We start from the raw sequence: 144,179 nt of genomic DNA on the forward strand, positions 1-144,179 counted from the left end.
AGTGCTGGTTCTGCAAGGTTCGCAGGAGAGCTTCTGTTAAGTTTGGAAGGTAGGAGATGAGGTACTGGCAGAAGTAAAGGTGTGAGGACGGGGCGTGAATAGTGCTTGGGTAGCTCAGTTGGTAGAGCACTTTCCCGCGAAAGGCAAAGATCCCGAGTTTGAGTCTCGGTCCGGCACACAGTTTTAATGTGCCAGGAAGTTTTAGAATTGCTATAATATGTTACACTTAGTTAATTTTTTGCCTTGCTGATGTTTAAGGAGAATCTTACATAGACGTAACAGTGCCATGTGACAGGAAAAGTGTACAGATTACTTCTACGTACAAAGAGAGTAAAGGATTGGATGCACTGAATTATACAGCAATATTGCTAACATCCATTTGTTGAAGGATCCAAGACCATATTCAAAGCTCACAAGAAGACCATATGGTTGCTCTGCTAGCTTTAGTTTTCTTCATTGGTATAGCCCTTCAACCTTAGTGCTTACACATCAGTTTCCTATTTGCAAATCATTAACATAGTTGTTAGTAGCTGAGTGTGTAGTTTAAATAATTATTAATTGTATAATCAAACTCAAATTCAAACTGAAACTCTGTCGGAACAGGCCTTGGAAAACCCAACTGTACCAATGAACCATGATACCACCCTCAACGGTAGAGTCACTGGATGAAGATATGGGGGGGGGGGGGGGGGCATGCAGTCATCACAGCGTTCTCCCAGCCATTGGCAACTTAAATGACTAGAGCTGCTGATACTCAGTCAACTAGCTCCTCAGCTGGCCTCCCAAGGACTGAGTGAAGCCTGTTTGCAACAATACTTGGCAGATGTGGATGGTCACACACCCAAGTGCTAACTTAGCCCGATGGTACTTAACTTTGGTGGTCTGATGGGAACTGATGTTTCCACAGTGGCAAAGCCATTGGCAATTGTCCACTGAAGTGCCAAAGAAACTGGTATAGACATGTGTATTCAAATACACAGATATGTGAACAGGCAGAATATGGAACTGCAGTGGGCAATGGCAATTTAAGACAAGTGTCTGGCACAGTTGTTAGATTGCTTACTGCTGCTACAATGACAGATTATCAAGATTTAAGTGAGTTTGAACATGGTGGTATAGTTGGCGCATGAGCGATGGGACACAGCGTCTGTGAGGTAATGAAGAAGTGGAGATTTTCCCATACGACCATATCACAAGTGTACTGTGAATTTCAAGAAGCCAGTAAAACATCAAATCTCTAACATCACTGCAGTAGGAAAGAGATCCTGCATGAACAGGACAACAATGACTGACGAGAATCATTCAATGTGACAAAATTGGAACCCTTCCACATATTGCAGCAGCTTTCAATGCTGAGCTTTCAGCAAGTGTCACTGTGGGAACCATTCAATGAAACATCATCCATATAGGTTTTTGGAGGCAAATGCCCACTCATGTACCCTTGATGACTACATGACACAAAGCTTTACATTTCATCTGGGCCCATCAGTACCAACAATGGACCGTTGATGATTGGAAACATGTTGCCTCGTCGGACGAGCCTCATTTCAAATTGTACAGAGCAGATGGACATGTACAGCTATGGAAACAACCTCATGAATCCAGGGATCCTGCAAGTTGGCAGGAGACTTTTTAAGCTGGTGGCAGCTCTGTAGTAGTAGTAGTGCAATTGGAGTGATAGGGGACCACTGATACTTTTAGATATGAGTCTGTCAGGTCACATGTACATAAGCATCCTGTCCGATCACCTGCATCCATTCATGTTCATTGTGCATTCCGACAGACTAGGGCAGTACCAGCAGGACAATGCAGCACCCCACACATCTTGAATTGCTACAGAGTGGCTCCTGGAACACTCTCCTGAGTTTAAGCACTTCCGCTGGACACCAAATTCCCCAGAATGAACGTTATAGCATATTTGGTGCACTTTTTAATATGCTACTCAGCAGAGATCACCACCCCTTCATACTACTACAGATTTATAAACATCCCTGCAGCACTATTACAGACATTAGTTGAGTCCATGCCACATTGTGCTGTGGCACTTCTGCATGCTCGTGGGGGTCCTACACAATATTAGGCAGATGGGCCAGTTTCTTTGGCTCTTCAGTGTATAATCATGGGTTTTAATTTCGCAAGTTACAAAAAATATTTTATCAATTTTATTCAAATTCTATATTCAGTAAAAAGTGGAAATGTAAACTAAGAAATATTGAATGAGAAAAGTTAAGAACAATAACATGCTCTTATTTTCAATTATTGTGCATATGAAAATACATTAAAATTCAATAAAGATATCCAGAATTCTGTATTGTCAAAAAAAAAAAAAAAAAATGCATCAGTAATATCTACAGAAAGAGAAATGAAGTTCACAAATACAGCACTTGCAACAAAGACAGTATCGACATGCCAAGGTGTTGATTAGCAAAGACACAAAACAGCTTCCCAGTGGTGGCCCTAAGATTTGTTTAATGCTCTACCAGATGAAATTCAGCCTTTACCATGGGAGCAGTTTAAAACTACTATTTTGCGTAAGCTAAATGAGCAACCCTTCTACAATATTGAAGAATTCTTCTCTAGTAATTACATAGTGTTTACTTAAGCTGCAGCTCAGTTCCATGATTCCAACAGCAACTGTTATATTTAATTTAACTATATACCTGTATCTATTTTATTGTTGTGATATTACTGTAATCTAAGTTATAACTTAAATATGTCTTGCGGTATTAAATTACTATCACAGTAGAGTTGAATTCATGTATTTTGATAATGTTGTATCTTGATGCTGTCTGTCCAGCTGTGGCTGGTGACATAGAATACTGTTATATCTTGAGAAATGAAAAAGTATTTTATTTTGTATTTGAAATTTTATATTTTTTCACCAAATTCTAATTTAATGTGAATATTTTCATGCAAGCAGTTAAAAAGAAGTAAGAAGATTATGGTTTGAAGCCATGCCACCACTGAGGTTATTAGAGACTGGAACACAAGCGTGAATTGTTTCACAATTTATGGAAATCGTGGAAAAAACTAAATTTGGATGAACAGATGCAGATATGAAGCATAGTCCCCACAAACGCAGGTTCAGTGTGTTAACCACAGTGCTACCTCACACAGTAGTTGATCAGTATTAGAAATAAATTGATGTTATTTCTGCATAAAAGTAGTGATTCAGTATTTGTACAATGATTTCACTGGCTTGCTTCATAGAGTCAGAAATATCCTACAACTTCTGTTTGTTTAGTTTAGGTGATTTTCCATTTGATCCACCAACTGACACTGACCCTGTCTCTCAAAATTTCTCAGTAAGTTAATGAACTGCAGTATGATGAGCTACTGCTGTTTCCAGTAAATTTTCAGCAAATGCCTTATGCACTAAACGTGTCTCTTTTTTGCCTTGTCAAACAAATTTCAATTTGTAAAATACATTTCTCAGCAGTAAACACTATAATTTAAAAACAATTGAACCTCTAAACACTAAGTGTCACATTTAACAACTTTAATCAACTGAATGAAAGAGTTAAATGTTATGCAACAATAAAATGAATTAAAAATAATTGCACAGTACTAGAAGTGGCTGAAGAATGTCTTGGAACAGTAGTGTGTAAAAGTAGGAAGAAGCAAACAGCTTGGTGGAATGACACAGGCAAGGCAGCCTGTAAAAGGAAAAAGAAGGCGTATCAAAAATGGCTACATACTAGAACTCAGGTAGACAGAGAAAGTTATGTTGAAGAAAGAAACAAAGCCAAACAGATAATTGCAGCATCCAAGAAGAAATCTTGGGAAGACTTTGGAAACATGTTGGAGACTATGGGACAAGCTGCTGGAAAACCATTCTGGAGTGTAATTAGCAGTCTTCGAAAGGGAGGTAAAAAGGAAATGACAAGTATTTTGGACAGGTCAGGAAAACTGCTGGTGAATCCTGTGGATGCCTTGGGCAGATGGAGTGAATATTTTGAAGAGTTGCTCAATGTAGGTGAAAATGCAATCAGTAATATTTCAGATTTCGAGGTAGAATGGGATAGGAATGATGATGGAAATAGGATCACATTTGAGGAAGTGGAGAAAATGGTCAATAGATTGCAGTGCAATAAAGCAGCTGGGGTGGATGAAATTAAGTCAGAAATCATCAAATACAGTGGAATGTCAGGTCTTAAATGGCTACGCAGGATAATTGAAATGGCCTGGGAGTCGGGACAGGTTCCATCAGACTGGACGAAAGCAGTAATCACACCAATCTTTAAACATGGAAACAGAAAAGATTGTAACAACTACAGAGGTATCTCTTTAATCAGCGTTGTGGGTAAAATCTTCTCAGGTATTGTTAAAAGGAAAGTGCAAGTTTTAGTTGAGGACCAATTGGATGAAAATCAGTGTGAGTTTAGGCCTCTTAGAGGTTGTCAGGACCAGATCTTTAGCTTACGGCAAATAATGGAGAAGTGTTATGAGTGGAACAGGGAATTGTATCTATGCTTTAAAGATCTAGAAAAGGCATATGACCGGGTTCCTAGGAGGAAGTTATTGTCTATTCTACGAGATTATGGAATAGGAGGCAAACTTTTGCAAGCAATTAAATGTCTTTACATGGATAGTCAGGCAGCAGTTAGAGTTGATGGTAAATTGAGTTCATGGTTCAGAGTAGTTTCAGGGGTATGACAAGGCTACAACCTGTCTCCACTGTTGTTCATATTATTTATGGATCATATGTTGAAAACAATAGACTGGCTGGGTGATATTAAGATATGTGAACACAAAATAAGCAGTCTTGCATATGCGGATGACTTAGTTGTGATGGCAGATTCGATTGAAAGTTTGCAAAGTAATATTTCAGAGATAAATCAGAAATGTAAGGACTATGGTATGAAGATTAGCATCTCCAAAACGAAAGTAATGTCAGTGGGGAAGAGATATAAACGGATTGAGTGCCAAATAGGAGGAACAAAGAACAGGTGGATGGTTTCAAGTACTTAGGATGCATATTCTCACAGGATGGCAACATAGTGAAAGAACTGGAAGCGAGGTGTAGCAAAGCTAATGCAGTGATTGCTCAGCTACGATCTAGTCTCTTCTGCAAGATGGAAATCAGTACCAAGACTAAGTTATCTGTGCACCGTTCAATCTTTCGTCCAACTTTGTTGTATGGGAGCGAAAGCTGGGTGGATTCAGGTTACCTTATCAACAAGGTTGAGGTTATGGATATGAAAGTAGCTAGGATGATTGCAGGTACTAGTAGATGGGAACAATGGCAGGAGGGTGTCCACAATGAGGAAATCAAAGAAAAACTGGGAATGAACTCTATAGATGTAGCAGTCAGGGTGAACAGGCTTAGATGGTGGGGTCATGTTGCACGCATGAGAGAAGCAAGGCTACCCAAGAGACTCATGGGTTCAGCGGTAGAGGGTAGGAGGAGTCGGGGCAGACCAAGGAGAAGGTACCTGGATTCGGTTAAGAATGATTTTGAAGTAATAGGTTTAACATCAGAAGAGGCACCAATGTTAGCACTGAATAGGGCCATGGAGGAATTTTATAAGGGGGGCTATGCTCCAGACTGAACGCTGAAAGGCATAATCAGTCTTAAATGATGATGATGATGAAAAATAATTGCTTACCTACGGAAAAACAATTCTGCCAGTGTTTATTCTACCATCTTTGTTTCAAACCTCCAACATAATCCATTTGTTGTCCATAACCCAGTGCACAGTGACTTCATGAATGCACAATATATAATAGCACTTGGAAGTATTTTGATATTCAAAGTAGATTTTTTCAGGATTTTTCTGACATTTGCATCATACTGCTTTAGGAAACTGATTTCAGGGAACTGAGCCACAAATCCTATATGTATGAATAAGCAGTATGGAAAGATAGGTAATATACAATATGTTGAAGAACAAAGAGGAGATGAGAATGAGATGAGAGGACAAGAACAAAGTGCTCACATAAGAAAGGGTCTAAAACAGGGCTGTAGTCTTTTGCCCCTACTACTCAGTCTATACATTCAAGAAGCAATGACAGAAACAAGAGAAGGGTTCAGGAGTGGGATTAAAATTTAAGCTGAAAACGTAGCAATGATAAGATTCACTGAAGATATTGATATTCTCAGTGAAAGCAAAGAAGCATTATAGGATCTATTGAATGGAATGAACAGTGTAATACATACACAATATAGATCAAGAATATACTGAAGAACAAAGAAAGCAATGAGGAGTAGCAGAAATAAGAACAGCGAGAAATTATATGAAGTAAAAATATTCTGCTACCTAGGGAACAAAATAACCCTTGATAGATGGAGCAAGGAGGACATCAAAAGTGGACTAGCACTGGCAAAAAGAGTATTCCTGGCTGAGAGAAGTCTTACTAGTATCAAACATAGGCCTTAATTTGATGAAGAAATTTTTGACAAGGCACATTTGGAGGACGGAATTGAGTGTAGTGAAACACAGAAAACCAGAGCAGAAGAGAATCAAAATGTAAGAGACACAGTGCTGCAGAAGAATGTCGAGAATTAGGTGGACTGATAAGGAATGAGAAGGTTCTCCCCAGAATTGGTGAGGAAAAGAATATATGGAAAATACTGAAAAGAAGAAGGGCAGGATGATAGAGCATGTGTTAAGACATCAAGGAATAACTTCCACGGCACTAGAGGGGGCTGTAGAGGGTAAATACGGTAGAGGAAGACAGAGATTGGAATACATCCAATAAATAATTGAGGACATAGGTTGCAAATGCTACTCTGAGATGAAAAGGTTGTCACAGGAGAAGAATTCATGATGGACCATGCCTAAACCAAAAAACCAGTCAGAAGACTCATAAAAAAATAGAAGATTTCAGAACAGTCAATGAGATCCACTTGTCAGTCTTTATGATGTTCCTAGAGGAAAAAAACCTTCTGTCAAAGCATCAACACAGATTCAGTAAAAACCACTTTTGTGAAACACAATTTGGTCTGCCTGTACACAGTACCTTGCAGTAAATAGTATAGATTCTTGAACCAGGAACTTGCAGCCTTCTTATATATCAGAAAGGCATTTATAACCATACCACATCAATAACAGAGAAAAAAGATATAATCATACAGAATATCTTCACAGGTACATGATTGGCTTCAATATTCTTTTATGTACTAGAAATCCAGTTTGTTATATGGCATGGTCAATGTTCAAAAGGAATAAAAGTAATTAGGTTGGTGCACAACTTCATAGCATTTTTGTTTTGCATGTTGGTACTGCTACATACTTATTTACTGACTGTCATTTTTTATTTGTAGTTCACTGTTGCTATTTGAGTTTAAATTTTGTAATTTGCAGATGAGCTGTGGATGCTAGAGAATTGAGTGTCAAGTGGAGAAATTGGAATATTTTGAGATATTCATCTCTTTGAGTTCAATAAATGGGCAACAGGAGTGAAGGCAGCCTTTTATACCATGTATGAGGTTGATGACATTGGACAGAGGATAGCAAGAAAATGGTTTCGGGATTTAAGGAGGATTGTTTCGACATTAATGCTTCTCTATGTTCAGGAAGACCTTTGATGAAGATCATTTAAATGCCTTAATCCACAATGATCCACATCACTGAACTTGAGAACTGGCAAATATGATGAACTGTTATCATTCCACTATCATGTGACATTTGAATGCAATGAGAAGGTTTAAAAACTGGATGTATGGGTGTTGCATGCTCCAAGCCAAACTCACAAAAATCAGGAGGTGGCCATACATGCTCCTCTGCTAGCTCGTCATCAATTGGCTTATGAATGACACTGAAATTCATATCCTGTATCATCCCTGGTGATGAGAAATGTAAGGAAAAGAAAGGAATGGTTGAGCCAAAACAAAGCAACAACTCCCCCATAGTAAGACCTGCACACATCCACAAAGATAATGTTATGTATCTTGTGGAACAGCGTCAGTGTGGTGTATTACAAATTGCTTCCCCAGGGTGTAACTATCACTGCTGACATTTATTATCACCAACTGAGACATGTTGCAGACACAGTCCAAGAACAATGACCGGGAAGACTGTGTGAAGTGATACTACTCCATAGTAACACAGGCCTGCATTCTGTCTGCCACACTGTTTAAACTTTAACTTGAGGGATACATTTACCAGAAATAAATAAATGAATTAATTAATTCACACAGTGTTCAGTCAACTATTATATTATATTACAATAGAGTTCTCAATAATTTCTAGCAGAAGACACTGACACTCACTTGTGCCATGGGAAAATCTTATTAATAATAAGATTTCAATAACCTGTTCTCTATGACAAGCTGAAGAACATACTACTGGTCCTCCTTATAAAGGTGTAGCCATAAAACTTGCAATACATTAGAGTATATAATAAGATAAGAGATACATTTTTTTAAAAGTTCTATCCAACTCATACCACTGTATTGAATGCATCTGTGACTGATTTTTTTATTATCATCTGTTTAAAACTAAGTAAGGATTATAGGCTGCTTCTTGCCAGTCTCTTGTCTCATGACTAGCAGAATGTAAGCACACCATTTTCTTCATTTCTGTAATTTTGTCTGAGCACTTCATTCCTGCTCTTCCAGTCCTATTGTTTCCTCTTGGTTCTTGAGCATATTGTATCTTACCCATCTTCTCCTATAGCTTCCCCATATTTTTCTTAGAATTTTGAACAACTTGCACCATTTTACATTGTTGAACACTTCTCCTAGATCAACAAGGTGTATGAACATGTCTTGATTTTTCTTCTGTCTTGCTTCCTTTATCAACTGCAACATCGAAATGTTATCTATCCCCACTGCCTTATTTGATCTTAAGTCTTCCAAAGGTCTTGTAAATTCTGATTCTAAGACTGGATCCCTTATATCGACTCCAGTTTCTTCTTCTATCATGTCATCACGTAAGTCCTCCCACTGATGTAGGTCTTCAATGTCTTCTTTCCATCTACCCAATTGCTCCTTTGCATTTAAAAGTGGAATTCCTACTGCATTCTTAATGTTACCACTCCTGCTTTTAATTGCACTGAAGGTTGTTTTGACTTTTCTATATGCAGAGTGAGTCCTTCTGACAATAATTTATTTTTCGATTTTGCTTTAGCTTCATTGCACTTCCTATTTACTTTCTTCATAACTGACTTGTATTTCTCTATTCCTCAGTTTCCCTGAAGATTTTTGAAGTTCCACCTTTTGTCAATCAACTGAATTATTTCTTCTGTTATCCATGGTATTTTTTAAAGTTGCCTCCCTTGTACTCACAGTTTTCCCCCCAACTTCTGTGATTGCCTTACTGAGCTATTCATTATCACAATATCTATAGCTTCAGAGAACTTCAAGTGGATCTGTTCATTCCTGAGCACTTGTGTATCCCACCTGTTTGAGGATTGATTCTTCCTGACTAGTCTCTTAAATTTCAACCTAATCTTCATTATTACTAAATTGTGGTTCAAATGGCTCTGAGCACTATGCGACTTAACATCTATGGTCATCAGTCCCCTAGAACTTAGAACTACTTAAACCTATCTAACCTAAGGACATCACACAACACCCACTCATCACGAGGCAGGGAAAATCCCTGACCCCACTGGGAATCGAACCCGGGAACCCCGGCGTGGGAAGCGAGAACACTACCGCACGACCACGAGCTGCGGACCTACTAAATTGTGATCTGAGTCCATGTTTCCTCTTGGGTACGCCTTACAATCAAATATCTCGTTTCAAAATCTCTGTCTGACCATGATGTAATGTACTTCCTTATTTCCTGAACTTTTCCAAGTATACCTCCTCCCCCTGTGGTACTTGAACAGAGTACTCACTGTTACGAGGGTGGTTTGAAAAGTTCTCGGAACTGAATAGAAAAAAGTACTTACACCACTGAAAATTTTTTTATTGTTCAATGTAGTCTCCTTATAGATTCATGCACTTGGTCCAAAGATGTTCCAGTGCCTTGATCCATTCATTCACTTTTAATATGTGAAAATGTGAATAAAAAGTTGTGTTACGATCTAAAAATTGAAGCGAACAGGTCATACATTAGAAATTAATACGTACTTTTACGGAGATATGTTCAAAATTAAAATTAAATTGTCGTTTTATGATCTACACTACTGGCCATTAAAATTGCTACACCAGGAAGAAATACAGATGATAAACGGGTATTCATTGCACAGATATATTATACTTGAACTGACATGTGATTACATTTTCACGCAATTTGGGTGCACAGATCCTGAGAAATCAGTAGCCAGAACAACCACCTCTAGCCGTAATAACGGCCTTGATACGCCTGGGCATTGAGTCAAAGAGAGCTTGTATGGCGTGTACAGGTACAGCTGCCCATGCAGCTTCAACACGATACCACAGTTCATTAAGAGTAGTGACAGGCGTATTGTGACGAGCCAGTTGCTCGGCCACCATTGACCAGACGTTTTCAGTTGGTGAGAGATCTGGAGAATGTGCTGGCCAGGGCAGCAGTCGAACATTTTCTGTATCCAGAAACTCACGTACAGGACCTGCAACATGCGGTCGTGCATTATCCTGCTGAAATGAAAGGTTTCACAGGGATCGAATGAAGGGTAGAGCCACAGGTCGTAACACATCTGAAATGTAACGTCCACTGTTCAAAGTGCCGTCAATGCTAACAAGAGGTGACCGAGACGTGTAACCAATGGCACCCCATACCATCACGCCAAGTGATACGCCAGTATGGCGATGACGAATACACACTTCCAATGTGCGTTCACCGCGATGTCACCAAACACGGATGTGACCATCATGATGCTGTAAACAGAAGATGGAGGCCGTTGGGATCCAGCACGGCGTTCCGTATTACTCTCCTGAACCCACCGATTCCATATTCTTCTAACAGTCACTGGATCTCGACCAACGCGAGCAGCAATGTCGCGATACGACAAACCGCAATCGCGATAGGTTACAATCCGACCTTTATGAAAGTTGGACACGTGATGGTACGCATTTCTCCTCCTTACATGAAGCATCACAACAACGTTTCACCAGGCAACGCCGGTCAACTGCTGTTTGTGTATGAGAAATCGGTTGGAAACTTTCCTCATGTCAGCACGTTGTAGGTGTCGCCAGCGGCGCCAACCTTGTGCGAATGCTCTGAAAAGCTAATCATTTGCGTATCACAGCATCTTCTTCCTGCCGGTTAAATTACGCGTCTGTAGCACGTCATCTTCGTGGTGTAGCAATTTTAATGGCCAGTAGTGTAATAACTTGAATGTGTAGCAGATAAAAAAAACACGTTCAGTATTAGTACGTGAACCTATAGGAAAGTGTAAGAAATGAAAATGAAATAGATATTTCAGTGCACGAAGTAATAACTAAACACAGACTAATAAACACAGAACTGGATTTACTATTACATAATTTTACAGGCTAGTGTGGAAAAATCAAGCTTGTTTTAATATCTAATACTTAAGGTGTAAAGCATTAGGGTAGCTAAATGCTGCATAATAAGTGTACAAAATACCTTTAATCCATGTAAGGGCTGAACATTTTTGTACTGTAGCTGTTGCTCTCACCATAGCTCTTTCTAAGCAAAGCTTTTGCATATTTATCGACAGAACTGAGCTACGTTATTTATTAACACTTTTTCATCTGAGCGTACCCTCCGGTAACGTATATTTCCGCAGTAATTGCACATTTCAGCAGACGCCAAGGATACGCATCAATTGTAATATTACAGTATCAGTATGACTTGACTGTACAGCGCTGAGCGGCGTGGGTCCTTCGGCTATTGTTTAGTATTGTCGGGCGCATTCGGTAACGTTGCATGTAAACGAGGTTTAGTTCCGCGTTTTGCCATCAGCTAATTGTAAAATAAACAGGTAATACGTAGTTTGCATATCCAATGAATGTGCTCTAAATTAAAATAAAGATCACATTATAATATTAAATTTTTAAAACTGATATGAACGTCAGCAAAGTTTGTGTCTGGTTTTGACGGCAGAAAACTCGTTGACCGTATCTTCATAGTTCAGACGGTTATCAGCTAGGAGGTCAGCTTAGATGTGAAGAATGAACAAGGCGTTCAGTCTCTCCTCAGACAACGTAGAACGTAGGTATGATTTCAGTCTTTTAAGAGACGAAAACGAGCATTCTGCTCAACAGTTTGTAAGAGCCACACATAGAAATATTCTAAGAGCAATGTCAACATTCGGAAACACGAACTGTAACCTTTCTTTCCGTAAAAATTTACTCATTTCGACTGGTATATCACTAATCTCAGAAGATTTTAAAAGTTCCGCAAAATGTACACATTCGCTAGGGAAGGAGGGTTCTAAGTATGTGTCATACGACGCTTTGAGTTTTGCTGCACGTTCAGCACTATCGTCAGGTGAACTTACTGTTCTTAAGGTTACTGAAAACTGTGAAGGCGTCCAACAGTGTTCTATAGCTTTCGTTCCTTCTCACTAATTCGGCGTACAAGCTGTCAAGTACTGGGAGAAATGTTTCAACTCTAAATTTTTCCCTTCAAGTCAGAGTCCGCTTCTTCGCCACCATAAAGTTTGCGTTTTCGTGAACTTTTGTAGGTAAATTCATAGTCTATGTCAGTCACAATCTCCATGGATTTATTTTCAAAATAGTCGAACATGCCACGAATACATGCAGAAAATCCTACAAATGATTCAAATAATTCATGCACTATTTTAGTATCAATACTTACACTTTGAAATTTCAGATTTACACTATTAAATCTCTGGAGTATGTCCTTCCAAACTGTCATCATGAATACTGTTTCTTGTCTGATCAGTTGATACAACAAAGCTGAAGCCTCATTTCGCACAACCGGTTTTTCAAACATATTATTGGTAATATGTGTGAGGTCATTGATAACGGCCTTCGAGTTTTCATATAGACTTACATACGCTTCTTCTCTTGCTGACCAATATGTTTTCATAAACTTTTTGTTGTGGCGTAACAAGACAGCTACGCCACACGGAAGTAGCCGAAAGGCACGCGTTACTGACGCAGGCTAGAGATAGGTCTGAAACAGGATACGTAATGAATGCTATAAAGAAAAGTACGTAGCTCCTGGAATACTTAACTTTTAATCCATCCTTGTTGTATACATCGTTCTTGATGAGACAAGTGAGACTCTTTAGATACAAGCTATGTAAGGCTAATGGCGCCTTGCTAGGTCGTAGTCATGGACTTAGCTGAAGGCTATTCTAACTATCTGCTCGGCAAAGGAGCGCGGCTTCGTCAGTGTAGTCGCTAGCAAAGTCGTCCGTACAACTGGGGCGAGTGCTAGTCAGTCTCTCGAGACCTGCCGTGTGGTGGCGCTCGGTCTGCGATCCTGACAGTGGCGACACGCGGGTCCGACATGTACTAATGGACCGCGGCCGATTTAAGCTACCACCTAGCAAGTGTGGTGTCTGGCGGTGACACCACACTTTTTACCGTTTTGCTTCCTGGTTTCATGAAAGAAAGAAGTTTATCCCAGCGTTGTGTAGAAGCAGAGAAAAAATTATAAAGGTTTTGCATTACACTGAAAAATGAACATGCTTCCCGAGAACAGCTTGCAGCACTAAAAATTAATAGTCTCAGTTCGCTCTGATGAGGCATGAAACCATTACAAGTTAATGAAACATATTCAAAGAATGGCACCACGAAAGGTTCTTGCTTGACTAACGAGAGAGAAATGCTGAAAAACCTGAATTGGTCGACGCTTTAAAACAGACGAACATCATCCGACAAAAGCCTACTTACAAAGTTTCGAGGACCGGTATAGAGAGAATACAAAATTATTCTTCGATCTCCTACTTACATGTAGCTCCGATATGGACTAATTACTGCACACAGAGAGACATTTTAGTAATGGTTCCACCCGTGCTATTACGCGGTTGGAACGGGTGCAAAGCATAATGCGTAGCACAATTCTAAATACCCTCCGCTTTGCACTTCACAGTAGTTTGCAGAATATGTATGGTGACACAGACATGTGTTGTCAGTTTAGTGACTGCGCTATCAGCAGTTGTAAGAAGATAATGAGGAGCACCTTTTCAAAACGCATTATGTCCACTGGTCGACAAAATTGAATTTGATATGGAATCCGGTATTTTATTACCCGCTCTACACACTCCTGCAATCAGATTGTGTCCAAACGCATTTTAACACCTTCAAAAAGAGCACCTGAAAGAAGCAGCATTTTGTCTTCTAGTATGATTGAGTCAAACTACATTAATTCCAACAGTTGCCACTATTTTATTTCATTAAGCTATGTTGGCTCCAATGTAAGGCTGGCGGGCTAAAGCGAAAGGCTTTAACTGGCCAACAATGAACAGTTAATATTCGTTTTCAGTATTACAGCATTGTTGTATATAAACGTTTATCATTCTGTCTGTAGACTTACAGAAGTCAGAGGTAAAAACGTTGTTGTGCTGAGAAGGAGAGTATTATAGCGAGTGTATGTGTGACTGTTTAAGAGGAAATGAATCGTGGAACGAGAAAGCGAATGAAGAGCAAATCAAAAACGGAATTAGAGTATGAAAACAGGCAAGAATAAAGAGTAATAAAATTATTTTTATTTCAAAGCTATACAAATTAATCTATTTGTACTTACCTGCATGATTATTTCTCTTGTAACCTTTCCTCTTAGATATTAGGATAAGGATCCTCATCTCATGAGCTTCGAATCTCCTTGCCAGAATAAAGTAGGACGCTTTTGCTGTTAGCCGGCCGGTGTGGCCGTGCGGTTAAAGGCGCTTCAGTCTGGAACCGCGTGACCGCTACGGTCGCAGGTTCGAATCCTGCCTCGGGCATGGATGTGTGTGATGTCCTTAGGTTAGTTAGGTTTAATTAGTTCTAGGTTCTAGGCGACTGATGACCTCAGAAGTTAAGTCGCATAGTGCTCAGAGCCATTTGAACTTTTGCTGTTATTCGATTCTGGTTAACAGTCTACACAAAACTGAAAGGGTAGAGTTTGCTAAACCAGTCAAAAAGGAACAAGTAAGCGCAGGAGAGTACGGAATGATCCGAAAAATAAACCAACTGCTCTAATAGTGCAGTATCATGTAAGTAAAAAATCGTCAAATTTATGATTTATTTACTCTGATAAAATGTGTTACAGGGATAATATTGTAATTGCTACCTTTTATTCTTTTCAGGTTTATTCAAAAGGTGGTAGGCTTCCTGTATGTGCTGCTTTCTTCAGGAAGCTTTTCGGCATTGGTCAAAGAAGAGTGCATACCATCGCTAATGGCCTTAAAACAAGTGAAGGAGTGCTTGACATGAGAGGAGGAGACCATAAAGCAGGAAAGTATAGTGCAAAAAGGAAAAAGGTAACTGAATTTATTTCATATCTACAAGCAAGGGAGAGTCACTACTCCAGAAACAAGAGCCAGCACCTTTACCTGCCATATGACCTGAGTATAAACAAACTTTTCCTCATGTATAACAATTCAGTCATATCTGATCTGAAAGTGAAGAAAACATTTTATACGAAAATATTTGATATAAAATTAAATCTAGGTTTTGGAACTCCAGAAAGTGATACCTGTATCTTCTGCCATAGAATGTATCACCAAATGAAAACTGCTACAGACATCAACACAAACAATAAGCTAATGATTGAACTTGAGTCATATAAATTAAGAGCTAGAGCTTTTCATAAATTAATGAAGCAAACGTGTGACTGTAGCTTGACATTTGCCTTTGATTTACAACAGGTACAACCTCTCCCAAAATTATCTCTTGGCGAGACATACTATTCAAGACATCTCTGTACTTCTTTTGTGTAACAAATGTGGCAGATACAGAAACTACATTTACGTTTGGAATGAAACGCAGGCAGGTAGAGGGCCACAAGAAAATTCCTCAGCCATCACCGATTTCTTAAAGAAATTTACCATTGACACATCTGTCACATTTCTCAACTGTTCGCGGATGGATGCGCTGGCCAAAACAAAAATCAACACGTTATACATGCAGTTGCTTTCGGGTTATTCAAAGAATCCCCAATGCATGTGACTGATGTACTTCTCTGCTTTCCAGTTCGAGGACATTACGTTTTAACTCTTGACAGAGTATTTGGACGAGTAGAAAACAAACTGCGTAAAATTTCAGAAATATTGAATCCAAACACGTCCGAGAATGTTCACGCAGAAGTGGGCGAAACAAGGATTTTAGGGAAAGACTGGGAAGTATTTGATTTCAAGGAACTGATTTTTAGGCTTGTAGATGGCATCAGTGATCCATTTGAAGAAATATATGATAGGTGAAAGGGTGACTGATGTGAAAATCAAATCACACATTACCTACTATTCTTATGATCCTTCAAAGGTCCGCAGCTCGTGGTCGTGCGGTAGCATTCTCGCTTCCCGCGCCCGGGTTCCCGAATTCGATTGCCGGCGGGATTTTCTCTGCCTCGTGATGACTGGGTGTTGTGTGATGTTCTTAGGTTAGTTAGGTTTAAGTAGTTCTAAGTTTTAGGGGACTGATGACCATAGATGTTAAGTCCCATAGTGCTCAGAGCCATTTGAACCTTCAAAGCGCTTTTTGCCATTAGGTAAACGTGGATACAGCTTGGTCAAAGTATCAAATATCTCCAAAGTGGATGGCTGTTAATCTGGGTGAAAAATTTAAGTATTTCATTTTCTCTCCAGTTGTCTCCATATCTAAGGCTTAGTAGTTTTTCCACACCGCCTTTCCTTTTTTGTTTCAATCTCATCAGTGATGATTGATGATGTGGAAAAACTACTAAGCCTTAGGTATGGAAACAACTGGAGAGAAAATGAAATACTTGAATTTTTCAATGAGTTATCAGCCGTCCATGTAACGAACTTATTGCCCAAGATACTATTTGTTATTGATTAGAAGAGGAGCCTGTTTTGGGAAAAACATTCTGAAATTTGTTATTGTAAATGAAGCACATTTTCGTTTTTGTTCCTACTTCTGGTGTTAAAATGTTTTACTGAATGCCAAAAAAATGTATTTTCAAACAATAAAAAGTATTTTTACCAATTCTGTGTCACTGAAAACTAATCAAAACGCATTATGTCCAAAATAGCTTACATCAAAAGTCAGATTGTCCAACAGAACCCAACAAAACGCATTCTGTCCGTCACTAAAGTGCTCATAGCTTGAAAGTATAAAAAGCAATTTCCTTGTATTAAACACATTTTGATCAACAGACCTACCTGAGTAGGTGGTGTAAAATTCGTGAAAATTAATCGAACATTTTTTTCGGTATACTTTTTTCGCTTCTCTTGAAAAATTTACTTTTTGGGACACAATGCGTTTTGAAAAGTAGCTCCTCATATGCTGTAACGATGTAGACGTAGAAAAAACAAGCAAGAAAGTGTCGTAATGGTGCAGTCTCCTCGATTTTATGTCTGGCGTTACGCTGGACATGAAAAAGAGAGCGCGTGGTTGGAGAGAATCGATGCCGCAGGAGCGCAGAGACGCTAGAGCCATCTAGTAGCCGACGTTAATAGCAAAGTCGACAACAGCGCGACTTGTGGACCTGGATGAAACTACTGCCACTTACGATTTGCTCGACCGCTTGGCATTAAGAAAAGAACATCTGCCAAAAACCGTCACAGAAAAACGATTAAATGAATTCTGGCAGACGGAGCGGTTTGTGATTTTGGTTCTAGTATTGCTATAAAATTTAATGAATAAGTAGACGATGCATTTACACGATCGCTCTAGACTGTATTGGCGCGGGCAGAACGAATCTATTGTGCGACCCTACAACTACAGCGAACAGTTTTCAGCAGTAAGTGCAGCGCAAAAGGTGTTCGAATGAGTCCCTTATTTTCAAGCAACCTGGTCAGAAGCAGCCAGTCAGCATGCAGTGCCACTGCCGAGTCTGTCCGGGAATCACCTAGCTGCCTCTCGGCCGCTCGGACGCACGCGGCGCTATGTGGCGCAGAACCGACCGGGGAATCCCCGTTGCTGCCCCTAGAACCTTCTGCACTCTCCCAGCTGCAGAGGGAGTCCCTGCTCTCTGTAGTAAAGCCTGCAAGGTCTTATAACGGGCTGCAGGGACAAATCTGGCACACTTTGAGTCGATCAGTTGGATGCTGCACATCGGTGGAGGTAACTACTACTTTTCTCTTGCAGATAGCACACTGTGTTCTGTCCTCACTGTATATACGGTGAGTAAATCGTCCTTGGTCTTAAATGTCACATCCTTTAGAATTAATTTCGCTGGCGATCCGAAAACGCTTCGCTTCTTTGCCTCTTGAGGTGGAACTTTCGTTGCATGGTTACCATTTGATTCACAGTGTGTTTTCTAAATTCAGATTTCGTCTTCGCTATCTATTTTCCAGCAGCATTTGTTATCCGTTTTACACCTGTTGAACATATTTAGATATTGTCTTATCGTATAAATTTTGCAGATACATATTCTCTGTACCGTTTCTATCATTTCTGTAGTGACTTTTCTTTTCTTTCTTTTTTTGCTTTTCTTGAATTATCTCTAATCTGTAATACTGTGTTATGCACAAAGTAACCAAACGTGTAAATTTTCACCTAACTGGCTTTTACATTTTTAATGTTAGTTTTTTGTTTCAGTTGTTTAAGGACTATGTACCATTTATAATATTTTTCATTTTTTTTCCTTTCAAATTCTATTGACATTTAACTGTGTCATTTTCTTCTTCTCTCTCCATACAGTTCGTTACTGCCCTCTTACAGCTTTTGTCCAAAAACGCTTCAGTTCTCAACGCATTGCCATTTAGAAAGTTCTTTCTGTTTTCTCTTTTTTATTCTTACACATGTAGAAGCGTTTATTTTCCATTTCTTTGATACAGTTTGTTGGTTGTTCCTTTTTCCAGAGATACTTAAATATGTAGTTTACTAGCCTATCGTCATCTACACTGTTTATTCGATAAGCAATGTGCACTTTATTTGTTCTTCTAACACTTTTAGTATTCCGGAATGTTTCACATTTGTTTTGAAATTCACGTACATGCTTTCGTATTTATTATTGGACTCAAAGCTTTCCTTTTATGTTATTGATAGATATATGGATAGTTCTCAAGATTTTGTTTTCTTTTTCTTTTTCTTTTTTTTTTTTTTTTTTTTGTAGCATGACTTCCTTGTTTCTTTTGAATGTGAATAATTAAGGAGTTTTGCTAATTAGAACTGATGTGCTAGCTATAACTGGTTTCTTTCTGTAGACATTTTGTAAGCAGATTTCTCATATATTGATCTTCCTGCAGCTTTTACTATTCCTAAGGAAACTTTCACTTCTCTACACCTTAAATTTCTTTGTACTTCTTATTAGGTGTGACTTTCAGAGTATAATTTTAACTATCAGTGTTTTTTATTCATCTCTTAAAGTATAGCACTATACAAGTTCTTCATTATTTGGTATCTTTATTTTGTAATTGGTTTCATTTGAAACTTGGCATATTTATTTTATTTAATTTTTTTTTCTTGTGGAAGAATGTGTTATGAAAAAAGATGTTCTTCTCGTTGCATTATATTAATTTGTGAACTCTGTGGTTAGTTAGAACCGAACGTTTCACACCAGAGGACTATCCCCCAGTGTTGACCTACTTTTTCAATTAAATGCCCCTTTATTATCTGTGAATCGTATTGTCTATTATCTAACAATATTCGCGGGTCTTTGTCTTCTGCCAAGTAATGGGAACAACCGAATGAAAGCGGTCGATTGAGTCTGTTAATGGGTAACGAACGACTCTTTCGTTCTTTTAGTTTTTCGTAGCAGTTGTAGTAGTCATTTATTTTTTTCCGTCGGTTGTAATTTTACGTATATGTTGGATTATTTTCTTGCATTCACTCACTTTTTCGAGTGCAACCATTCTGCGGCAGTGACCGAATGAAAATAGTTATGACATTCTGTTGTAGTTTTGCATACTAAGTGAGTTATTCACTCTGTCTTTTCAAGTGAAACCAGTGTGTAGTTTTGTTCTGTCTGTTGAACGATGTATTCATTCTTTCTTTGAACTGTAACCATTTCTTAGTGGAGGTTGATTCTTTCAAAGAAAAAGACAGCAACCAGAGCGCCATAACCGGTTTCGAACCCACAAGTTCATCTTTAAACGGCTGTTCACAAGGTGCACATCTGTGTGAAGCTTACATAACTTTTTGCTCTTTATAACCCCTTGTAGTGAACGATTCTTGGGTTGGTTGTGCCCTACAGTATAAAATCGATGTTAGAAAAGACCTATTTAAACTTAATTATCCTTCATAATGATCGAACACAATGCAAACAAATATTTTAGGCTGAGTAGTATTAGTATTTACGTTGACAATCCCCCATAATTTTGTTGGAATCTTGCAGGTTTGCGCGGAATTTTAGAGGATAGTACCAGTACTCCTCAACTGGAGGACAGGAGAAGTGCCGTAACCCAATTACCCTGAAAGGAAGAGGAGTTAAAATAAGCGAGCACGTGTCTCGGTTTATCTGAAGATACTCGACCGTTTCTTAGAAAACGACGTGGAAAGTTTCCACGTAGTTTAGGTTTCTCCGCAGAGTCTCTGAGGGGAAATGGTGTCGCGGTCTGTCAATTTTGCGCCTCGTTTCGAACCCCGAATATTGTTTTTATTTACTTTATCTTATTTTTTCATTTATCTTGCCATATCCATGGAAGGTTACTATGTGATTGTTCCTTATCAAGTTAGGGGCACAAGGGAATTATATTATTAGTAAAATTACAACTGGGTTTCACAATAGGTATCGTAGCTTTATTATGTAAGATATGAGTGTAAGGTATTTTCGGGGTTACAGTGTTTTTAAATTCTTATTATTTCATTCTTATAGCGATTATTATACGCTAAAGCACCAAAGAACTGGTATAGGCATGCGTATTGAAATACAGAAGTATGTGAACAGACAGAATAAGGCGCTACTGTCGGCAACGCCCATATGAGTCAAAAGGTGTGTACCGCAGTTGTTAGGTCGGTTACTGCCTTCAACCATAAATATAATAGACTGGCCCTGACGTCATTTTCGTGGCTCCAACATCTCTGGGCTAAAGTCACGTGAATGTTGGCAAAACATGGCTGTTTCGTGTTGCGCTTATGGCTGTACTCAGCGTTTTGTCGGGGGAAATGGCATTACAGTTCACGTGTGTTTCTATGATAGTGCAGATGCGTTAATTGAAATCTGCTGAAGTGACTTTTATATGTTTTTTACACTTGAAATAGAGTATCGCGTAAATTAAAGTGTTGAAAGCGATGCCTGTAAAGTCAGACTCATATTACATTTTGGAACGTATCTGTGATAATTCGGTTACAGAAGTAAGTATAACTGTTTCTCGTTCCTACTCATAGGTTCCCTAAGGATGAAAACCGAAGGCAGCTTTGGATACAGGCTCCGAAACGGAAAAACTTTAAGCCATCTGCACATACGCGCCTTTTTGTATATACAAGTGAGATTATAATAAGGTAAGAGCACCTATAGTCGACACACGAAGAGAATTTTTTTCTGCCTTCTAATACTATTAAATAAATGTAGGCTCCAAAATGATTTTCTGAAACTTGAAAGTCTCACCTTTCATCTAAAATATCATTTTTTTAAAAACTGATAGTTTAAACTTTTGTAAAAATAGTAGGAACTGAACCTTTGAAGTCCACCTAAAATTGATACTCTAAAATGGACCTATAGTTGACATAATTCCCATATCCCATTTTCTTTTATAAGTGACTAGAGCTCAAAACGCGGCGAATCCAATATTTAAAGTTGTGACACGAGCCCACTCTTACTGTTTAAAAGAATTTTAACGACATTTTACTTTAATTGATAGTTTATAGTAATTTCGTCCCGCTGCCCACCAGAGGGGCGTTCGATGTATTTGCTAGATTTTATAAATGGTACTGTGAACAAATCCAGGTCAAATGTAGTTCTGACATAATTTTTCGCAAATAAAAATGCAATTTTTGTTGGAAGCGTTTAGCAGTCAATTGAGAAATGTGGGGAAAATACGATACAAACTTAGGATGGCAGACCGCTGATTTGAAATCCCGCCACGTTTTGCCAACAGTCACGTGGTTTATGCTGGAGCCACACCAGCCCTATAGCTTCTGCACAGCAAGGCCAGTCTACTAGTACCTATGGTCGAAGGTTACTGGTGCTACAATGGCAGATTATCAAGATTTATGTAAGTTTGAACGTGGTGTTACAGTCGGCGCACGAGTGATGGGACCCAGCATCTCCGAGGTAGCGATAAAGAGGGAACTTTAACGTACGACCTTTTCATGTTTGTACCGTGAATACCAGGAATCCAGTAAAACATCAAATCGCTGCGGCCGGAAAAAGATCCTTCAGGAACGGCACCAACGTGCAGAGAATCGTTCAACGTGATAAAAGTGAAACTCTTCCATAAATTGCTGCAGATTTCAGTGCTGGGCCATTAACAAGTTTCAGTGTGCTAACCGTTCAACGAAACATCATCGATATAGGCTTTCGGAGCCGAAGGCCCACAGATGTACCCTTGATGACTGCACGACATAACGCTTTACGCCTCGCCTGGGACCGTCAATATCGACATTGGACTGGAAACATGTCGGATGAGTCTCGTTTCAAATTGTATCGAGTGGGTGTATGTGTTCGGGTATGGAGACAACTTCATGAATCCGCGGACCCTACATGTCAGCTGGGGACTGTTAAAAGTTGATGGTCTAAGGCGTCTTGTCACGGTTCGCGCGGCTCCCCCATCGGAGGTTCGAGTCCTCCCTCAGACATGGGTGTTTGTGTTGACCTTAGCGTAAGTTAGTTCAAGTTAGATTCAGTCGGGTGTAAGTTTAGGGACCGATGACCTCAGCAGTTTGGTCCCATAAGATCTTACCACAAATTTCAAACTGGTGGAGGCTATGTAATGGTACAGTTGGAGTCAAATGGGACTCTAATAGGTGACACTTATGTAAGCATCCTGTCTAATCATCTATATCCATTAATGCCCATTGTGCATTCCGGCGGACTTGGGTAATTCCAGCAGGACAATGCGACAACCCACACGTCCATAATTGCTACAGAGTGGCTCCAGGAACACTCTCCTGAGTTTGCTGTCCACCAAACTCCCCAGACATGAACATTGTTGCGCATATCGGGGATGCCTTGCAACGTGCTGTTCAGAAGAGATCTTCACTCTCTCGTACTCGTATTCACAGTGTCAGTTCTCTCCAGCACTACTTCAGACATTAGTCGAGCTCATGCAGGCACTCCTGCGTGCTTGCGGGGGTCCTACACGATTTTAGGTAGGTGTACTAGTTTCTTTGGCTCTTCAGTCTATTAATTCTTACTTTTGATTCTTACATTTATTCTACAGGAAAATTTGTGGCATTCCCTTCGATGATACCGATCATAGAAACATTCGAAATTTAGAAAGTCCGAACACTACGAGAAGACAGGTTTCCCACAGTGACATTTCTTCGTGTGACTATCATTCGGGAAAGAAACGTCGCGAACACTGCAGAAGATTTCACGCTTTGGCTTTTATTTCGCGCCAAACCACTTGTAGCGGTGTGGAAATAAGCATTTGCGTATTTATTCATTCACGTACTGAATAGATTAATTCTTATTTTCACCGTCTAAATCTGACTATTCCATTGCCGTGAATTAAGTTGTTCTAGGTGCAGCTAACATGTAAGTAATTAAGATGATGTATCGTTAAGGATACAAAATTGAGCATGCAAGTTGCCCTTCCTTAGAGATACAAGTATTACATTATTAGACCTCAGTAAGGCTTTCGACACTATTTCCCATGAGGTCTTATTTTCTAAGTTAAAACTATACGGAATAAAGGGTTCACAGTTATCGCTAATAGAATCGTAGCTTGATAACAGACAACAAATGGTCATAATTGAGAACCAACTATCAGACATACTCAAAATTGAAACCGGAATTGTTCAAGGATTAGTAATTGGCCCGTTTCTCTTTCTAGTGTATATCAATGACCTCCCACATAACTTGCCAGACAAATCAATTCTATATGCTGACGACATCACCTTAATATCATACGGAAATCTGGAAACTTTACAGGACAAAAATACAGACATGGTAGAAAACTCCACCACATGGTTGCAAAGCAATAAATTGGTCTTAAAGGGCAATAAAACACAGACAATATATTTTCATTTGAGTAAGTTGAAACCAGAAGGGACGGTAAACACATCTGTCAAACTGCTAGGAATTTATTTAGACCCGAATTTGAACTGGGGCGAACATACGCAACAACTATGCAAGTAATTTTTTTTTATTGCGCAAACTTAGGACTTGTGTCAGTAAGAGACAAATGCTAGAGGTATACTATACCTTTTTCCACTCGCACCCGGTCTATGGCATAATAATTTGGGGGAACTCTTCAGGGGCTCAGGAAGTTTTTAAGTGGCAGAAGAGGGCAGTTAGAGGTATAAAGGGCTTACCCGACAATGAATCGTGTATACCAGTATTCAGGGAGCTGAAAATAATGACTCTCTCTGCAATATTCATACACCACTGTCTGATAGACATCAAAGAAAACCAGAGCAACTTCAAAGAAAGGGGGGAGGTACATTCACACAACACAAGAAATAAACATTACATTGACATGCCCCAGGTAAGGATAAAGAAAACCCAAAACTGCCGTACTACATGGGGATTAAGCTATTCAACAAACTGCCTACAACACTGAGGGAAATGCCAGTACAGCAACGAGGGAAGAAACTAAAAAAAATGGCTGATTATTAATACAACCTACAACATTCCGGAATTCGAAGAAAACTTGAGACGCCTCCAGAATGAATGATGATTATAGCATGTAGTGAAAATATAGGCGGTATCATATTCTGTTACAAATTTGATCCAGGGAGATGTATAACTGTAAATACTTTTCTGTATATTTTTTAAAAACTAATTGGTAGCTCCAAAAAAAAAAACTATGTATGTATTGTATTGTGTTTTGGTACCTTTCCTTGTGTTTTTTGACGCTGTCTATTACCACACTAAGTTGTTTAACGACAATAAAATTTTATTTGAAAAAAAAAAAAAAAAAGACTGGCTGGCGTCTTGTGCATGCGTGCGTGCTGCGCGCTCCACGCGATTCTCCTGCTGCGGCCAGGAAAACAGCTGTAGCGAGGAGGTGGCGTGCATGCAGCGTGTTACTGCAGTCGTGGGCACCAAAGTTACGCCAGCGGTGGGGTTACCTCCTCGCGACGACTGCATTCCTGGCGGCAACAGGGCGCTGACTGCAGTGGCGCCAACTCCGGCACGGAAAAAGGCTGGGTAGTGACCGTGAAAACAAAAAAACATTCGCATAACTGATGTAACCGTAGAAGACTGACTAGGAGAGATTCACAGCGGTGAGATCGACTTTTTGAAATCATCCAAATTATACGGTGCTGTAGGTTTAACGTCTCAGGTTTCAAACTTTCATTTGTAATTGAAGAAAAAATTAGCGTACTATGCGATTGCAGTCTTTCTCGGCGTATGCCACTGATGAATTCTTCTCGGGTTATCAGCCGAGTGATGGCGTCGTCTTTGCCAGAAGATGATGGGTACGAAACTCATTGAAACGTTGCGACAAGACGACGCCACCACTCGGAAGATAACCCGAGAAGCACTCATCAATTAGCGTAATGCTCTTAAGTTTTAGAAAAGGGATATTAACACAGATTGTTTAAAGTACAGGCTTGACATGCAAAAAGGTGTTTTCAAATCTATCATTTTTAAATTTTTTGGAAATGACTGTGATCATTATTTTTATTCGATTAAACGGGTTTATGTAAGTTTTTTATTTCTAATGCTGTGTCACATCTTTTTATCACCGTATTAATTTTTACAATTGCTCTCATTTGTCTTCCTAGACTACTTCTTCCACTTGGGATTTCTGTACATGTCAGTTTAATTACTTTTTTATTTATCTGTCATAATACTTAAACATTTTCAACTGTCGATATATCTCTTTAAAAAAAAGACTATTAAAGTATTTATATTAACCGTGCATTTGTATCAAAAATGAATTTTTCGTTGCAACGTTCTTTTTTTGGGATGGTTAATGTCAAAAAAAATATTAAAAACATTACTTCTAATTCCGCTATGCACTAAGTAACACAGATGATGATTGAAACGAAAGAAAGAAGTATAAATAAAACGAAATTCAAGGAACACGAGGAACAGAGATACTGAATGGAATAACATGGGCAAAAATATAAGATGATAAAACGGAAGAAATTAAATCGAAGTTAATACAAAAAATAATTAAAATCATATGCACACGTATTCCAAGTAGAAAGAGAATGTCAGGAGGAAAAAATGAGAGCAATTTAAAAAGGTTAATTAAAATGACGTGACAAAGCATCACAAATTTTAAAAAAATATATTTAATCGAATAAAAATAATGATCAGTCATTTCGATGAAGATTTAAAAATAAAAATTCTCAGAACACCAGAGAAGAAGACTTGAAGCCACTCTTGAACGTGAGACCTGTACCTTAAATGTTACCGCTGTACAAATAGCCTCTGCAAGAGCCCGTTTTTAAAGCTGAAGAGGATGAAAATTCAGAACTACTTTTTTTTTTTTTTTTCTTCAAATGAGGGCTGATGTGGGTGAATGGCCGCAGTGTGTGAAACTTGGGACCTTAACCTACATCACGGTATAGATGATTTCAAGAAGTCGATTGTACCACTGAGGACCTCTCTTTGTGAGTGAGAAAAACATTCACATAACTGACGTAACTGTAAGAGACTTGTCTCGGCTGACTGTCTCACATTAAGTGAAAGCACTCAAACCGGAAGATCGAGTGACACACGGACATGGCCAGAGTGATAGTTTCGATTGGCGGATAAGTTGGCATAAAAAAATCTTTTAGAGACATTATTACATTCAAAACTGCCTTTTTATTGATCGGTTTCGACAGGTAAGGCTGTCATCTTCAGATCTTCCAAATTTTTTCTCCATTGTGCACTCATTATTCATGCCATGCTAACATTGTAGTAGAGAGTACATTTCATATACCACAGATTTCTCAAAAATGTGCAATATAATCTCCATTAAAATGTTGACAAGGCATGAGCAATGGCTCTGAGCACTATGGGACTCAACTGCTGAGGTCATTAGTCCCCTAGAACTTAGAACTAGTTAAACCTAACTAACCTAAGGACATCACAAACATCCATGCCCGAGGCAGGATTCGAACCTGCGACCGTAGCGGTCTTGCGGTTCCAGACTGCAGCGCCTTTAACTGCACGGCCACTTCGGCCGGCTCATGAGCAATGAATGCACTATAGAGCATGATGTACAATCAAAAATGTTTCTGAAGATCTGAAGATAACTGTCGTACCTGTCGAAACCGGTCAATAAAATGAAACCGATCTGGCTATAAAAGATTTCTTTGAAGTACATACAGATTACTCCTTCTCATGATGAGAAACTTTAAATTGGATGTCGTAACTGGGGCCCAGATTTTAATGATATGGTACTGGGAAGAGTTTACTGTGCGTATAAAGTCATACCTGTATTTATACCTTTTTTAGTAGTAGGACTAGTGGTGTAAAATTCCTGGGCAACTACCCAAAATTCATGAACACCTGGGCATTTATGCATTTTAAAGATTAATTGATAGGCGGCACTTATAAAACAATTTTTAGGGGATATTTTGTATTTGGAAGGATGTTTTACAACACTTCTTCTGTAATGGTTGGGTAACCAAGCTGAGAAAACTGCTTGAGAGTTAAGGGGTGTGATATATATAACCTATTAATGCGTGTGTTGTTGAATGCAATGCGAATGTGGGGTTTTACTTTATTTAATTTTGGTTTCACTGCAAGGACATGCGAAGGCACAGATGTTTATTAGATTTTACTGACACAAAAATGTAGCGTAGGATCCTGTTGAAGTTACTTAGACGAATCCGTGCTCAAAAACAGTTCATCATTATAGGTTATACAAACACACAAAAAAGTATTTCACCATTTTCAGTACGTAGGACCTACGTGTGATTTAATTTCGTCTGAGTGCAGGACAAATCTGTGTCCTATTGCACGTAACATAAATCTTCTGAATAAATCGTTTGGCACTTTGAAAATAACAGTTTCCTATAGATCATAAATGAAAGAAAATGTTGCCGATCTCCAGCGTCGCCTGTGGAAAGACCGGGATTATAATTACGATAATTTGAAATTGCCCCTTAAATGCGGCCAGTTGTCGCCGTCCAGCGATATTCGGCTTGTTGCCGGCGCGGCGTCTGAAATTCTTTTAAAAACTATGCGACAAGCAAACAGGGTATGTGGTGCAGGTTACAGTTAAAATGAACAACGGGAATACTTTAGATATATATTGGGGCTCACTGTTCAAATAATAAAACTTGTACACACCTTATTATGTAGAGTGCGCACAATGGCGTTCTATCAGAACAAGGCAGAGCCTCCGGCGCTTTTTTGTTTCACGCCGTTACCAAACAGAACAAAGATAATAATAATAGTTACGTTACAGATAATAGTTTTTTTTTTATAATCGCATTATTCCTTGACTTTCAATAGAGTTTCTTTTACATATGACAAATACAATTGCTTAATATCGTGGCAAAATGTTTAAATTTATAGTTCTCATAATCTGGGCCATGGGACGTCATAAGGCCCCCTGGAATGCCAAGTTCACATGTTCTAATGTCCGGGCATGGCATTCTACAGTACGTCACATGAAGCACTTTCACTTAAGTTTTCACTTCGCATCACAATATTTAACATAATTTGTCATAGATTTCTCTGATTGTCTGATACTTCGAGTTCACATCAATACACTTAACACCATTGAACAAGGTTACAAAATTTCAGCATTATTGGTACATATATTTTTGAACAATATATTTTATTTTGGCAATGATAGTCTGTTATGAACTGAAGTTGCGCATATTTCCTTTTAGTCGCTCTCCATTCGGACGAGAGCCCCAAGGGAAACCGCAGAAAACCTAGGCGGAGCAAAACAGACTATCCTTTATCATCTATCTGTTAGTAGCGTTTCGAATAGTATAAGGTGTACATTCTTGATTTGCAAAGTTTGCATTTTTATCGATTAGATACATAATTTTACAGTTGTATGACGATGCCATTGGTCGATGGTTCGCCAGTTGGAAGGCGTGGTCGTCGGCCGTCGAATGTTCGTGGGACGTTGCAGGCTCGGCGTCGTGTAGTCGATGCTGCGTCATCATGGATACGCACGGCGGGAACGTGCGTAGGTTCGGCTTGGATGCAGGCACCGCCCCCCCTCCCCCCCCACCCCCCCCACCCCCCACCCCCCGGCGTTGACGTTTAACCGCGATACCGTCCGCCAAGGCTGCATCGGCGTAGCCTCCTGCATTGTCGTCTCCCAGAACGGCTCGTAACACGAAGAGTGACCACGAAACAAATTCCATTACGCGGTATTATTTGTATAACACACAGATGGGAATTCGCTATGGGCAAAACATGCACGTATTATTAGTCACTGCTATTGGTTAGTTTATTGCACCCCAAGTGCGTAATTCCAGTAATCACATATCTACATTTACATACATACTCCGCAATCCACCATACGGTACGTGGCGGAGGGTACCCCGTACCACAACTAGCATCTTCTCTCTCTACTCCACTCCCAAACAGAACGAGGGAAAAATGAGTGCCTCTATGCCTCTGTACGAGCCCTAATCTCTCTTATCTTTGTGGTCTTTCCGCGAGATGTAAGTTGGCGGCAGTAAAATTGTACTGCAGTCAGCCTCAAATGCTGGTTCTCTAAATTTCCTCAGTAGCGATTCACGAAAAGAACGCCTCCTTTCCTCTAGAGACTCCCACCCGAGTTCCTGAAGCATTTCCGTAACACTCGCGTGATGATCAAACCTGCCAGTAACAAATCTAGCAGCCCGCCTCTGAATTGCCTCTATGTCCTCCCTCAATCCGACCTGATAGGGATCCCAAACGCTCGGGCAGTACTCAAGAATAGGTCGTATTAGTGTTTTATAAGCGGCCTCCTTTACAGATGAACCACATCTTCCCAAAATTCTACCAATGAACCGAAGACGACTATCCACCTTCCCCACAACTGCCATTACATGCTTGTCCCACTTCATATCGCTCTGCAATGTTACGCCAAAATATTTAATCGACGTGACTGTGTCAAGCGCTACACTACTAATGGAGTATTCATACATTACGGGACTCTTTTTCCTGTTCATCTGCATTAATGTACATATATCTATATTTAGAGTTAGCTGCGATTCTTTACACCAATCACAAATCCTGTCCAAGTCGTCTTGTATCTTCCTACAGTCGCTCAACGACGACACCTTCCCGTACAGCACAGCATCATCAGCAAACAGCCGCACATTGCTATCCACCCTATCCAAAAGATTTATGTAGATAGAAAACAACAGCGGACCTACCACACTTCCCTGGGGCACTCCAGATGATACCCTCACCTCCGATGAACACTCACCATCGAGGACAACGTACTGGCTTCTTTTCCTTACATAGTCCTGCGAACATGGTTGCTTTTTTCACTTTTTATGATATTCTTAATGTTTCGCGCTATATAAGAGTCCTAAAGTCGTCATACGCTCTACACTTCACCGTATCTTAGATCCATGACTATTCACTGTTTATAACATGTTCTAAAAACAACACTCCGAGCGCGGCACGTCACTCGCTGACCAAGTGTCAGCTTCCCACGCCCGGGTTCCCGGGTTCGATTCCCGGCGGGGTCAGGGATTTTCTCTGCCTCGTGATGGCTGGGTGTTGTGTGCTGTCCTTAGGTTAGTTAGGTTTAAGTAGTTCTAAGTTCTAGGGGACTTATGACCACAGCAGTTGAGTCCCATAGTGCTCAGAGCCATTTGAACCATTTTTTGAACCAAGTGTCAGCTTCGCGTTGGAATGTTGATTGTTGTCGTGCGTGAAACGCTGTCTATTCCAAATACATCGTTCGCACAGTTTACAGGAGATGAAATATACAGTTTTTCCATACTCGCACTGTGTGCACGTAACATCTGTTCATTAAGGACGTCCGCTCAAAATGGTTCAAATGGCTCTAAGCACTACGTGACTTAACATCTGAGGTCATCAGTCCCGTAGACTTAGAACTACTTAAACCTAACTAACCTAAGGGCATCACACACATCCATGCCCGAGGCAGGATTCGAACCTGCGACCATAGCAGCAGCACGGTTCTGGACTGAAGCGCCTAGAAAAGCTCGGTCACAGCGGCCGGCCAAGGACGTCCGCCTTTAAGTCTGTACAAAGTACGGCGATCGCCCACTTAACAAAAATGGTTCAAATGGCTCTGAGCACTATGGGACTCAACTGCTGTGGTCATAAGTCCCCTAGAACTTAGAACTACTTAAAACTAACTAACCTAAGGACAGCACACAACACCCAGCCATCACGAGGCAGAGAAAATCCCTGACCCCGCCGGGAATCGAACCCGGGAACCCGGGCGTGGGAAGCGAGAACGCTACCGCACGACCACGAGATGCGGGCCCCACTTAACACTTTCTCATACTACAGATTGCGAATTACAGACTTCCATATAGTTCAAGTCACGATTTTTATTGTCTCTGTGACTACAGATATTTTCTCCACAGAGCAAGTTAATCACAGATTCTGTCACATTATCTGTCATTTCTTTTAGAGGCAAGTGTTACAATTTGTGAATTACACAGTTCATTGCTTACGTTCCTGCGTACCATGCCACGTTTGCCTGACCAATAGATCATCAGGACCTGTACTCAGACTCTGGGCTGCCTTTACGCCGGCCTCTGTGGCCGAGCGGTTCTAGGTGCTACAGTCTGGAACCGTGCGACCGCTACGTCGCAGGTTCGAATCCTGCCTCGGGCATGGATGTGTGCGCTGTCCTTAGGTTAGTTAGGTTTACGTAGTTCTAAGTTCTAGGGGACTGATGATCTCAGCAGTTAAGTCCCATAGTGCTCAGAGCAATTTGAATTTTTGAAGCTGCCTTTAACAATAATAATGGCTTTACCAGATCATACTCAACAAATTGCCTATATTTTTGTATTTTCTCAGGACTGATGTGTTACACGGTGTCTAATACGCGTTTCTCAAGCCGCATCTAAGTTTAGCCATGGATCCAAAAGTCATGTAGTAAAATGGGATGACATATCCTTGCTCGATTGATTCTAAAATTGTTTTATCGAAATCTGCTTTGCTGATGACCCATTGTGTTCCCCTTTAACATGGGTTTTATTCATGGTCATCTTTCTTTTTACTCTAGTAGTTGAAATATTACCAAATTAATGAGTATTATATATTTAATAAAATTAAATTTACATCTCTACTAAATCTTTCACAAGCTGAACCTTCCAATGAGATAATAGTCCTAACTTAGCATTACAGTATGGAATTAAATAATATGTTCGCATTAAAAACAGATATCAATATTCACTATTCTACTTCAATTTCACGAACTTGTGTTCCTTCATTACACTGTTCAGTAACCAATGTCTTTCCTATGCATTTTTGAAAAGTAAGTAATATTATTCTTTTGTCAAGTACACTCACATGGATGACACTTTCCGTGTCCTAAATACAGAAAAATATACCATGGAAAACACTTATATACTATTATGTACATGAAAAATAAATCAAAAACTGAAAGAAAATCTAATATCTACATTGTCATTATGAATCATTTTATATACAGTTTGTCTTTATAAGCTGGCCGGAGTGGCCGTGAGGTTCTAGGCGCTACAGTCTGGAACCGAGCGACCGGAACGGTCGCAGGTTCGAATCCTGCCTCGGGCATGGATGTCTGTGCTGTCCTTAGGTTAGTTAGTTAGGTTTAATTAGTTCTAAGTTCTAGGCGACTGATGACCTCAGAAGTTAAGTCGCGTAGTGCTCAGAGCCATTTGAACCATTTTGTCTTTATAAGGGTATAATCCTATCTTGTCTCCGTCTATGTTAGACAAGAGAAAGCTACAATTATGAGGTATGTCAATGATCTTGTATGGCCCAATGTATAACATCTGGCATCTCTTGTTGGTCTTTTTCAATAGTGATGACTTAGGGCGATTTTTCACTGAAACCACGTCTCCAATTTTATATTGCGCTATCTTTTCTATGTTTTGGTCATCTTTTTTCTTTCTTCCTTCTGCACATTTTTTTAAGGTTGTTTGCCACCTCGGCAATTATTACCTCCCGAGGCTCGGATGCCCTTTGCAACCTGGGTAAAGGATTTATCGAGTCATTCTTTTCTATTTTATCAAACATTATTTCATTTGGTGTACAACCAGTAGCCAGGTTATTATGAATATTTTTCTTCCTTGGAGCACGGTACAGAATATTTGGCGTGACAGAAGGTTCCAGGGGCAACACCTCTATGTTGTACTCGTAACCCTTTATTACTCGCGGTTTCTCCGACAAAACATTTAAATGATTTGATATCAAACGGGTAAGCTCAAATTGCTGGCTCCTGTTCAGATTATCCGCCGGCCGCTGTGGCCGAGCGGTTCTAGGCGCCGCAGTCCGGAACCGCGCGGCTGGTACGGTTGCAGGTTCGAATCCTGCCACGGGCATGGATGTGTGTGATGTCCTTAGGTTAAATTAGGTTTAAGTAGTTCTAAGTCTAGGGGACTGATGATCTCAGATGTTAAGTTCCATAGCGCTTAGAGACATTTGAACCATCAGATAATCCGATTCCGTAACCTTGTTGTTAACCATTTTCTGTATTTACGTAGTGTTCTCTATTCCCTTTTCAGGATAACAGTATTCCCTCCCTTTCATCTACATCTACATACATACTCCGCAATCCACCATACGGTGCGTGGCGGAGGGTACCTCGTACCACAACTAGCATCTTCTCTCCCTGTTCCACTCCCAAACAGAACGAGGAAAAAATGAATGCCTATATGCCTCTGTACGAGCCCTAATCTCTCTTATCTTTGTGGTCTTACCGCGAAATGTAAGTTGGCGGCAGTAAAATTGTGCTGCAGTCAGCCTCAAGTGCTGGTTCTCTACATTTCCTCAGAAGCGATTCACGAAAAGAAAGCCTTCTTTCCTCTAGAGACTCCCACCTGAGTTCCTGAAGCATTTCCGTAACACTCGCGTGATGATCAAACCAACCAGTAACAAATCTACCAGCCCGCCTCTGAATTGCTTCTATGTCTTCCCTCAATCCGACCTGATAGGGATCCCAAACGCTCGAACAGTACTCAAGAATAGGTCGTATTAGTGTTTTATAAGCGGTCTCCGTTACAGATGAACCACATCTTCCCAAAATTCTACCAATGAACCGAAGACGACTATCCGCCTTCCCCACAACTGCCATTACGTGCTTGTCCCACTTCATATCGCTCTGCAATGTTACGCCCCAATATTTAATCGACGTGACTGTGTCAAGCACTACACTACTAATGGAGTATTCAAACATACAGGATTCTTTTTCCTATTCATCTGCATTAATTTACATTTATCTATATTTATAGTTAGCTGCCATTCTCTACACCAAACACAAATCCTGTCCAAGTCATCTTGTATCCTCCTACAGTCACTCAACGACGCCACCTTCCCGTACACCACAGCATCATCAGCAAACAGCCGCACATTGCTATCCACCCTATCCAAAAGATCATTTATGTAGACAGGAAACAACAGCGGACCTACCACACTTCCCTGGGGCACTCCAGATGATACCCTCACCTCCGATGAACACTCACCATCGAGGACAACGTACTGGGTTCTATTACTTAAGAAGTCTCCGAGTCACTCACATACTTGGGAACCAGTCCCATATGCTCGTACCTTAGTTAGGAGTCTGCAGTGGGGCACCGAGTCAAACGCTTTCCGGAAGTCAAGGAATATGGCATCTGTCTGATACCCTTCATCCACGGTTCACAAGATCTTATGTGAAAAAAGGGCGAGTTGCGTTGCGCAGGAGAGATGCTTACTAAAGCCGTGCTGATGCATGGACAGCAACTTCTCTGTCTCAAGGAAATTCATTATATTCGAACTGAGAATATGTTCGAGAATCCTGCAACAAACCGATGTTAAGGATATTGGTCTGTAATTTTGAGGATCCGTCCTTCTACCCTTCTTATATACAGGCGTCACCTGGGCATTTTTCCAGTCGCTCGGGACTTTACGTTGGGTGACAGATTCGCGATAAATGCAAGCTAAGTAAGGAGCCAGTGCAGTGGAGTACTCTCTGAAAAACCGAATTGGCATCCCATCAGGACCTGGCGATTTATTTATTTTCAACCCACTCAGGTGCTTCACAACCCCAGGGACTAGTTAACTTGTAAAATCTTTAATCCGCGGCATTTGTTTTGAATACTCTGGCAATATTTGCCATGTACGTCTTGCGTTCTGACCGTATCCAGTACAATTCCCCTTCCACCTTACATTAAACTATTTTCCCCAGTGGAAAGGTCAATATTCGCCTTCTTGCAGCTTAGGAAATCACAACCCAGGATACAAGCTACTGATAAATCTTTTACTACTAGGAAAGTGCAGTTGATCGCACCGCCCCTAAACTTCAGGTCAACCTGTACCTGGAATTTAACTGTTTATGCCTGTGCCCCAATAGCTCCAGATATCAGACAGTTCTGTACTGGATAAGTCGGTATTTTATTTGTCATACATAATGCCTCATACAGTTCCAAACTCAGAACACTACTAGTCGCCCCAGTATCAATGCACGCGTCGACTGTAATATCTTCTATCAGCGTTTTCATCACAGCCTGCACTTGTTCTAGATTTCTGCTTTTGCACTTACTAGGTTCGTTTAATAATTCATCCTGCATTGCGATATCATCTTTATACCGCAGCAGGTCGACGGTTTCTCGAGTCTGCTTTGGTGTGCCCCCACTTCGCCGCCGATCAACAATTGGGAGCTTATTGCGGTCGGAACTAGTTTGTTGTCTGGGAGGGACCTGGACGTTTGTCGTCTGACACCTCCACTAAGCTAACACTGGATTGCTGTGCTGGCCGATGTTGCTGATTTACGTTTCTTCCGCGATTTTCATTTCTTCGTTCACTGTTCGGTCCCGGTGGTGGACCTGTGTTTTGATTCCACTTGTAATGGTACTTGAATTATGTAACCATTACGGCACCTTACCTCAACCTCTCGATACCAGCAATATTCTACTGTGTTTCTGTAAAGTAGTTAACATATTTCTGGGACAACATTCAGATTTGATTTCATTAATGTAGAGGTACTTTGATACATCGATATGTTTATATTGCAATGATATTATTCTTATGTGAATTCTTTCTTTTGTCACTATGATCTTTGACGTACTTGTAACTCTGAATTTTGGGCGCGTAGGCGGTTATTAGAGTCAAGTCTTGGTCGTCATGTTGAAAAGACGCAAATTGTAGTCAGTTCATAAAATGTGAACTTCAGCAGCGAGGAAGATATTTTCAAGTATGTTTTATATTTTGAAGTAATGTTTTGTGAGTTACGTGATATTGCAACAAAAGTTATAAAAAAGAAGTGTAACTTAAATGCGGAGTGCTGATTACTATTTTACATCACCATTGTCCTAACTTGCAAACGTTTAATCTTCCAGAATGGTTTGTGAAACGCATCTATAAAACTTTTGAATATCGCAGAATAACACCTAGGCCTCTTTGCATCCAAGCTTGGAATCACCACCACGTAGATTTTCGACGATTGAGCCATGAGTTCACAACGAGACCAGTATGGGAAACACGAAAAGATGAGTGCCTAGTTTATGCATTATTTCATGAAATGACTTTATTAACTGTGCTCTAATGACACCTGCCACATAATATAACGTTGTTGTTGCCCGAAAATGCAATATTTAGCAGCGTGAGTAACACTACAATCTGATTAATTTTTGACCTTTGTTGTGGTAGGGTTGTTAGACACTGTGGCGAGAAATTACTCTGCCATTGGTTTCGGTGGTTGCTGTTGCTTTGGTATCTGGTGTTGGGTCTGTCATGCCACTTTTTTCTATTCGGTTGCAGATAACCATCGCCTTTCGCTTGCCTCCCATTACTGACTGGTTGACCACAACTTTTACTATTGTTATTATTGTGGCCTTGTTTGTTATTTCTATTGCCATTTTTCTGAGGAGAAGACGTATGATTTGTATCACTTTTTTCTGCCTTCGTCTATTCTAATACCAAATCAATCTTGTCAAATACTGATCGGTATTTGTGCAAATCCTCCTCGTCAACATTAATTAACTTATCTTTGATATGTCAGCGCAGCTGCATCTTTAGCAGCCGGATCACATCTTTACTAGGCATTGACTCATCCCAGTACCTGGTCTTACTAATGTATTTCTCAAAATATTTCCGTAGACTACTGTGTCTGCGATTATGTATTTCTAAACAATAGACTTCATTTCTTAATCTCTCCTGAATACTCGTTGACCAATACTAGCCTAAGAAAGCCTTTTCAGATTGCTCAGTATTATGATACCTATCCATTGCCTCATTTGCCCTAAGTCCAGCATCTCCCTGTGTATGAGATATAATAAACTGAACTGTTTGCTTTCCTGTCCACATACTGGGCAAGATATTCCTAAAACATTTAATGAGAATGACTGGGTGAACCGATTTCGTTATTAAAAATTCGGAATTGCCCATGTTTAAGTAGGCTTTCCTCTGTGTTGTGTACATAGTTCCGCGTAGTCAGCGCATACAGAAATTTCCCACTAGAGCCCGCCCCGCTAAGCACAACAGCGCAGGCACAGCGCTCATCCGTCTCTGCACTACGAGATGGCGCTACCTTAGAGACAGACCAATTTCTGCTTCCGCCGATCCGCGTATTAATATGTAACGCAGCCAATGAGATTGCTGCTAACGTAGAACCTTTTCTCCTCGCGGATCACACTCGCGCAGTGATACCTGAACACACGAGGTATTATAACAAGTGTACAGACCTCCGATTAGTCAGTCTGCATTAGTCTGTAGTCAAGTTTCAGTCTGCGCCTAATAAGATTACCATATTCCTGTACATAGCCATGAAGAGAAATGTATAGACACTTTGTCAAGTATCAGAGACATGTGAGAATAAGATTAATGTACCAATACCAAAGGAACTTCAGATTGTCAATTGTAAATAGCATCCAGAACTAAGTTAAGTAATGTTTATGCTGGTTATTATTTTAATAAATGTGTGTGAAAATTAATCAAGTTGGTCACCGTCTATCTGCTACTCTAAGCGTGCAAGTGGCATTTCTATCGTCTGACCTAACGGCAGAAGATAAACACGCCACGATAAGACCACGAGACATATTGCTGACACTCGCCTACTTCGTGAGAGCGCCGAGTCAAATAATCTGATGGTGTGTGTACCGAAGGTCTTACAGTACACACACCACACTGCTATGAGATTCGGTGCCTGTACCGCCACCCCCGGAATGCTAGGTAGCATTGTGGGTACACAATTAGGACTGTGGCTGTTCCGGCCACTATCATGTGATTGACAATAATTAGTAACCATACTCGCTGCGTTACGATACACTTTACGAGTAGGCGTGATACTTTCTCTAATGTTTTGACAGACGAGCGCCTCGCGCTGTAAGTTGGCAATACGCTCTGTCACTTCGCGCTGTCAGTGTGGCACCTCTGCGCGTAACTTATTGCCCAGCTGTGCGACTTTGTTTTCAGCTTTCCGTTACTCGATTGTTAGCAAGGTCAACGCCCCCAGCCACAAGCTGTATCGTATTGTTTACTTTTTCGTCTACCTGTTGTAAAAATAAGGAGGATAATAGCAACACGCTCCCTTCCTTGGTTGGTGTACTTGCGGGAGGGGGGGTGGGGGCTAGTAAAAAAAGCATGCTTCTCTAAACCTTTCGTTCTTAGTAATAAAGGCAATGAATATAGGTTGGTTTAAGTGGAAACATTGGTTAAAACAAAAGTGTACGACTGTGGTATCACGTGAAAAACAGAGGAGCTGCCAGCACCGGCCATGGGAGGCCCTAAAAATCTGAGAACGGCTTTAATACAGAGTAGGTATAACACCAGAGTAGGTATAACACCAGACCGCTGCGTTCCAGCGGACAAAGTTGCCTAAATTTATGATTAAGTGTGAACATTTACTAACTTTTAACATTGGGAGTATTGTCCCGTCCCTTATTTTAACTGGTAAATTATAGATTTTTAGGAGTAAAAATTTGAAAAACTACATCTTTATAAATTGATACATTTTGGGCATTTAAAACTGCTTTGGAGAAAGTCCCAGGCAAATGCCGATTTATAAATGTCCGGGGAATTTACCCAGCCACGTCAGTAAATAGGACACATTTCGGCCAACTTTTGAAATGACAGCCGGCCGGAGTGGCCGTGCGGTTCTAGGCGCTACAGTCTGGAACCGCGAGACCGCTACGGTCGCAGGTTCGAATCCTGCCTCGGGCATGGATGTGTGTGATGTCCTTAGGTTAGTTAGGTTTCAGTAGTTCTAAGTTCTAGGGGACTGATGACCTCAGAAGTTGAGTCCCATAGTGCTGAGACCCATCTGAACCATTTGAAATGACAGGTCATAATTCAGCCAACTTTTGCCAGACGTACTGACGGCAAAAAAAAGTTACACCAAGAAGGAAGTTTACGACGCAAACGAAAGTTGGTAAGAGTGTTTCTACATCTGAGAGATAAAATAAATGTTGTGTGACTAGGCCCTCCCGTCTGGTAGACCGTTCGCCGGGTGCAAGTCTTTCGATTTGACGCCACTTCGGCGACTTGTGCGTCGATGGGGATGACATGATGATGATGATTATGAGAACACAACACCCAGTCCATGAGTGGAAAAAGATCTCCGACCAAGCCGGGAATCGAACCCGGGCCCTTAGGATTGACATTCCGTAGCGGTGACCACTTTTCTTTTTTTTTAATCTCATTTTGTTCGCTTTTGTTCGTGGCATCTGCTCGGGACGGACGTCGTAAGACATTCGTTTAAGTTCGTTATTGATCGATTAGCTCAGTTTTTTTTATTACAGAGGTCTGCAAACCCTCTGACCGAACACGCTGAGCAACCGTGCCGGCGTCCACTTAGCTAGGGGGCCGGACCATCTGAAAGATGATATCTCTTCAAATTCCTCGCCAGTCGTATAAGAATGGAGCTAGTAGCGTGACTGTGAGGAGGCAAATCAGGTTTGCTTGAAATACGCGCTGTAACGGTCGTGAGCCGTAGTTACTTTTGAGACTGGACGTGATAAGGATTGGAAAAGGGCACAGGTCATCCCCGTTTTCAAGAAGGGACGTCGAACAGATGTGCAGAGCTATAGACCTATATCTCTAACGTCGATCAGTTGTAGAATTTTGGAACACATATTATGTTCGAGTATAATGACTTTTCTGGAGACTATAAATCTACTCTGCAGGAATCAGCATGGGTTTCGAAAAAGACGATCGTATGAAACCCAGATCGCGCTATTCGTCCACAAGACTCAGAGGGCCATATACACGGGTTCCCAGGTAGATGCCGTGTTTCTTGACTTCCGCAAGGCGTTCGATACAGTTCCCCACAGTCGTTTAATGAACAAAGTAAGAGCATATAGACTATCAGACCAATTGTGTGATTGGATTGAAGAGTTTCTAGATAACAGAGCGCAGCATGTCATTCTCAATGGAGAGAAGTCTTCCGAAGTAAGAGTGATTTCAGGTGTGCCGCAGGGGAGTGTCGTAGGATCGTTGCTATTCACAGTATACATAAATGACCTTGTGGATGACATCGGAAGTTCACTGAGGCTTTTTGCGGATGATGCTGTGGTATATCGAGAGGTTGTAACAATGGAAAATTGTATTGAAATGCAGGAGGATCTGCAGCGAATTGACGCATCGTGGAGGGAATGACAATTGAATGTCAATTTAGACAAGTGTAATGTGCTGCAAATATACAGAAAGAAATTCATTTATCATTTAGCTACAATATAGCAGGTCAGCAATTGGAAGCAGTTATTTCCATAAATTATCTGGGAGTATGCATTAGGAGTGATTTAAAATGGAATCATCATATAAAGTTGATCGTCGGTAAAGCAGATTCCAGACTCAGATTCACTGGAAGAATCCTAAGGAAATGCAATACGAAAACAAAGGAAGTAGGTTACAGTACGCTTGTTCGCTCACTGCTTGAATACTGCTCAGCAGTGTGGGATCCGTACCAGATAGGGTTGATAGAAGAGAGAGAGAAGATCCAACGGAGAGCAGCGCGCTCAGGTACAGGATCATTTAGTAATCGCAGAAGTGTTAAGGAGATGATAGATAAACTCTAGTGGAAGACTCTGCAGAAGAGTCGCTCAGTAGCTCGGTACGGGCTTTTGTTGAAGTTTCGAGAACATACTTTCACCGAGGAGGCAAGCAGTATATTGCTCCCTCCTACGTATATCTCGCGAAGAGGCCATGAGGATAAAATCAGAGAGATTAGAGCCCACACAGAGGCATACCGACACTTCTTCTTTCCACGAATAGAAGGGAGAACCGATAGAGGTACACAAGGTACCCTCCGCCACACACCGTGAGGTGGCTTGCGGAGTATGGATGTAGATGTAGATGAGTTGATGTTAGTCAGTACGGTATGCCTTTAAGCGACAATGACGCCCTTATCAACACCTCACTGAATTTAAACGAAGCCGGCCGCGGTGGTCTAGCGGTTCTGGCGCTGCAGTCCGGAACCGCGGGACTGCTACGGTCGCAGGTTCGAATCCTGCCTCGGGCATGGGTGTGTGTGATGTCCTTAGGTTAGTTAGGTTTAAGTAGTTCTAAGTTCTAGGGGACTTATGACCTAAGATGTTGAGTCCCATAGTGCTCAGAGCCATTTGAACCAATTTAAACGAAATCTCTAATAGGGCTACGAGAAGCCGGGTGTGCCCTCTGTGATACTGCAGAAAGATTTAGCAGTAAAGCTGTACAGAACTGCTGGCAGCGGTGGTTAAGAGAATGTACGGTCGCAAGAAGACCGGACTACGGACGGCCACGTGGCACTACTGACACGAAAGCATATTCAGCATGTGGCTCTGGCTTCTGCAGCAGCAATCTGAGCAGCAGGTGGCTCCGCAGTGACACAACGAACTGTTACAAATCTATTGCTTCAAAGACAGCAGCGAGCCAGACGCAATGTAATGTGCATTCCACTGACCCCAAAGCACCACCATTTGCGACTTCAGTTATGTCAAGCTAAAGCTCATTGGAGAGCCGGGGGGAGTTCTGTTGTGTTTTCTGATGACAACTGGTTATGCCTCAGTCCCAGTGACGCCCGTATTTTGGTTAGAAGGAGGGCTGTTCAAAATGATTCAAATGGCTCTAAGCACTATGCGACTTAACGTCTGAGGTCATCAGTCCCTTAGAACTACTTAAACCTAACTAACCTAAGAACATCACATACATCTATGCCCGAGCCAGGATTCGAACCTGCGACCGTAGCAGCAGCGCGGTTCGGGACTGAAGCGCCTAGAACCGCTCGGCCACAATGGCCGGCGGAGGGCTGTTGAGGACATGCAACCAACCTACACTACTGGCTATTAAAATTGCTACACCAAGAAGAAATGCAGATGATAAACGGGGATTCATTGAACAAAAATATTATACTAGTACTGACGTGTGATTACATTTTAACACAATTTGGGTGCATAGATCCTGAGAAATCAGTACCCAGAACAACCACCTCTGGCTGTAATAACGGCCTTGTTACGCCTGAGCATTGAGCGAAAGAGAGCTTGGATGGCGTGTACAGGTACAGTTGCCCACGCATCTTCAACATGACACCACAGTTCATCAAGAGTAGTGAGTGGTGTATTGTGACGAGCCAGTTGCTCGGCCAACATTGACCAGACGTTTTCAATTGGTGAGAGATCTGGAGAATGTGCTGGCCAGGGCAGTAGTCGAACATTTTCCGTATCCAGAAAGGCCCGTATAGGACCTACAACATGCGGTCGTGCATTATCCTGCTGAAATGTAGGGCTTTTCAGGGATCGAATGAAGGGTAGAGCCACGGATCGTAACACACCTGAAATGTCCAGTGTTCGAAGTGCCGTCAATGCGAACAAGATGTGACCGAGACGTGTAACCAATGGCACCCCATACCATCACGCCGGATGATACGTCAGTATGGCGATGACTAATACACGCTTCCAATGTACGTTCATCGCGATGTCGCCAAACACGGATGCGACCATCATGATGCTGTAAACAGAACCGGGATTCATCCGAAAAAATGACGTTTTGCTATTCGTGCATCCAGGTTCGTCGTTGAGTACACCATCGCAGGCGCTCCTGTCTGTGATGCAGCGTCAACGGTAACCGCAGCCATGGTCTCCGAGCTGATAGTCCATGCTGCTGCTAACGTCGTCGAACTGTTCGTGCAGATGGTGGTTGTCTTGCAAACGTCCCCATCTGTTGACTCAGGGATCGAGACGTGGCTGCACGATCCGTTACAGCCATGAGGATAAGATGCCTGTCATCTCGACTGCTAGTTATTCGAGGCCGCTGGGATCCGGCACGGCGTTCCGTATTACCCTCCTGAACCCACCGATTCCATATTATGCTAACAGTCATTGGATCTCGACCATCGCAAGAGCAATGTCGCGATACGATAAATCGCAATCGCGATAGGCTACAATCCGACCTTTATCAAAGTTCGGAAACGTGATGGTACGCATTTCTCCTCTTTACACGATGCATCGCAACAACGTTTCACCAGACAACGCCGGTCAACTTCTGTTTGTGTATGAAAATCGGTTGGAAACTTTCCTCATGTCAGCACGTTGTAAGTGCCCCCACCGGCGCCAACCTTGTGTGAATGCTCTGAAAAGCTAATCATTTGCATGTCACAGGATCTTCTTCCCGTCGGCTAAATTTCGCGTCTGTAGCACGTCATCTTCGTGGTGTATCAATTTTAATGACATGCTTGACCTCCACCTGGAGCCATCGTCTGGGGAGCAATTTCGTAGGACAGCGACGTGAGCACGTATACCTGTACTATGGTTGTCGGTGTTGCTTTGCTGTCGATTCTGATAAGACCAACCCTGTCACTGAACTGTTCACAGTAACACAGTCTCTGCCCTATGTTCCTATTCATAATGAATCCTACTCCCGTTATACTATTTTCTGCTGCTGTTGATACTACCCTATGCTCATCTTACCAGAAATCCTAGGCTTTTGTCCATTTCACTTCGCTGACCTCTACTATACCTAGACAGAGCCTTTGCTGGATGTAGTTCAATCTCTGTCTTCCTCTACAGTTTTCACCCTCTGCATCTCCCTCTAGTACCACGGAAGTTATTTCTTGCTGTCGTGTCCTGTCCCTTATTCTTGTCAGTGTCTTCAATACATTCCTCTACTCACCGATCCTGCGGAGAACCTCCTCATTCCTTACTTTTATCACTCCACGTAATTTTCAACATTCTTCTGTAAAATGACATCTCCAACTCTTCGATTCCCCTCTGTTCCAGTTTCCCCACAGTCCATATTTCACTACCATACAATGTTGTGCTCCAAACGTACATTCTCGGTAATTTCTTCCAGAAATTAAGGCCTATATTTGATTCTAGTAGACTTCTCTTGCCCAGGAATGCCCTCTTTTCCAGTGCTAGTCTGCTTTTAATGCCATCCTTGCTCCATCCATTGTGGCCTATTTTGCTTCTCAGATGGCAGAATTCCTTGCCTCCACCTACTTTGTGATCCCCAGTTCTGACGTCAAGTTTCTCACTGTTCTCATCATTTCTGCTGCTTGTTATTACTTCTGTCTTTCTTCGATTTACTCTTAATTAATGTTCTGTACTCATGCATTCCATTTAAGAGACCCTGTAACTTTTCTTCACTTTCACTGAGGATAGCAATGTCATCAGTGAATGTTATCATTGATATGCTTTCACCTTGAATTTTAATCCCACTCTGGAACCTTCCTTTTATTTCTGCCATTGCTTCTTCGATGTATATATATTGAAAAGTACACCTTTTTCAATCTGAGCACTTTGTTCTTGGTCCCCCATTCTTATTGTTCCCACTTGCTTCTTGTACATATTACATATAACCCATCGTTTCCTATAGCTTTCCCCTATTTTCTCAGAATGTGTAACATTTTGCACCATTTTATATTGTCGATTACTTATTCCAGGTCGGCAAATCCTATGAGCGTGTCTTTATTTTTCTTCAGTCTTGATTCGATTATCAAGCCCAAAGTAGGAATTGCCTCTCTGGTGCCTTTACCTATCCTAAAGCCGATCTGATCGTCATCTAACTGCTCCTCAGTTTTGTTTTCCATTCTTCTGTATGTTATTCTTATCTGCAACTTTGATACATGCCGGCCGCTGTGGCCGAGCGGCTCTGGGCGCCTTAGTCCAGAACCGCGCTGCTGCTACAGTCGCAGGTTCGAATCCTGCTTCGGGCATGGATGTGTATGATGCCCTTAGGTTAGGCCGGTATTACACTATCAAATTTCTTTGTCAAAGATTTGATCAAATATGTGATCAAATATTCCGTCAAATATATTTGACAAAGATCTTTGACGTAGTGCTGGAAGGGGTATTACACTGTCATCATATTTTTTGTCAAAGTTCAAGATGGCTGACAACAACAACTTGTTATTAACCGCAGCAGTTGCATGTACCACAGCTGCACTGTGTGCTCATGCAGAAGAGAAGCGGGGGGAAAAAAGGAAACACACCTGGGTGAAGCCGTGGGTTTTACGACGAAACGATAAAATCATTCAACAAAACTTGTTACGTGAGCTTATAGTGGAGGACGTCAAGTCGTACATCAATTACTTAAGAATGGATGAGCATACATTTCTGTATGTGCTCAATGAAGTGTATCCTCATATCTCAAAGCACAATATTCACTTAAGAACTGCTACATCTGCAGAAGACAGGCTCACTGTAACACTCTGATTCCTTGCTACAGGAAAGGGTTAGGTTAGGTTAGGTCTCCAATCTTCGTAATCTATTTTTGTATTCAGCGTGCCTCACGTTGTAAAGCGCCTCATCAGCTTCATACATCTCTATTAATTTTGTAGTTGTCGGCACACACCAATTGTATTTACGGGCAATGTTTATAAAAACACTACAGACGACAGACTGCAGCGATGCTAGCTCTCCATGTGGTAACATGTCACATTGCAGTGAACAGAAGCGACTTCTTCAATCTAATCTACAGCGAGGCCCTAGATTTGATCAAATATTGGACGACATTTGACAAAGTTCCCTATTACATCATCAAATATCTTTGACAAAGATATTGGACAAAGATATTTGACAAAGAAATTTGATAGTGTAATACCGGCCTTGGTTTAAGTAGTTCTAAGTCTAGGGGACTGATGACCTCCGATGTTAAGTCCCATAGTGCTTAGAGCCATTTGAACCATTTGCTACATGAGCTATTAAGCTGATTGTGCATTAATCCGGGCACTTGTCCGCTCTTGAAATCTAATTGATGTAGCCATCACTGCCAAATGTAGATGTTGGCTTGTGGTGGAGGAATGTTGGACGTGGATGGAAATCGTCAGGATGCGCCTTATTAAAACTCGACCATGATCTTCAAGTATTATATTAATCCCAGCTAAAGTGCCACATTCCCCTCCTGTCTGCGTCACTGGTCCCACGATGCCGAGGACGCCACTTCACTGTCTGCAAAACAGCTTGGCGCGGAAGGGCAACATTCTGCGGTGTGCTGGACGTGTATAGCCGCAGTGTTTCGACAACGTCAGGATGTGCCGGCAGCTGACTCAGCGGCCTTAGCCCCAGGATGCCTCCGGCATGTGTTGGGAGCCAACCAGACTGCCCGTGGTAGCAAGCCATTGAGTGGCCTGCCGCTGGCTGGCTAATGACCCAGCATTGGCCTCTCAGAGGGTCGAACCAGTGACCTGCTGTAGACTGCAACGCTGGTACCCCATCTGCTACTGCATGTAGCCAGTGGTGTAACATGCCCCACCGTCCAGGAGAGCTGCCACACTTGAATCCCCGCATTGGAAAACCGGCATCTATTTATACGCGGCTGTGTACCTCTGTTTTGCTAATGTACTGCTCCGAGTCACGTACTCATAACCTCTAGGTTACACCAGTGGTCCCCTTCTGCCTAATTCGCGCCGTGCAAACCACTGCGTTTACTCTTTTCAGCGCTTTGATGGCCCTGTGGCCTGCATTCTACTTCGCAACCTCTGGTCAACGTGACTTACTGTCAACGGGCCCACGCCTGTCTGTAACTTGTGCACTCAGAAATATTGCACCGAATCTAACTTTCCTATCTTAAACGGTGGTGCCACTACATTATTCCCCCCTTAAAACCAGGTCCCCGGGTCGACCCCTAGTTACTCTTAAATTTGTTTGGGTCGGTATGTACTTATGACATATTTACTATTACTATTAGAAATCTTAGATGTGATCTTGTCCTCTTAAAACCCATGATATGAGATAAAATTTAAAAATTCCACTTTATACTCGATCAACCCCTTACCTACCTGTCTTATGCCCTCGGTATTCAATCAACTGGGATTTCGACTACCATCGGTTCCCTCTTGGAATTGGCTCTGCGCCTGATCAGAATGAAAACAAAACACAACAAAGTTAAGGCTGTGATGGCTCTTGACACAGAGGTGCTCAAATCAATCTTTACTTGTTGCCTTTCTGTGGTGTGCATACTGTAAGACCTTCGGTACACACACCATCAGATTATTTGACTGGTCGCTCTAACGAAGTAGGCGAGTGTCAGCAATATGTCTCGTGGTCTTATCGTGGCGTGTTTATCTTCTGCTGTTAGGTCAGACGATAGAAATGCCACTTGCACGCTTAGAGTAGCAGATTGACGGTGACCAACTTTAAACAGAACTTGATTAATTTTCACACACATTTATTAAAATAATAAATAACACGGACATTACATAACTTGATTCTGGATGCTGTTTGCAACTGGCAATCTGAAGTTCCTTTGGTATTGGTACGTTAATCTTATTCTCACATATCTCTGGTACTTGACAAAGTGTCTATACTTTTATCTTCATGGCTATGTGCAGGAATATGGTGATCTTATTAGGCGCAGACTGAAACTTGACTACTGACTAATGCAGACTGACTAATCGGAGGTCTGTAAACTCGTTATAATATCTAGAGGGTTCAGTTATCACTGCAGGAGCGTGATCCGCGAGGAGAAAAGGTTCTGCGTTAGCAGCAATCTCATTGGCTGCGTGACATATTAATACACAGATCGGCGGAAGCAGAATTTGGTCCGTCTCTTAGGCAGTGCCATCTCGTAGTGCGGAGACAGAAGAGCGCCGCGCCTGCGCTGTTGTGCTTAGCGGGGCGCGCTGTAGTGGGAAAGTTGTGTACACGCTAACTACACGGAACTATGTACACAACACTTTCCCTATATTGAACGACATGCTGCACAAGTTGCTCAGCTGATATGCACGCTCTTGCTCTGAAATGAACTGGTTTTACGGATCTCAACAGTCCTTATTAAATGAAAGGTCAGTTTCTGCCTTGGCAAAAACTCTAATGTTGCTTCTGGCCAGTACAGCTGTGGCTGTGTAACATTCAAGTGCGTGACCCCTTAAATTGATGCTAGCAGATGGAAGGTTGGTCCTATTATGTTACATGCAGTTCCAGTGGTTAAAATTCCGCTTCCCTCGAGCTCTGTACATTTCTCTTCTGCAAATACTCCCTGTTCAAAACAACTTGCTACTGCTATCAAGTTTTCGTAGGTGGAGAAGATGCAATCCATCCCGACCCATTGCAAGCTCAATTTTGGCTCCACGATGTCCCTTGGACAGCCCATTTATTTCCTCCTCACTGACAGTAACTGCACCGTGCATGTGACGGGATTGGTGCTTATCACCCCGGCTGGACATACCGTTACCTACCCTCTATGACAGATCCGTAATTCCTCCCTTGACATCTCGGTGTACCAGCTGTTAACTGCCGAGATCAGCAATACTTCCTCAAGTTTTTACTTCTACCAACTTGCTCAACGCTCCCCTTTTCAGCGACCTGAGGACAGTGATCACCATAACCCTTCCTCCCTGTTCAAAACGACTGCTGTCCCAGCAGCCTCACAATACTCGAAAACACATACAACATATGAAAATACAATGGCTAATTAATCTACGCAAACCCAGTGATACATAACAAGAAAACAAAAGCTACAAATACTCTACTACTTTCTGGATCGCAAAGCATACGGTGCATCATGCTGTACCTATGTTTCTGGTTTTCCCTGTGATTCACACCTCTCTCCACTCTCTTTTTTCATGTTCCCTTCCTGTGACATGCCCAGAATCACATCTGGACAACCCTTAAATGGCCGCAACTGCCCAATGTGTACTATCGTTGTTCTAGTTGGAAGCTGAAGCTAAACATTAACGGGGAATGTTGTTTGAACTACTTGGTATGGTCCTTGATACCTCGTGACGAACTTCTTCATTTTCCCTTTTGGCATATGGGGCTGGATAGCATTACCAATTGCCCTACTGTGTACTGCGGTAAACTTCCATGCCGCTTCATTGCGTCTTCCTGCCTTTCCAAAGCCTTCACATTCGTCTTTTGTACCCGTTTTCAAACATCCCGAATTGTTCTTGCAAACTGACGTACAGATTCAGCGGTCCTTCCTTTCTGGAGCTTCAATAAATCAAACGGTGACGCCATTTTTCGCGTGTACACTACTTCAACGGAGACAAACCGGTATTGGTACGGATGTTTGCGTTGTATGCACATACAATATGCTTCAAATACTCGTCCCAATGACAGTGAGCAGAATCCACAAAAAAACTCGGCATCTTCCCGATTGTTCTGTGTACCCGTTCTGTCCTTCCATTCGCCTGTGGATGCCACACACTCATCCTCAATTTCTTTACAATCAACAATTTACGCAGTTCCTTCATTAAACCCGACATGAAGTTGGTCCCTTGGTCAGTAATTATTGTTTCTGGTAAACCAAACTTCAAAATCCAGTTGTTCATTAACTCTTGTGTGACCATTGTTGCCTGTTGATTTGGCATAGCCACCATCTCCACATACCTCGAAAAATGGTCTATTATTGTCAGAACGAATCTGTTCCCCGATGATGTTCAACTGAAAGGTCCTAAGACATCAATTCCCAACAGAGAAAATGGACAAATCGCTTCCGGCAATCGTTTCAGCTGTATCCGTTTCTGACTCAAATCTACTCTCTGCACACATGGTATACAATTCTTGACATACTGATCCACATCTACTTTCCTGCCCCGCTACCAATACCTCTCCGCCACTCTCCTATTCGTCGCTCTACTGCCACCATGACCAGATAACACGTGACCATGTGCTTCTTTTAAAACCTCATCTCTCAGCTTCGCTGGCACTACTACCCTTGGCGCTAACTTCTTTTCCCTGGACAGATGACCTATGTACGTATTAAATTGCGTCTGTGTCCGATACAGTTTATAATCGTGGTCCAAGTCCTGTAATTCTTGCCATACTGCTAGGTCGTAACCTATGACTTCTACTTTTTCCACCTTTCTACTCAGTGCATCCACATTACCGTGCTTCTTCACAGGCTTGTGCACCACCTCATAGTCGAATTTAGTAGTACTCACAGCCCAGCTAGCGAGTCTAGTGGACGGATCCTTCAACCCCAACAACCACTTCAACGCAGCATGATCCGTCACTACCAGAAATCTTCTCCCATATAAATAACATTTAAAATATTTTATTCCATAGATTATGCTAAGCAGCTCCCTCTCTGTTGTTGAGTAATTCCTCTTTGCTGCATTCAACTGCCTAGACGCATAGGCTACAGGATGTTCTTTCCCATCAATTTCCTAAGAACACACCCTAATGCTTGATTCGATACATCGCATGCTAGAATAAATTCCTTTTCAGAATCTGGAAACACTTCTTTCAGTTTTTCAAACGCTTTCTGACACTCTTCTGTCCACTCAGATTTCACACCCTTCCTTAACAATCGCATCAATGCCCTTGCTAAATCTGCAAAATCCTTCACAAACTTTCTAAAGAAATTGCAAATTCTGAGGAATGATTGCACTTCCTTAACTATTTTCGGCTCCCGACAATTCCTTACAGCCTGTACCAACCTCGGATCTGTTCACAACTCCGTCTTTACTGATGATATCACTTCTTTCAATGCAAAATGACACTTCTCCGGGCCCAACGTCAAACGAGCTCCTCTTAATCTCATAAAGACTTCCCTTAACCGCTGTCTGTGCTGCTCCATACTACTTGAAAAGACTATAATGTCATCCAAATAGACAACACACTGTCTAGCAACCTCTGAAATGTTGTTGGAGCGTTTTTCAAACTTAATGGCATTCTGATGTACTGGTAATCGCCTCCAGGAGTAGAGAAAGCAGTTTTTGGACGATCCTCTTTAACCACCTCTAACTGAAGATAATTTTTTTGAAATCCATCATAGAAAAATACTGGCACTGTCCTAAGTGATTCAAAGTCTCCGATATGTTTGGAATGGGGTATGCGTCCATTACTGTCTTATTATTGAGGTATCGGTAGTCACAACAGAACCTGTATTTCTTAGTTCCATCCATAGATTTTTTAGGCACAACAACAATGCCCGCTCCCCAGCAACTATTACTATGCTCTATAATACAGTCCACAAGCTGCTGATTAATGAAATCCTCCACAAACAGCTGCAATTACCACGGTATTCTGTATGGTTTACAGTAAACAGGTGCTTAGTTCCCTGTTGGTATCCTATGTTGAACTGAAGGAGTTGCTGGTAAGGGCCTCGCGGAAAAAACAAATCCTCAAATTCCCACAACAATTCTTCCATATGCTCTTTTTCTCCTCCTTTCAAATGCTTAACTTTGTTATGCAATGAAGTTCTATCGGCAGTTAGTGGTTGATCGCTATGCCTACCTCTCGGACACCAGTCTTCGTTATCTGGTACATCCAAATTCACAACTGAAACTCCTTTTCCCAAACTCGCGTCTACAGCGCTAAATTATCCACATTCACCGGGACTACTCGCCCATCGCTTCCCTCTTGTACTCGTACAATACTACGTTTCACAAAACAACCTAATGGATCCAAAACTTCATTATCCTCCAATGGTTCAATAACACATATCATATCCACAGGTAGACTTGACTCTACACTTACCCAAAGCGACTTCCCGGTGTCACCAGACATTAAGCCTTAATGCTAATGTATGCAGCTCATTTGGTTTGTTCATTACGTTGAACGCCCCTCGCAACAGCTCTGCATCGACATCCCCTAGATGAAATAACATTCCACCAAGTTCCACAGTTCGTTGTCCAAGGTCAATTTTGGCATGATGTTGATACAAGAAATCTACTCCTAGGATCATGTCGTAGCCCTCGCTTACCAATGGTACTACCTCCATGCATACATCAAATCGGACTTTCCGCATGCGAAAGTCAACCGGCACTGGCCCCAAAGGTGTGACCTCCTTATCCTCCACTCCACGCAACCTATAATGTGGTGGGTCTAACTTCCTTTGTCCTATTACACTCTACACTCTTTGTAGCCACTGACACTTGCGCCCCTGTGTCCAACAAAATCTTAAACTTTTAAGTTGCTATGGATCCTCTGAATACGTATTTGTAGCATTGAAATCAAATGGGACCTCCCTTAGGTGGGTCTTCGGCCCCCTCTGCCATTTAACGATTGTCCACCGCTACTAACTCCACTTCTCCATCCTCTACGCCGTTGATTTCTACCCCTTCTTCCATTCCTCGGTGGCTGGGTACATTGCCTCTGCACATGTCCTATACGACCACACTCATAACATTTTATACCCACTGCAAACACTGTTTGTCTATCACGTACCCCCATTGCCATGTCTATTTCCTCACATTGGATTGGCTACTGAATGGCCGAATAAAAATCGTTCGGAGTCCCTTCAAGCACTTTCCTCGGTATATGCGCTGGTAACCCCCTCAAAAATACATCAAGTGCACTTTGCTCGGCCTCCTGCAACAGAACACCATTTGCTTCATCACTCTGACCCGCCTCGTAAGTATACTCGTTAATTTCTCTTATTCTCTCCGCAAATTTCTGTACCATCTCTCCCTGTCTCTTCGTCATTGTACTCAACATCTCCCTAAAGTACCGAGCGCTATTCTGTCTCTTGCACCTCTGTAAAAGCCCCTCCTCCAAAAAATGGTTCAAATGGCTCTGAGCACTATGGGACTTAACTGCTGAGGTCATCACTCCCCTAGAACTTAGAACTACTTAAACCTAACTAACTTAAGGACTTCACACACATCCATACCCGAGGCAGGATTCGAACCTGCGACCGTAGCGGTCGCGCGGTTCCAGACTGTAGTGCCTAGAACCGCTCGGCCACTCCGGCCGGCGCCCCTCCTTCAATTGCTTAAACTGTCCTGCCTTTGTTCAGGCCTGAGAACACCTTACATATGTCTTCGCTTCATTCGTTAATCTAATCTTGGCTACATGTAACAGCTGTTCATCAGACCAACCATTCATTACAGCTGAAGTTTCAAAGTCCTCCACAAACGAACACGCATCCTCAGATGCCTTGCCAGAAAATGGAATAATCAAACTCGTGGCAGCTGGATCAATCTCCTGCTGCAGCACCCTAGGCAACAAGGACTGATCTGATGCAGTTTCCCTCTCACTCCTAGATGTTAATTCACTTCTGAACTGTGTATTGTCCGCTGTTAATTGTGCTGCCTTTTCCAACAAAACCCGTACCGCTTCTGGCTCCGACACACCTTGCGTCCTTGACTCTGCCATTGTGTTGCTTTCATTCCCAGTTAGTCCCATTTCAGCCTACAAAATCCCACAGAAACAAAACATTTAACTACAAAAATAAACCGACTTCCTGTAGGTCAGTATCTCATCTTACATTTTAGGAAGAGATAAATAAAACATCAAACTCAACCCAATGCAAAAGTAATTAAATGCCACGAAAGAAAAATCTTACTGCCCCAAACACACTAACACTTACTCTGACAATGCAAAGAAAGAAAACGTCCAACACTCAAAAAGAAAAATTGGTCAGCACCCACCACATTTTGTAATGCAGGCGGTGGAACAGACGACACCAACTATTCGGACACCAAATGTAGCCATCACTGCCAAATATAGATGTTGGCGTTCGGTGGAGGAGTGTTTGTCATGGATGTAAACTGTCAGGATGCGCTGTTAAAACTTGGCTGTGATCTTCAGGTATTTTATTATTCCCAGTGCAGCGTTCTCACCAATCAGCTTCAAAAGGGTCCCGCGATGCTGAGGACGCCACTTTGCTGTCTGCAAAACAGCTTGGTGCGGAAGGGCTACCTCAGTGACCGGTGCAACATTCTGCAGTGTGCCGGCCGTGTACAGCAGCAGTGTTTTGGCCTTTGCCTCATGATGCCTCTGGCATGTGTTGGGAGCCAACCAGATTGCCCGCAGTAGCGAGCCGTTGAGTGGCCTGCCACTGGCTGATACAGACCCTGGGTTGGTCTCAGAGGGTCGAACCAGTGACCTGATGTAGACTGCAACGCTGGCGCCCCATCCCCCATCTGCTGCTATGTGTAACCAGTGGTGTAACATGACCCACCATCCAAGAGAGCTGCCACACACTTGAATCCCCTCGTTAGAAAACCAGCATCTATTTATATGTGGTTGTGTGCCTCTGTTTTGCTAATGTGCTGCTCCAAGTCACTGTACTCATAATACCTAGGTTGCATCAGTGGGCCCCTTCTGCCTGTAACTCGCGCCATGCAAACCGCTGTGTTTACTCTTCTCAGCAGTTTGATGGCCGTGTGGCCTCCATTCTACTTCGCAACCGCTGGTCAGCGTAACTTACTGTCAACAGGGCCGCACCTGGCTGTAACTTGTGCTCTCAGAAATATTGCACCGAATCTAACTTTCCTATCTCAAATGGTGGTGCCGCCACATTCATAATCAAAGTGCAATCTACTCGCCTATTTGATAAGAACTACAGACACTGCAACAACACCGTATAAATAGTCACACTAAATGGGTAGATTCTTCATTCCATGTGACAGGTCATGCGGTTCTTCCTCACTTTGACTCTGAACAGCGATTATATCCTAGAATCTTATCACTGATATCCTTTCACCCTGAAAATCAATGTCAATATTTTAAAGCTTTTTTTCACTCAACTTTATTTCATTCTCTGTTGATCCATTGTGGACATGGGACAGCGGCTGTTCAAGTATTTAACAATGAAATTCGCCAACAGCTGTGCAGTTGAGGTGTTATTTTATTTTATTTTTACTGCCAGTTTCGGCATTCTATTATGCGATCTTCAGGCATGTGCATAATAATACACTTATTGTGTATCTCAAGGAGTACTACAGAGTAAGCTTTACAGAAAGTGACTCATAATAATAAAAGCACTTAAAACTACAAAATGAAACTAGCAGCGTTAAGACAAATTTCTGTGTACACCCAGCACAACAGAATCAAATATTTGTTTATAGATTTTTTAGCTCGTACACTGAAATTATACTTAGGATGGTGAAGTTTTTATTGGTTCCTTATAGTGTGATTTAGCATTATCTACTCGTCAGCATATCATTTTTTAGCCGGTTACATTTTTAGGCCCAAACTTAAACAGGCCCCTGCTCGCTTCTTAATGGCATTTTGTGAGTGGGATTTGGCAGCGTTCTCCTTTACTTCTCCATACAGCTTACAGGGAATACTACGATGTTCTTACCAGATATGCGTGTTTGGTGTTTATGGAGTTCTGACTGATATCGGCCTGACATTAATTATAAGTTTTCAGTTTATGGGCTACTAATGTAGGAGATAAGCGGATGAGACTCTAGGCGTGTTTAAACTTGTACCAACATATTCTTTCATCATCTTGGGCTTCTCCATTTAAACTTGTACCAACACATTCTTTCATCATCTTGGGCTTCTCTGTTAATTGCTAGGTTTTGAATAGTGCTGTTCATTCCATGATTATAATTCCAGTTAATAAATTATTTTTCGTGCATAATCATTGCCCCCCCCCATTTGGTATGCAGTATGTTACTTAATTAGTGGGCTTAATCATAAGTGTTTTGCTCGTAATTCAGATTGTAATGGTGTGGGGCATGTGCAGTTGAAGTGATATGGGACCCATGATGCGCCTAGATACGACTCTGACAGGTGACATGTATGTAAGCATCCTGTCTGATGACCTGCTGCATTCCGGCAGACTTGGCCAATTCCAGTAGGACAACACGACACCCTATGCATCCAGAAATCTACATAGGGGACACCTTTTTGACCGTTTCCCTTCAAATTTTTGTACAATAATAAACTTTTCGATATATATGTGTATAGTGGTACGTTGTTAATATACAGGAACGTTGTATTTATGGCTTATCGGCTTATAATAGGAATACCACTACAGGACCTGAACTTACAGAAAAAAATAAACAGTCAGAAAGGGGGAAGAGGAAACAGACATATAAGTGGGACCAAGCGGACGTAGACAGCCGAAAGGAGGATATGGACACAAAGTGGAGGAGGCAGAAAGCGCAAGAAGAGATGAAGAGAGAGGACAGGAGAAGATGGTCAGAGACAGGGGGAGGGGGTGATGGACAGGCGGAGGAGAGGGAGGATGGACAGAGAGAGGGGAAGAAGAGATGGGCAGAGACAGGGGGAGGGGAATGAGTTTAGGATGTATAACCAATTGCTATAAATGATAGTAACATGTGCATTTTCTTTTCTTTCATATCCAGTTAACCAGACTGAGTCACAGTAATGCATGACCGGGAACAGCTACTTTTATGTGAAAAAAATCGTGCCAAAAAGGACATGATTTTGATGGATGTTTGATATTCCTTGAAAGAGGGCATTTTCGTGGCACGTGAGTTCTAACTCTTTTTCTCGTTTCCAGAGGGACTTGGTCTGGCCCGGGTTGCGCCTGTAAGCTAAACAGCCGATCGTAAAAGGGTGTCTTCTGTCAGTTGGCGTCTGTTCTGACTGAGGGAGTTCGCTCTCAGCTCTACGCACTGCGGCAGTAACCAGCCCAGGGTCAGACCTTCTCTGAAGAGAAGCACCCTTCAACTGGCTGGCAGTGACAACCACCGAACAGTGCCAACAAGGAACCACGCACAGGCAGCGCCGGAACATCTGCAAGGTGAGTGTGAGCGAAGGGTTACACTGGCTAGATGTTCTCTCTGTCAGTCCCGTTAGATCCATGGTAAACTTACGAAAGAAGATCAGTCACCCCCTTAAGACAGCACAATGGTCGCCGTGGAGCACTGCAGTGGTGCTGAACTGAACCAGATGGTCACGTGACTGTCCAGTGCTGATGTAAGTCGTAGCACAAAAATGGTATGTAAGTGGCAGTCAGATTTATGGAATCCATGCAGGAAGACGGGACGACGTGGAAGTAACAGAAAACCAGAGACGATCTCTTGTATTTGGGCATGCTCATGATCATACCACGTGGTGTATCAGTGCGGCCTGTCCAACATGTCTGCATGGAATGGTTCCACTAGGAGCTATGTAACACTGTGTGATAACAGTCGCCGTAAAAACATCCTAAATGACAGAGCCCAAAGTTAAGTACCACACCTTGTCAGTGTCAGTCGGTTTTAAGCACACTGGACAAATTCACTGACAGAGGAAAAATCGCAGCACTACGAAGGAGTTGGGCGATATAAACCGAATGTTTTAGATGTGTTTCTACATCTGAAAAATGACGTCTGTTCAAATTTCGCGCCAGTCACATGAGAGTGGCTCTACTAGCGCTGCTACGAGGATGAAAGTCAAGTATACTTTAAATGCGTGTTATAACGGTCTTGACCGTCCAAGACCCAGGCTGTCATCGTAGGCAAAACCACCCCTTCCTTCCGTCTCTTCGACTTCTATATCACCATTTATGGCCGTCCTATCACCCTCACTCCCACCCTCAAGTATTTTGGCGTCACCCTTGACCGTCGCTTCTCCTGGAACCCCCATCTCCAGACTATCCAAGCCAAGGCACGCTAGCGACTCTGTCTCCTCCTTTCTGGCCGCACATGGGGTCTGTACCCCTCCACCATCCTCCACACCAATAAATCCCTTATTCGCCCTATCCTCTGCTACGCTCATCCCACCTGGATCTCTGCCCCTCCTATCTTTTACAAATCCCTTCTAATCCTAGAATGCCATGCACTCCGCCTCACCTATCGCATCCGCCTCCCATCCCCCAGGCGGATCCTATATGACCTCATCCCGTTCCCGCACCTCCTCCTTTTCCTAGAACGGATACGGATCCTCTACACCTCTCGCAAACTTGATCCCCCCACACCTGCTTGTCTCTCCCATCCTCTCCCATCCCCGTCCGCTGCTGCGCCTGCATTCCCGCATCCCACCTGCTCTCCATCTCTCCACTCCCCATACCCTCGCCCAAGGTGGCTTCCACCAACTCCCCCTCCCTGATGATGCCCTCATCACCTCCATCTACCCCCCTACTAACTTTGACCCTCCTCTACCGCACCCTGTGTTTTTTCCCAAGGGCACCCTCTCTCCCTTCTCTCCCTCCTCCCTCTCTCCTCCTTCCGAGCTTCCCTTACCCCCCCTACCTTCTTTCCTCCGCCTCCCATCTCCTCTACCACTGGCATCTAAACCCTCCCCTCTCCCTCCTCCCTTTTCCCCTTTTGGCAGGTCCCCAGACTCGTACACGTCAAGTGAACATTCGCGCGCCAGAGATCGTCTCCAGTGTTTGTGTGTGCCATCGTTTTACTGATTCAGTGTTTAGTCATTTTTGCTCCTTTGTTCACGTGTGCCGTTTCTGTCGTCTCTGTTAGTTCCCGAGAGCTAAACGTTTTTCTTTAGACGCTGCACTTACGAACGACTTCATGTAATTTTAAATTTGTGTGTCTACTGTTGTCTATCCACCGTGTTGTTTCGTTTTTCGATGTCTCCACTTGTAATAAATGTATTATCTGTGGCCGAAGAGCGGCGTAGTATTGCCGTGGCCGGCCTACCTTTGTGTAAGGTGTCAAAATAACAATAAAGGGAAAAAAGGTCTTCACCGTTAGTCACCTTGGAGACTGGACTTGGTGAATTGATGTTAGGAACGCCTTTAAGGCAACAAAGACACCATTGTTAACACCACTGGGAGTGAACGAGATCGTGTTATGGGCTACAGGAAGTTGTATGATCCTTTTTCTATCCCGCAGAAAGACTTGGCAGGAATGTAGCCAATGTGCATCATTACCAGAATCGGTGCTCACGAGAATGTACATGCAGAAGAACACTGGGCCGTCGACGGCCACATGGCACTACCAAGAGGGTTGACCATCGTGTTCGGCATATGGTTCTGGCGCATCGTACTGCATGTGCAGCGATTCGAGCAGCAGTCGAAACCGCAGTGACACAAAGGACTCTTATAAATCGGTTCCTTCAAGGACAACGTGCAGTCCATTGACCCCAAACCCAATCATTTTATAACCGCTCTTTCAATTAAGCACAATATTATCAGGTTTATTCTCATATAAGAGAGAGATGATCTATAATATCAGAAATAATTAATAGGACTGAAAAAGTTTTAATTAACATTATCGATGTATAATTTCTCATCAGAATAACGCCCGCAGGAAAGTAGCGCTTCAGGGAAATCAAGGAGGGTTTAACGCAACAAATTTTTTTGGTTTATTAAGTTTTCAAATTTATACTGACTTTTTGATCATCCAGTATATTATGACTTTTGAACACTATTAAGGTAAATACATTGTTTGTTCTCTATCAAAATCTTTCATTTGCTAACTATGCCTATCAGTAGTTATAATCTTTTATTTAGCTGGCATTATTGGCGCTCGCTGTATTGCAGTAGTTGGAGTGACGAAGATTTTTGTGAGGTAAGTGATTCATGAAAAGTATAGGTTATTGTTAGTCATCGCCATTCTTTTGTTGAGATTATTGAAAGTCAGATTGCGTTGCACTAAAAATATTGTGTGTCAGTTCAGTGATGATCAGAACAAGTAACGAGGGAAATCTCTGAGTACGTTCAGTTTTGCTCAGCTGTTTGAAAATCAAAAAATTGTAAGAGGTTTCCAGCACTGTCATTTTTAATTTTTCTAAGGGGACGTTTCAATGGGACATCATCGGACAACAACCGCACAACCGCAGCTTCGTCCACAAACACCATCAAGTACCTCTGTGTTGACTGACCAACTGCAACAGTCATGGAACTCCACCCCAAAATCTGACATCCGGCACCTCTAGAACACAATGCGTGCCCTTTTGCATTCAACATTCTGACAGTTACATCAGATATTAATGTATCAGCATTTCACATTTGCAATGATTTATCTCCCACTCACATTAGACTGTGACCTTGCAGTGTTACCTAGACATATACAGGCTGTTACAAAAAGGTACGGCCAAACTTTCAGGCAACATTCCTCACACACAAAGAAAGAAAAGATGTTATGTGGACATGTGTCCGGAAACGCTTAATTTCCATGTTAGAGCTCATTTTAGTTTCGTCAGTATGTACTGTACTTCTTCGATTCACCGCCAGTTGGCCCAATTGAAGGAAGATAATGTTGACTTCGGTGCTTGTGTTGACATGCGACTCATTGCTCTCCAGTACTAGCATCAAGCACATCAGTACGTAGCATCAACAGGTTAGTGTTCATCACGAACGTGGTTTTGCAGTCAGTGCAATGTTTACAAATGCTGAGCTGGCAGATACCCATTTGATTTATGGATTAGCACGGGGAAATAACCGTGGCGCGGTACGTTTGTATCGAGACAGATTTCCAGAACGAAGGTGTCCCGACAGGAAGACGTTCGAAGCAATTGATCGACGTCTTAAGGAGCACGGAACATTCCAGCCTTTGACTCGCGGCTGGGGAAGACCTAGAACGACGAGGACACCTGCAATGGACGAGGCAATTCTTCGTGCAGTTGACGATAACCCTAATGTCAGCGTCAGAGAAGTTGCTGCTGTACAAGGTAACGTTGACCACGTTACTGTATGGAGAGTGCTACGGGAGAACCAGTTGTTTCCGTACCGTGTACAGCGTGTGAAGGCACTATCAGCAGCTGATTGGCCTCCACGGGTACACTTCTGCGAATGGTTCATCCAACAATGTGTCAATCCTCATTTCAGTGCAAATGTTCTCTTTACGGATGAGGCTTCATTCCAACCTGATCAAATTCTAAATTTTCACAATCAACATGTGTGGGCTGACGAGAATCCGCACGCAATTGTGCAATTACGTCATCAACACAGATTTTCTGTGAACGTTTGGGCAGGCATTGTTGGTGATGTCTTGATTGGGCCCCATGTTCTTCCACCTACGCTCAGTGGAGCACGTTATCATGATTTCATAGGGGATACTCTACCTGTGCTGCTAGAACATGTGCCTTTACAAGTACGACACAACATGTGGTTCATGCACGATGGTGCTCCTGCACATTTCAGTCGAAGTTTTCGTACACTTCTCAACAACAGATTCGGTGACCGATGGATTGGTAGAGGCGGACCAATTCCATGGCCTCCACGCTCTCTTGACCTCAACCCTCTTGACTTTCATTTATGGGGGCATTTGAAAGCTCTTGTCTACGCAACCCCGGTGCCAAATGTAGAGACTCTTCGTGCTCGTATTGTGGACAGCTGTGATACAATACGCCATTCTCCAGGGCTGCATCAGCGCATCAGGGATTCCATGCGACGGAGGGTGGACGCATGTATCCTCGCTAACGGAGGACATTTTGAACATTTCCTGTAACAAAGTGTTTGAAGTCACGGTGGTGCGTTCTGTTGCTGTGTGTTTCCATTGCATGATTAATGTGATTTGAAGAGAAGTAATAAAATGAGCTCTAACATGGAAAGTAAGCGTTTCTGGACACATGTCCACCTAACATATATTCTTTCTTTGTGTGTGAGGAATGTTTCCTTCAAGTTTGGCCGTACCTTTCTGCAACACCCTGTACATTCCTGAAATTTCATTTGTATTAATTATATTTTAGTGTTGTATGTTTTTCTTTCAGTATAATTAGTCACAACCAGGAGACATTACCCTAAAACCCTCTTAAGCATGATAAATGACACAGTTTAGCGTGGAAGAGAGTCCACTAATGAACAGGCCTGGTATAACTATGAAACTGCACGGATGTTGACAGTTACAGTTCATCTAGTGACCGAACAGTCCCAGACATTTGTAAAGGTTACCATCAGGTGTTTTTGTCTGCTAGTCCAGTTTCGATGAGGTGCCTCAGTGTTCGTCAGACCAGAAATGTATGTGCGTACCCAGTGAATACGGGTACTGTCGTTGTAGAAGGCAGTAGTTCAAATGGTTCAAATGGCTCTGAGCACTATGGGACTTAACTTCTGAGGTCATCAGTCCCCTAGAACTTAGAACTACTTAAACCTAACTAACCTAAGGACATCACAAACATCCATGCCCGAGGCAGGATTCGAACCTGCGACCGTAGCGGTCACGCGGTTCCGGACTGTAGCGCCTAGAACCGCTCGGCCACCCCGGCCGCCTGAAGGCAGTAGTGTGAACAGCAAACACATCATGTAGATGTAAAAGAAAATCTTGAAAGAAAAAAAACCTCTGGCCATGGTAACCTGAATGAGTGGACCTAACTTATATAGTACCAAAAAAGTCTCCAAAGCTTCACAGAACCACCTTGCATATACTGAGTGTTAAATTCATTGAGCCTTCAGTGCACTTGGCACCTTGTACCGTTCCCAGAGACGTAAAATTATCACTCTCCTTCTTTCTGCGAGTTTTCTACATCATACGGCATCTTTCGGATCCAAGTTTCCGTCTCCTTCTATCATAGTGTACCTTCCATCTATCCAGACTTAGCAGCTGTACGTTTATACTACTACTGTCGTTAATTCTTAGTTGCTTAATGACCTTCCATGCTTCTTTGGACTTAGAACTCCTATGCAGTCATTAATTTCTTCATATTATAGTTCCACGTAGCAGTTTTTGCTCTATTTACTGCTCCCCTCAGTCTCAAATAACTACTTCTATCATCGGTCTCATTGCTCATAAGCCATTTGCTACAGGCCTCCTTTTGCTCCCGCACCTTTGCGGCAATGTTGCGGCAATGTACGAATGACAGTGGGGGAGAGTGTTACACCCTGGAACACTTATCAGACTTTCACCTCTACCCAACTGTGGAATATAATTTTAATATATTTTGTTCTTCCATTTTTAAATGATGGGCATCACTTTTAATGTACTGTAGTCATGTTCTGCAATTATGATAACTGCTCTAGAAAAATAACTATTTTCCAAACGCCACAGTTACATGCCTAGGAACGAATAAAAACTCTGTCCGAAATAGACCTTAAAGAGCCAACAGTACCGACCCACCGCCGTGCCATCCGTAGCGCATAGGTTTCTCTGGATGCAGATATGGAAGGACATAAGGTCAGCTTTCCACTACCGGAACCATTACCTCTCAGTCAAATAGCTCCTCAATTTGCCTCATAGACTCTGAGTGCACCCACTTGCCAACAGCCCTCGGCAGACCCGGATGGTCATCTGAGCCAGCCAAACACGACAGCAGTTAATTTCAGTGATCAAATGGGAGCCAGTGTTACGTCTGCAGCAAGGCTGTTGAATTCTAGCACCAAATACTCTATTGAAATTTAAAAGTGTCGCAATCAAGAAAGTTTCGTCGATGCTGTATTTAATATACTCTCTGTTATATTATTTTCTACTTCACCCCAGTAACCAGTAAGCGACATTGGGTTAAGTGGGAGTATTACCAAAAATCAGTTACAAGTTGAATGCATTTTAAAATAGAGTATATTCAAAACTAACACAGATTTCTGTTTTCACGGCAAGTAAAATTGTTAACACAGTAACGAAACCCAGTTCTCTTGGAGGTAGAAGAGCTTGTTCCATTTCAAGGTACGAGAAGCTGCAGAGCTGAAGAAGTATGGCTTGGCTGCCCACACGCTATGTAACTAGTTTTAAAAATGTATGGATAATTTTACTCACCATGAAATCCTGCAACTGAAAAATTAACAGTGTCTTCAAAATAATCTAAATAAATTACGTATGCAGAACTTGAAGGTGTGGAACTAAAAATATTTAGAAATTATTCACAAAACACAATTCTCATTCTCACAACAGAAAAGAAAATTCTGGGAACAGCTTATGGCTGTCTGTAATAGGCAATCCCTGATGTGATTCTAAAATCGGTCACTAGATTAAAACGTGGACCAGGAAACATAATATGTTGCTAGGTACACTAGATACAACATTCTCCCCTACAGACTAGAAGGGAACACCATTTTTTTTTCAAATCAGGCATTACAGAGGAATTTTGAAGATTAGAGGGGTAGAATGAAGGGATAGTGAATGAAATCGATTAGAAAAGAGCTTCTTGACAATAACAGAAGCACTTAGTTGGTAGGTTACATCTTGAGACATCAAACAATAGCTAATTTAATAAAGGAGGGGAGTGTGGTGGTGAAAACTATAGAGGCATACAAAGGATTGACTAAAGTAAGTAGATTCAGAGTTGCATTGAAGTGGTCTTTGGACTGAGGAATATAACAAGACAGCAGGTGATACAAACATGGATACACAGTTACGCAATGAACACACATCTGTATCTGTGTATCCATGTCTGTCTCTCTCCAGGTTTTGCTCTCTTCTTTCACACGCACGCACACACACACACACACACACACACACACACACACAACTGTAAAAACAAGACAGTAATTTGTGGACAGTCACATACATACCAGATTACCACTAACTGCAACGCATTGATGTAACTGCACACAAGATAACCAGGCAGAGTCAACAGAGGAGAGGCAATGTGTAGCGAAACATTTACGGGCAACGTTCTTGTCCCCTGAGGTGGAATTTCTGTTCATTCTTCCTGATGAGCGGAAATGGTAGTTGTACGCTTTCTACACGTTAATTTGATGACAACCTTCACTCAGAGGGGGTGTACATTACAGAATGCGCATGCCCAGTCACACTCGCTCAGACAGGCAAAATGAATAAACTATATACTGGCTAGCATGCCAAAGAAGAATGCATCATAAACCTACATACAAGTATGGTTTGGTAAGTCTGCTAAAAAAGCGAGAAAAAATTGTTTCGTAAACTCATCTTACTTCTTCGAGGGATATACATTTCGTCCAGCGATCCTCCAGCTTTTTCATACTCGTTGACTGTAATTACAACTCCCACGTTTGATGAAAATTTCTTACCTGCAAGCCAACACGTCAAGTTATGCAACAGGAAGAGGTCACTTGGGGCTAAGTTTGGAGAATAGGCTGAATGACGAACCACTGCAAAGCCCAGTCATTTACTTTCTCCATTGTTATCACTGTTGTGTGGAATGATGCATTATCCTGGCGACAGAGCACTTTTTTCTTGCCAACCTTGGTCTTTCTTCAGCCAACGCAAGTTGCGAACGATGCATCGCTGAAGCATAATAGGTTCAGTTATGGTTCTGCCTTTTTCCAAGTAATCTGAGAGGATTATTTCTTTGGAATACCGAAAACAGTGCTCATCACCTTACCAGCTGACAAAATAGTCTTTGCCTGTGCCCATTGTTTTGACTTCCGTTTTGACTCTGCCGTGTAATGATGGATCCAGATTTCATCAACAGTCACAAAACGGCGCAAAAACTCTTGCGGATTGCGATAAAACGTCACCAGACATTGAACTGAAATATTGTGCCGGATACGCTTTTGGTCGATTCTGAACAATCGTGGCACCCACCTCGCACACTGCTTCGCAGCTATTTCTGTGTGCAGAATATTATGCAATCGCTTAGTTGAGATGTCTACAGTCTCAATAATTTCTATTCGATGGACCATATCATGGATTTTGTCGGTGGTTTCCTTTGTGGAGACCTCAACTGAATGGCCAGAGCGCGCTTCATCTTTGGTGCTTGTCCGACCACATTTAAACTTATTAATCGAAAAGTAAATGGTCTTTAATGATGGTGCAGAGTCCGCGGGAACTTTATCCAGTTCCGATTTGATCTGTGTGACAGTGTAACCCTTCAAATTAAAATGTTTAATAACAGTACGAAACTCACTGATCTTAATTTTCAATCGCAGTTGACATACTGACCAATTCAAGTGGCTGTCCTCTCCTGTGTTGGAGATGTGTAGCTTTATGTATACAATGGCCTTTAGCGATGTCACTGTCAAACAGTTTTCTGCTATATCTGCAGTCTCATGCGTCTTCGCTTCATGCTAACCATTGCTTCCTTCTTAATGCTGGTTGGTGTATGATGTGTAATCAAAAAGTAACGGGAAATTATGCTTTTCTTTATTATCAACTTTTTACTCTTCAAAGTTGTTGTTCTCGTCTTCAGTCCTGAGACTGGTTTGATGCAGCTCTCCATGCTACTCTATCCTGTGCAAGCTTCTTTATCTCCCAGTACCTACTGCAGCCTACATCATTCTGAATCTACTTAGTCTATTCATCTCTTGGTCTCCCTCTACGATTTTTAGCCTCCACGCTGCCCTCCAATACTAAATTGCTGATCCCTTGACGTCTCAGAACATGTCCTACCAACCGATCCCTTCTTCTAGTCAAGTTGTGCAACAAGCTCCTCTTCTCCCCAGTTCTGTTCAATCCCTCCTCATTAGTTACGTGATCTACCCATCTAATCTTCAGCATTCTTCTGTAGCACCACGTTTAGAAAGCTTCTGTTCTCTTATTGTCTAAACTACTTATCGTCCACGTTTCACTTCCATACATGGCTACACTCCATACAAATACTTTCAGAAACGACTTCCTGACATTTAAATCTATACTCGATGTTAACAAATTTTTCTTCTTCAGAAACGCTTTCCTTGCCATTGCCAGTCTACATTTTATATCCTCTCTACTTCGACCATCATCAGTTATTTTGCTCCCCAAATAGCAAAACTCCTTTACTACTTTAAGCGTCTCATTTCCTAATCTAATTCCCTCGGCATCACCCGACTTAATTCGACTACATTCCATTATCCTCGCTTTGATTCATCTTATACCATCCTTTCAAGACACTGTCCATTCCGTTCACCTGCTCTTCCAAGTCCTTTGCTGTGTCTGACAGAATTACAATGTCATCGGCGAACCTCAAAGTTTTTTATTTCTTCTCCATGGATTTTAGTACCTACTCCGAACTTTTCTTTTGTTTCCTTTACTGCTTGCTCAATATACAGACTGAATAACATCGGGGATAGGATACAACCCTGTCTCACTCCCTTCCCAACCGCTGCTTCCCTTTCATGTCCCTCGACTCTTATAACTGCCATCTGCTTTCTGTACAAATTGTAAATAGCGTTTCGCTCCCTGTATTTTACCCCTGCCACCTTCAAAATTTGAAAGAGAGTATTCCAATCAACATTGTCAAAAGCTTTCTCTAATTCTACAAATGCTAGAAACGTAGGTTTGCCTTTCCTTAATCTTTCTTCTAAGATAAGTCGTAGGGTCAGTATTGCCTCACGTGTTCCATTATTTCTACGGAATCCAAACTGATCTTCCCTGAGGTCGGCTTCTATCAGTTTTTCCATTCGTCTGTAAAGAATTGGGGTTAGTATTTTGCAGCTGTGACTTATTAAACTGATAGTTCGGTAATTTTCCCATCTCTCAACACCCGCTTTCTTTGGGATTGGAATTATTAAATTCTTCTTGAAGTCTGAGGGTATTTCGCCTGTCTCATACATCTTGCTCACCAGATGGTAGAGTTTTGTCAGGACTGGCTCTCCCAAGGCTGTCAGTAGTTCTAATGGAATGTTGTTTGCTCCAGGGGCCTTGTTACGACTCAGGTCTTTCAGTGCTTTGTCAGACTCCTCATGCAGTATCATATCTCCCATTTCATCTTCATCAACATCCTCTTCCATTTACATAATATTATCCTCAAGAACATCGCCCCCGTATAGACCCTCTATATACTCCTTCCACCTTTCTGCTTTTCCTTCTTTGATTAGAGCTGGGATTGCATCTGAGCTCTTGATATTCATGCAAGTGGGTCCCCTTTCTCCAAAGGTCTCTTTAATTTTCCTGTAGGCAGTATCTAACTTACCCCTAGTGAGATAAGCCTCTACATCCTTACATTTGTCCTCTATCCATCCCTGCTTAGCCATTTTGCGCTTCCTGTCGATATCATTTTTGAGACGTTTGTATTCCTTTTTGCCTGCTTCATTTACTGCATTTTTATCTTTTCTCCTTTCATCAATTAAATTCAATATTTCTTCTGTTACCCAAGGGTTCCTACTAGCCCTCATCTTTTTACCTACTTGATCCTCTGCTGCCTTCACTATTTCATCCCTCAAAGCTACCCATTCTTATTCTACTGTTTTCCCCCATTCCTGTCGATTGTTCCCTTATGCTCTCCCTGAAACTCTGTACAACCTCTGGTTCTTTCAGTTTATCCAGGTCCCATCTCCTTAAATTCCCACCGTTTTGCAGTTTCTTCAGTTTTAATCTACAGTTCATAACCAATAGATTGTGGTCAGAGTCCACATCTGCCCCTGGAAATGTCTTACAATTTAAAACCTGGTTCCTAAATCTCTGTCTTACCATTAAATAATCTGATACCTTTTAGTATCTCCAGGGTTCTTCCAAGTATACAACCTTCTTTCATGATTATTGAACCAAGTGTTAGCTATGATTAAGTTATGCTCTGCGCAAGGTTCTACCAGGCGGCTTCCTCTTTTATTTCTTAGCCCCAATCCATATTCACCTACTATGTTACCTTCTCTCCCTTTTCCTACTCTCGAATTCCAGTCACCCATGACTATTAAATTTTTGTCTTCCTTCACTATCTGAATAATTTCTTTTATTTCCTCATACATTTCTTCAATTTCTTCGTCATCTGCAGAGCTAGTTGGCATATAAACTTGTACTACTGTAGTAGGCGTGTGCTTCGTGTCTATCTTGCCCACAATAATGCGTTCACTATGCTGTTTGTAGTAGCTTACCCGCACTACTATTTTTTATTCATTATTAAACCTGCTCCTGCATTACCCCTATTTGATTTTGTATTTATAACCCTGTATTCACCTGACCAAAAATCTTGTACCTCCTGGCTCCGAACTTCATAAATTCCCACTATATCTAACTTTAACCTATCCATTTCCCTTTTTAAATTTTCTAACCTACCTGCCCGATTTAGGGATCTGACATTCCACGCTCCAATCCGTAGAACGCCAGTATTCTTTCTCCTGATAACGACGTCCTCTTGAGTAGTCCCTGCCCGGATATCCGAATTGGGGACTATTTTACCTCCGGAATATTTTACCCAAGAGGACGCTATCAGCATTTAGTCATGCCCTCGGGAAAAATTACGGATGTAGTTTCCACTTGCTTTCAGCTGTTCGCAGTACCAAAACAGCAAGGCCGTTTTGGTTAGTGTTACAAGGCCAGATCAGTCAATCATCCAGACTGTTGCCCCTGCAACTGCTGAAAAGGCTGCTGCCCCTCATCAGGAACCACACGTTTGTCTGGCCTCTCAACAGATACCCCTCCGTTGTGGTTGCACCTATGGTACGGCTATCTGTATCGTTGAGGCACGCAAGCCTCCCCACCAACGGCAAGGTCCATGGTTCAAGGGGGGCTCTTCAAAGTAATCCCCATGAAATACACTAATGAACCTAAACATTACGACCACCGCCCACCAACGAGGTTCAATGCTTCCTGGTGATGTTACGGGCATGTGACGCAATAAGGAAAGAAGGCAATCAGAAGAGAAACGAGTGGACGAGTGGGCAGTCATAACAGCGAAGAGCAAAGATACGGGCCGCGAGTGAGGAAATCTACTGGTATAAGTGGTTTTGACAAACAGCTCATTGTTATGGCGTTGCGGCTGGAAACGAAAAACTGGCGGTCGCCTGTTGGCGTACTGCTGTCGTGAGTGGTTGAAGGATGTTGAAGTAAGGAGGAGGTCGTATGGTATTGGACGATCACGTCTCATCACAAAACGTGGATGTTAGAGGATCACTCACTGTGCAATCCAAGATAGGCAGCGATCTGTGGCAGGTCTGACGACAGCGTACAATGCTGGTGCAGGCAGCAGTGTTTCAGAGCAGACTGTTGAGAGGTCATTGTTGAACATGGAGCTCCTCATCACACAACCCTTGCGTGTTCCTGTTCTGACTCAACGACATCGTCAATTATGATTGCAGTGGACACAACATCATTGAGCTTCCTCGAAGGATCAATAGCAACACGTCGCCTGTCGAATGAATCGCATTCTTTTTACACAAGGTCGATGTTGGTTGCTTCCTCCAGCGGAACGGCTGCACGAAACATGTACTACTCCGCAAATGCAGGCCAGTAAAGGCACAGTTATGCTATGGGACACATTGAGTTGGGTTCCATCGGCTCTGTGGTGGTAATCGAAGGCATCGTGGCTGCAGTGAACTACATAAACATTTTTGCAGACCAGGTGCATCGCTACATCCATGGAGTCTCTAGGATAACTACCCCTATTGAAAGGTCAGAATTGCGCTACCGTGATTTGAGGGTCATTACAGTGAATGGCATTGTGATGTGCGTACTGTAAGACCTTCGGTACACACACCATCAGATTATTTGACTTGTCGCTCTAACGAAGTGGGCGAGTGTCAGCAATATGTCTCGTGGTCTTATCATGGCGTGTTTATCTTCTGCCGTTAGGTCAGATGATCGAAATGCCACTTGCACGCTTAGAGTAGCAGATTGACGGTGACCAACTTTAAACAGAACTTGATTAATTTTCACACACATTTATTAAAATAATAAAAAGCATAAAAATAACTTGGTTCTGGATGCTATTTACAATTGACAATCTGAAATTCCTTTGGTCTTAGTATGTTAATCTTATTCTCACATATCTCTGATACGTAACAAAATGTCTATACATTTCTCTTCATGGCTATGTACAAGAATATGGTAATCTTATTAGGCGCAGACTAATGCAGACTGACTAATCGAAGGTCTGTACACGTTATAATACCTCGAGCATTCAGGTACTACTGCGCGAGTGTGATCCGCGAGGAGAAAAGGTTCTACATTAGCAGCAATCTCATTGGCTGCATTACATATTAATACGCGGATCGGCGGAAGCAGAATTTTGTCCATCTCTAAGGCAGCGCCATCTCGTAGTGCGGAGATCGACGAGCGCTGTGCCTGCGCTGTTGTGCTTAGCGGGGCGCGCTCTAGTGGGAAAGTTGTGTACGCGCTGACTACACGGAACTATGTACACAACAGGCATCGATGTCTTGGCCATCAGATGTGTCTGATCTGTACCTGATGGAACACATTTTGGGCACCAACTGTGTGCCTTTAAACCACCATCCGGTGCATAGACATCTGATACACTTCTGGAATACTGTCAAGGCCTTGTAGAACCCATGTCAAGCCCCATTCTCTACTACAGTGCGTTTTAAAAGTGGAAGAACACGCTATTAAATGGATGGTCGTAATGTTTTGGCTCATCGGTGTGTAATCCTGATGTGTCGGCAGCTGGGCCAACACCTTGTAGATCGAAGTGGCTGAAAGTGCACGCTAAACTAACGCAGACGGGCGTGAAGTCTGAAACAGGATACTGGATGAAAACTATAAAGAAAAGAAGGGAGCTTCTTTTATACTTAACTTTAATGAATCCTTGGAATACATCTCTCTTGAATATTCGTTAGCTATAAGCACTGATACAAATGGCGCCTTGCTAGGTAGTAGCTATGGACTAAGCTGAAGGCTATTCTATCTGTCTCTCGGCAAATGAGAGGAAGACTTGGTAGGTCTAGTCGCAAGCAATGTCGTCCGTACAACTCGGGCGAGGTCTAGTCCGTGTCTTGTGACCTGCCATGTGGTGGCGCTAGGATTGCGATTACACAGTGGCGACACGCGGGTCCGACATGTACTACAGGACCGCGGCCGATTTAAGTTACCACCTAGCAAGTGTGGTGTCTAGCGGTGACACCACATTCCTCCCCCGCAAATCGGCGAACGGTCGTGAGATAAGGCTTCCGTCCGCCGTGGGGAGGACCCCATGTTGACGTATGCGATGAGGTGGGGAGCCTAACAACAGGCGAGGCTGTGCCACCCGCACCCGGCCATTCGGTCCGAGGGGAGCTAGGAAACGCCTGCAAACCTAGTCCAGGGTGCACGTCAACATGCGGTGTATGCGCACGTAATGATACAAGAGGGGCCGAAGGGTCGACCTCCATGTGGTCGGAGCACCCGACGGGCGAAGACGACATCTGGACCGGAGCGGGCAAGAGGTCCATGGCGGAGGACGGCTGGTCACGGGAAGCGAGCGGCGGCGCGTGACCCAGGGAGGCGCCAGGCGGCTGCAGCGAAGCGTCCGCTGCGGGCGGCGGCGGCGGCGGCTGCGGCGGCGGCGGCGCGACGCCATGAGGCAAAAGGGAAGGCAGCGTCGGTAACACCTGGGGATGAGGCGAGCCAGTAGATGGGTCCCCAAGGCGCTGACCTGACGGCACCGTCGCTGAAAGCAGACGGGGAGCGGCAGAACCCAGGCGACGACAGAGGCGCAGCTGATTGAGATGCCGGCGCACCTCACCAGAGGCCCCCAAAACCAAATACATCGCGCAGCCGAGGCAGCGAAGAATGCGCCCTGCGAGCCAACGCTGTGAACCGCGATAGTTGCGAGAATAGACAACGTCGCCAGGAGCAAAAACCGGAGTCTGCCGCTGCACAGGAACCTGATGCGGCGGATGCAGCAAAGACATCAGGGTGCGATGAGATCGACCATGGAGCAATTCAGCCGGCGAGCGACCATCGCGGGGCTGAGAGCGATACGAAGACAAAAAGAGCAACAAAGCGTCCTCCCGAGAATGCGACTCTTTCAATTTCAACATCTGTGACTTGAAAGTCCGGACCAATCGTTCAGCGGCACCGTTTGACTGAGGCGAAAACGGCGCGGATGTCAGATGTTGAATACCATTGGCCTTGCAGAATGACTGAAATTCTGCGGACATGAATTGTGGGCCATTGTCGGAAACAATAGTCTGCGGAAGACCCTCAATGCAAAAGATAGCAGACAAGGCTTGGATTGTGGCAGAAGACGTCGTGGAAGACATCCGGACAACAAAAGGAAAATTACTGAAAGCATCGACCACAACCAACCATCGAGCATTCCAGAATGGACCAGCAAAATCGATGTGCAAGCGTTGCCAAGGGGAAGTGGCTTTCGGCCATGCAAAGAATTTCCGCGGCGGTGCGTATTGTTGTTCGGCACACGCCACGCAAGAGGAGCACATATTCGTAATCGCAGCATCGATTCCGAACCAAGTACAGTGCTGACGAGCAAGTTGTTTCGTACGCACTATACCCCAATGTCCTTGGTGAAGAAGCTTTAAGACAGAGGACTGTAACGAACGTGGGACCACGACTCGGGATTGATCATTATCCGAACGCAACAACAAAACACCACGTCTTACAAAAAGTCTCTCCTTGTGAGCAAAAAAACGGCGAACCAAAGGATCCTCGATCCGTGACTTTGACAAGGGCCATTGCGTAGCAACAAAACGCAAGACAGTAGCAAGGACAGGGTCAGCAGCTGAGGCTGTAGCTACACGACGAAAATCAATCGGAAACGATTCGACCACGTCATCGGTTTCCGAATCAATGAACATGCAAGCAAGTTCGGACGAATCTAATGCTTTATCCTCAGCAACAGGCAAACGGGACAACGCATCAGCGTTTCCGTGCTTAGCAGTGGACCGATACAAGATATCGTAGCGGTACTGCGAGAGAAAAAGAGACCAGCGAATGAATTTCTGCGCTGTACGTGGAGGTACAGGCTTGTTCGGATGAAAAAGCGATGTCAAAGGTTTGTGGTCGGTGATGATGGTAAAGTGACGACCATACAAGAAGTCATGGAACTTGGTAACACCAAACACGAGAGCTAAAGCTTCTTTCTCTATCTGTGAATAATTTCTTTGCGCAGATGAGAGCAATTTTGACGCAAAGGCAATAGGGCGATCATGCGAACCATCTTTGTGCGCAAGCACAGCACCGATCCCTAAATCCGATGCATCTACCATCAACAAAAGGGGTTTTCGGGGATCGAATGGCGTAAGGCAAGTATGTGAAAGTAACGCCGATTTCAACTGGCGAAAGGCGCGTTCGCATTCCGTCGTCCAGACGAACGGAACACCTTTACGGCGTAAGCGATGAAGCGGAGCTGAAATGGAAGAAGCATTGCGCAGAAACCGATGATAATAATTTACCTTACCCAGCACACTCTGGAGCTGTTTCACGTTTTGTGGTGACGGCAAGTCCTGTATGGCACGGAGGTGTTCTGGACTCGGATGTATTCCTTGGGCGTTAAGGACATGCCCCAGGTAGGGTAAGTCCCGAGCAAAAAACACACATTTGTCCTTCCTCAAGCGAAGACCATTTTGACGCAAGACCTGAAATAATGTTCGGAGATTTTGCAAATGATCGGCTTCTGTCTTTCCTGAGATCACAATATCGTCCAGATAGTTCGCAGCAGTAGGGACCGAGGCACACACAGTTTGTAAATATTGCTGAAACAAAGCAGGGGCGGATGCACACCCGAATGGCAGTCTTTTGAAGCGATACAAGCCAAGATGCGTGTTTACCACTAAGACGCGCTGAGATTCTTCGTCCACAGGTAGTTAGTTGCAAGTACGCATCTGCGAGGTCCAATTTTGAAAAATAGTTTCCCGGGCACAGTTTGTCAAAAAGATCTTCCGGGCGGGGCAAAGGAAAAGTTGCAGTCACAAGTTGTGGATTCACAGTTGCCTTGAAGTCCACACAAAGTCTCAGTTTTCCGGAAGGTTTTGGCAAAATTACTAAGGGTGAGGCCCAGAGAGAAGCCTGCACACGTTCAATGACACCTTGAGATTCTAAATCGTGCAATGTTCTTGCGACCTCATCACGCAATGCGTGGGGAACATTGCGCGCTCTGAAAAATTTCGGTTGTGCGTTGTCTTTCAATTCCAAATGTGCAGCATAGTTCTTAGCGCAACCAAGGCCCGGGGCAAAAATGTCTGCAAATTCTTCACAAAGACTAGAAACACTGGCGGAAGGCACAGTCTGATTCACTGATAGGACCTGATTTACTATAGACAAATTAAACAATTGAAACAAATCTAAACCAAACAAGTTCACTGCAGTAGAAGAACGAAGAACGTAAAATGATACAAGTTTTGTTTGTCCCTTGTATGTTGCAAGAAGGCTGCACTGTCCTAACACAGGGATCGGCTGTCCTGAGTAACTAGTTAACTTAACATTTGCGGCACGCAATGGCGGTGCGCCCAGCTGTTTGTACGTGTCGTGATTGAGCAATGAAACTGCAGCTCCGGTATCGAGCTGGAATGGTATCACTTTGCCTTCAAAGTCTAAGTCCACAAAAAGTTTAATGTCCTGCTGACGACAAGAGCGACTGTCACGTGCAATGTGAACTGATACAGGTACAGAAGCACTTGCGACTTTACGGGATTTCCGGCGACGTCGACGCACACTTTTGGTGGGACGAACACAGTCACTGTTAGCTAAAGTGTCACAGGACGGGTGGGAATGAACTACATGAATGTCCATGGGCGAAGGTCCACGAGCCTGATTGTCCTGGGTGCGATTCCGGCGCGAAGCAAAAGGCCTGGAATTATTGTGATTGTCTGATCTAAGCTTTTTCTGGCAAACACTTTGAACATGTCCTTTCTTGTGGCAGTAAAAGCAAATAGCTTGGCGTGACGGGCAATTTTCACGCGAATGTCTAGTGGCACACCGCGGGCATGATTTCACTGCAGTTGCTTGCTTACGCGGCGCACGTGTTTGCAAGCGAGGCTGCCGCGATGGGCGCGAGGGCCGCTTAGCGTCCCGGGCAGCGGGCCCGGCTGGCCGGGTAATGTGACACACTGCTGGCGAAGTTTCAAATGAGTCCTGAGCAAAGTCAAGTGTGTCTTGCCTATCCAATATGTCTATCACTTGTTGAAGGGAGGGATTAACTAGTTTCAAAATCTGTTCCCTGATGCGAACATCAGAAACGTTCTGTGCTATTGCATCACGCACCATAGTATCTGAATAAGGGAGGCCACAGTCACATTCAAAGGCACACTCCCTAGTAAGTCCTTGCAAAGTTGCAACCCACTCCCTATTAGTCTGACCGGCCGTACGTTTTGTACGAAAGAACGTATACCGTTTTGCAACTACATTTACTGTTTCTTTGAAATAGGCATCTAAAGCAGACAAAATTTCTTCGTAGGACAGAGTTGCTACGTCGCGTCGGGGAAACAATTTCACAATCACACGGTAGGTAGACACACCGACACAAGAAAGCAAAAACGGCTGCCGCTCGTTACCTTGAATTCTGTATGCTGCGAGGTGAAAGTGGAACTGGCGAGACCACTCTTGCCAGGTCTCATCGGCCACCACGTATGGCCGAAAGGGAGGTGCAACAGCGTTTTGTGGCAGCGCTAGCGAAGAAACGGCGGCTGCCGCATCGTTTTGCAGCGCACGTTGACCCTGGACGAGTTGTCCAAGGGCTTCCAATAACGCCTGCGTCTGCTGATTCTGCAAGCGAAAAAATTCGGACAGTACATCTGGAGATTGTGGCGAAGCCATGACACAAGCAAATCAGAGCACAACCAGGAAAAAAAAGCAATTCAGTCCAAAGCAGAAAAAACACTTTCTCTCGTCGCCATGTGATGTGTCGGCAGCTGGGCCAACACCTTGTAGATCGAAGTGGCTGAAAGTGCACGCTAAACTAACGCAGACGGGCGTGAAGTCTGAAACAGGATACTGGATGAAAACTATAAAGAAAAGAAGGGAGCTTCTTTTATACTTAACTTTAATGAATCCTTGGAATACATCTCTCTTGAATATTCGTTAGCTATAAGCACTGATACAAATGGCGCCTTGCTAGGTAGTAGCTATGGACTAAGCTGAAGGCTATTCTATCTGTCTCTCGGCAAATGAGAGGAAGACTTGGTAGGTCTAGTCGCAAGCAATGTCGTCCGTACAACTCGGGCGAGGTCTAGTCCGTGTCTTGTGACCTGCCATGTGGTGGCGCTAGGATTGCGATTACACAGTGGCGACACGCGGGTCCGACATGTACTACAGGACCGCGGCCGATTTAAGTTACCACCTAGCAAGTGTGGTGTCTAGCGGTGACACCACAAATCCACTTGTGCCAGCGCTTTCCACAATCTTGGAAGCACTTATGGAACACACTTTTCGTTGTGGTCTTCAGCTCCTCCAGCAGTTCTGTTTTTATCTCTTCATTGGTGGCAAAAGGACGTCCATTCACGGTTGTCTTCAGCCTAGGGAATGGAAAGATGTCTTAGGGAGTCATGTATGGCGAATACGTTGCCCGAGGCAACATACCGGTTTCGTTTTTTGCCAAAAAATCACGAAAAAGCGTTGTGCTGTGAGCCGGAGCATTATCGTAATGCAGTTTTGCCATAATTATGGTCATTTTCTTTGGGCTTCTTCATGCAAACGGCTCATAACTTCCAGGCGATATTCCTTACGGACTCGAACTTGAGACCTTTGCCTTTCGCGGGGAAGTGCTCTACCAACTGAGCTACCCAAGCACGAATCACGTCCCGTCCTCACAGCTTTACTTCTGCCAGTACCTCGTCGGCTACCTTCCAAGCTTTACAGAAGCTCTCCTGCGAACCTTGCACTCCTCAAAGAAAGGATACTGCGGAGACATGGCTTAGCCACAGCCTGGGGGGTGTTTCCAGAATGAGATTTTCACTCTACAGCGGAGTGTGCGCTGATATGAAACTTCCTGGCAGATTAAAACTCTGTGCCGGACCGAGACTCGAGTTTCATATCAGCGCACACTCCGCTGCAGAGTGAAAATCTCATTCTGGAAACACACCCCAGGCTGTGGCTAAGCCATGTCTCCGCAGTATCCTTTCTTTCAGGTTCGCAGGAGAGCTTCTGTAAAGTTTGGAAGGTAGGAGACGAGGTACTGGCAGAAGTAAAGCTGTGAGGACGGGGCGTGAGTCGTGCTTGGGTAGCTCAGTTGGTAGAGCACTTGCCCGCGAAAGGCAAAGGTTCCAAGTTCGAGTCTCGGTCCGGCACACAGTTTTAATCTGCCAGGAAGTTTCATATCAGCACGCACTCCGCTGCAGAGTGAAAATCTCAATCCGGATAGCTACAACTACACTCCAGGACACATGCACGAACAGCTTAGGCGCCATATTGTAGTACTGTCAGAAGTTACGAGAAGGCTGTCGTTTTACAACGAACAACCCGCTTAAGCATGCACTGTGGTAACAGAAGTTACGGGATACAATATGCACTTAAACAGATAACGGTACTACCGCTTACACAACGTGTAAAATGGCGGTGCATTGATGGAGCTGTCATTTGTACTCAAGTGATTCACGTGAAAAGGTTTCCGACGTGATTATGGCCGCACGAGTGATAGTTGGAGCTAGACACATGGGACATTCCATTTCGTAAATCGTTAGATAATCCAATATTCCGAAAGCCTCTGCATTACCTCTCACCCCGGACAATGCAGTGGCTGACGGACAGAGATCAGTAGTAGTAGTAGTAGTAGAGGGTTTTTTGGGCGCACGACAGCAAGGTCTTCAGCGCCCGCTCAGTAACATAGTGAGACGGGTGTCAAGAAAAGACTTAGAACAGTAAGATAAAACAGAACATAAAACACAGGTGACAAGGTTTGAAAAATATGTGCCTACCCACACCGAAGCGTGGGATGAAACAGGGCGTCAGCAGTAAAACATGGACAACACAGGAAGAAAGTGGGAGAGGGAGCTAAAACAATATAGCATATGAGAATGGCTGGCTGACCGCAAGGAAAAAAGGGAGGAGTCAGGCACGCTGCAATACACTAAAACCTCCAGCCTTACAGTTTAGGCCAGAGTCCAGACACATCACAAAACTTAAAAACCCTAGACACACACGTCTCGTCATCAGCTAAAACAGAAGGCAGATCCCCATAAACTTGTGCTTCTGCCCTTGCATCACGGTATAAAATGCAGAACAGAGATGTGCACACCACAAGCATCACAAAACGGAGGATCCTCCCGCCGTAATAAAAAGCCATGTGTTAGAGGACAGTGCCCGATCCAAGACGTGTGAGGGCCACCTCTTCCCGCCTGAGCGATCGGCAGGAGGAACGCCACGGCCGAGTGGTTGACTTTACCGACCGCAGTTTGTTGGCCGTCACCGCCAGCCATTCTTCCTCCCACAACTCCGTGCACTTCCTGTGGAGTGCAGAGATGACAGACTGCAAGGGAATAGGACACTGGACCACATCCTGCTCTCTGCAGAGCTCCTTGGCAGCCCGATCGGCCTGTTCATTGCCCCATATTCCTACATGACCAGGCGCCCAGCAGAAGGATACCTTACCCCGCCGTTGCAGCAAGTACAGTTGGTCATATATCAGCTGGACCATCTCCTCAGTTGGGTACATATTCTGCAGTGATTGTAAGGCACTAAAGGAATGGGAGCAGAGAAGAAATCGATTGCCCTAAACACGATTCATCTGTTCCAGTGCCTTCAGGATCGCGTGGAGCTCCGCTGCGAAATCGGTATATTCATCAGGGAGGCGAATCCGCGTAACATGATCAGGGAACACTACCGAACAACCAAGGAAATTCTCCTGTTTGGGGCCATCAGTGTAAACGACGGTGAAACCGTGATGCACATCTAAATGTTAAAAAACGGAGATTGGAATGTATAATCTGGTGTGCTATCTTTCTTAAAATTAGTCAAATCTAAAATACGTCGGGGTCTCCGGAGGAGCCAAGGTGGAAATCTGCTCCAACCGCGACGTAAAACGCGACGTAAAACATGAAGACCAGCAGTAGGCATCAGAGACCAGAGGCGTTTTCGTAGAGTTCTCAGTGCTAACAGACAAGCAGTGTTGTGTGATATAACGACAGAAGCCTATGTGGGACGTACGACGAACGTATCCATTACGACAGTGCGGCGAAATGTGGCGTTAAGGCCGGTATTACACTATCAAATTTCTTTGTCAAAGATTTGATCAAAGATGTGATCCAATATTCCGTCCAATATATTTGACAAAGATCTTTGACGTAGCGCTACAAGGGGTATTACACTGTCATCAAATTTTTCGTCAAAGTTCAAGATGGCTGACAACAACTTGTTATTAACCGCAGCAGTTCTACGTACTCCAATTGCATTGTGTGCACATGCGGAAAAGAAGTGGGGGGAAAAAATGGAACCATACATACGAGGTTGACAGTCTTAAAAGTCCTGCGATTACAACTTGATAATAAATTAAGTTGGGAGGAGCACACCACAGAACTGCAGAAACGCCTTAACAAATCTGTATTTGCAATTCGAGTGTTAGCAGACATAGGCAACATAAAAATGAAAAAGCTTGCATACTTTCATTCCATAATGTCATATGGGATAATATTTTGCGGTAAATCTTGAAGTAAAACAAAAGTTTTCAGGGTCCAAAAGCGTGTAATACGTATTATTTGTGGAGTAAATTCACGGACCTCCTGCAGAAACCTCTTCAAAGTACTGGGTATACTAACTACTGCCTCTCAGTGTATTTAATTCTTAATAAAATTTGTCGTAAATAATATAACTCTTTTACCAACAAACAACTCAGTTCATACATACAATACCAGGAACAAAAATGATCTGCACAAGGACTTAAAAGCACTTACTTTAGTTCAAAAAAGGGTCCACTACTCAGGAACACTCATCTTCAATAATTTGCCAGGAAACATAAAAAATTTAGTTAGAAGTAAAGATCAGTTTATCAGTTTAAAAGGAGCCTGAAAGACTTACTACTGGCCAACTCCTTCTACTCCATTGGCAAAATTTTTAATAGAAACAAATGATGTATTGTATTTATTCATACTATTAGTATTTTTATTTCAGCTTAAAAAAAATCGACATGTTCCACATCCACGAGGATCTCCTCAGCACGGATCTATGGAACGAAAAACTAATCTAATCTGGGTGAAGCCGTGGGTTTTACGACGACACGATAAAAGCATTCAACAAAACTTGTTACGACGTCAAGTCGTACATCAATTACTTAAGAATGGATGAGCATACATTTCTGTATGTGCTCAATGAAGTGTATCCTCATATCACAAAGCACAATTTTCACTTAAGAACTGCTACATCTTCAGAAGACAGGCTCACTATAACACTCCGATTCCTTGCTACAGGAGAGGGTTATGTTAGGTTAGGTTAGGTTAGGTCAGGTTAGGTCTCCAATCTTCTTAATCTATTTTTGTATTCAGGGTGCCTCACATTGTAAAGCGCCTCATCAGCTTCAGACATCGCTATTAATTCTGTAGTTGTCGGCACACACCATTTGTATTTACCGGCAATGGTTATAAAAACACTACAGACGACAGAACGCTGCAGCGATGCTAGCGCTCCGCGTGGTAACATACCACATTGCAGTGAACAGAAGACAAGCGATTTCTTTGATCAAATATACGGCCTCGGCCTAGATTTGATCAAATATTGGACGACATTTGTCAAAGATCCCTATTACACTATCAAATATCTTTGACAAAGATATTGGACAAAGATATTGGACAAAGAAATTGGATAGTGTAATACCGGCCTAATGGGCTACGACAGCAGACAACGCACGCGAGTACCGTTGCTAACAGCACGACATCGCCTGCAGCCCCTCTGCAGGGCTCGTGACCACATCGGTTGGACCCTAGACCACTGGAAAAGATGGACCAGTAATGTGATCCCGATTTCAGTTGGTAAGAACTGATGGTAGGGTTAGAGTGTGGCGCAAGCACCACGAGCCCAAACACTTAAGTTGTCAACAAGGCACTTTGCAAGCTGGTTCTGACTCCATAATGGTGTGGGCTGTTCGTACAAGGACTGGACTGAGTCCTTTGGTCCAACTGACCCAATCACTGAATGGAAATGGCTATGCTTTTCTATGAGGAGACCGTTTGCATCCACTCATGGACTTCATGCTCCCAAACAACGACGGAATTTTTGTTGATGACAATGCACCACCGGGTCACGTTTGCCATTGATTCGAAGAACATTCTGGACATTTTTGGCACCCTTGTCGCCCGACAAGAATCCCAGCGAACATTTATGGGTCATAATGGAGGGGTCAGTTCGTGCACAATATCCTCCACTGGTAACACTTTCGCAATTATGGACTGCATAGCTCAGTACTTCTGCAAGGCACTTCGGCCACTTGTTGAGTTCATGCGACGTCGAGCTTCTGAACTACGTGGGACAAAAGGAGATCCGATACGATATTAGGTATCCCATGAATTTTGTCTCCTCAGTGTATATTTTCTCGTTTGTGGAGACAAATTGATTAATAAATACTGCAACCGCACATCAGAATCATCCACTTTGTTGCTCAGGTTACATTAAAAGTTGTGCTGCCGTTTTAGCATCGTCTGACGGAATTTCTCTCTCGCTCGCTTTCATTTCTCTTATATATTTCAGCGTTTACTGTTGGCCTTTGTCCTGTAAACCGAACAATGAATTCTGGTCCAATAAAGTGCACTGGTTGAACAGTGTAAGTACTCCGTGCCACTCATTTCAGCGCTATCACATCTGTCAACACGTGAGCTTCTTGCGGTTTTATCTGACGGTTTTATTCAACACTAACTTCTTTCCAGTGGCATACACATATGTCACATATCTAGTGCGAAAAAACAATTTGTCCAAGAGTGTAGTACACAAAGACAGCAACATACAAAATAATTTGAGTATTGGAAGTTCCGGTCACATTTCAATATTTTCGGCGCTACAGGAGCTGAATTGAGATTTGTCATATGGGCTCTTCACTCAAAATGAAATGTAATTCACAGAAAATGTATGCGTAAACAATACGTTTGAACTAAAAAATCGGCTTGATGAGAACAAGAAAAACTTAAAGCATCACAGACACGTGTATCTTACTTGACTGACGTACCATACAGCACTTTAGAAGTGAAAACCACGCCCGTGTTTCATGTTTCGATGTGTCCTAAAAAGGTCAAAGTAAAATGTTTAGATATGTCCTAAAAAGATCAAAGTAAATGAAAAATGCGTATTCTCCCGTACATCTGCGACTCCGAGGTCTTATACTAAAATTCCTTCTTCTTTCTACACTACACGTTTCGTCGAATTGTTTTTCCGCGTCCTTTATATAGACTTTCGCTTCGTTTGAGTCATAGTGACAGAAATAGCTGGTAGTCGTTTCGAGAGAAAGTAAAGTCGCTGGCAACTCTCTCGCAATTGTTTTATGCCCTGCGGTTCCAGAGAGGGTGTTTAATGCACGTGGTATCTTAGGCCATATGGAGTCTATCCTTGGTGTATTCAGTCAGGTGTCATGATTTTTTACCCAGAAACACGCTGACTCACTGCATTTCTGTCGTAACTTATTCGACGTACCGGCCAACACAAATAAAAGGCAGATTGTGATTCGTATGTTGAAAGTATTCCAAGTGAACTAAATACGAGAAAGACGAAAAAATCGTTTTCAAGTATTTTACGTGTTATCTCAACCGTAGGGATAGCAGCGGTGCATTCAACCCGTAGTATTTTCATGCAAATGATGAGTCATGCATACACTAAACTTGGCTGAAGTTGCTCCAGGCGTTGCAGAGTTATGCTTTTATGCGACCCCATTCCAACCCCACCCTTAGCCATCTGTGTTCTAGGACTGTCTAACTTCCACAATAATTTTTTTCCCATGTAGCAGGAGATACGTATGCCAAATTTGGTAGAAAGCGCTTCAGAGGTTACGGACATATACTGCTACGTGTATTACCACCCTTCGCTTCACCACCCCCCTCTCCACCCTCCCACCCATTGGGCTGGAACGTCATTGGCGCTCTCACCAATGAGCGTAGCGAGACTGAAAACTATGGATTCAATACTAATAACCTTCTTTATTGAATATTTTTACATCTGACGGCTACTCACCCATTTCCATTTCTAGGTGACGGAAATTCCTTCAACATTCCTGAGGTAAGCTTTTCTATCAATCCTTTTTCACATCCACCTCCGCCCCTATCAAAAGCAGGTTGTTCGTCCTCCCACTGTGCTTCTTTTCAGATAGTAAATGATATTTGTACCATTGTGAGACGTATATACATACCCAAAATGATTTTCTTAGATGTACAGATCTGTTTCTTTGGGCCCGTATAAGACTCATTTACAAAGCTTTGTAACCTGCCCAATTGTGCTTAATTTCTATTACTAGCTTGATCATAATCGTAGTGATTCAGCTAAAGGCCAAAGTTAATTACGCCTGGGTCACAGTCAGGACAGGAAGCTACGCAATACCAATGCCTATTTTAGCAAGAGAAAATGGGAAGGTGTTGAAAGGCGAATTGATAAAACACATTAGGCAGGCATGGTGGAGGAATCAGCTACATCTAAATCACTACTCTGCTATTCACAATCAAGTGCCTGGCAGAGGGTTCATCGAACCACCTTCTTTTAAGCTACTTCTCTACCATTTCAATGTCGAAGAGCGCGCGGGAAAAACGAAGACTTTCCGTGCGAGCCCTGATTTCTCTTAATTTATTATGACGATTATTTCTCCCTATGCAGGTGGACGCTAACAAAATATTTTCTTACTCTGAGGAGAAAGCTGGTGATTGAAATTTCACAATTTGTTTTAATGACAGCCACCGCAATTCGCGTATCATGCCCATGGCACTATCATCCCTATTACACGATAACACGAAATGAGCTGCCCTTCTATGAACGTTTTCGATGTCGTCCGCCAATCCTAAGTGATGGCGGGATCCACATCGGACAGCAGGATTCCAAAAGATGGCGGTCAAGCGTGGTTTAAGCAGTATCTTTAGCAGAACTGTTAACGTTTTCTAAGTGATCTGAAAGTAAATCGCAGTCTTTTCTTTGCTTTCTGCACAACATTATTCATGTGCTCGTTCCAGTTTAACTTATTCGTAACTGGAAACCGTAAGTGTTTAGTTGACTTGACAACTTTTCGAATAGTGTGATTTATCGTGTAACCTAAATTTAGCGGACTGTTTTTAGTACTCATGTTGCCGACTTCACACTTAGAGTCAATTGCCACTTTTCGCTCCATGCGTATGTATTTTGCAACTGGTTTTTATCATCGATGCCTTTATAAGACGGTAAATGACGGCATCAGCTACAAACAATCTGAGTGGGCTGCTCACATTGTTTTCTAAATCGTTTACGTAGTTCAAGAACAACAGAGGGACTGTAACATATCCTTCGGGAACGCCAGATGTTACTTCTGTATTACTCAATGACTTCTCGTCAATTATTACGAACCGTGTCCTTTCTGACCGGAAACCACGAATCCCGTCAAAAAATTCAAATGGCTCTGAGCACTATGGGACTTAACATCTATGGTCATCAGTCCCATAGAACTTAGAACTACTTAAACCCAACTAACCTAAGGACAGCACACAACACCCAGCCATCACGAGGCAGAGAAAATCCCTGACCCCGCCGGGAATCGAACCCGAGAACCCGGGCGTGGGAAGCGAGAGCGCTACCGCACGACCACGAGATGCGGGCGAATCCCGTCACACGACTGACACGATACTGCATAGGTACGTAATTTGGTCAGAAGCTGCTTATGAGGAATGGCGTGCAAAGCCTTCTGGAAATCTAAAAAATATGGAATGAATTTCACAGCTCCTGTCGATAGCACTCACTACTTCGTGAGAATAAACAGCTTGTTGTATTTTACAAGAATATTTTCTGATTCCGTGTTGGCTTTTTGTCAAGAAATCATTTGCTTCGCGGTAATTCATTAGGTTGGGCCACAGTGTATGTCCAGAATCCTACTGCAAAACGACGTTAGCGATTTGGGCCTATAATTCAGCAGATTAATCCTATTTCCTTTCTTCGGTGTGGTGTGACTTGTGAAACTTTCAGTTTAGGCATGGATCTTTTGACGTGCGTGCTAAGTATGGGTCGCAGGTTCGAATCCTGCTTCGGGCATGGATGGGTCTGATGTCCTTAGGTTAGTTAGGTTTAAGTAGTTCTAAGTTATAGGGGACTGATGATCTCAGATGTTAAGTCCCTTAGTGCTCAGAGCCATTTGAACCATTTCGCTAAGTATGGAGCTGTTGTATCAGCATACTCTGCAAGGAACCTAACAGGTACAGAATCTTGACCAGAGGCCTTAACTATATTAAGTGGTTTAAGCTGCTTGGCTACGCCGAGGATATATACTTAGGTTACTCATGTTTGCAGTTGTTCTCGATGCGAATTCTGGAAAGTCTACTTCGAGAAATCTCCAAGTTGAGTTTTGCATGGTCGATATTTTCGGTATCCATGTTGGTTTGGTATGAAGAAGTTCATTCCTTTCGAGATCCTTCATTAAGTTTGAGTCCATAACGTATTCCAGGATTTTAGAACGGATGACATCACTGAGTTAGACGGTAGTTTTATGGATCACTTCTGTCGCCTTTCTTCTAGACGAGGGTGACCAGTGACATTTTCCAATCTCTTGACACAGCTTTTTATTCGAGGGATCGACAGCATATTATGGTTCAAAAGTGAGCTATCCCAGCTGTAAGTTCTGTATAAAGTCTGACATAAATACAGCTGGGATAGCTCACTTTTGAACCATAATATGCTGTCGATCCCTCGAATAAAAAGCTGTGTCAAGAGATTGGAAAATGTCACTGGTCACCCTCGTCTAGAAGAAAGGCGACAGAAGTTATCTATAAAACTACCGTCTAACTATTGGATCGAGGAGCCTCGTTTAATTTTAGCGACTTTTGGTGTTTCTAAACTCCAAAGCTGCTTCGCCAAAACTTCGGACTCTCTTCTTGCGCTACTTAAGATGGCCGCAAAACCTTAACAAAGTGGGAACATTGGATTACTGGGTGCCGCTGGGTATCCGTACTGGCACCATTTTCTGCTGAACTGTTAGTAATGGCTGTTCTCTTCTATTTTCAGGCTGAAGCACCCAACCTGAACGATGGCTGGATTCTGGAAGATTGTTGGACGGCTGCTCTTGGACGAGATGGTGAACCAAATGGCAGAAAGTATGTTCGAAAGGATGGACCCTAAGCAGGCCAGGATGTGCAAACTGCTCTGGAAACTTAGAGGTTCAGTCGGCAGGATAAGTCTTACTGGGGGACAAATCAACAGCTTGATGAAAGAGTTGACCCTTTTCCTGAATAACGAAAAGGCCAACTTGGGGCAAAGCTTGAAGATGATTGTCGAGTCTTTGGTGGTGGCGAGGGATGCTTTTGGGGAATATGAAGAGATTCAGGAATTGATTGATGACATCAAGAGAGAGTGGAAATATTACCAAACTGGAACGTATGAGTTCTGAAAGTTTAAGTCTTTGTACTGATTTTAATGAAAACGTTTACTCGTTCCATAGTCCACTAATTCATTTACCATCTGTATTAATGGAACCCGAATATAAATAAAAAAATACAAGGAACTAATACAAGACTCTTTTCTGGCATACAGCTCTTGTATATGATAGTAAAGCAGAAACTGCATGAACAGTTCAATTTCAAAACATTACAATTATATAGTCTCAAATTAGTAATTATCAAAATTTCAAACTTAGCGCATAACATTTTTTTGAAGAACATGAATCAGTTTCAATTGTTGATCGAAAAAAAATTAAGAAGCGGAAAAACCACACTGTAGAGAAAATTCTCAGAGCTGAGTCTCTCAATTGATTTAAGATAAAACAACAATTTTTGTCTTGTTTTCGAGCTCCAATAATTTGGCTGAAACGTGAATCAGTGTAGCTTGTGTGTAAATGAAATGAAAAGATCAACAAATGTCATCTCTTTTGAAATATGGGTCTCATATTTCCAGTAATGTTTAGAATACAACACGAATAAGGAAACTATATTCATTTGATATCGCTGTAATTTATTCGAAATTTGAATCTAGTGAACCCAAGTGCAATTAATGTAATGGAAGAAACTGATGTAAGTTCTTCTGGAATGTAAAATTCATGATCCCGTAAAGGTCACAGAGGCAACATACGCAACAATTCTTATTTAAAAACATTGTGCATTACAAAGGAAATGCGAGATCTGATGAATAAAACTGAGGAGGAACCGACCAAACATGTCCTCACATGTTTATGGTGGAGTGTTGTGATGTACCTGGAATGATTTAAGAAAAAAACATGGCTTATTGGGCAGTTATTTATTCTTTTACTGCCAGAATCAGTGGAGTTTTACATAGAGTAGAAATATCTCTGGAGTGAGCATTGCGTCCTGCGCATGTTGTCAACACTAAACTGGAATTGTCACGTGATCTAGGGACGACGTCGATTGTTTAGCGCCAATTCGCGTCCGCCATCAGGTAACGTCATGTCTCGTCACATAACACCAAAACATTGTAGAATACCTTTCGAATGGAGGCATTCGCACAGGTCGTCAACGGAACTTCACGTCATTTCACGGTACGTCAAGGTTTCTCGGGAAGAAAATTTTAACGGTACCAGTCTGTTAACATCATAAGTTAACCTATTTTCACCGCGTTCATTCTCCTTATAATAGTAGATTTTGTACTATCTTCATAATCTTTATTTTATAATAGCGCTTTGTTTTAGTGACAAATTGGAGATGTTCCATGACGACTGGGATATTTTTTCCACTTTCTTACACAACCGAGGTCGTATATCTGAAGGCGAAAAGTTATTTAGGTTTTACGATAACACAACGGCGCTGACGCCCACAATGTATATGTATAAGAACATAAGTAGACATAGCAAATTCCACCATATGACATTTTAAGCAAAAAAGTCAGCTTAAATGAAGGAGTAAAATACAGTTGTTTATGACGTTATTAATTACGCAAGAAAAAACATAATGGATAAGTTTAACGGGCTTCATTAATTCGTTTGAAGCTTTCTTTGATGTGTATGAATGTACATATTTTCCCTAGCAAATAATTGTCGATGTTTTGAAACGTTCTCTCACTTCTCAGTAGTTTACCAAACATAATTGATCAAGAACATAGGTTATCAAGTTTGCCTCGCCCATTGACAAATTTGGTCGTTGTTAGCTCCTCAGTTCTGATACTATGACATTTTATGCATATTAGGGATGGTGACTCAAATCCCCATTTCGCCGTTCAGTACTGTGTTAAGCGACTTGAGGAGATGTGATATGAAAGACATTGTAAATACATGCTGACGTGAAGCTTCTGTGACGTCATGCTCGTTCATTTTGCTCTTCAAAGCTAAGAGCCCAATTTATTTCAAGTATCAGACGTAAACTGCTATGGTGCCTGTAAAACGTCTATACTAAATCCACAGCACTTACGAAGGGAATCTGTCTTTACTAGCGGTATGACAACATTCAAAATCTATAGGATAAATGTAGGACAAATCTACGGCGTCCCGAGATCACGTGACCATTGTGGCAACGTATGTTGACAACACAAAATCAATTCTGCGCTTCTGAATGCTCACTCCAGAGATATTTCTACTCTATGGAGTTTTATCCTCAAGTCCTCCCCCCTCCCCAGCGCACTTAAAATAATTGAAAAGGAACCGAGCGTGATTTCTATTTCATGGTCAGCCAAGAATTTGGGTTGCGATCCATGCCTTGTCATAAGTGTCATCGAACTTCCCCCACCACCACGACACGCTGCCTGAGCATGAAGAAGGAGAAGAGGGGTGGGGGGGGGGAGAGGGATGTGCAACATTTAAACGGTTGTGCAGTGGCACTACATATGACCTGGTTTTATGTTTCATATTTCGCAACAACACAGATCACATAAACAGATTTTCAGTATTATTTTTGGAGCGCTGAAGACGTAATATAATTTTTATGTGGTACGAAGTGTCGGCATACGAACAGGCGCCGACAATTTCTCGGATTTTTGCACTCTGGTCGACACGTAATCATGACTTATTTAGTTTCATAATCGGAAAAATGTCTCCCAAATACGTCGATTGAAATATTGTAGCACTTTTGCAACCTCATTATCGGGATGTGAAAACTCTACGTGAGGAAAGGAACGTTGTCGTCCTGGACAGTTTTAACGTGAAAGGTTTTTTCAGTAAAACGGAAATGACCTTGCACATCAGTTCCATTTGTACATGCACAGAGGAGCTTTCAACTGAAACGGCAAACGGTCTACAAAAGAGCTCGAAAACAGATGTAATACCGGTAGTATTTTCAAAACGTTTAGGAAACCATTCTTGCGGTCCTTTTAAGGCCACAATGAATTCTTCAAACCTCGCGTATTCTTTAACGGCTGTGAGTTTAGGGAACTGGACTGTGTCAGAATGTGTCCCTTCTGTAATGCGATTTTCTCTTTAAATGCGTCCCCACAAAATCAGAAAGAAGCTGTTTCTCACCTTGCAGTGTCTTACCGTGGGCAGTGGGCAGTCCACTTAAAATGCGAGGTGTCCAAATCCATTCCGGATGTTGTAGTTTTCGTTCCTACACTCTTTTCCCTTCATCAATTCAACAATAGCGAGCTTGAAATCAAAAAATTGTTCCAGGTATGTTCTTCAAATTAACCAAAGTACTTTACCGTAATATATAATGCCTCTTTACGCTTCGTTCAGGTCAATCGAAACTGTTGCAAATGACAATGGACAGTGTGCAACATGAGGAACTTTGCTATTCGTAGCACCAATTTCTTCACGTGCTGCATGCCTACAAATTTAGCACAAAGTGAATCTTGATGAGCAACAATTAATCCCGTCTGTCGATCAGTGCAATTTTGTGCTCTTACAGAATCAACTAAATCTTTAAATTCTTTCTGCACGCTATTAAAATATCATTTCGTATCAAATTTGCAGTAGCCGTCGCTTATGCGACTGCATAATATACACTGGGAATTCTCATCCCTCTCTTCTGTCATTCCAATTTTTAAGGCCTTGTGACGATAGATCGCCCGACTGTCTCTTTTTGTGGAAACATCCACAGGACCTCTGAACGTCCTTTATGCCACTAACAAATAGCGAAGGACAAACGGCGCTGACAACACGGTTCTGGTGAGCTGTGCTGACCAAAAAAATGCTACATCAAAGTACTACGTGGGTTGCCCAGAAAGTAAGGCACTGCATCTTTTTGCTTCCACGATTGTTTATTGAACATAATGAGACTTACACAAACGAAAAAATGGTGTTTTATCTACACACCCTATTTTTCCACATCCATCCCATTCTATGGCATTCCTCCAGCATGAAACTAGGGCATGTATGTCCTATCGGTACCAATACCTGTGGTGGAGCCAGTGATTCACTATGTGAATCACCTCCTTATCGTCCTCAGAATGACTTCCACGAATGGCATCCTTTAATGGCCCAAACAAGGAAGTCAAAGGAGGCTAGGTCAGGTGTGTCAGGTGAGACAGCTGTGGATGGACTCCCCGACCGCTGCAATTCGTCGAGCTCCGCCGAAGGGAGCGACCAACTGTGTCTCTGTCGACAGCAGATGCGCCATAGACTTTGCACAAGCGTTTCTGAATATTCCCAACAGTTTCTCTCTCTGCAGTGAGAAATTCAATGAAGGCACGTTGCTTGTACATTACCTACAGACGGCATTTTGAAACTGTCCTGCGGCTACGCTATCTGTCGGAAGTGACGGAAACTTGGCGCGCTCATTCAGGATACTTCAAATAATAAACTACTGGCCATTAAAATTGCTACACCAAGAAGAAAAATATGTTACAATAGAACTGACCTGTGATTACATTTACACGCAATTTGGGTGCATAGATTCTGAGAAATCAGTACCGAGATCAACCACCTCTGCCCGTAATAACGGCCTTGATACGCCTGGGCATTGAGTCAAACAGAGATCGATGGCGTGTACAGGTACAGCTGCCCATGCAGCTTCAACACGATACCACAGTTCATCAAGAGTAGTGACTGGCGTATTGTGGCGAGCCAGTTGCTCGGCCACCATTGACCAGACGTTTCCAATTGGTGAGAGATCTGGAGAATGTGCTGGCCAGGGCAGCAGTCGAACATTTTCTGTATCCAGAAAGGCCCGTACAGGACCTGCAACACGCGGTCGTGCATTATACTGCTGAAATGTAGGGTTTCGCAGGGATCGAATGAAGGGTAGAGCCACGAGTCGTAACACATCGGAAATGTAACGTCCACTGTTCAAAGTGCCGTCAATGCGAACAAGAGGTGACCGAGACGTGTAACCAATGGTACCCCATACCATCACGCTGGTAATACGCCAGTATGACGATGACGAATACACGCTTCCAATGTGCCTTCATCACGATGTTGACAAATACAGATGGGACCATCATGATGCTGTAAACAGAACCTGGATTCATCCGAAAAAATGACGTTTTGCCATTCGTGCACCCAGGTTCGTCGTTGAGTACACCATCGCAGGTTCTCCTGTCTGTGATGCAGCGTCAAGGGTAACCGCAGCCATGGTCTCCGAGCTGATAGTCCGTGCTGCTGCAAACGTCGTCGAACTGTTCGTGAAGATGGTTATTGTCTTGCAAACGTCCCCATCTGTTGACTCAGGGATCGAGACGTGGCTGCATGTTCCGTTATAGCCATGCCGATGCCTGTCATCTCGACTGATAGTGATACGAGGCCGTTGAGACCCAGCACGGCGTTTGGTAGTATCCTCCTGAACCCACCGATTCCATATTCTGCTAACAGTCGTTGGATCTCGACCAACGCGTGCAGCAATGTCACGATACGATAAACCGCAATCGCTATAGGCTACAATCCGACCTTTATCAAAGGTGGAAACGTGATGGTACGCATTTCTCCTCATTACACGAGGGATCACAACAACGTTTCACCAGGCAACGCCGGTCAACTGCTGTTTGTGTATGAGAAATCGGTTGGAAATTTTCCTCATGTCAGCACGTTGTAGGTGTCGCCACCGGCGCCAACCTTGGGTGAATGCTCTGAAGAGCCAATCATTTGCATATCACAGCATCGTCTTCCTGTCGATTACATTTCGCGTCTGTAGCACGTCATCTTCGTGGTGTGGCAATTTTAATGGCCAGTAGTGTATATACGTAACGCTTCGCATTCTCACCATTATTTCCGGCTTAGAAAAAACATGCGGCGCATTACTTTCTGGACAGCCCTCGTATATTAAACGCCGACGTCTTCTGGCTACTTTCGAGAAGAACCGAAGAAAGCCGAGACAAGTCGAGCCTTGACTCGCACACCCGGCCACTATGAAGTGTGGCGTCCCATGGCCGACCCTGCTGTACATGAACACAGTTGACAATTCAAACTGCCACTCCAGGAATGATATAAAATAACGAAATTTTAACAAGTTTGTAGAAAGTGCAACAGGAAGAACACATAATTAAATTTTTGGGTGTTTTTTTTTTTTTGGGGGGGGGGGGGGGCTGTAGCACAGGGCGAAAAATTTTGTGCACAGATCTCTCTCCTGAGGCAGACATAACGGCTCTAACCCAGATCAGGATTGAGTGGAACTGATTTTGAGTGACAGATACAGATACATCATTCCACGTTGCTTCACCTCTGTGGTAGACTCCGTTAATCACAGTTGTTGGTCAGTGATGGCGTGCCAGTCTCTTAGCTGCCTGTGACCTGATGCGTTCAAGGACTGAGAGATTTGGATAATGTTCAGGCTATGGCGACAGTGGAACACTATCTGTATTGAGGTAGTCAAGACAGAGCGGCAACAAGCAATCTGGCAATATCTTGTTAAACGAAAAGTCACAGAGACGTCCGTAACAATGTTACTTATAATCCGTCTTGATCGCAAAAATGTTTATTCACATGACTGGTTTCGGTTCGTCTAGAACAATCTTCAGACCTGAAATGACAAAGATACTAATTTACTATTTCAAAAATGCAAACCTATTTCGTCCTATCCGATCAACATCAAATGTACCAGAACGTACCTGATACCTTGCAGGTTCCTTTCTGGTACATCGGATAGGACGAAATATGTTTTTGCAAAGTCCATAACACCCCACACAATACAAATAATGCGAGATGAGAGTTCAAAATACACAAAAATGTAATTGAATGGATAATGCAAATTACTTAATGGGTCACTATAAACTGTTGGAAAAAAAATAGTGCACCTGGGAAGAGGACGTTGATTTTCATCCGGTGACGGCATATTCCGCCTGGAGGATTGTAAATGTATTGATGATGGTTTCAGCGTCATCCGCCAACAGATAGGGTAGTGGCATAGTTGCCAAAGCACCATCTACACTGGAGCGCCCAAGAAGCTGGTATAAGCATGCGTATTCAAATATAAAGATACGTAAATAGGCAGAATACACCTCAAAATGTTCAAATGGGTGTGAATTCCTAAGGGACGAAACTGTTTCGGCCATCGGTCCCTAGACTTAGACACTACTCAAACTAACTTATGCTAAGAACAACACACACACAGCCATGCCCAAGGGAGGACTCGAAGCTCCAGCGGGAGGGGCCGCGCCAGAATACGGCCCTGCGGTCGGCCTATACAAGACAAGAAGTGTCTGCCACAGTTGTTAGACCGGTTACTGGTGCTACAACGGCAGGTTATCAAGATTTAAGTGAGTTTGAACGTGGTGTCATAGTCGGCGCACGAACGATGGGACACAGCATCTTCATAGTAACGATGAAGCAGGGATTTTCCCGTACGACCATTTCACGAGTGCACCGTGAATATCAGGAATCCAGTAAAACATCAAATCGGCATCGCTGCGGCCGGAAAAAGATACTGCAAGAAAGAGACCAACGACGACTTAAGAGAATTGTTCAACGTGACAGAAGTGCAACCCTTCGGCAAATAGCTGGAGATATCAAAGCTGTGCTCTCAAGTCTCAGCGTGTGAACCATTCAACGAAACATCATCGATATGGGTTTTCGGAGCAAAGGCCCACTGGTATACCCTTGATGACTGGCCGGCTGGTGTGCCCGTGCGGTTCTAGGCGCTTCAGTCTGGAACCGCGTGACCGCTACGGTCGCAGGTTCGAATCCTGCCTCAGGTATGGATGTGTGTGATGTCCTTAGGTTAGTTAGGTTTAAGTAGTTCTAAGTTCTAGGGGACTGATGACCTCAGACGTTAAATTCCATAGTCATGAGAGCCATTTGGACCATTTGCAACAAATTTTTCCCCCGAATTCAGCACTTCCTCATTAATTACCTGATCTATCCATCTAATCTTCATAGTTTTTCCGTAGCACCACATTTCAAAAGCTTCTATTCTCTTCTTGTGCAAACTGTTTGTCACCAGTGTTTTACTTCCGTACATGGCTGCACTCCATGCAAATACTTTCAGAGGAGACTTCCTGACACTTAAATCTATACTCAACGTTAACAAACTTCTCTTCTTCAGAAACGCCTTTCTTGCCATTGCCAAACTACATTTCATATCCTCTCTACTTCGACATCTCAGTTATTTTCTACTTCTGATGCCAATCTAATTCTCGCAGCATCACCTGATTTAATTCGACTACGTTCCATTACACTCGTTTTTCTTTTGTTGATGTTCAACTTAAATCCTGCTTTCAATACACTGACCATTCCATTCAATTGGTCTCCCAAGTCCTTCGCTGTCTCTGAGATAATTACACTGTCAACTGCAAATCTCAAAGTTTTTATTTCTTCTCCCTGGACTTTAATTCCTCCCCCAAATTTTTCTTTCGTTTTCTTTACTGCTTGCTCAACACACAGATTGAATAACATTGGGGATAGGCTACAACCCTGTGTCACTCCCTTCTCAACCACTGCTTCCTTTGCATGCCTCTCGACTCTTAGACGTGCCGTCTGGTTTCTGTTGGACCAGTTGGACCAGCGTTCGTCCTGGACGTGCAGACCGCGTGAGACGACGCTTCATCCAGTCCCAAACATGCTCAATGGGGGACAGATCCGGAGATCTTGCTGGCCAGGGTAGTTGACTTACACCTTCTAGAGCACGTTGGGTGGCACGGGATACATGCGGACGTGCATTGTACTGTTGGAACAGCAAGTTCCCTTGCCGGTCTAGGAATGGTAGAACGATGGGTTCGACGACGGTTTGGATGTACCGTGCACTATTCAGTGTCCCCTCGACGATCACCAGTGGTGTACGGCCAGTGTAGGAGATCGCTCCCCACACCATGATGCCGGGTGTTGGCCCTGTGTGCCTCGGTCGTACGCAGTCCTGATTGTGGCGCTCACCTGCACGGCGCCAAACACGCATACGACCATCATTGGCACCAAGGCAGAAGCGACTCTCATCGCTGAAGACGACACGTCTCCATTCGTCCCTCCATTCACGCCTGTCGCGACACCACTGGAGGCGGGCTGCACGATGTTGGGGCGTGAGCGGAAGACGGCCTAACGGTGTGCGGGACCGTAGCCCAGCTTCATGGAGACGGTTGCGAATGGTCCTCGCCGATACCCCAGGAGCAACAGTGTCCCTAATTTGCTGGGAAGTGGCGGTGCGGTCCCCTACGGCACTGCGTAGGATCCTACGGTCTTGGCGTGCATCCGTGCGTCGCTGCGGTCCGGTCCCAGGTCGACGGGCACGTGCACCTTCCGCCGACCACTGGCGACAACATCGATGTACTGTGGAGACCTCACGCCCCGCGTGTTGAGCAATTCGGCGGTACGTCCACCCGGCCTCCCGCATGCCCACTATACGCCCTCGCTCAAAGTCCGTCAACTGCACATACGGTTCACGTCCACGCTGTCGCGGCATGCTACCAGTGTTAAAGACTGCGATGGAGCTCCGTATGCCACGGCAAACTGGCTGACACTGACGGCGGCGGTGCACAAATGCTGCGCAGCTAGCGCCATTCGACGGCCAACACCGCGGTTCCTGGTGTGTCCGCTGTGCCGTGCGTGTGATCATTGCTTGTACAGTCCTCTCGCAGTGTCCGGAGCAAGTATGGTGGGTCTGACACACCGGTGTCAATGTGTTCTTTTTTCCATTTCCAGGAGTGTATATACACTCCTGGAAATTGAAATAAGAACACCGTGAATTCATTGTCCCAGGAAGGGGAAACTTTATTGACACATTCCTGGGGTCAGATACATCACATGATCACACTGACAGAACCACAGGCACATAGACACAGGCAACAGAGCATGCACAATGTCGGCACTAGTACAGTGTATATCCACCTTTCGCAGCAATGCAGGCTGCTATTCTCCCATGGAGACGATCGTAGAGATGCTGGATGTAGTCCTGTGGAACGGCTTGCCATGCCATTTCCACCTGGCGCCTCAGTTGGACCAGCGTTCGTGCTGGACGTGCAGACCGCGTGAGACGACGCTTCATCCAGTCCCAAACATGCTCAATGGGGGACAGATCCGGAGAACTTGCTGGCCAGGGTAGTTGACTTACACCTTCTAGAGCACGTTGGGTGGCACGGGATACATGCGGACGTGCATTGTCCTGTTGGAACAGCAAGTTCCCTTGCCGGTCTAGGAATGGTAGAACGATGGGTTCGATGACGGTTTGGATGTACCGTGCGCTATTCAGTGTCCCCTCGACGATCACCAGTGGTGTACGGCCAGTGTAGGAGATCGCTCCCCACACCATGATGCCGGGTGTTGGCCCTGTGTGCCTCGGTCGTATGCAGTCCTGATTGTGGCGCTCACCTGCACGGCGCCAAACACGCATACGACCATCATTGGCACCAAGGCAGAAGCGACTCTCATCGCTGAAGACGACACGTCTCCATTCGTCCCTCCATTCACGCCTGTCGCGACACCACTGGAGGCGGGCTGCACGATGTTGGGGCGTGAGCGGAAGACGGCCTAACGGTGTGCGGGACCGTAGCCCAGCTTCATGGAGACGGTTGCGAATGGTCCTCGCCGATACCCCAGGAGCAACAGTGTCCCTAATTTGCTGGGAAGTGGCGGTGCGGTCCCCTACGGCACTGCGTAGGATCCTACGGTCTTGGCGTGCATCCGTGCGTCGCTGCGGTCCGGTCCCAGGTCGACGGGCACGTGCACCTTCCGCCGACCACTGGCGACAACATCGATGTACTGTGGAGACCTCACGCCCCACGTGTTGAGCAATTCGGCGGTACGTCCACCCGGCCTCCCGCATGCCCACTATACGCCCTCGCTCAAAGTCCGTCAACTGCACATACGGTTCACGTCCACGCTGTCGCGGCATGCTACCAGTGTTAAAGACTGCGATGGAGCTCCGTATGCCACGGCAAACTGGCTGACACTGACGGCGGCGGTGCACAAATGCTGCGCAGCTAGCGCCATTCAACGGGCAACACCGCGGTTCCTGGTGTGTCCGCTGTGCCGTGCGTGTGATCATTGCTTGTACAGCCCTCTCGCAGTGTCCGGAGCAAGTATGGTGGGTCTGACACACAGGTGTCAATGTGTTATTTTTTCCATTTCCAGGAGCGTAGTTCTCATTTGGCATCAGTCTGTCCTAGTGGCAAACTGACAAAGTTACAAAGGTAAACAACAATGTAAAAAATATATGTATTAATGCTGAACCCATATGATTCACTTGGTGGAGAAGGTAGAGAAAAATCACATGTGTTGATACACTTAACACTAATGAAGTTTTATATGACACTGTCCTCCAGGCAAATCTATGAATTTACAACGCAGATAGCATTTTAGTAACTGAGTGCAGCTGTAGTGTACATAGGTGAATGACTGCACGTGAAAATAAATATATACATCCTTACATTTACAACAGAAAAAGCAAACACCGTCTAAACAGACCTTGAAGACTCACCTGCACTGACCAGCCACTGTGTCGTCGTCAGCCTGTAGGCGTCACCGGATGCGTATATAGAGGAACATATTTATAACATACATATGCTGACACAGCAATGAATTTCTTTGCTGAAATTGTAATCAAGACTTCGAAATGAATAGCAGCGAAGTGACATATCACTCATGTTTATTCGTATCTTTTTTGTACTAATCGAAGATGCCTTATTTGTTTAGTTCCAGGTTGGCTATGTCATGGCATTCGCCCAAGCCCTACAGGAAACCAGACAGGGTGATCCATTCCTAACTATAGTGTTTCTGCAAAGCACTCAGACCCAGGGTTGGAAATACACAAGTCGTGCAGGTCAATCAGAACTTCTGTCAGCTTGGTAGTGGCAGAGTACTACCCCACTCAAGCAATGCAACAATGTGTTACATATGGGATAAACGAAACAGATTGTACGACAAGAATTAGCCTTATAAAATATACCTTTCTTTCTGTTCGTGTAGACAGAGATGCACATAAACAGAACAACACTACCAATTTATGTTTACATATAAACATTCCCCTAGTGAGTGCTGTCCAGGCTCACTATATTTGTTGCTGTTGTTGCGGTCTTCAGTCCGAAGACTGGTTTGATGCAGCTTTCCACCGCTACTCTGTCCTGTGCAAGCCTCTTCATCTCCAAGTAACTACTGCAACCTACATCCTTCTGAACCTGCTTACTGTATCCATCACTTGGTCTCCTTCGCTGAGTTTTACCCACGCTACCCTCGAGTACTAAATTGGTGATCCCTTGATGTCTCAGAAAGTGTTCTACCAACCGGCCTCATCTTCTAGTCAGGGTGTGCAACAAATTTTGCCGGCCGGAGTGGCCAAGCGGTTCTAGGCGCTTCAGTCTGGAACCGCACGACCGCTACGGTCGCAGGTTCGAATCCTGCCTCGGGCATGGATGTGTGTTGTTGTGTCGGCAGACTTGCCAACACTACGCACACTAATTGAAAGAGGCGGCCAAGATGCACGCGCTAACTCACGAAGGATGGAGTGAGGTCTGAAACAGGAGACTTAATGAATGCTATAAAGAAAAGTACATAGCTTCTGCACTACTTAACTTTTAATCCTTCCTTTGTATACATCGTTCTTGATGAGACATCTGGAGATTGTGGCGATACAAGTGAGACTCTTTAGATACAAGCTATCTAAGGCTAATGGCGCCTTGCTAGGTAGTAGACATGAACTTAGCTGAAGGCTATTCTACTGTCTCTCGGCAAATGAGAGCAAAGGCTTCGTCCGTATAGTCGCTAACAACGTCGTCGTACAACTGGGACGAGTTCTCGTACGTCTCTCGAGACCTGCCGTGTGGTGGCGCTCGGTCTGCGATCACACAGTGGCGACGCGCGGGTCCGACATGTACTAATGGACCGCGGCCGATTTAAGCTACCACCTAGCAAGTGTGGTGTCTGGCAGTGACACCACATGTGTGATGTCCTTAGGTTAGTTAGGTTTAAGTAGTTCTAAGTTCTAGGGGACTGATGACCTCAGACGTTAAATTCCATAGTCATCAGAGCCATTTGGACCATTTGCAAGAAATTTTTCCCCCGAATTCAGCACTTCCTCATTAATTACCTGATCTATCCATCTAATCTTCATAGTTTTTACGTAGCACCACATTTCAAAAGCTTCTATTCTCTTCTTGTGCAAACTGTTTGTCACCTGTGTTTTACTTCCGTACATAGCTGCACTTCATACAAATACTTTCAGAGGAGACTTCCTGACACTTAAATCTATACTCAACGTTAACAAACTTCTCTTCTTCAGAAACGCCTTTCTTGCCATTGCCAAACTACATTTCATATCCTCTCTACTTCGACATCTCAGTTATTTTCTACTTCTGATGCCAATCTAATTCTCGCAGCATCACCTGATTTAATTCGACTACGTTCCATTACACTCGTTTTTCTTTTGTTGATGTTCAACTTAAATCCTGCTTTCAATACACTGACCATTCCATTCAATTGGTCTCCCAAGTCCTACACTGTCAACTGCAAATCTCAAAGTTTTTATTTCTTCTCCCTGGACTTTAATTCCTCCCCCAAATTTATCTTTCGTTTTCTTTACTGCTTGCTCAACACACAGATTGAATAACATCGGGGATAGGCTACAACCCTGTGTCACTCCCTTCTCAACCACTGCTTCCTTTGCATGCCTCTCGACTCTTACACGTGCCGTCTGGTTTCTGTACAAGTTGTAAATAGCCTTTCGCTCCATGTATTTCACGTCTATCACCTTTAGAATTAGAAAGAGAGTATTCCAGTCAACATTGTCAAAAGCCTTCCCCTTAGCCTACAAAATCTATGAATGTGCGTTTGCCTTGCCTTAACCTATCTTCTACAAGTCGTAGGGTCAGTATTGTCTTGCGCGAGCTCCACCATTTTTTTCCATTCGTCTGTAAAGAATTCGTGTTAGTACTCAGCAACTTTGACTTATTAAACGGATAGTTCGGTAAATTTGACATATCTCAGGACTTCTCTCTTTCTTTGGAATTATAAAATTCTTCTTGAAGTCCGATGGTATTTCGCCTGTGTCATACATCATGCTCACCAGATAGAAGAGTTTTGTCAATGCTGGATCTCCCAAAGTTGTCTGTAGTTCTAACGGAATGTAGTTTACTTATGGGGCCTAGTTTCGAGTTAGGTCTTTCAGTGCTGTGCCAAATTCTTCACGCAGTATCATATCTCCCATCTCATTTTCATCTACATCCTCTTCCATTGCCATAATATTGCCCCCAGATACATCTCTCTTGTATAGAGCCTCTATATGCTCCTTACACCTTTCTGCTTTCTCTTCTTTGCTTATGTGTGGTTTTCCATCCGAGTCTTTGGTATTCATACAGGTGGTTCTCTTTTCTCCAAAGGTCTAATTTTTCTGTAGGCAGCATCTCTCTTACCGCTAGCGATATATGCTTCTACATCCTTACATCTGTTCAATTCAATTGGCTCTGAGCACTATGGGGCTTAACATCTATGGTCATCAGTCCCCTAGAACTTAGAACTACTTCAACCTAACTAACCTAAGGACATCACACAACACCCAGTCATCACGAGGCAGAGAAAATCCCTGACCCCGCCGGGAATCGAACCCGGGAACCCGGGCGTGGGAAGCGAGAACGCTACCGCACGACCACGAGCTGCGGACCTTTACATCTGTCTTCTGGCCATTCCTACTTAGCGATTTTGCACTTCCCGTCAGTCAGATTTGTTAGACGTTTGTATTCCCTTTCGACTGTTTCATTTAGTGCATTTTTATAATATCTCTTCTGTTATCCAAGGACCTCTAGTAGACCTCGTATTTTTACCTACTTGATCCTCTGCTGCCTTCACTATTTCATCTCTCAAAACTACCCATTCTTCATCTACTGTATTCCTTTCCCCTGTTTTTGTCAGCCTTCCCTAACACTCCCTCTGAAACTCTCTACAACTTCTGGTTATTTCACTTTACCCAGGTCTCGTCTCCTTAAATTCCCACCTTTTTTTTCAGTTTCTTCAGTTTTAATCTACATTTCATAACCAATGAATTGTGGACAGAGTCCACATCTGCCCCTGGAAATGTCTTACAATTTAAAATCTGGTTCGGAAACCTCTGTCTTACCATTATATAATCAGTCTGAATGTGTGACGTAAGTGGCGTTCGTTGGTGCCATTTTTGTTTGGTGTGTCGTTCATTGACATTTGCTGAGATGTAGATAATACACTCCTGGAAATTGAAATAAGAACACCGTGAATTCATTGTCCCAGGAAGGGGAAACTTTATTGACACATTCCTGGGGTCAGATACATCACATGATCACACTGACAGAACCACAGGCACATAGACACAGGCAACAGAGCATGCACAATGTCGGCACTAGTACAGTGTATATCCACCTTTCGCAGCAATGCAGGCTGCTATTCTCCCATGGAGACGATCGTAGAGATTCTGGATGTAGTCCTGTGGAACGGCTTGCCATGCCATTTCCACCTGGCGCCTCAGTTGGACCAGCGTTCGTGCTGGACGTGCAGACCGCGTGAGACGACGCTTCATCCAGTCCCAAACATGCTCAATGGGGGACAGATCCGGAGATCTTGCTGGCCAGGGTAGTTGACTTACACCTTCTAGAGCACGTTGGGTGGCACGGGATACATGCGGACGTGCATTGTCCTGTTGGAACAGCAAGTTCCCTTGCCGGTCTAGGAATGGTAGAACGATGGGTTCGATGACGGTTTGGATGTACCGTGCACTATTCAGTGTCCCCTCGACGATCACCAGTGGTGTACGGCCAGTGTAGGAGATCGCTCCCCACACCATGATGCCGGGTGTTGGCCCTGTGTGCCTCGGTCGTATGCAGTCCTGATTGTGGCGCTCACCTGCACGGCGCCAAACACGCATACAACCATCATTGGCACCAAGGCAGAAGCGACTCTCATCGCTGAAGACGACACGTCTCCATTCGTCCCTCCATTCACGCCTGTCGCGACACCACTGGAGGCGGGCTGCACGATGTTGGGGCGTGAGCGGAAGACGGCCTAACGGTGCGCGGGACCGTAGCCCAGCTTCATGGAGACGGTTGCGAATGGTCCTCGCCGATACCCCAGGAGCAACAGTGTCCGCTCAAAGTCCGTCAACTGCACATACAGTTCACGTCCACGCTGTCGCGGCATGCTACCAGTGTTAAAGACTGCGATGGAGCTCCGTATGCCACGGCAAACTGGCTGACACTGACGGCGGCGGTGCACAAATGCTGCGCAGCTAGCGCCATTCGACGGCCAACACCGCGGTTCCTGGTGTGTCCGCTGTGCCGTGCGTGTGATCATTGCTTGTACAGCCCTCTTGCAGTGTCCGGAGCAAGTATGGTGGGTCTGACACACCGGTGTCAATGTGTTCTTTTTTCCATTTCCAGGAGTGTATTTATGAACAGTAATTTTAAAATCTTAAAAACTGCTGCGAAACAGCAACTGTGAAAATCTGAAGAGGGTGATAAATCAGCCAACCAGTTGCAAAGAAACGTTTATAGGCCATTGACCTAATTTTCGATATTTGTAAAAATATCTTCTTTAGAAGTAGTGGTCTTGTTACATTACATGATGGTACAATAGATCAGATGAAGCCAAGCGGTTCTTGTCATCAAGATAATGTTGGTGAAGGGCTAATGGACCTTTATTTGCAACTGGTTGGCTGATTTTTCAAGCTCTTCACAGTAATTTTGTTTGTCAGAGGGTTCATGAGTTCGTTGCACATTGAAATCAGCGCTATGCAGCATGACTAGCAACAGCTCGACTGCTGTCTGCATCTAAAGTCACCCAGTTTGTATTCCTAACACTACAGCGACGTGGCACTCGTATAACTTGGGTACTGCGACGGCAGCACTGGCTAATCTCTGCACTGCGCCAGCAGTGAGCGTAGCTCATGCACAGTCGCACAAAACTGGTTTGAATGCTAAGTACGAGTTTTCATTGTAGTTACTCACCTGGGAAAGTTACGCCTGCTTTCCATGGCACAGGGCTTTGAAGTCAGGAACCACAGAAGTTAAATAAAATCTCAAATCACTTTCAGCACGAAGTCTGTTTCTGTATTTATTTTTATAGAGAGGCATATGAAGAAAGTGACTTAAAGCACAAATATGTGGATCAGAAGAGTAATAAAACCGTTACCTTTATTCGCTAACACTGGGAAATCCATAGAGCTTCACCAAAAATCAATTAATGACGAAGATTTATAGTTTTTGTGTAACTGAAAATCAACAAAAATTTCAAGAAGCTGCCCTCTACCATTTACGCTTGATGTGGATTCTAAAATTGGTAGCTCTTTGAAGGGGCTTCGAATTCAATTGTCATTATTGGACATATCGGGCAAATATCTGAAGGTGTTATCAAGTCCCTTCAAATGTCCTTTAACACTGTTCTTGATACTTTCGTCAAAGAAAGATGATTTTCCACCAAGAAGTCGTGAAGGGTATCAAAACACTCAGTTTTATTCCTATTGCAACACATTTCGTAAAAAATTAAGTATTTTAATGAATAATTCGATACGGTTTTGCACAATAGAAACGTCTATATTTTACCCCTAGAGTGATTTAAACTGTTAATTTATGAGAAAATTTCTGCCAAATAAGGTGAAGTCTGAATCCCGATTTCATCTTCCATGCACTTTGCTTTGTGGAAGGCGTGGCTGGTGAGAAAATCGTTAACTTCGTCTTCAAGCTCATACAATCTGGAAATAGTTATAGCATTATGTAGCCACGTAACTTCAGTGTGATAGAATGAACACTTGCCGCGCGGAGTGACCGCCTGGTTCGAGGCGCCATGTCACGGATTGCGCGGCCCCTCCCACCGGAGGTTCGTGTCCACCCTCTGGTATGGGTGTGTGTGTTGTTCTTAGCGTAAGTTTGTGTTAAGTAGTGTGTAAGACTAGGGACCGATGACCTCAGCAGTTTGGTCCCTTAAGACTTCAGCGCATTTGAACATTGGAAAACCTATAAATGCCTCCTATTTCCCCTCAAAGCACTGCAAAGATGCGGCAATTTGTAGGGTGAGCCTTAATAAAATTAATTGTTTTCACTGCTTCGTCCATAACAGATTTCAATCGATCAGGCATGCAAAAATGTGTCCAAGAAGCGTTCGGCGCTACCAATTTCACTTTGGCAGTACATTCAGCATTACGCCCTGCCATAGATTTCACACCATCTGAACAAATACCTACACAGCGAGTCCAGTCTACTGAAGTTTTCGCGGATGTATTTGTCGTTTCCCTTATTGTAGAATAGTAGCTTCTCTTCTACCCGCTCGACGTTAATGTAACGGACGAAAAGTAACAAACTGGCTTCTTCAAGTTGAATCGAACACTTCCCAAAATTTCATTTTCGACGTAATTTGACATGTCCGGCGGCTGATCATATTGGCGGGCAGTGGCACAATGTTGACTCTATTGTGAAAGATTCTCCAAGCATGCACCGTACTATATCATTTATTCATAGCTGCATGAAATATTCAGGGACTCAGTGAGGTTTTGCAGTTTTATCAGTTCTGTAGCTTAACGCGATAAGACGCTTCAAGTGCATCCTCATTGTCACTGTTTGCAACGGATACGAAAGTAGTTAAATTATTTTTCCACTCAGCTTTCCACGTAAAAATATCAGCAGAATTTTTTACGTGGGCGGAGTGTTTATTTTCTGAAAGACGTTTAAATAGAGAGGGTTTCAGACTACTGTTAGTAAGGATGTCACCATAAACAAAACACTGTGCACTGTGGCCTTGGACAGTCCTTGTCACAAATATATGACAATGCAAACCTAATGTGTTTTATCATAGTACTTTCTGTTCTGTAGACACCGTTCACTTTTGTGGGATAGAAACACGTCACAAGAAGCTGAATGACATGTCGACACAACACTAACTTGTGATTTTGTTAAACACAAACAAATTAAAGATATATTTTTATGTCAGCAAACTTCAATTCTTAGAAAAGTGTTTGCAAAATGCAGGAATGCAAGATCTTCGACACTAGTGGCAACGACTGGGAACTGGCTTACGAGACAAATCAAATGTCATTTCATGTAAGTACTGATCTGGCACGAACCGATATTATTGAATTATTTCGTCATGAAGAACACAGGGAATTTCAGAACAACAGAAAAATAGATTTTTTGTTACTTCATTAAATTCTAGTGTCTTTCCTGATTACACTGATATGTACTTTGTTGGGCTTCGAATGAAAAATGACCGCTATAAAGTAAATTTTAAAGTCACTGTCGTGTACGCTCCCACTCTTCAAGTTAAGGAAAACCACTAGTATTTCATATAAAAAAAAATTAAAAAATAAAAGTAATAAAACTGGAAAATTTCTGCTTCTAGCGATTTCGATTAGGATATACAGGGTCCATTGATCGTGACCGGACTAAATATCTCACGAAATAAGAGTCAAACGAAGAAACTACAAAGTACGAAACTCGTCTAGCTTAACGGGGGAAACCAGATGGCGCTATGGTTGGCCATCTAGATGGCGCTGCCATAGGTCAAACGGTTATCAACTCAGTTCTTTTTTAAAAAGGAACCCCCATTTTTATTATATATTCGTGTAGTACGTAAAGAAATACGAATGTTTTAGTTGGACCACTTTTCCGCTTAGTGACAGATGACGCTGTAATAATCACAAACATATGGTTCACAATTTTAGACGAACAGTTGGTAACAGGTAGGTTTTTAAAATTAAAACACAGAACGTGGGTGCGTTTGAACATTTTATTTCGGTTGTTCCAATGTGATACATGTACCTTTGTGAACTAATCATTTCTGAGAACTCATGCTGTTACAGCGTGATTACCTGTAAAATGGCTCCGAGCACTATGGGACTTAACTTCTGAGGTCATCAGTCCCCTAGAACTTAGAACTACCCAAACCCAACCAACCTAAGGACATCATACACATCCATGCCCGAGGCAGGATTCGAACCTGCGACCGTAGAGGTCGCGCGGTTCCAGACTGTAGCGCCTAGAACCGCTCGGCCACCACGGCCGGCATTACCTGTAAACTCCACATTAATGCAATAAATGCTCAAAATAATGTCCGTCAACCTCAATGCTATTGGCAGTACGTGTAACGACATTCCTCTCAACAGCGAGTAATTCGCCTTCCGTAATGTTCGCACATGCATTGACAATGCGCTAACGCATGTTGTCAGGCGCTGTCGGTGGATCACGATAGCAAGTGTCCTTCAACTTTCCCCACAGAAAAAAATCCGGGGACATCAGTTCCGGTCAACGTGCGGGCCATGGTATGGTGCTTCGACGACCAATCCACCTGTCATGAAATACGCTATTCAATACCGCTTCAGCCATACGCGAGCTATGTGCCGGACACCCATCATGTTGGAAGTAGATCGCCATTCTGTCATGCAGTGAAACATCTTGTAGTAACATCGGTAGAACATTACGTAAAAAATCAGTATACACTGCACCACTTAGATTGCCATCGATAGAATGGGGGCCAATTACCCTTTCTCCCATAATGCCGCACCATACACTAACCCACCAAGGTCACTGATGTTCCACTTGTCGCAGCCATCGTGGATTTTCCGATGCCCAATAGTGCATATTATGCCGGTTTACGTTACCGATGTTGATGAATGACGCTTCGTCGCTAAGTAGAACGCGTGCAAAAAATCTGTCATCGTCCCGTAATTTCTCTTGTGCCCAGTGGCAGAATTGTACACGACGTTCAAAGTCGTCGCCATGCAATTCCTGGTGCATAGAAATATGGTACGGGTGCAGTCGATGTTGATGTAGCATTCTCAACACCGACCTATTTGAGATTCCCGATTCTCGCGCAATTTGTCTGCTACTGATGTGCGGATTAGCCGCGACAGCAGCTAAAACACCTACTCGGGCATCATCATTTGTTGCAGGTCGTGGTTGAGGTTTCACATGTGGCTGAACACTTCCTGTTTCCTTAAATAACGTAACTGTCCGGCGAACGGTCCCGACACTTGGATGATGTCGTCCAGGATACCGAGCAGCATACATAGCACGCCATACATCAACACGATATCGACCTTTTCCGCAATTGGTAAAGGGTCCATTTTAACACGGGCAATGTATCACGAAGCAAATACCGTCCGCACTGGCGGAATGTTGCGTGATACCACGTACTTATACGTTTGTGACTATTACAGTGCCATCTATCACAAAGTGAAAAAAGTGGTCCAACTAAAATATTCATATTTCTTTACGTACTACACGAATATGTAATAAAAATGGGGGTTCCTATTTAAAAAAAAAACGCAGTTGATATCCGTTTGGCTGGCCTGTGTGGCCGTGCGGTTCGAGGCGCTTCAGTTTGGAACCGCGTGACCGCTTCGGTCGCAGGTTTGAATCTTGCCTTGGGCATGGATGTGTGTGATGTTCTTAGGTTAGTTAGGTTTAAGTAGTTCTAAGTTCTTGGAGACTGATGATCTCAGATGTTGAGTCCCATAGTGCTCAGAGCCATTTGAACCATATCCGTTTGACGTATGGCAGCGCCATCCGGCGGGCCAACCATAGCGCCATCTGCTTTCCCCCTTCAAGGTAGATGCGTTTTGTTCGTTGTAGTTTTTTCGTTTGATGCTTATTTCCTGAGATATTTGGGCCAGTCACTATCAATGGACCACCCTGTATTACGTGTGTTGATAAGATTGCTGGTTTCCAGCACCTGTAAATGTTCATGTTTGCTCCCATTTATTTTGGCTTTATTGAAGAGTTTTGTTCACTTCCTACTGGAAGTTTATTGATTAAATTCTAAAGATATTTGTGATCGTAGAAGTTCGTTAGTGTGCAGTAACTACTAAAAATGACACTCACCAAGAAAGTCGATAAAAGAAAATTCTGAGATAACTAGTTTAAACGCAGAGCAGTCCATACTATTGAGACAACCTACGTAATATTTATTCATGTATGACTAAAATCTTCTAGTAAACATACTAATTTGTTGTTCAGTTAATTTTAGGCAACCTATACCGTCATACTGTTAACATTTCGCCACTTCCTTTATCAAAGAAGATGCTTCGACAATCAATAACTCATTAAGAAATTATGTCGCAGTATCCCCCAAAATTATGTGCACACCAATGAATGAAATGTAAAATTGTATTGCTAGGCAGATATAATTTCTTTTAAGCAATTACGCATTCATTTTATTCAGCTGGCAGTACTGGCGCACGCTGTATTGCGGTAGTTTGAGTAACGAAGATTTTTGTGAGGTAAGTGATTCATGAAAGGTATGGGCCATTCTTTTGTAGGGATTTTTGAAAGTCAGATTGCGTTGCGCTAAAAATATTGTGTGTCAGTTTAGTGTTGATCAGAATAGGTAAAGAGCGAAATGTCTGAGTACGTTCAGTTCTGCTCAGCTGTTTGAAAATCAAATAATGTAACAGGTTTATCAGCACGCACATTCATAAATTTTTCTAAGGGGACGTTTCAACATGTGTGCCTCTTCATTCTTCAACACTCAGATTTGTTTGGCCAGACTGGAAGGACCTGCACCACATAACCGGTGTTTCATATGATAGTGTATTGTTGCGGTGCGCATCTACCAACTCACCAAATATTGCTGCTCACTAATATTTAAAGGGGTTCAACAAAATAACTTCAGATCACAGACTTATTCACAGCATCCATTACAATTTCAGTCGCAGTTATATACACATGCTGCAGACGGCATACAACACCAACAAATGGCGCTAGAGTCTCATTTTACCCAACATCCTCCCCATCCTGGTCTGTCTCGAGGGAGATGACCATCTTAGCTGATTGACAAATGTTTGTGCCATCCAGTTGCTGCAGAATGAGGCTTCTTATTTTATCATATCAGCTGCGCCACACCTCTTGTACCACTGCTTTCTTCCTCATGGTCTTCTTCTTCACCTCATGGTAGCTTCTTAGCAGCAGGAGGAGTTTATTTTTCCACCTATGACAAAGGTCTTGCATCAAATTGTGATATGACAAACATTGTTATATGAAATAGTTAATGTTCTTCCACTATAATGATCGTATGCAATAGTATTTTATCTATTGGACATTCGTATCAATAAGTGGACGGTCCTTCATTTGCACATGTAGGCTCGATATTAATTTATTGTCGTATTATTGACTAGTTGCCTGATAAACGATGGGACGTAGCTCTCTGTGGTGAGCGCCTCCTATGGTACACGGGGTGCAGCATTCTTGATGACCGTGCGCCCGGTATAACAGAGGTAGTGAAGGAGGACATACGGTGCCATGTGTAATTTTACCTATGTTCGAAACAGGTTTGAGTCTGTCGAAGTAATTTTATTGTCAGAAAGAGACGAGATTTGTTTGGAAGGTAGGAGACGAGATACTGGCAGAAGTGAAGCTGTGAGGACGGGGCGTGAGTCGTGCTTCGGTAGCTCAGTTGGTAGAGCACTTGCCCGCGAAATGCAAACGTCCCGAGTTCGAGTCTCGGTCGGGCACACAGTTTTAATCTGCCAGGAAGTTTAATTTTATTGTTCTTGACACAGCCGCTGGGCTAACACATTTTTCATTTATTAGTGTGTATATAACAAATATGTTTTCACTTGCGTAATTTTGAAGTTTGTGTGTTGACTGTATCATTGGTCTAGATGTTATTTTGATAATTTTTTATGACTTCTGAAGAAGGCTGTATTATGAGGGTAATCCCAAAAGTAAGGTCTCCTATTTTTTTATAAGTACATAGACCTGTTTATTTCTGCAATGGTTTATATCAGTTTAAACATTTAGCTATTTTTCGACATAATCACCATTTCTGTCGATGCATTTTTGTAGACGCTGTGGCAGTTTTTGTATGCCCATGTCATACCAGCTCGCCGCCATGCTGTTCAGAATCTGAATCGCTGGGACCACAATTAACGCTGACAGGTACTGTGAGACTATGAAAAAACTCAAACGAGCAATTCAGAACCGGAAAATAGGAATGTTGAGCAAGGGCGTACACATTCTCTGTGACAACGCTCGCCCACACATCGCTCGGCAAACCGTTGCTCTCCTGCAACAGTTTGTAATGGTACTTGAATTACGTAACCATTACGACACCTCACCTCAACCTCTCGATACCAGCAATATTCTACTGTGTTTCTGTAAAATAGTTAACATATTTCTGTGACAGTCATATTTGATTTCATTAATGTAGAGGTACTTCGATACATCGATATGTATATATTGCAATGATATTATTCTTATGTGTATTCTTTCTTTTGTCACTATGGTCTTTGACGTACTTGTAACCCTTATTTTGGGGCGCGTAAGCGATTATTATAGAGTCAAGCTTTGGTCGTCATGTGAAAAAGACGCAAATTGTAGTCAGTTTATGAAATGTTAACTTTAACAGTGAGGAAGATATTTTCAAGTAAGTTTTATATTGTGAAGTGATGTTTTGAAACGAGTTACGTGATATTGCAAGAAAAGTAATAAAAAAGAAGTGTAACTTAAATTCGGAGTGCTGATTAATTTTTTACAACACCATTGTCCCAACTTGCGAAAGTTTAATCTTCAAGAATGGTTTATGAAACACATCTATAAAACTTTTGAATATTGCAGAATAACACCTAGGCCTCTTTGCATCCGAACTTGGAATCATCACTACCCAGATTTTCGATGATTGAGCCACGAGTTCACAACGAGACCAGCGTGGGAAACACGAAAAGATGAGTGCCTAGTTTATCCATTATTTCAAGAAATGACTTTATTAACTGTGCTCTAATGACACCTGCAACATTATATAACTTTGTTGTTGCCAGAAAATGCAATATTTTGCAGCGTGAGCAACACTACAATCATAATTAATTTTTGGCCTTTGTTGTGGTCGGGTTGTTAGAAGTTTCAGAGGAACATAATCACCTACCCACCCTATAGTCCTGACTATAGCAGCTCTGCGTTTGTCCAATGTACTGTACACCACATTCGCAGGCAATGCTGTATATACCAGGTGTGTTGAGCTTGAGTGGGTCTTTAGCTGAGCCCATATCAGCCAAAATCGGGAGGCTACTGAGAAAATCAAACATAAATACCGTCTTCCGACCACCGCCGAAGACGAAAGGGCTGCTGGGCTCAGCTAAAGACCCACTCAAACTCAGCACACCTGGTATATACAGCATTGCGTGCGAATGTGGTGTACAGTACATTGGACAAACGCAGCGCTGCATCTCGAAAAGGTGCGAGGAACACACCAGGCACGTCCGACTTGGACAGATAGAGGAATCTGCTATAGCTGAACATAGCATCAAAGGAAACCACTCCTTTCATTTCGAGAACACCAGGGTGCTCTGCCGAGCTGGGAGCTATTGGGACAGCGTCATCAAAGGATCAATAGAAATACGGGTCCACGAGAATCTTGTGAACAGGGACGAAGGTTACCAACTGAGCGCGGCCTGGAATCCAGCATTAGCCGCAATACGCCAGGAACGCACCAAGGGCCGTCCAGCTCACGAGACGCGACCGGAATGCTCTGACGGAGACACGAACGGCGCATCCGCTTCCCCCTCCACGCCGCCCGCCGGCTCCTCTGGACCCAGCCTCCCGCGGCCACGTGGTGGGGGGCTCGCCGCAGGTATAAAGGGACAGAAGATGACGAGTATGTCACTCGTCGAAACGTCGCAGTTTGAAGACACCGGCACCCGGCTGGAAGCCCGAGAACTCTTCGCCAGCTGTATACGCCGGGAAAGCATACATTGACCCTATGAATTTCTAACATCCTTTTAAAAAATTGTAATATTTTTTAATTGTCTTTATCGTAAAAGTACATTACTCTACAACCTGTTATTAGTTTCAGTTCGTAATTGGCCAACCTCCGATCCGTAAAATTAACAAGAAACAGATAACTGCTTTAGGTTAAACTTATTTCAAAGTAATTAACGTTAGATGGTAATAAAATACCCATTCTGGTAGAGACTATGTCTACCTACACTGCAGGCTGAATGTATATCTTGGCACTACATAACTAAGCGGAAAATGTAATAACCATTTTATGACATTTTAAAAATAGGCAAAAAAAAGAAACACACCCTGTGTTCACTAATGAGGCAGGTTACAACACACTGTTCGTTACACCAACCAAGTTACAGGGTGCGCTGTAAACCTATGGCAAAAACGAAAATTATTATTTCGTTAACAATAAAGACAACAGACCAGTTTAAAATCATAAATTAATTTCAAAAGACATGAACATCGGAAATGTAAAACGTAAGGAAACATACCAAGTGGTTATAATTATAGGGCACTACTGGTATGAGCTGTAATTATCATGTGGCAGTCAAACTCAATAGATACACTAATGTGTTACTGTGGAACATATTTATACTGGGAAAAAATTAGTTCCAATTTTGGCCAATAGGTGCATATCTGGTGCTGTGAATGTACACTACTGGCCATTAAAATTGCTACAGCACGAAGATGACGTGCTACAGACGCGAAATTTAACCGACAGGAAGAAGACGCTGTGATATGCAAATGATTAGCTTCTCAGAGCATTCACACAAGGTTGGCGCCGGTGGCGACACCTGCAACGTGCTGACATGAGGAAAATTTCCAAATGATTTCTTATACACAAACAGCAGTTGACCGGCGTTGCCTGGTGAAACGTTGTTGTGATGCCTCGTGTAAGGAGGAGAAATGCGTACCATTACGTTTCCGACTTTGATAAAGGTCAGTTTGTAGCCTATCGCGATTGCGGTTTATCGTATCGTGACATTGCTGCTCGCGTTGGTCGAGATCCAATGACTGTTAGCAGAATATTGAATCGGGGGGTTGAGGAGGTTAATACGGAACGCCGTGCTGGATCCCAGCGGCCTCGTATCACTAGCAGTCGAGATGACAGGCATCTTATCCGCATGGCTGTAGCGGATCGTGCAGCCACCTCTCGATCCCTGAGTCAACAGATGGGGACGTATGCAAGACAACAACCATCTGCACGAACAGTTCGACGTCGTTTGCAGCAGCACGGACTATCAGCTCGGAGACCATGGCAGCGGTTTCCCTTGACGCTGCATCACAGACAGGAGCGCCTGCGATGGTGTACTCAACGACGACGAACCTGGGTGCACGAATGGCAAAACGTCATTTTTTCGGATGAATCCAGGTTCTGTTTACAGCATCATGATGGTCGCATCCGTGTTTGGCGACATCGCGGTGAACGCACATTGGAAGCGTGTATTCGTCATCGCCATACTGTTGTATCACCCGGCGTGATGGTATGGGGTGCCATTGGTTACACGTCTCGGTCACCTCTTATTCGCACTGACGGCACTTTGAACAGTGGACGTTACATTTCAGATATGTTACGACCCGTGGCTCTACTCTTCATTCGATCCCTGCGAAACCCTACATTTCAGCAGTATAAGGCACGACCGCATACTGCAGGTCCTGTACAGGCCTTTCTGGATACAGAAAATGTTCGACTACTGCCCTGGTCAGCACATTCTCCAGATCTATCACCAATTGCAAACGTCTGGTCAATGGTGGTCGAGCAACTGGCTCGCCACAATACGCGAGTCACTACTCTTGATGAACTGTGGTATCGTGTTGAAGCTGCATGAGCAGCTGTACCTGTACACGCCATTCAAGCTCTGTTTGACTCAATGCCGAGGCATATGAAGGCCGTTATTACGGCCCGAGGTGGTTGTTCTGGGTATTGATTTGTCAGGATCTATGCACCCAAATTGCGTAAAAATGTAATCACATGTCAGTTCTAGTATAATATATTTGTCCACTGAATACCCGTTTATCATCTGTATTTCTTCTTGGTGCAGCAATTTTAATGGCCAGTAGTGAAAAAAAAAGACGTATAGAAATATTCCCATATGTAAGAGATTGGGAACAGAACGTGTGCAGGAAATGTCAAACAAGTGAGAAAGTCAATGTTGATTTGATTGTAAACAGTCGCTTACACTGTTTGTTCAGTATGAATGAAACGTATTCAAACTTGTGAATATAAGCAACCATCTGCTTTATAAGGGAAAGACGACTCATTTTCACTATCGTCATTACCTTGTACATATGGTAGTTGTTCATATTCGCAAATGTGATCACATTTCATGTTTATCATAATGGCTGTAGTCGCCACAGTTTTTGTAGCTTCGGACATGTATGCAGGTTCGAAGGAACATTCCATCGTTCTTTTCATCAACATAGGCACTGCAATATCGTATTGTTCAATATGAGCACCAGAGACATCGAACAGATGCAGCATCTGCTAAACGACGACATCAACAATTGCTCACAACAGTTCAAATCAACTGAGGTCATCAGTCCCCTAGACGTAGAACGTGTCTTCCCTGATCGATGGTTTGGACGAGAGGTTCCAGTTGCATGGCCTGTTCGTTCACCGGATCTGGACCCGTGTGATAGTTATGGTGTGACGTCAAAAGTACCGTGTATGCAGAGCCCATTCCAGATGTAGAGACACTGGAGCAGTGTATTCGTGCTGCCTTTGACACTGTTCGGATGCTGCCTGGCCGATGTGAAAGTGTGAGGCAGAACATGCTACGGCGCGTACACGCGTACTCTGAAGTACATGGAAACCTTCTTCAGCGTACTGTTACCCTGGCTGCATGGTACAGCGCATATTAGAGCGCAGTCTCTGTAACAATGCATGATTGAATAAATGGTCTCTAGCATGGAAAACGCATATCCGGACATAAGTTCATTATATCTCTTTTGTTCGCTATCCTCTCATCGATCAGTCGCTGTAGTTTGTACACGGAGGAAAAAAATCACCTTGTATAGTGCTTTGCAGCCGAAAGAATGGGGAATCCTGAGTAAAACCAACTTGGTTCCAGAAAAAAAATGTTGCACTACATCGTACATTTATTCATGTCGTCACTGGATTACGTACTGTAAGCACCTTGCTTCTCCTTATTTGACCTTTAAAGTTGAATTCCGCTCCTGTAGGTTTCCTGTCTGTCCTTACGTAATTTTGCAAACAATTCCGTTTCTCAGCTTTAACATTTTGGCTGCACTTTCCGTCGCCCTCTCAGCAGGCACGATCAATCCCTTATCTTTCTCATTATCAACAAATTTAATCACGTTAAATGACTGCGAGGACATTTACCCCACTCGCTATGCTTGCACTGCGACATAACAACGAGCAGTACTTCAACCGGAGAGGGACTGTACTTAGACAGGCGACCAAGTTAGTTCCTGCTACTGCTGCGTTGCCCCTTCGCATTGTCGGGTAATATACGAAAAATGCAAACCACAATACAAACGGTCAATTTTGAAACTAATTACGTCTTCTATTCCGCTCCCTGTTACATTGTTTGTTGTTTCTACCTGACCTAATAGTTCCCTAGATGTATCTGTCCATTGCTTGCTGATGAACACACAGTTCTTGTATAGTATTATTTTGAACGTCTGTCTCTAACTGTCATTCGTCTAAGCTGATAATGCGCAAGCTACCTGCACACTTTTCATTTCAGATTCACTAGGAGAAACGTTTCGAAATCTACAGTATGTACCGAGAACGTCCTAGGATGTTTCTGCTTAGGTGTTCATTTCTTTTGCTATCCATCTAGTGATTTTTTTATGTGACCTAAAAGACAAAAATGACGCCAAGAACTCCTATGTCTTCGTTGTTACTTAACACAATTTGATTTTCACTGTGTCGATTGTGCATCATTTTTGTTTTATTATAACTGATTTTTCAGGTTCCCTTTGAGCTTGCTTTGGTTACTTCTTGAAGATTCATTGTTCTGTATAAATTACGTTACAAAATGGTAATTCCGTATTTATTCCGCCGAAAGATGTTGGCTTTAGAAGTGGCTGGAGGAAAACAAGGTCATTTGAAAGTTGAAAGGACGTAGAAATTGTTGTAGACCACTTGGACATGTGTTTTCCAAGTGTTTGTATTGCTCTTGCGTGACCAGCCGGTTGCAGGCGTTTACGTAACACTATATTTCAGCAGCTTACCTTGTAAGGTGGTTATCTCATTTTGGTTTTTGTATGTTATCGATGTGCACGTGAGGAGAGAGAGCAAGCTACGTTACTGTTGAACAGTCTTTGGTCTTGTAGTGGCACAGTCTTTGCCTCTGCGCCGTCTGATACATTCTGAGTTGAATTGTGGTAGGTGATGGACGTATTTAGTAGTGCTGTGTTGAATTATATCTGTTAGCTAAAAAAAACATGTACTGTAAAAGACAGCAAGGATGAGTATGATATATATTGGACAGCGAAAGGAATAGCTCAGAGCTGAGAGAAGGGCCACCACACTTCTCTGAGTCATGCATTAACACATTAACTGATTAAACTGTTTGATTTTTATAGAAATTCTCTGTTAACATTGTACCCTCTTTAAATTATTGTTTGCTTTGAAACTTCCTGGCAGATTAAAACTGTGTGCCCGACCGAGATTCGAACTCGGGACCTTTGCCTTTCGCGGGCAAGTGCTCTACCATCTGAGCTACCGAAGCACGACTCACGCCCGGTCCTCACAGCATTACTTTTGCCAGTATCTCGTCTCCTACCTTCCAAACTTTACAGAAGCTCTCCTGCGAACCTAGCAGAACTAGCACTCCTGAAAGAAAGGATACTACGGAGACATGGCTTAGCCACAGCCTGGGGGATGTTTACAGAATGAGATTTTCACTCTGCAGCGGAGTGTGCGCTGATATGAAACTTCCTGGCAGATTAAAACTGTGTGCCCGACCGAGACTCGAACTCGGGACCTTTGCCTTTCGCGGGGAAGTGCTCTACCATCTGAGCTACCGACGCACGACTCACGCCCGGTCCTCACAGCATTACTTCTGCCAGTATCTCGTCTCCTACCTTCCAAACTTTACAGAAGCTCTCCTGCGAACCTAGCAGAACTAGCACTCCTGAAAGAAAGGATCCTGCGGAGACATGGCTTAGCCACAGCCTGGGGGATGTTTCCAGAATGAGATTTTCACTCTGCAGCGGAGTGTGCGCTGATATGAAACTTCCTGGCAGATTAAAACTGTGTGCCCGACCGAGACTCGAACTCGGGACCTTTGCCTTTCGCGGGCAAGTGCTCTACCATCTGAGCTACCGAAGCACGACTCACGCCCGGTCCTCACAGCTTTACTTCTGCCAGTATCTCGTCTCCTACATTCCAAACTTTGCTTTGTTAAGCGTAGAATTGTTCAGACTAATGTTATAAGTGAAGATTAGGCTAATTCTTACTCTATCTTTCTGAACACATACTTCATTCTAAAATTTTGGTCTTGGAATAATCATTTCTTAGAAATAGTTACTATCCCCATCCCGCTGTTCAAAGAAGGTTTGTCATTACCAATTACCACTTTGGATCATATGGTATGCAAAAGTTTGAGTACTGTTAGGAAATTTTATTTAAAAATACCCGCTGCCTGCTTGCAGTTTTGCTTTCAAGAAATCTGTAACGATTTTGTCAAGACGCGAGGTAACTAAAAATTTTGATTCGGGCTAGATAGTTGCATTACTTTCGTTACGTATTTAATGTAAAGACAAGTTACATTCAGATCAGTTACAATTCAGTTTAAGTTAGGTTCTGTTTAGTCAAAGGTTAGCATCATACAAGTCTATGTGGGACTTAGTTTTGTAACACGTAGATTTTTGTAGAGTGGGATGTAAAGTTAGGCTAAATTTCATACAGAAACGAATATGGTGAGGAAGTTAAAACCGTACTGGCCTGTCGTATTTCGTAAACGGCTGCACGCGTCTGGAAACACGTGGGCAATACGAGCGGTTGGCTCGCCAGGAAAGCTTATGACTATACGTTTGTTTCCCAGTTGTCGGATGGTGTAAGTGGAACTGAAACTTTATCGGATGTCCTGTGGTTTTCTTCTTACCATAGGGCGGGGAAACGGTGGTTACTATCTCGGGTTTGCCACAAAATAGTGGACCCCTGCAATGCTTAGAATAGAGCGCTGACTTCACAATTACTAGATACATCATCTCTCTCTTTACCGAAATACGTATGGATGTACACTGGTCACTAAAATTAAAGCAACAAATCAATTTCCCCGTCCTGTGTCTAATTCACCACATAATCATACAAACTGTCAACAGATGTTCGTACGATCGTATTCTATGGCAGTTCTGTCAACGGACAACCACACCAACAATGATGCCAGGGAATCTATCAAACGGAGTTGTGTTTGCCGGGTAGTCCCACATCCACAATCGCTGACAACAGTCACAGTTAGCAGTTGATGGTTGTAGTGATGACACATTATTTGCGTATCCAGCAGTGCTGGAAACTGATGGGTTATACATGGGGATGAAATAAACCTGTACCGCATCAAAAACAGCCTGAAGATGACGCAATGAAGCGTTGAAACTGATAGCGACGAAATAAAATAAAATCATAAGGACGGTTGAAGGTGTTTTCATTTTCTGTCACGATAGTAAACGGCCGTCGTCCCAGAGACCTCCTGCTAAAAGGATGGGCATACAAAAACAGTCACAGACGGTGCAGTGTGGCACAAAGAAGACGCCTACCAGACTCTCTGCTTTGAGGGTCATAGAAGAAACGGAAGCAGCACAGTCGCAAACTTATGTGGCTGGATGGCTAAATTTAAACCATTCTGTTGTTTCTTGGATGTGGCGATGGGTTATAGAGACCGAAACTGTATCCCAAAGACCAGGGCAAGGCCTACCACTTGAGGCATCAGAAAGAGAAGGCCGTTACTTGAATGTTAGACCATGATGGTACACTTCAATATTGCACGGCAACTGCCATATGACCTCGCAGCATCCATTGGATATGATGTATCGAGGCAAACTGTGTACACAAGGCTTCGGCAATCTGGGTTTTATTGTCAGAGACCTGCTCTGTGTATACCGATGCCGCCGCTTCGCAGAGGGGAACGTCTGGAGAGGAGTCGTCAATATACCGCCTGGACGGTCGAATAGCGGGGCAATGTTCTTTACACAGAATATACAATGTTCAGTTCACATAATATGCAAAAAAACTGGTGATTTCTCAAACTGAGGAACAATCAAGAATGGGGTGCCGCAAGGTTCGGTCTTGGGTCCTCTGCTGTTCTTAATATACAGGGTGATTCAAAAAGAATACCACAACTTTAGGAATTTAAAACTCTGCAACGACAAAAGGCAGAGCTAAGCACTATCTGTCGGCGAATTAAGGGAGCTATAAAGTTTCATTTAGTTGTACATTTGTTCGCTTGAGGCGCTGTTGACTAGGCGTCAGCGTCAGTTGATGCTAAGATGGCGACCGCTCAACAGAAAGCTTTTTGTGTTACTGAGTACGGCAGAAGTGAATCGACGACAGTTGTTCAGCGTGCATTTCGAACGAAGTATGGTGTTAAACCTCCTGATAGGTGGTGTATTAAACGTTGGTATAAACAGTTTACAGAGAATGGGTGTTTGTGCAAAGGGAAAAGTTCTGGACGGCCGAGAACGAGTGATGAAAATGTAGCACGCATCCAGCAAGCATTTGTTCGCAGCCCAGGAAAATCGACTCGCAGAGCTAGCAGAGAGCTGCAAATTCCACAATCAACTGTATGGAGAGTCCTACGAAAAAGGTTAGTTATGAAACCTTATCGTCTGAAATTGGTTCAAGCACTGTCTGTTGCTGATAAGATTAAAAGAATCGATTTCTGTGATTTTATCCTTGCTCAAATGGAAACAGATGAATCTTTCGTTTCAAAGATTGTGTTTAGTGATGAAGCAACTTTCCACACTAACGGGAAAGTCAACCGTCACAATGTCTGTATATGGGGCACTGAGAATCTGCGGGAAACAACTCAGTATGAACATGACTCGCCTAAGGTGAACGTTTTCTGTGCCATTTCAGCCACCTCTCCCAGCCACCATTGATGATTTGAAACGAGAAATAACAGCAGCTATCCAAACTGTTACGCCTGATATGCTACAGAGAGTGTGGAACGAGTTGGAGTATCGGGTTGATATTGCTCGAGTGTCTGGAGGGGGCCATATTGGACATCTCTAAACTTGTTTTTGAGTGAAAAAAACCTTTTTAAATACTCTTTGTAATGATGTATAACAGAAGGTTATATTATGTTTCTTTCATTAAATACACATTTTTAAAGTTGTGGTATTCATTTTGAATCACCCTGTATATTATTGACTTGCCATTCTATATTCACGAAGATGAAAAGCTGGTTCTTTTTGCCGATGATACAAGTATAGCTATCACACCCGACAGACAAGAATTAACTGGTGAAATTGTAAACGATGTTTTCCAGAAAATCATTAAGTGGTTCTCTGCAAATGGGCTCTCATTAAACTTTGACAAAACACAGTATATACAGTTCCACACAGTAAATGGAATGACATCATTAATATAGACTTCGATCAGAAATCGGTAGCTACGGTAGAATATTCAAAATTTCTAGGTGTATGCGTTGATGAGGGGTTGAACTGGAAAAAACACACTGAGGATCTGCTGATACGTTTGAGTTCAGCTACTTATGCTATTAGGGTCATTGCAAATTTTGGCGATATACATCTGAGTAAATTAGCTTACCATGCCTCTTTTCATTCTCTGCTTTCGTATGGCATCATATTCTGGGGTAACTCATCATTGAGTAAAAGAGTGTTCATTGCACAAAAGCGTGTAATCAGAATAATTGCTGGAGCTCATCCAAGATCCTCCTGTAGACTCTTATTTAAAGAGCTAGAAATCTTCACTGTAGCCTCACAATATATACACTCCTGGAAATGGAAAAAAGAACACATTGACACCGGTGTGTCAGACCCACCATACTTGCTCCGGACACTGCGAGAGGGCTGTACAAGCAATGATCACACGCACGGCACAGCGGACACACCAGGAACCGCGGTGTTGGCCGTCGAATGGCGCTAGCTGCGCAGCATTTGTGCACCGCCGCCGTCAGTGTCAGCCGGTTTGCCGTGGCATACGGAGCTCCATCGCAGTCTTTAACACTGGTAGCATGCCGCGACAGCGTGGACGTGAACCGTATGTGCAGTTGACGGACTTTGAGCGAGGGCGTATAGTGGGCATGCGGGAGGCCGGGTGGACGTACCGCCGAATTGCTCAACACGTGGGGCGTGAGGTCTCCACAGTACATCGATGTTGTCGCCAGTGGTCGGCGGAAGGTGCACGTGCCCGTCGACCTGGGACCGGACCGCAGCGACGCACGGATGCACGCCAAGACCGTAGGATCCTACGCAGTGCCGTAGGGGACCGCACCGCCACTTCCCAGCAAATTAGGGACACTGTTGCTCCTGGGGTATCGGCGAGGACCATTCGCAACCGTCTCCATGAAGCTGGGCTACGGTCCCGCACACCGTTAGGCCGTCTTCCGCTCACGCCCCAACATCGTGCAGCCCGCCTCCAGTGGTGTCGCGACAGGCGTGAATGGAGGGACGAATGGAGACGTGTCGTCTTCAGCGATGAGAGTCGCTTCTGCCTTGGTGCCAATGATGGTCGTATGCGTGTTTGGCGCCGTGCAGGTGAGCGCCACAATCAGGACTGCATACGACCGAGGCACACAGGGCCAACACCCGGCATCATGGTGTGGGGAGTGGCCGTACACCACTGGTGATCGTCGAGGGGACACTGAATAGTGCACGGTACATCCAAACCGTCATCGAACCCATCGTTCTACCATTCCTAGACCGGCAAGGGAACTTGCTGTTCCAACAGGACAATGCACGTCCGCATGTATCCCGTGCCACCCAACGTGCTCTAGAAGGTGTAAGTCAACTACCCTGGCCAGCAAGATCTCCGGATCTGTCCCCCATTGAGCATGTTTGTGACTGGATGAAGCGTCGTCTGACGCGGTCTGCACGTCCAGCACGAACGCTGGTCCAACTGAGGCGCCAGGTGGAAATGGCATGGCAAGCCGTTCCACAGGACTACATCCAGCATCTCTACGATCGTCTCCATGGGAGAATAGCAGCCTTCATTGCTGCGAAAGGTGGATATACACTGTACTAGTGCCGACATTGTGCATGCTCTGTTGCCTGTGTCTATGTGCCTGTGGTTCTGTCAGTGTGATCATGTGATGTATCTGACCCCAGGAATGTGTCAATAAAGTTTCCCCTTTCTGGGACAATGAATTCACGGTGTTCTTATTTCAATTTCCAGGAGTGTATATTCACTTATGAAATTTGTTTTTAAGAATCCGAACGAATTCAAAAGTAATAGCAGTGTACATGGCTACAACACTAGGAGAAAGGATGATCTTCACTACTCAAGGTTAATTCTAACTTTGGCTCAGAAGGGGGTAAATTATGCTGCCACAAAAGTCTTTGGTCACTTAGGTAATAGCATCAAAAGTCTGACAGATAGCCATACAACATTTAAAAGGAAATTAAAAGAATTTCTTAATGGAAACTCCTTCTACTCATTAGATGCATTTTTGGATATAGTAAGTGGGTAATTTCCAAACCCTCACAAAAAAAAATTAAAAATATTGAGTGTCATGTAATATTTTGTCTAATGTAATATCTTGTATAGACACCTTTTATTAACCTGACACGTTCCACATCATTACGACGTGTCGTATTCCTGATCTATGGAACAAGTACTAATCTAATCTAATCTAATCAGAAGTGCCCCGATTTGGTCTAGAGAGTGATTTTCGATGAATCTCATCTGGAGGTAATGTGGATCATGGTTTCTGGACTCAGACATTGTGGAAAGAGATTGATATCGATGAGGATCCGCAATAGCGTGGGCAGAGATTATGTTGACCTTTATGAAATTGTACGGGTGTGTTGGCGAGGTTTAACTGCTTTCAGTTCTTGGCACCTCATGTGCCGTTGTTGCGAGGTGCTGTTTGCCCAGACTTCCTATTGATGGACGATAATGCTTCTAACAACCCTACCACAACAAAGGTCAAAAATTTATTATGATAGTAGTGTTGCTCACGCTGCTAAATATTGCATTTTCGGGCAATAACAAAGTTATATTATGTGGCAGGTGTCATTAGAGCACAGCTAATAAAGTCATTTCATGAAATAATGGATAAACTAGGCACTCATCTTTTCGTGTTTCCCACGCTGGTCTCGTTGTGAACTCATGGCTCAATCGTCGAAAATCTAGGTAGTGATGATTCCAAGCTCGGATGCAAAGAGGCCTAGGTGTTATTCTGCGATGTCAAAAGTTTCATAAACCATTCTTGAAGATTAAACTTTTGCAAGTTAGCACAATGGTGATGAAAAAAGTAACCAGCACTCCGAATTTAAGTTACACTTCTTTTTTATTACTTTTGTGCAATACCACGTAACACACAAAACATCACTTCACATTATAAAACATACTTGAAAATATCTTCCTCACTGTTGAAGTTCACATTTTATAAACTGACTACAATTTGCGTCTTTTCAACATGACGACCAAGACTTGACACTCTAATAACCGCTTACGCGCCCAAAAATCAGAGTTACCAGGACGTCAAAGATCATAGTGACAAAAGAAAGAATTCACATATATCATTGCAATATAAACATATTGATGTATCAAAGTACCTCTACATTAATGAAATCGCCGGCCGAAGTGGCCGTGCGGTTAAAGGCGCTGCAGTCTGGAACCGCGAGACCGCTACGGTCGCAGGTTCGAATCCTGCCTCGGGCATGGATGTTTGTGATGTCCTTAGGTTAGTTAGGTTTAACTAGTTCTAAGTTCTAGGGGACTAATGACCTCAGCAGTTGAGTTCCATAGTGCTCAGAGCCATTTGAACCAAGCCATTAATGAAATCAAATCTGAATGTTGTCTCAGAAATATGTTAACTACTTTACAGAAACACAGTAGAATATTGCTGGTATCGAGAAGTTGAGGTGAGGTGCCGTTATGGTTATGTAATTCAAGTACCATTACATGCTCGACGTCATAGAGCACGGCTGTTTGATGTTTTCTGTGAAACCGAATATACGACACTCATAGCGTGGCCTGGTCACTTTCCCCATTTGAATCCCATAGAGCACGTCTGGAATGCACCACGAAGACAAATTGCGTTACGTCACCATCCACTAGTCACTCTCCAGCCCTTGTAAGCAACTCTGCGGGAAGAATGAGCGCAGCTGCCTCAACACGAGATAGATGACGTCATGTCCCGTCATCCTCTCGAGAAGTTGAGGTGAGGTGCCGTAATGGTTACGTAATTCAAGTACCATTACATGCTACACGTCATAGAGCACGGCTGTTTGATGTTTTCTGTGAAACCGAATACACGACACTCATAGCGTGGCCTGGTCACTCTCCCCATTTGAATCCCATAAAGCACGTCTGGAATGCACCACGAAGACAAATTGCGTCACGTCACCATCCACTAGTCACTCTCCAGCCCTTGTAAGCAACTCTGCGAGAAGAATGAGGGCAGCTGCCTCAACACGAGATAGATGACGTCATGTCCCGTCATCGTCTCGAGAAGTTGAGGTGAGGTGCCGTAATGGTTACGTAATTCAAGTACCATTACATGCTAGACGTCATAGAGCACGGCTGTTTGATGTTTTCTGTGAAACCGAATACACGACACTCATAGCGTGGCCTGGTCACTCTCCCCATTTGAATCCCATAGAGCACGTCTGGAATGCACCACGAAGACAAATTGCGTCACGTCACCATCCACTAATCACTCTCCAGCCCTTGTAAGCAACTCTGCGAGAAGAATGAGGGCAGCTGCCTCAACACGAGATAGATGACGTCATGTCCCGTCATCCTCTCGAGAAGTTGAGGTGAGGTGCCGTAATGGTTACGTAATTCAAGTACCATTACATGCTAGACGTCATAGAGCACGGCTGTTTGATGTTTTCTGTGAAACCGAATACACGACACTCATAGCGTGGCCTGGTCACTCTCCCCATTTGAATCCCATAGAGCACGTCTGGAATGCACCACGAAGACAAATTGCGTCACGTCACCATCCACTAGTCACTCTCCAGCCCTTGTAAGCAACTCTGCGAGAAGAATGAGGGCAGCTGCCTCAACACGAGATAGATGACGTCCCGTCATCGTCTCGAGAAGTTGAGGTGAGGTGCCATAATGGTTACGTAATTCAAGTACCATTACATGCTAGACGTCATAGAGCACGGCTGTTTGATGTTTTCTGTGAAACCGAATACACGACACTCATAGCGTGGCCTGGTCACTCTCCCCATTTGAATCCCATAGAGCACGTCTGGAATGCACCACGAAGACAAATTGCGTCACGTCACCATCCACTAGTCACTCTCCAGCCCTTGTAAGCAACTCTGCGGGAAGAATGAGGGCAGCTGCCTCAACACGAGATAGATGACGTCATGCCCAGTCATCCTCTTGCCTGTACTGCTGCAAGAGTTGGTCACATCCCACACCGAGCACATTTACCAGTTGTCGGAATATGTGTGCAAATCTGTTAAGTTGAAAAAAAAAAAAAAAACGGACAACGTTTTTGTCTATCGTTCCCCATGTTGCTTTTGTTTACGTTCTGTATTCTTTACATTGTTTTTACTTTACTATCAACTGTTTACACTGTTTTGTGGCAAAATAAACGCAACCTTAAAAAAATTTCCGTTTGTTACTTTAATTTTGGAGACCAGTGTAAGTGTCTGTTTATTTGTTACTTATTTGGCAAATGAACTGTATGTATCTAAAGTTCAGTTGAGGAATAAGTAACAAATAAACAGTCACTGCTCCTGTAGATGGTTCGCCTTGACTGTCACTCTAAACCCATTTACTGCTATCCCCCCCCCCTCTCCCCCTGGCTGCTACTTGAGATAGGTCTTCTCAAACAGTTCGGGATGCCCCTGTATCTACGACAACGTACATGTGATGCTTAATGTCAATGGTATGGATAGCAAGTGATATAATCTCATGAGTTCGGACTACACAGAACATACACAGATAATACCATTTAATGCTGATAAAATGATAAAATTCGAAGCAGCGGGATATTTCAACTCTTGAATCAATAGTTCACTAACTGGTAATGCCAGCTGACAGATTTGAACTTTGAAGTAGCTCTTGAGTATGAACGCATCTTTTAAGTGATAGCAATCATTGCCATGACTCACAAATAGCTACAATGGACGTCCAAGTATAAAAGAAATTCCGAACTAATATAAAGATGCAATTATCGATATCTAATTGTAAGCGAAAGAATGATCTAACTGCATCATCCGTCGTTATAGCTTTAACTCGTGATCACTCACACCAGACACACACACACACACACACACACACACACACACACACACACACACACACACACAGAGACACGCAGTTTTAACTAACTTGATAATGTTCAGTTACCTCTTTCGATGGTATGAGGAAGCTGCTTCGCTCCCTGTAATTCATCAGTGTGAGACACATGAAAATAATTTCTACGCCGCACCAATAGATCACTCTCTCACCAGGGTGCAGTGGTTGGTTGGTTGTTTTGGGGAAGGAGACCAGACAGCGAGGTCATTGGTCTCATCGGATTAGGGAAGGACGGGGAAGGAAGTCGGCCGTGCCCTTTGAAAGGAACCATCCCGGCATTTACCTGGAGCGATTTAGGGAAATCACGGAAAACCTAAATCAGGATGGCCGGACGTGGGATTGAACCATCGTCCTCCCGAATGCGAGTCCAGTGTCTAACCACTGAGCCACCTCGGTAGGGTGCAGTGGTGAATTGTCACATATACAGCGTGATTTTTTCCAATGTGTACTAACGCTAGCGACTGATCTATGAGAGGGTACGGAAGAAAAAAGGTCTAATTAACTTATACTCGGAAATCCACGATCTACATATTTTATTACAAATTAATACTTTTTGCTGCTAAACTTCGTCTCTTGTCAAAAAGTACGGTCCTAGGTCAACTGAAAGGAACCTACAATGTTCGATGAGTGAGTTTTCGATTACCAAAATATGTGACAAATCGCTGTTCTTATCAACTGAGTTTATTTAGAAGCATCTGTTTTGTACACAACGAAGGGACCGAAGATATTACTACGTGACATAAACTTCCACTCGGTACCTGTACCAAATCGTTCAAATGGCTCTGAGCACTATGGGACTTAACTTCTGAGGTCATCAGTCCCCTAGAGCTTAGAACTACTTAAACCTAACTAGCCTAAGGACATCACACACATCCATGCCCGAGGCATGATTCGAACCTGCGACCGTAGCGGTCGCGCGGTTCCAGACTGTAGCGCCTAGAACCGCTCGGCCACTTCGGCCGGCGGTACCTGTACCGCTAACTCTGAGAAAGGTGTGCTATCTCATGGTCGGACATTGTGGTTTTCGGAAACAAATGGGAAAAAAGGAACTTTTACGTGATATTTTATTACAAATCAGCACTTTTGGCGTTTTCTCGACTGATATTGCTGCTAAACCTAGTCTCTTGCCAAATATTGCGGTTCTAGGTCACTTGAAAGGAACCTACAATGATCGATGAGTGCGTTTTCGATTATCAAAATATTTGATATAGCATTGACTTAAAAGCTCGACAATGGTTTCCATGTGCCTTAACGTATGCATGAACACACACTAGCACGTTCACATCGGCCACGCTGCATCCGAACAGTGTCTTACGTTATGTGTGCCTGACTGCTTTTTTTTCCTTTAACTAATTTGTGCCTGATTTTATTCTGAGAAGCTCAGTAATGAATGTAAATACCGAAAATGTAAATGTGATTCAAAAAGTACTTGAAGTGAAGTGAAGCGCAGCTGGACAGCAAGAAACTCTTTGGCGCGCAACCCCCGCAACGATAGTATTAGAGAATCTTTGAGTATGGACTCTAAAAAAAAGACAATTGATTTTATTTAAAAAAAGGACTGTTAATCTCTATCCTGTGGAAAAAAGGACGTGTTGCTAGGCCATCGCTCAGAACGTATTGTTACATCTAATGAAAATTGATATTCTAGTGATAAAGCCGAGTGAAGTATGTGTAAGAGTTGCCAAACATTTATGTGTACTAATTTTTTGGAAGAGAGAATAGAAATATCTTGTTTTTGGAAAAGGAGGTGAACTTCATCGTCGTTGCCGTCTATCAATCGACAGAATTTAATTGGATTATATTCTTGTACAATAGTATGGTGCTGAACTCCACTGGCCAATTTTGATGTAGCAGGGCGTGTAGTTTGGAGGAAGTTGGTGTGTCAAGCAATCTCCTTTTCTCACGAGAAGCAGATTGCTGTTTGAACTTACTTACTTGCAACAGTGGTCCCTTAGGTATGAAAAGCTACGAAAACTTGGGCTCAAAGCTATCCGCAATACGGCCAAGTAACTAACTTCCTCCAAATTGCAATACGTCAGCCGGCCGGCGTGGCCGAGCGGTTCTAGGCGCGTCAGTCTGGAACCGCGCGACCGCTAGGGTCGCAGGTTCGAATCCTGCTTCGGGCATGGATGTGTGTGATGTCCTTAGGTTAGTTAGGTTTAAGTAGTTCTAAGTTCTAGGGGACTGATGACCTCAGAATTTAAGCCCCATAGTGCTCAGAGCCATTTGAACCATTTTGCAATACGTCAACAACTGGTGCAGAAGCTGATCATTCAAGGAGGCAGCAACCAAAATTCAGGTACCAGTTACGAATTAAACTAAAAATCTGAATCAAAAATAAATCTCTCTCTCTCCAAAGGCATATATAAATATTTATATTATTAAATAAAAAAGTCATTTTACACTCCTGGAAATGGAAAAAAGAACACATTGACACCGGTGTGTCAGACCCACCATACTTGCTCCGGACACTGCGAGAGGGCTGTACAAGCAATGATCACACGCACGGCACAGCGGACACACCAGGAACCGCGGTGTTGGCCGTCGAATGGCGCTAGCTGCGCAGCATTTGTGCACCGCCGCCGTCAGTGTCAGCCAGTTTGCCGTGGCATACGGAGCTCCATCGCAGTCTTTAACACTGGTAGCATGCCGCGACAGCGTGGACGTGAACCGTATGTGCAGTTGACGGACTTTGAGCGAGGGCGTATAGTGGGCATGCGGGAGGCCGGGTGGACGTACCGCCGAATTGCTCAACACGTGGGGCGTGAGGTTTCCACAGTACATCGATGTTGTCGCCAGTGGTCGGCGGAAGGTGCACGTGCCCGTCGACCTGGGACCGGACCGCAGCGACGCACGGATGCACGCCAAGACCGTAGGATCCTACGCAGTGCCGTAGGGGACCGCACCGCCACTTCCCAGCAAATTAGGGACACTGTTGCTCCTGGGGTATCGGCGAGGACCATTCGCAACCGTCTCCATGAAGCTGGGCTACGGTCCCGCACACCGTTAGGCCGTCTTCCGCTCACGCCCCAACATCGTGCAGCCCGCCTCCAGTGGTGTCGCGGCAGGCGTGAATGGAGGGACGAATGGAGACGTGTCGTCTTCAGCGATGAGAGTCGCTTCTGCCTTGGTGCCAATGATGGTCGTATGCGTGTTTGGCGCCGTGCAGGTGAGCGCCACAATCAGGACTGCATACGACCGAGGCACACAGGGCCAACACCCGGCATCATGGTGCGGGGAGCGATCTCCTACACTGGCCGTACACCACTGGTGATCGTCGAGGGGACACTGAATAGTGCACGGTACATCCAAACCGTCATCGAACCCATCGTTCTACCATTCCTAGAGCGGCAAGGGAACTTGCTGTTCCAACAGGACAATGCACGTCCGCATGTATTCCGTGCCACCCAACGTGCTCTAGAAGGTGTAAGTCAACTACCCTGGCCAGCAAGATCTCCGGATCTGTCCCCCATTGAGCATGTTTGGGACTGGATGAAGCGTCGTCTCACGCGGTCTGCACGTCCAGCACGAACGCTGGTCCAACTGAGGCGCCAGGTGGAAATGGCATGGCAAGCCGTTCCACAGGACTACATCCAGCACCTCTACGATCGTCTCCATGGGAGAATAGCAGCCTTCATTGCTGCGAAAGGTGGATATACACTGTACTAGTGCCGACATTGTGTATGCTCTGTTGCCTGTGTCCATGTGCCTGTGGTTCTGTCAGTGTGATCATGTGATGTATCTGACCCCAGGAATGTGTCAATAAAGTTTCCCCTTCCTGGGACAATGAATTCACGGTGTTCTTATTTCAATTTCCAGGAGTGTATAAAAGGCAGCATGAATACGCCGCTCCGGTGTCTCTACATCTGAAATGGGCTCTGCATACACGAGGCTTTTGACATGGCCCCACAACAAGGAATCGCACGGGCTGAGATCCGGTGAACCAGCAGGCCATGCACTTAGACCCCCTCGTCCGATCCGTCGAGCAGGGAAGACACGTTTGAGATGCGTCCGGACGTTAACGGCGAAGTGGCATGGAGCACCATCATGTGGTAGCCACATAACCCTTCGGATCATCGGTGGCACATCTTCCAGCAGGGAAGGCAAAGTCACCTGCAAGAAAGGCAGATAGTTCCGGCCTGTTAGGCGACGTGGAAGGAAGACTGGTCCCAAAATACGGTAGCGTGTTATCCCGACCAGCACATTCCGGCTGCATCGATGCTCATGATTAGCTGTCACCATACCATGGGGCTTCTGCATACTATCCCACTAATGACTGCTATGGAAGTTGAAGATACCACTCCGCTTAAAGGTGGCCTCATCTGTGAATAGGAAGGGTTACACAAATCCTGGAATCGTGGTTGCCTGGTGAAGAAATCAGTAACCAAAACTGCTCCCAGTGTGGAATGTCTATATCGCTAGTAAGCACTGTACACGCAGTAAGAGATATGGGTAGTAACAGTCGTCATGGAGAATGTTTCACACGGTCGTCTGGCTTTACTGTGCTGGCTGTCCAACTGCCTGGTATTGACAAGGAGGTTGCCTTGCGCAGTGTTAATCACATTTTCATCCATGTCTGGTGTCCGAGCATTTCGGTTACGACCTTCATTGTATCCTACGTTCTGAGACGACCCTGACTCAGACAAACGGCGAAACATTATTGCAAACATCGAATGCTGTGATTGTTTTGTCGACGGGGATAGGTCTCCCGATATAGCCTTGCTGCCCGCTGCCCATTGCCATTTGCCTTACCGTAAGTACAGGATGGCGCACGAAATGTGTAACCATTTTGTTTTTGAATATAAACTTTATTATCAATACAATCTGAAAGGAACATAGACTACAATGAAGAGCCATCCATGGAGATTTGTTCTAACTCAGCACATGCTCACTATGTCCACCATTTCGTTTCCTAACTTCCTTCAAACGAACACTGAAGTCAGTGATTACCGTACGGCACATGTCTTCCGTAATTTCACTGCAAGCTTCAAGAATAAGTCTTCTGAGCTCCATTAAATCACGTGGAAAATTTTTTCCTTTAGGTATCCCCAAAGAAAAAAGTCACATGGATTGAGGTCTGGACTAATTGGGGAGCCAGTTTTGTCCGTCATTGAAGCGACCTGGAAACCTTAGTGAAGTGATCCGCATGTCGAAATGCTCGTGTAAAAATTCCAACACCGTGTTTGCAGTATGTGGCCTTGCTCCATCTTGCATGAAGGGCGTGATGAAGGGCAAGGCAGTAGCAACAAGCTGTGGAATGAAGCTGTTGCGAAGCATGCTCAAATAACGCTCGCTGTTCACAGTTTCTTCAAAGAAAAAGGTCCAATACGTCCGTGACTGGAAATTGCTGCCCACGCTGTAATCCTCGGAGCATAATGTTGTCGTTCATGAAGCACTTGTGGGTTTTCAGTGGCCCAAAAGCGTACATTTTGTTTTTTAACCACACCATCTAAATGAAAATGCGCCTCGTCTGAAAACCAAACGTTGTTGAGAGTTTCTTCCCTATCCTCCACCCATTGAGCAAACAGTAATCTCTGCTGCTTGTGTTCTTCAGTGAGCTTCTGTGCACAGGTCATCTTGTATGGGTACATATGGAGGTCACTTTTAAGAATGCGTTGAACGGAGCGTCTGGATATTCCCAGTTGCACTGCTGCCTTTCTACACGATTTCCCGGCACTTCTCTGTACAGCAACTCGTACCGCTTCAATATTCTCCGGCGAACAAACAGGCTTAGGCAGAGGTCGCTTCGCTTCTAATACTGTTCCTTCCTGTACAAATTTATCGTACAACCTGTCGATGGTCTTCTTGCAAGGGACCCATCGTGTGTTAAACGTCGAAAACGCCTCTGAGTCACAACAAGGCTTTTCGTTTCATGAAGAAGTAACACAACTGCCGATTGTTGCTGTGTCGTCAGTCTTCCATTGTCAGTCATTGCTGTTTACTAGTGTCCTAGCGGCAGTATCGTGATTACACGTCATTTCGTAACTCATTTGTTTTTCCAAGCTCTGCTGGTACTGCTGTAGAGATCCCAGCGGGATATCTAATGTGCGTCGTAAATTGTGGAAGAAACAGTTGGTAACACATTTCGTGCGCCACCCTGTACACATCAGTCGGCAAGCTCTCTATTCGAATACGGAACCATTGTGTACAACGCTGTTATCATATCCACAACAAGGTGAGTGAGCAAGAGAAGTGAATCGGACACAACATTACCAATTACAATGGCAGGAGACGGCGCTAGAGCATGACGTATGAGGAACAGCACCACTCTCTAGGAGAACAACACGCATACTGTGACTATGGATGCATGGATTCCGCGCGTGTTAGACCGCAGTAACATGGTATGATTGCACCAATAGTCGCTAGCATCATGCATTTCCGGACATAATTTCATTTGACCTTTCCGTTCTGTATCTTCCCACTGATCAATCCATAGCGTTTGTACACGGTGGGAAAAATTACCCCTGTAAATATCGGAGTTTGTTAAATTGTCCATTGACAACAAGAACAATATTACAATCGTGTAGAAATCACAGATTCTTCTACGCAACCAGATCATTTGCAACCCCAGTCTTAAAGCGGAGCGGTCACTCAATGATAGTGGTTCTTCGTGAGTCAAAAATTAATGTTGAAGACCCACCTTAATTTCATACATGTATTGAGTAATTTCTTACAGGATTCTCCATATGAAACCAGTTTGGTAGGTACTCAGAGTGCGCACAGGATAAAGTTATGATTGTGGATGGGGCCATACACAGTTACTGTGAGTTGCACAATCAAACACACAACTTTATTTTTCTAAGAACTACTCATTTACACATTGTTTTAAAAGATCACAACTAAACAATACGGTTGAAGGCCTAGTTATAGAACTTGAGACGCTTTCTGGGCTGAAAGCCCAAAGCCACACCAAAAACAACGACTGAAGGCTTGGCGTAGAATCAAAAGCAAATAAAAATCGAAGGTAAATTTCTTTTTCCTTTTAAAAGAAAAAAATGCAATTGAAAACAACTAGCGGCTGAAGGCCTACACTACACGTCTGAAGGACAACTATAATTAAAACACATTAATAAACAATTTTTTCAACCAAGAACCGGCCGGGTTGGCCGAGCGGTTCTAGGCGCTACAGTCTGGAACCGCGCGACGGCTACGGTCGCAGGTTCGAATCCTGCCTCGGGCATGGATGTGTGTGATGTCCTTGGGTTGGTTAGGTTTAAGTAGTTCTAAGTTCTAGGGGACTGATGACCTTAGAAGTTAAGTCCCCTAGTGCTCAGAGCCATTTTCAACCAAGAAATTTCTTTTTAAATTTACGACAGAACTGCCGAAAGCCTAACTAACGAAATATTAACTTATTGCACGGCAGAAGGACACAAACAAATTTGAAACAACGACTGAAGGCCTGAACAACAAGTCAGACAAACAATTTAAAATAAACCCCTTACTTCTTATTAAAAAAATTTCTTTTAAAGAATACACACGGCTGAAGGCCTTATTAAAAGGGGTTCACGTAAATCCTCGGTTGAAGGTCACACAAAACACATCAAACAACTATCGGTTTACGGCGTGGATTACAAACAATTTCAGATAGAACTAATTTTAAGGAAATTTTTTATAACAACCAAAATTTTAATCTAACACGGCTGAAAGCCGTTATACAAAATTTAAAAAGAGCTGTATTAATTCACGGCCGAAGGCCTCGCACAATACTTCAAACTAAAATGAACATCGCAATCTAAAACATACAGAACAAGTGGTGCTCAGAAGTGTTCCAAGGGTCGGCCTGAGAAGGTAGCTCAAACATTAGGTGAGGTGAGATAGGTAGCCAAGAGTTGAAGTTAAATAATCGGATGGCAACCCAAACTAGGGACGACCCAAGGACCGACCAACAATTTAACGAATTCCCTTCCGTTCGATCAACGGCACAACGATGGAAAATATTGGCCGAGGACGAGGATACGAAAAGCACTACGTCTTCAGAAACTGGGGTTTAAAAACAGCCATGGGAATAATAACCACTCTAACAAGGGAACCTCCCCATCGCACCCCCCTCAGATTTAGTTATAAGCCCGCATCTCGTGGTCGTGCGGTAGCGTTCTCGCTTCCCACGCCCGGGTTCCCGGGTTCGATTCCCGGCGGGGTCAGGGATTTTCTCTGCCTCGTGATGGCTGGGTGTTGTGTGCTGTCCTTAGGTTAGTTAGGTTTCAGTAGTTCTAAGTTCCAGGGGACTGATGACCATAGATGTTAAGTCCCATAGTGCTCAGAGCCATTTGAACCATTTAGTTATAAGTTGGCACTTAACACAGATCCATTGAGAAAACAGGAAGAAGTTGTGTGGAACTGTGAAAAAATAAGCAAAATATACAAACTGAGTAGTCCACGGGTGGCATAGGCAACATCATGGACAAAGTGAGCTGAGGAGCGTCGTGGTCCCGTGGTAGCGTGAGAGCTGCGAAACGAGAGGTCCTTGGTTCAAGGCTTCCCTCGAGTGAAAATTTTATTTTCTTTATTTTTGCATTGTTATTATCTGTCCGTTCGTTCATTGACGTCTTTGTTCACTGTAATAAGTTTAGTGTCTGTGTTTTGCGACCGCATCGCAAAACCGTGCGATTAGTAGACGAAAGGACGTGCCTCTCCAATTGGAACCGAAAACATTTGATCGGAAGGTCATAGGTCAACCGATTCCTCCACAGGAAAACACATCTGATATATTCTACACGACACTGGTGACGGCATGTGCGTCACATGACAGGAATATGTTGTCGACCCACCTAACTTGTACACTTGGCGAAGGGGTAAAAAGATTCTTCTACCTTGCCCGATTTAGGTTTTCTTGTGGATGTGATAATCACTCCCAAAAAAGTGATGAAAACATAAGAGTTTGTCACATAAACTGAAAATAAAAAATTAAACTTTTCACTCGATGGAAGATTTGAGCCTGGGACCTTTCGTTCCGCAGCTGCTCACGTTACCACGAGACCACGGCGCTCCTGCGTTGCCAGTGTCCTTGACGTTGCCTATCTTGTCATGAACTACTCAGTTTGTAAATTTTGCTTATTTTTTCACAGTTCCACACAGCTTCTTCCTATTTTCTCGTTTGATCTGTGTTCAGTTTTTCAAGGCCTATCCACTGTGCCAACTTATAACTAAATCTGAAGGGGGTGCGATGGGGAGGTTCCCTTGTAAGCACAACATGAATCAAACAACTTAAAAGGCTGTCGAACTACACGCCGTGCCGGACAGCATCAACACGACGAGGAATGGCACACTGCCGGAAAAGTACGCTAACGACCAGGGCAGGTAACTGGGGCGTTAACGGCCACTGGGCAGAAAATACCGCTGGTGCATTGTTATGAGATTAAACTTGTTGGTGATCTAACTCATTATTACAGAACTTCAGTATTGTCATGTAGCGTAATGCTCTGATCCATTGTCATTCAAAAAATGGTTCAAATGGCTCTGAGCACTATGGGACTTAACAGCTATGGTCATCAGTCCCATAGAACTTAGAACTACTTAAACCTAACTAACCTAAGGACATCACACAACACCCAGTCATCACGAGGCAGAGAAAATCCCTGGCCCCGCCGGGTATCGAACCCGGGATCCCGGGCGTGGGAAGCGCGAACGCTACCGCACGACCACGAGCTGCGGACTAAGTTGTCATTCTGTAGTTCATTATTTTAATGAATTCTAAAGTTGTGAGTATGAACTTTGACTTAACTAAATATTTTAAAATCCTTAGAATACTAACAGTAATGTCTGACCCTATCAACAAACATGTTATTAATAATTACGAAAAAAATGGTTCAAATGGCTCTGAGCACTATGGGACTGAGGTCATCAGTCCCCGAGAACTTAGAACTACTTAAACCTAACCGACATAAGGACATCACACATATCCATGCCCGAGGCAGGATTCGAACCTGCGACCGTAGCGGTCGCGCGATTTCAGACTGAAGCGCCTAGAACCGCTCGGCCACAACGACCGGCATAGTCAAATGGTTCAAATGGCTCTGAGCACTATGGGACTCAACTGCTGAGGTCATTAGTCCCCTAGAACTTAGAACTAATGAAACCTAACTAACCTAAGGACATCACAAACATCCATGCCCGAGGCAGGATTCGAACCTGCGACCGTAGCGGTCTTGCGGTTCCAGACTGCAGCGCCTTTAACCGCACGGCCACTTCCGACCGGCATAGTCACAAGAACTTATGTCTGATTATAAAAAGGTAGCTTTGTGAACGCCGAACGAATTATCTGACTGCATGATTAGAATTTCACTGAAATACAAATTGTAGATAACGATAAATTGGACTAACCAATCTAAGCTGATAACTGTAATTACATTTCCTTGCATTCAGTCTTCGTTAAGACAAAGTGTTGAATTACGATTGTAGTGATTAGTTGCACAATTTTTCACATAGTTACGGACAATGTAATTCAGAATCGTCGCTTCTCCGACATTTTAGGTATATGTATTCACGGTCGTATACATCTCATACCAGTTGAATTGGGGGGGGGGGGGGTCTACGGATTATAGATGAAGGAATGAAAGAAAAGTGCGATAGCGCTTTTCTGCCAGCTATGAGCACATAAGGGACGTCTTCGATGATGTGGGGTATAACAGTTATGCTGAAATAAAGACAATGAATAACAGTCGACGATAAATGAAAATGTCGTCAAACCAATCTTACGGTTGATGACAAACCTTCAGCATGGTTATCGGAAACTATTTGGATTGTCACAACATCGTGCCCATTCTTTCACAACACTGTAATTCCTAAAAAACCGAACTTTCTCCATTGGACCGGCTTTTGTTTTTATCTTAGTTAAAGACTTTGTTTCCTCTATGACATATGTTACACTGCCCAGATAATGATCGGAATACTATAAGACGCGTTATCACACTGACCAATGAATCATCGGTCTCGTCCTTCGCGACACGCGCGGGTTTTTATCTTGATTTACAGGAAGTGTTGTTGGCGTTTGACGTGGTATGAGTCACTGGTAAATTTGCCCCTTATCACGATGACATTGCAGAAAAATAATGCCAGCATTAAAGGGAGGTGTAAATAAGCATGTCGCGTTACGCTCGTTAGAAAAGTATGCTGATGTCACATTGCTTCGTGACCACCGCCTACCACAGCACTGAACGCCGAATGGTGGCGTCACAGTGACGTGAAGTGGTCAGCGAAACACACTGTTCTGACAAACGTTAAGGACGGAAGTTGCTTACGAATGACATGTCATTAACAAGCAACAAAGCTCGATGAAACTTGGAACATAGATGCAAAAACCCGCAACGGTTTAGTACAAAATGTAACTGAAAGAAATAGTGAGGCGAACAAAAATTAGTTACATGTACCGTAGATAATTGGAAGGATACTTTTATGGAAATTATGTGGAACAAGTCAGTTTACAGGACATGTATTTACGATTCCTCTTAATTTGGAAATTGGAAATCTGTGGTAAGGTCTTACGGGACCAAACTGCTGAGGTCATTGGTCCCTAAGCTTACGCACTATTTAATCTAACTTAAACTAACTTACGCTAAGGACGACACACACATCTATGCCTGGGGGAGGACTTGAACCTCCGACAGGGGGAGGATTACTATTAACACTGACGAACACATTGCCATTTTTTTCCTACTCATGAAACTACACTTAAAAACAAGTTTTTATCTGGCTACCACCTTTTAATTAGAATTTCGTCAGTGGAACAGAAGGAGTTGTCCAGGAGAAATGATTTTATATTAGATTTAAAACTTGCTTCACTACCTGTGGAACATTTTGTGTTATTGGGCAATGATCGAAAATATGGTATTTGTTGCTACATATTGCACTCACTTCTGAGCCAGTGACAGCTTTAACGATGGGTGACAAGATCATTTTTCCCTCGAGTGTTGTAGGTATGGACATTACTGCTCTTCTCAAATTGTGATGGCTTAGTCATGACGAATTTCACCATCGAAAATACGTATTGTGAATGCACAGTTAAAATGCCTAGTTCCTTCAAGAGGTAACTACATCCACATACTATTCTTAATGCTCGCTGTTGTGAAATGAATACTTTCTTTGAAAGTGGTGAGTTACCCCAGAAAATAATTCCGTACGTCATTACAGAGTGGAAATACGTAAAATATGTCAGGAGTTGATACGTTTGTTTCAAAGACTAGCATTATACGAAGAGAGGAAGTAGCCGAATTTAAATGTTTGAGAAGTTGAGTAATTCTTTCAATTCAAGTTTTTATCAATGCTCATGTGCTACATCAGTTGCTGGTATAACTGTATTTGTTGTACAGGACTGAATGCAGTGTGTTTTTTACAGAATTTAAGGAAACCTATTTTCCGAGAACCAAATCGTAATTCTTTGGAAGATATCATATGCTAACTCTTCTGTTTCTTTCTCTCTGATGGGATTTATTACAACACCAGAAGGATCCGCAAAAAGTACCACTTTTGCTTGTTGAATGTGGAGTGGAACGTCAGTCACATATATAACGAATAGGAGTAGCCCCGAAATTGAAACCTGTAGGACTGGCTTTATGATTTTACCCCATCATCATCATCATCAGTGTTCTGCCTAAAGGCAGGTTTTCACATGGTAGTTCTCCAGGCTGTCCGGTCTTCTGCCATCCTCTTCAGGTCTGCATAATTTCCTCTTCCCTTTATGTCGTCTATCACCTTGTATCTCCTTCTTCCTCTCAGTCTTCTCCCACAAACCAATCCTTCCAAAGCATCTAATAGCAAGCTCTCCCTTCTCAATGAGTGTCCCAACCAGCTCTTTTTCCTTTCTCTTACAACGTTCAGCAGAAAATCTCCCACCAACACTTTCCTATACTCTTTCATTACTCACTCTTTCCATCCAGCTTATTCTCTCTATTGTCCTCCACATCCACATCTCAAATGCTTCTAACCTTTTTTCATTCTCTCGTCTCAGTGTCCATGTTTCTGCCACGCTCCAGACAAAACATTTGCCAAGCCTTTTCCTTAGTCCTTTTTCTAATTTGCCACATAAGAGTCTCCTCTTTCTGTTGAATGGCTCCTTCGCTATGGCAGTTCGAGTTTTCACCTCCTGGTGACATCTCAAGTCTTCAGTTATTGTGCTGCCGAGATATTTAAATTCGCTTACTTGGGTAATCGTAGACTGTCCTATTTTAATATTGGACAGTCTGCGTCTTGTACTGATGACCATACTCTTTGTTTTTGCTGTGTTTATTTGCATCCCATATTCCACCCAAGCTTCATTCAGATCTGTCACTAATACCATGTCATCAGCAAATCTTATACATTCTATTCTCTTTCCACCAATACATATCTGTCACTAATACCATGTCATCAGCAAATCTTACACATTCTATTCTCTTTCCACCAATACATATTCCTCTTTTCCCATCTAAGCTTTTCGCAATAATCTCTTCAAGGTAGACGTTAAACAACAGTGGGGAAAGGCAACAACCTTGTTTAACACCTCGTCCAATGCTGCTTCCTTCTGACACTTCATTTCCAATCCTTATCCTTACTTTCTGGTGTAAATATAGATTCTGTATCAGTCGTCTATCTTTCCAATCTACTCCTTTCCTCTTCAAGATATCCATCAGCTTGTTCCACTGAACTCTATCAAAAGCCTTTTCTAAATCTACAAAAACAGCAAAGATTTCTTTACCCTTTTCCACACATCTTTCCCCTATAGTTCTTAGCGGGCCAATAGCATCTCTTGGTCCTTTTCCTCTTCTAAATCCGAACTGCTCCTCTGCAATCCATCTATCCAGCATGCCATACAACCTTCTATTCAACACTCTCAGCAAGACTTTAGCTGCATGAGAAATTAGACTGATGGTCCGGTGCCCTTCACATTTTTTAGTGTTTCTCTTTTTCTCTATTGGTATCATAACTGTTCCAGCGAAGTCCTCAGGCCATTCCCCTTTGTCATATATCTCGTTACAGAGGTAGACTATTTCTTTTCTTGCCTTGTTTCCCAGACTCTTCAACAGCAAAGGAGAGGTAAAGCAAAGGAAAGACTCAGAGGTAGGAAAGGCATTAGATTTGGAGAACAGATTTATGGAAAAGTGGCAAAGAGGTAGTGTTGATGAAAGTGTTAATGACAAGTGGATAAAAATGAGGGAAGGACTCATGGATTTTACCCCAGTCACTAAAATTTTCTACCTTTCTGACATTGTCTGAGTTCTTCAGCACAACGTCTTGCATTCTGTTTGTCAAGTATGATTCAAACCAGGTATGTGTAAAGCCATCACTTCCATGAAACTTGACTTGGAGAGTATCACAAAAAATACCAGCTGGCGATATTTAGTTTTTGAAGCTTGTACAATTTGACGAGTGAATGTGTAAATAGCATTCTCGGTCGAGCAGCCTTTCTGTAATCGAAACTGTGATGTATGCGGAACGGGCAGGCTACTACATTCACCGAATATCTTCTCGTTCCAGCAGCTTTGCCATCTGCGCTGTTCGATTCTGTCTCGCATCGTCCTCCATAAAAATGAAGTCAAGGTGGAAATCACCACTGAAAAGACGCACACGGAGAACGAGAACGTTATCATAATAACATTGACCGGTGATTGTACCGAATTCAATGTTTTGGAGATCAGTAGGACCGGGCAACATTATGCCTCCCCAACGTAACGCCTGCACTGCTAGTTCCTCTTCTGAAGGCTGATGGCAGCTATTTTCGAAGGATTTACCGTTAGGCATTGCCTTCATCTTAAGGTTTGGGGGGAAATTTGTTTATACGAGGGCCGTTCAGAAAGTAACCTCCGGTTAATTTAAAAAAATACACCAAGTTAAATAAAAATATTTTAATATATACATCTTACAACTACATCTTTGCACTATTTTTCTACATAGTCTCCATAGCGATTGAGGCACTAATCGTATCTCTTCACAAGCTTTGAAATTCCTTCTGCATAAAAATCACCTGCTTGTGCCTGGAGCCAGCCTGTGACCGCATCTTTGAGCTCTTCGTCGTCATCAAACCGCTGTGACCCGAGCCATTTCTTCAAATGCATGAAGAGGTCATAATCACTTGGCGCCAGGTCTGGGCTGTAAGGTGGATGGTTGATAACGTCCCACTTGAAGGACTCAAGAAGGGCCATTGTTCTGCGAGCAGAGTGAGGACGGGCGTTATCGTGCAAAAAAACGATACCGGAAGTCAGCATACCACGGCGTTTGTTCTGTATAGCCCGTCGTAACTTTTTTATTGTTTCACAGTACACGTCTTGATTAATGGTCGTACCACGTTCCATGAATTCCACCAACAACACCCCTTTGGCATCCCAAAACACCGTTGCCATCAGTTTTCTGGCAGAAAAATCTTGCGAGGCTTTTCTTGGTTTGGTAGGCGAATTTGAATGTGCCCACATCTTTGATTGTTCTTTTGTCTCAGGGTTCACGTACTTAATCCAGATTTCGTCACCGGTCACGATTCTGTTTAACAATGGTTCTCCTTCGTCCTCATAACGTGACAGAAAGTCTAATGCAGAGGCCATTCTTTGAGCTTTGTGGTGGTCGGTAAGAATTTTGGGCACCCATCGTGCACAGAACTTTCGGTAACCCAATCTTGCTGTCACGATCTCGTACAAGAGAGTCTTAGAAATCTGTGGAAAACCAGTAGACAACTCCGACATTGAGAAACGTCGATTTTCACGAACTTTTGCATCAACTGTCTGAACGAGTTCGTCAGTCACCAATGATGGTCTACCACTCCTCTCTTCATCATGAACGTTTTCTCGTCCACTTTTAAATAAACGTACCCATTCACGGACAACTCCTTCACTCATAACTCTTGGTCCGTACACGGCACAAAGCTCATGATGAATAGCTGCTGCAGAATATCCTTTGGCTGTAAAAAACCTTATGACAGCACGCACTTCACATTTGGCGGGGTTTTCTATTGCAGCACACATTTCAAACTGCCACAAAAACTAAACTAGCGCAGGTACGACGTTCACTCGACCACGGCTTGATGCCGACTGACCTGTTGAGTGCGTGAACGCACAGATGGCGTCGCTACTCCCCCCACAACCCGCACTGTGACCAATCGGAGGTTACTTTCTGAACCGCCCTCGTATTTATTTTTATGCGTTATACGGAAAGGGCGTGGGCGGTGTTAGCAACTTAATTTATTTTGTTCTCTTCTTACTTCATTGCTTTGGCTTCTTAAGGTTGCAGTGCTTTATCTGTCGAGCATTGCAACAGATCGTCTGTGTCGTTCTCGTGGTCGTGGTGGTGCTCCTAGGTCCCTGATGAGATGATTGGTGGACTTCTGTCTCTTCTTCTAAAAGTGGCTTGCGATCTTCTTGTATCTTCCTAGAACTCCCAACTCTTCAGCGGCTTCATGGAGGTACTGATGCGGAAACTGGCAGTGTGCATGGTAGGCTCCTGCGTAGTATTTTGTAGCGACTGCAGTCGCTGAATATGTGTCTTGGCAGCAACGCCCCAGACTTCACATGCATATTCAAACAGAGGGTGAAGATACATCCGATCAATAAGGAGGCCGTTCGCGATAGATAACTGAGACCACTCGTTGAGTATAGGGTATAAGGTCTGTAATGTGCTGGTACCACGTGAACTTTTTATCCATGATCCCACGTATCGTACTGATGACAGCCAGGGAAGCTGCGTTCCGTAGAGACGTAGTTGCCGTTGTGGCATAGTCCTTTTCCCTGTGAGGATGATAGTCTGCGTCTTCGTAGGATTGAAGCTGATCCTCCAGCGAGCCGCCGAGTCTTCTAATCTCTGCAATCTTGGTACAAGAACTTCTCTCCATCGGCTGCTGGAATACAGCATGGTATCGTCGGCATAGATTGCCTTCTCCACCCTTGGTACTGTAGGCATGTCCGAAGTGTACATTATGTATAGAACCAGTCCAAGGAGCGATCCTTGGGGTACTCCGGCGTTGATGTTGCGTGCGCGAGAGACTCCGTTGTCGAGTCGTACCACGAACGTCCGATTTTTGAGGTAGGACGCTATTAGTTTCACGTACACTCTTGGTAGTCGGAGTGTGTGCAGTTTCCATACTACACTCCTGGAAATGGAAAAAAGAACACATTGACACCGGTGTGTCAGACCCACCATACTTGCTCCGGACACTGCGAGAGGGCTGTACAAGCAATGATCACACGCACGGCACAGCGGACACACCAGGAACCGCAGTGTTGGCCGTCGAATGGCGCTAGCTGCGCAG

At 43.4% G+C, this 144,179-nt stretch overlaps 1 long non-coding RNA gene across 2 annotated transcripts; it reads left to right on the forward strand.

Moving 5' to 3' along the window:
• Nucleotides 1–17,900: 17,900 nt before the first annotated feature.
• Nucleotides 17,901–87,101, forward strand: LOC126210299 (uncharacterized). 2 transcript variants are annotated; one of them, XR_007540648.1, is made up of 3 exons: nucleotides 17,901–18,040; nucleotides 56,661–56,903; nucleotides 86,611–87,101. It is a non-coding gene; the product is annotated as an uncharacterized LOC126210299 (long non-coding RNA). The 2 variants fall into 2 exon arrangements; XR_007540649.1 differs by having other exon boundaries at nucleotides 17,995–18,099.
• The last annotated feature ends 57,078 nt before the right edge of the window (nucleotides 87,102–144,179 follow it).

The sequence above is a fragment of the Schistocerca nitens genome, chromosome 10 (genome assembly GCF_023898315.1).
Source record: "Schistocerca nitens isolate TAMUIC-IGC-003100 chromosome 10, iqSchNite1.1, whole genome shotgun sequence".
Lineage (NCBI taxonomy): Eukaryota > Metazoa > Arthropoda > Insecta > Orthoptera > Acrididae > Schistocerca > Schistocerca nitens.